This window comes from Mytilus trossulus, chromosome 4 (genome assembly GCF_036588685.1).
Source record: "Mytilus trossulus isolate FHL-02 chromosome 4, PNRI_Mtr1.1.1.hap1, whole genome shotgun sequence".
NCBI lineage: Eukaryota > Metazoa > Mollusca > Bivalvia > Mytilida > Mytilidae > Mytilus > Mytilus trossulus.
The window spans coordinates 43,270,435-43,373,003 of record NC_086376.1 but is presented as its reverse complement, the minus strand read 5'-3'; the positions used below and the strand labels follow the sequence as shown (position 1 = coordinate 43,373,003).

Here is a 102,569-nt window from a genome sequence, read left to right as displayed (position 1 = left end):
GGTTTAGTGACTAGTGGAAATAAAATTAAGTTTTTAGTAGTCAAAAAAATAATCTCTCTTTTATTATTTATCAACATAAAATCAAAGCAGTAAGGCAGGCGATAATTTTTAGCGTGTGCACTATTGTTTGTGATTTTCATTAGCAAAAAGTATAGCAAACATACTGAAATCCGAGGCAAATTAAAAAAAGTGACCCAAATGAAACGGTACCAATCAACGGAACAAGTGAACGTAACTGGGATATTCGTACTTCGTACATGCATTTTAACTATGTGGAGACTATGTGGAACGCATCTATCCCATTGAACTAGAGATATAGAATACTATATATACAGTTAAGTCGGCTTCATATCTTGACTTACATCTAGAAATTGACAATGAGGGTCGGATGAAAACAAAACTTACGACCAAAGAGATGATTTCAGCTTTCCAATTGTGAACTTTCCATTTCTAAGTAGCAACATTCCAGCAGCACCGGCATACGGGGTATATATCTCCCAATTGATACGATATTCCTGTGCTTGCATTTCCTATCATCATCCTTGATAGAGGGTTGCTGCTCACAAGGAAGCTATTAAACCAAGAGTTCCAAATGGTGAAGTTGAAATCATTCCGTCGTAAATTTTACGGACGCCATCACGAGTTGATTGACCGTTATGGAATAACCGTTTCACAAAGGATATCGGATATGTTCCTTAGTACGTCGTAACTACAATCCCCTTCCCTTTCATGAATGTGACTTACCGAATTAGACTATTTACCGGATTTGTTATCACATAAGCAACACGACGGGTGCCACATGTGGAGCAGGCTCTGCTTACCCTTCCGAAGCACCTGAGTCTAGTTTTTGGTGGGGTTCGTGTTGTTTAGTTTTTAGTTTTCTATGTTGTGTCATGTGTACTATTGTTTGTCTGTTTCATTTGTATCCATGGCGTTATCAGTTTGTTTTAGATTTATGAGTTTGACTGTCCCTTTGGTATCTTTCGTCCATCTTTTAAGCACACATTTGTTGGTATAATCTGGTTTTTGTAGAGCCTGCGACTTGTGTCGCAAAAATACGCTACATAGGGTTAGTGATGAGGTGGCTGCGTCGGAGTTAACAAACTTCTTAAAACGTTAATATTTCAGAAGATAGAAGAACTAGGTCCTTCATACTTTGTTTATAGATGCCTCATTTCTGTCTATCACATGTCCGTTGTCCTGACCTCATTTACATGGTGCAGTGACTACTTGAAAAAAAGTTTAGATAGATAGTATTCTTAATTCTCTCTTATTATGAGTAAAAGGATAACTATATTTGGTATGTGAGTTCCTGGCAAGGTCTGTGTCAGTTTTCACTAGGCCTCGACCTCATTTCATGAACCAGTTAACAAGGTTAATTTTCCATATCTCATATAAACAATATGATTGTCTACTACTTTTGGTGTATGGAATGATTATGTAAGATGAAGATGTCAAACTGGCAGGTGTAGCCAACCTTGACATCGTTTGCATTGTTTAGTGGTTAAACTTTAAAAATAGTGTTTGGGCTGTTTTCTAATACTGCATGCAATAGGTCAACTATATTCGGTGTATGAAAATATTTTACGATGTACATGTCAGGCTCACAATTTTTATTACACATTGACCTAATTTTACGTTCATTGCTCGATGTTAAGTTTTTGTGTTTTGATCTATTTTTCTTACACTCTGAGCAACATGACAACTATATTTGGTGTACATTGTATGGAATGATTGTAAGGTGTCCGTTTGTCAGTCTTTCAGCTGTCATCTTACCTTGACCTCATTTTCATGGTGCATTGACCAGTGGTTAGTTTTTCTGGCTAAGTGTGTTTCTTAGATACTATATTTAATAGGTCAACTTTATTCAATGTATATAAAAGAAGAAGTCGTTTGATTGCCAATTGCAATGAGACAACTCTCCACAGGAGACAAAATGACACAGAAAGTTTACAACTCTAGGTCAGCGTACGCCTTTAAAAACGAGGAAAGTCCATGTCGTATAGTCATAGGCCCCGAAATGACAATTGTAAAACGATTCAAACGGGAAAACTAACGGCCTAATATATGTCCAAAATAATATTCTAAAGGCACTGGCTACGGTTTCATAGAAATGTAACAATATAATAAAAGTATTATTATCACAGTGTTACATTGGAGACTAATTGCTGGAATGCAAGGCTGGGCAAGGAACCGATTAAATACGAATGTAACAATAATTATTCAGTCTACGGTTACATTACATTATTGTTACATTACATTATTGTTACATAAACATTTTATATTCACTTAAATGTCCGCTGGGACTAGTAATATGTATTCAAATAAAATTTGAAAACTTATTCTTACTTGTAATACATTTTTGTATTACAGTTTCTACAAAATCCAATATGTTGTTTTTGGGAGCATGTTTCATTCTGACGAATCTTGGTGAAACCAAGCAGCCATCACAAACGTGTGATGCAGCAATATGCACGTCTAAATTTCACTTTGCACATTGAATTCCATTCTGTACTATACTTTTTAGGGGTTAAAGAAACTTTAAATGTCTGTCATGCTTAAGCTGAATGTGACATTTTTTTACTCTTGAGATCAATTTTTGTTTGTTTGAAGCAAATGTGAGGTTGTAAAAAGATTTCTTTACCGTACATTAGTGATTTAATGTTCACCTCCGATTTCTGTATCCAACTTAGCATAGCTGAAAAACCCAATAAAACATAAAAATACAAATCAATTGTGAAGGCATTTGATGTAACATTTGCCGACATGTTGTAACTGGTGGAATCGGGGTTTTCCTCCAGATATTTTTTGATAGTTATTTCATTCTAATTGGCGAAAAAAATTAAGCAACACAACTTTAAAGGGTCCAAGTTGAATTAATCTGGCGTACATTGAAGTGCATTACATAACAATAACGCAATGTAACCGTAGACTCAATTATTACTGTTACATTCGTAATTAATCGGATCCTTACCAAACTCTGTATTCCGGCAATTAGTCTCAAATGTAACAATGATATTTTTTATCATTGTTACATTTCCATGTAACCGTAGACAGTGCCTCAACGAAAATCAAATATGTAAAACAGCAACAAACGACAACCACTGAATTACATGCTTCTGACTTGGCACAGGCATGTGGCGGACACTTAATCATCTCCTGTTTCGTTATATGAAAAAAAACCGATGTATATGTCTTTCTAGAAGGATTCATCCGACCTTGACCTAGTTTTCACAGTCAAATGATCAATGGTTACGTTGGTTTCTTCAGTCGATACTTTATGTGCAATAGGTCAACTATATTCAAATATAGAAAAGAAGATGTCACGGGTAAGATTACCAATGATACAAATCTCCACAAGAGACCAAATGACACAGAAAATAACTCCAGGTCACTTTACGGCCTTCAATAATCAACGAGTAAATCCCATATTGCTATAAAAAGCCCCGAAATGACAAATGTAAAACAGTTCAAACGAGAAAACTAATGTCCTAACTTATGAACAAACAAATAATGAAAAACAAATACGTAACACATCAACTTATGAAAACAACTGAATTACCTCCCAAAATAATCCAAAAGATTATAAAAATAAGCGAGGGTGACAAATGCGACTTAGCATGTTACATATTGGACATAGAGGCATGGTGATTAATTCATCGTGAAAAATGAGAAGCGGCACACAAAATGGCGTCTTTTCATTTAATAGCACTAGAATCATATACTCATGGTTTCACTGTTAAAATAATTATAGACTCCGTGTCCTACTTTTTGTCTGCATGGAGGTCTTTCATTTCTATATTACTTAATTATTTAGACCATTTTTCTTTATTCTTTGTAAATTTTACCTGTTATCCTTTATATTTGAGCACCCCATTAATCTCTATTCTTTATCTGTCTAATTAATTTTCTCTATTCTATTATATATAATTTGTCCTTTATTCTGCATATCTGCCCTTTATTCCTTGTTAATCCCATCCACACCCTAATATATAAAGAAAAGAGAAACATGAGTGAAATTTATAAGGAATAATTATATATAAAAATTAAAGAATACAGAATTTATGGACCCCATCCTGACCCCCACACCAGAGAGACGAACAACAGTATTTAAGTAATGCTTGCAATAAAATCATATAAACAACCCTTACTCTTTATATATATTATATAGTGCGTCTTGTAATTGTATATAGTCCTATTTAGATACATGACCTGGACTTAGTTTATCATGTAAATATAATTTTAGACAGCAATCAAACGACTCAATCATAAAGGGTAATTATAACCTATAAAGAGAATTTTATGAGTTTTGCTCATTGTCGAAGGTCCATTAAACAAATTCCGGTGTTCGGACTGGACTATCGAATCATTTATAAGTAATGGTGCAAAGGGATCAAATAAATTTATTAAGAGATTGAAAAAAATAATACTTTGAACACAAACATATGCATATAGAGAGATTACAGTTTTTGCGAGTTCTTACTAAATCAAATCACATATTTTCATAATTGGATTCAACGCATGTTTCCAGAGGTTATATGCTTGTGTCGAAAAAAGGGCGGAATATATACTATATATACAGTCAATAAAAATTGATAAGTCGAAGAGAAACTGACAAAACCATGGGAAATTACCCCGGCGTATAGGCAGACAATATTATTCAACACACTGCATAGGAATCCAAAGACTATGTAACATGAACCCAACTAGAAACCGAAGTCATTGCAGATGATACAGAATTGTGAACACATGCCTCTCCACATGGCTGATTATAATGTAAATTGGACAAATTCAATTGCAAATATCCTTTAAAATCTTTATCAATTTCGTTCATTGCAACAATCGTAAATTTTAAATATTTTTTTTTGTAGTCGACTTGCTGAATATCATGATTTCTAACCGGATTTTTGTGACAAAAATGTCGGTTATTGATTTGAGGATGCTCGGCGGGCGGGCGGTCGGTAGGTCGGTCGGGCGGGCGGCAATCAAATGTTGTCCGTGCATTAACTCACGAACCGTTCAACCAAAGCTTTTAAAATTTTAATATGTTGGGACTGACAACTAAATGAAGGTCAAGTTCAATAATGGCGATTTTGACTTTTACCGTTTCGGAGTTATGGTTCTTGAAAATTTGAAAAATGGCATTTCCAGTCGTGTCCGTGCATTTACGCATGAACTGTTCTACCAAAGCTTCCCAAATTTTAATATGTTGTTACTGGTGACAAAATGGAGGTCAAGTTCAATAATGACGATTTTGACTTTTACCGTTCAGGAGTTATGGTTCTTGAAAGATTGAAAAATGGTGCTTCCAGTCGTGTCCGTGCATTTTCTCATGAACCATTCAACCAAATCTTTTCAAATTCTAATATGTTGTTACTGATGACAAAATAGAGGTCAAGTTCAATAATGATGATTTTGACTTTTACTGTTCAGTAGTTATGGTTCTTGAAAGATCGTAAAATGGCATTTCCAGTCGTGTCCATGCGTTTACGCATGAACTGTTATACCAAGGCTTCCCAAATTTTAATATGTTGTTACTGATGACAAAATGGAGGTCAAATTCAATAATGGTGATTTTGACTTTTACCGTTCAGGAGTTATGGTTCTTGAATGATTGTAAAATGTTGTTTCCATTCACGTTGTTGCATTTACTCATGAACCATTCAATCTAAGCTTTTCAAATTTTAATATGTTGATACTGATGACAATATAGAGGTCAAATTTGATATTGACGATTTTCCCTTTCACCAATCATCCGTAATGGTTCTTGTGATATTGCCAGGACACAAATAAATGCTAATAAATCCGGTTTGCTGTCGTTGTGACAGCCTCTTGTTAAAAATTGTCCGGTGAACGGTCTTAATTCCGGAAGCGCTTGAAACAAGTAATTATAGTAATGATTGTTATTCTGCAAATTATCTAAGAAATACAACATAATTTTATCTATAAAAAGTTACATCAAACATATGTGCTCTATATACGTAGACGGGGCACTGACTCAGTATCACCGCGTCGTTTGTAGTACATAAGACGTAGAATCATGTATCTATTATTCAGTAACGATCCTTTTTTTTACAAAAAAAACTTTAAAAGTAAATGTTTGTTCAGGTATTTTGTAAAAGCACTGAAACGTTCAAAATAAAAAAGAATCTGTCATACATAAAATATGTCATTGGGCGTCACCTATTGTACTTTTTAATCTGATTATTTTGGGAGGGGGTAATTAGCTGATACGTATTTAATGCCATATCGAATATGAGAGCGAATTTCTGAATTTTGGAGCTATGCTTTCATTTTGTCATATTTTCTTTCTTTTAGGAACGCATTTGGTTTCCTATTTAATAGGGACTTGTGTGCTTTGAAAATGGACATCTATCCATAGTAACAATTACTGTTGGTAAAAACAAGCTTCCATCAGTTTACTTCTCTAGTTATACTCTTTCATATGGAAATATTATTTTAAAGAGTACGCAATAGTACGGAAGCCGATAAGGGCCATTCAAAAAAAATATTTTATGTCGTATTTTCGACATCACATGTCGTTATAACGACATAGCTTTGTCGTAATTTCGACATATCATGTCGTAATAACGACATTACTATGTCGTTTTAACGACATAGCGTTGTCGTTACAACGACATCGCTATATATAAAAGAATATGTATTATGATTGGCAAAAAAGTAAATGACACAAAAATTAACAACTATAGGTCATCATGATGCCCCCAATAATTAGAAAAGCCCCCGCATTGTCAGCTATAAAAGAGGGAGGAAAGATACCAGAGGGAGAGTCCCCGTAATGCTGTGTGGCAGACAGTGTTATAATTATTTGATTATTAGCTCCCTTGGTAAAACTCCAAATTTCATATTTAATGTATTTTATTGTTAAATGATTTACATGAAGCTTAATAAGTATATATTTGTTAATTGCATAGCTTTTGCTATTTGAATTCATTGGTTCAATATTTATATTTATATTTTAAAGTTTGATATTTTCATCGTCGCAAAATCTTTGGGTACTTTCTTTGGATACCTTCAGTGAGAAGCATATATATTTTATAGATCCCTAAATTGGTTGCGAAGAAGATTTACTGCAAGACAAGAAAGATATATATGATAATACAGATAAAATAAAATGATAGATATGTATGTGTTTGTAATTAAAACGTTGCCTTGTGATACTTTTGTGTAATATGTAATATATCTGTTGTATATATATGATGAAGAATTGAATAAAGATAAAAAAAATAATGATCGATACAAACATTGACAAGTTGTCGAAATTGCCTCATGTGAGTTCAAATATTGCTGATTCAATAAAATCTTCTCTACACAGTCATTTTGTCCAAGTTGATATTTCATTTTTCAAAGCAAATAACGCGTATTTTTTTTATAATTGATCAAAACATAAGTTTGATACACGAGGAGTAAAAAATGCCAAGTTATCAACTACATATTTGGGTCTTAAAGGAATAAAATGCTTCTATACATTACTAAACGGTAGCCAATTTGTCCAAACATCTAAAAACGTCTAAGATCCTAAAGACGCTAATTTCCGACGTTACATGTGCTTAAGTTTCAATTAAATGTTCATGATAATTAAAACAACTCGTTTATGAAATTTGGAAAAGAGGTTGATGATTGCTGACGGAAAAAAGCGCATGTTGCTATAGACTCCGCCCGAGAACATAGGTTCGACACAGGTTAAATTTTGCATTTTTTATTAATCGAAAAACTATAAAGCTTTTAACGAGTTATTTAAGAAAATTTGAAATTGGGAAAAAATCCCATTACATGAACTTCGTCCAACTTTTGCAAAGACAAATTTGAGACACCAAGACAGTCCTCTAAATGTAAAAAGCGAAAGGAAATTTATGTTACGGAAGTTCTCCGAAATAGATCATTTAAATTCGTCACTTCAGTAAGGTGCAATCACCAGTATTAAAAGACTTAATACCATTTAACGGAATGTTTTACTTCGCGATTTGTCCTGCTATTCATGGTATAACTGTCGTGATGAAAGCAATTCCTGTACTAGCGCAAGCCGGAACTTTTCGTCCGAATATAAACTTGTGCATGAAATGGAGGTAATTGAAAGGCAAATCCCCAAAAGCGACGAAACCCGTTTCATCGAATTAATAAAAACACAGGATTATATTTGCCGTTTTCGCGGACGATCCAGGAGTTGATTACTATATTTTAAAATGTATATATCTGAAGTCAAAATGACTTACTTGGGAAATAATTCTCAAGCTAAGGTTCAAGTAATTGAAGGGGTGTATTTCGACAACATATGTGCCAGGGAAATACAATTCTATTCAAATTTAACCAAGGGTAAAAATGTTCGATTTATTTGCAGTGTCAGATATATTTGTATTATGGTTGAATTAAGATATAGAAAATTTACAATGACAGATGATATCACACTGGATGCTATGCACCTTGAAAGTTAAACATCCTATGATAAAAAAAAGATGGAAAACCGTCACTGATACATGTACTTCCGTCCCATCTTTTCTTCCTGCATTAATTGCGACAGTACTGCATTTTTAGTTAAAAAAAAAACTTAAAGCGTAAACATTATCAAATCGATTTCCACAACTAGAGGTAATTTTTGATAAAATGACATCACAAAACGAACAGAACCAGAATTAACCAACAATGTAAAACCCTCTTCGACACCGCATTTTAAGTGTAACGTGTTGTAGGAACATGGTGCCCAACATTTGAAAGTAAATTAGAGCAATCAATACTTCAATTTACCCTAATTACAAAAAAAACATGTAATTTGCGCTTATTAAAAAGGAGATGGACTGCTTATCTTGCATTAGAGGTTATCTATAACCTTGTGGTTAACTATAATCTTGCCTGGCTGTATAGCCCTTTATTTCAATTCATGTTTGAAATTTTACGGGAATCTATAACATATATAAGTTTCTCACTGAAGGTATCCAGAGAGGGTCATCAAAAATTTTGCGACGATGCAAATATCAAACTTTACAATATAAATAAAAATCTTTAACCAATGAATTAAAATAGCAAAAGCTTTGTAATTAACAAATATAACAAAATGTTAATTTCTGTGTCATTTAGTCTCTTGTCAATCAGAATACTTATTCTTTTATATATAGCGATGTCGTTATTACGACATAATATGTCGAAATTACGACATAGCTATGTCGTTTAACGACATGTTATGTCGAAATTACGACATAGCGATGTCGTTAAAACGACATTTGATGTCGAAATTACGACATAGCGATGTCGTAATAACGACATGATATGTCGAAATTACGACATGCTATGTCGTAATTACGACATAAAATATTTTTTTTGAATGGCCCGTATCGGCTTCCGTATTATGACGTATAATTGTTAATTACTTTGTCATTTAGTCTCTTGCCAATCATAATACATATTCTTTTAAATATAGCGATGTCGTTATAACGACATAGCTATGTCGTTAAAACGACATAAACGACATAGTGATGTCGTTATTACGACATGATATGTCGAAATTACGACATAGCGATGTCGTTATAACGACATGTTATGTCGAAATTACGACATAGCGATGTCGTAATAACGACATGTTATGTCGAAATTACGACATGATATGTCGTAATAACGACATAAAATATTTTTTTTGAATGGCCCTTATCGGCTTCCGTACAATAGAGATCAAAAAGAGTAGAGAAAAAAACAACATGTATTTCACATTTGTTAAAAATACAGTGTAGATTTGTCATTTTTAGATTCATTGTTGAATGTAATACATCTTTATGATAAATGATGGAACCACGTATGTAATTAGCAAGATAGAACTTCAGTGTATAACTAATTAATTATGTCACCAAAATAGTGCATAATTTAGAAAGTCTTGTCAAAATTAGGTAAAATAAAGGGTTGACAAGTGAATGAAATCATTGAAGTTAACCATAAAAAAGTCCTAACTTTACGTTATAATAAAAAGAAAGAGAAAATACACAATTATAGTAGAGAGAAGTTGACCTGTGTATTAACACAAAAAATCTAAGTGTCCATTCGGAAATGAAAACCTTTTGGAGCCTTTCTCATTATATGTAATTAGCATTTGTTTTGTCTCTCTGGCATTTCCACTTGTACTAGGGCCTCCTGTGAAATTGCCGTCAAGATGGTAGTTCCGAGCTAGCCCTTTTCGGGGCTAAGAAAGCTCCGGAATCCTTGACGATCTGATGGTTTGAGCCACCTGATTAGAACGTGGATTAGATATTGAGAAATTGTTACAGCTGTAACTAGTAAAGGCAAGTACACTTCATATATGCATAATTATGCGTTTTCATAACGCTCCTTCATAGTAGATTAGCACCGACTATTCATTTTTTTGGAGGGCATGCACTTTTTCCTTCTGGTTCCTAATTTGTTCAAATTAATCCTTTTTTATGTTATTTTATAACATATACTTATTAGGAAAACAATTTGTTTCTAAACTCAGTTTAAAATTAATTTTCCCCTTTATTTGGAATTAAACCTTTTTTCACCTTCTGGAAAAAATATAATGTTGCAAAAGTTTAACAATCAAATGATTTATTAAGATACTATGACCATTCACAAAAGATGAATGCTTTGTGGTTGGGAGCAAGTATACAATGGGTTAAGAATTATTCCAATATTTTACAAGTTTCGAAATTATTCTATAAGCTTCAATTTTTAAGTTTGTTCTTAACTACAGATCTTAATAAGAAAAGAAGAAACCATATAATTCTAAACATCACCGACTATATCTTAATTTGAGCCACCAAAGGAAGCTTTGTATAAGGTAATTCCGTATGTCTGTTCGGTCGCCTCTTGGAATTTGTCGTATCGCAAATCACCTTACAAAATGAGGAATATTACATAAAATTACCCATACAGCTAGGAACAAATGACTATGGTCACAGTTTTCATTATATAGAATGATCGTACCTTTGACTTATTCACAAATGAATTTAATCTAAAATGATAAACTTCCGGCAGAAAAACTACAGTTAAAACTCAACCTAAGGAGGGAGTCTTTATATAGATATAGGAAGATGCGGTACAAGTCACAATTTATAAAAGTAAACCATTATAGTTCAAGGTACGGTCTTCAACACGGAGCCTTGGCTCACACTGGAACAGCAAGCTAAAAAGGGACCCAAACAGTACTAGTGTAAAATCATTCAAACAGGAAAACCAACGTTCGAATCTATTATATAAAAAACGAGAAATGAAAAACATTGTCTATTTGGAATGAATATATACTTATATAAATATAGTAACGAATAATCTCGAGGTACTGTTAATTCGTTAAAAGATCAATTGAAAAAGTTCTTTGGGGGTCCGTCTATATATATAGGTAAATTGTTGCAAGCGTGAAACAAATGTCCTATTCAGCTCATCATATTTACCTTTGACAGTCTAAATATTTCATCTCTCATCCCGATAAACATACCCATTTTGCAGATTTCTGAAAGGATATTTTGTTAATTTGTGATGCACTAAAAACGCATGAAATATTTGCCACTGCGTGTTTAGCAAATAACTGAATCACAATTACTCTTTATACCTATTGGGCTGTCAAATGCTTGAAACACTTTGACAAAAGTGTTATTCACTTTTCTTCTGTCTAATTTAACGATTATATTTTGATCGAATCTAATCTTATTTATCGATCTTACATATTGTTTTCCATTGTATATTACAAAGGGTATGGTATAATTCTGTATTGTTTAAAACAAAAACTAATTATGAAACATAAAAAGGAAACCCATATTTAAATTTGTGGGAAAATATCTCCTACGACAAAACAAAATATAACACTATTTGTTATTGTTAATTAATGTCTAAAATTTTGAATAAGTACAAAAATATGAAAGTGACAATTAACTGTAAAGTGTCATACTAACCACGAATTGGTGTTTTATAATCATTTTTTTTCTTTGAATATGTTGATTATTTACATAAACGTGGTCATGTCTAATTTGTATCCAGTTTGAAATACATAATATGCTATAATAATCTACGAATTAATCCACATTGCTTTGTCACATCGACCTTCAGAGTTGTATGTTTCATTTGTTCTTAAAGGTTTTACACCGTTACTCAACTTTTGGTTCGTTTCTCAAAAGAGTAATTGATATTGCATCGAATTTACAAGAATACACATACTACCAACTATGGTATGAACTTTCAAATCGTCAAATGTGATGATAAATTAAATATGATATCTCCTGCAAAAATCTCAATATCAATTCCCAAAACGTATGATACATATTTGATTTCTGTATGGGATAACACGTGTTAATGTGCGCTCGGCAGAAAACAACATTATATTGGAACCAAGAAGTTTTGGGAAATTACAATCAAAAGCGCGTGAGTAAATTATTCACAAAAGTCAATTGTGCTTAAAGTAGAAAAACCTAAATTTTAGTACAATCATGTTTCTTCAATTTATCTGTAGGTAACAGGAGTTTTTTGTTTTTATTTCTGACTCGCATTTCGTCTACAAAAGACACATACGTGTCGCTCGAATCAAAAAAGTAAAAAAGATTAAAGAAATTCAGCAGCTGAAGAGTATTGAGGACACAAAATTCTGGAAGTCTATTTTTGGTAAAATCCAGCTAAGGTTATATACACATGTACAAAAGAACAACGTCTATGAAGATTTGGTACCTGTAGTAAAGTGTAAAGGGTTTTAAAAGTAATCAAACACTGTGGATTCATTAATTTTCGTTGGATACCAATTTTCGTAGATTTCGTGGTTACATGTGAACCACGAAATTAAATGTTCCACGAATGACAAATTTGCTATAGGCTTGTATGTAGACTGCATAAAAACCACGAAATTAAATAACCACGAACATGCAAGTTTTTCCTAATCCACGAAAATTGGTACCCACGAAAATAAATGAATCCACAGCATACTAAATTGTATTCTAATGAGATGTTACATAAAGCTTCACTTTCATAATGTATACGCCCTTCATTTAAGGGTTTTAAGAAATAGTTTAGGACAATTAAAAATTAAACTAATATAAACAGGGCAGTCCACTTTTCATTTGGTTTCTTCTTACGTTTTCTTTCTTTTAAAATAAAAAAAATACATTACTTTAACGCAAACCGCAAAGAGGACCACAAAATTACCTGTGACGAAAATAGCAATTTTTATATTACTGTTCGCTCAAAATAGATGTAAAACATGTGTAACCACGCCACATTCTTTATGTGCATGTCCCAAGTCAGGATCATGTAGTTCAGTGGTTGTCGTTGGTTCATTTCCGTCATATTTGTTTTGTCATAGGTAAAGCCGTTAGTTTTCTCGTTTTATTTCTTTTTCACATGTTTCATGCCGGAACCTTAAATATCCGACAATACAGTTTGATTCTTTTCTCATTGTTGAAGGCACTATGATTATTAAATCCACTTCATTTGAACTCTCGTGGAAAGTTGTCTCATGAGCAATAATACAAAATATGTTTATTATTATATACCTTGGAGAGAAAGTTCTATAATTAAAGGCAAAGTAAAAAGTGTTATTCGATTTATGTTTATATGCTGTTTCATACAATGGCTGGCTGGTAGCAGGAAAAAATGGAATAATTTTAAAACAATCATACAGATAACCTGACAGAGTTTTAACAATGTTGTTCAAAGATCGGTATGAACCATCACCATATTACACGTCTCATACCCGATCCCATTTTAATGTGGGTTTGAATCATGATCAAACACATTCTGCCAAAAAGTTGCGTCAGCAACAAGTACATCTCGTGTTCTGTTTAACAGTATTTTTGTTTGTTGACAAAATAGTGTTGTTGTCAAGGTATTTCAAAGAAGAGCCCAGTCTAAGTGTAGGTATTTTTATATATATTATGATCTTATATTGTAATACTAAAGAACATATTTTTTTCATGAAATTAAAGTTATTACCAACAACGGAAAATATTGATTTTTTTTGTAATTTGTAAAAGCAACCACTCCAAAAGTATTCACTAACAAGCTAGAAAGGAGACAGAGGAAGCAATGTCTATCCACAAGTAGAATAACAGACAAAAGCCATGGCCAAAAATAACCCGAATCGATGAAATATACAAAAGTAAACAAAACACTACCAAGAACCTAAATATTTCAAGCAACACGAACCTCGCAACATTACAGTGTGTGAAATCCGATATGTTTCGTAATGGTAGACAGTTCCCTGCTTAACCAGTTTTACCTTGTTGCATGCAGAGTTCGATAATATTAAGTTGCATTCATTGATGGTTTCTCCCGGTCAGATGTCATAACGTTATCGAACCTGAACTTCACGAGCTGTCTAAAACATCTTATTTTTGTCACATGCAATATCATCTCTCCTTCTTACTTTTACACTAAGCATTGTGTCAATTAGGACAGAATCACAAGACAGGCACGCATACTAGTATTTTCAATCATAGACTAATCATTATGCAAATTCTCTTGTCTTTTTCTATGTTGGCCATGGAAAGATTTTTTTTAATATTTTCTGTAGACCAATCAATTTTTAAAAGTATTTAAGTATGCTCTAAAACATGTTCTGTTTTTGGCGTTAAAACTTGTGCAGGTACTCGAGTATTATCTAAAGAAAATAACTCGATAATCATTATATTATTGCAGTGCGCGCGCAATTAATACCTTTTTTATTAAGTATTATTATATATCAGTGTAAAGAGGTCATTACCAATGCTAATTAAATTCAAAGTATATGAATAAAAAAGATACAACAAAGACATATAAAGGTTAATAAATTGTCTTCAACAAGGCACAGGTGTCAAAACACTATGTAAAGCTCTATAAGACCACTAGGAAAATAAAGCTGAAACTAAGTTTAATTAGTACTGTTATATCGAAAATCTCCCATCAACATCCATTCTAAAAATGACAAATTCAAGTTAGAAATGTGTTGCAATATATCATAAAAATTGTCATTTTCATCTGCATAAGGAACATTTAACATCATTTATGCTTATGATTACATGTTTACAAATAAATAATTGCACGTTAGATTTATTCGTAACTTGTCTAGACTCTAGACGATTAATTAAGAGTCCGAAATATAGCATTTATATTATCCTGGTGATTTCCGTAATTTTACAGTTTTAGCTGACTTATTGTTTTGTATGTTTGTTTGTTTGTGTGAATTCCTTTACGTTATACAGTTACATCTCTTTAAAGTTTGGTTCCTGCCTCTGTAAATGTTAAAAGTTGATTTTCACAAAAAAAAATGTAAACTCGTCGACATACTAAAATTGTTGTGCAATACCAAATTTTAATATTTACCTTTTTTGGTTTTATTGATTTCTCCCTCCTCCATTGCAATTAGAGGGAGGGGGGCCGGAAGGAAATTTATAAATAGTTTATTCGAAAGGTCATCACATAGAGAATATATTAACTATGATATTTCAGGTATTCGAGGTGTTTCGTCAATAGAGGTAAATGACAAATTTCGTTATGCGTACATACTAGCTAACAACGCTACCCTGATCTAAACCCTTTTTTTACGATTGTTTTTTTTTGGGCATGTCATGCTTTGCAAAATATTTAAAGAGTCATTATAACAACTCTTGTAAGTCTCGGTGTCATCATAAAAGGCTTATTTGTTTTAAGTAGTTAAATCTCGGTCGACACTTTCAGGCAGAACGTCCTTTTCGATTTATTATTTTCTTGTCCTTAATTAGCACGAAAGGCTTATCACTGGAAGTAACATCAAACAGCAGAATCACCTGCGCCTCCAGATAATCATGATAAACTTGAAATGTAATTCCGGTTCCATAATATCTGTTATAAAATGTTCCTATCTAAGCCATATCAACCACCATGACACAGTTATTTTAGAATAGGAAATAAACACAGGTACACGCCTTGTGTAGTGTTGTCATTGTATACGTCCTAAAGCTATCGACCTATCATTAGAGGTGTGATGTCAACAATTGAATACATATTTACATTATTATCTATTATTTACATCTACAATTATACGTGAAAATATAAGTTGTTACGTCAATTTCTTACTGATAGCCACAAAAATGTCTTTTTGTTGAAAATTTATGATTTCAGTATTCTATTTTTATCGTTATTCTGACAGTCGATTGGGTAATAAAATTCACGACAATAAATGTTTAATTTACCTAAATATCGAGAAGGAACATTTTGGGCAAAACAGATGAATGTTTATATTTTCATATTCTAAGCCGTTAAAAGAGCGGAAGAAACAAAATACTAGTTCCATATCAGGTACATGTGTTGTAGTTTTCTATTAGAGAGGATTATTTTTTTTTATTATCAGGGTAATATTTTCCTTTAATTCTATTTCCGATAAAAAAAAAATGTGTTTTCTTAAAAAAATTCCAACACTATTGCACCACGTTAATGAACTCGATCTCATAATTGCGGAAATTAAAATCTTTGAAGTGGTAGACACGACATTCCACTGAAGAATCGGTAAAGACTCGTAGTAGAGTCGGTATAGACTTAAAGTAGAATCGGTATAGACTTAAAGTAGTATCGGTATAGACTCAAAGTAACTGTAAAAGTATCAAAACAAACAGCCAATAACACCTCTACAAAGACACCGAAGCTATAACAGTACTAACATAGATTTAATGTCTTATGTATTGTTTTACGAATTCGTCAAATGGGAATCATATGTCACTCATTGTCATGAAATGATGTCACGTGATCATCAATTAATACAGAACATTGGTGTTTTCATTGGGACAGAATTGGTAGAGGAAACGAAAAGAGTGATTTAGATAATTATTTCAAATATTTAAAACTGAATTAAACAATTGGAAACAAAAACAAATATATAATGTTACGTGCTTGGATTTAACAAAAGACTTTTCCCCTGTAAGTACCTTGTTTGTTTTATTGTGTAATACAGATATTTCGAACCATACATTTGGCAACATTGAAAGTGCGTCTCTGAAAACCAGCATTTTTCTAATTTTAAATATTGATTTCACATCTTTTTTTAATAATATGCAAATATGGGGATTAATTATCATTTTTTATTATTTTTTAAACCGACTTGGTTTTGTAAGCTTTTTTGTGTGCAGGTATACGGTAAAAAGTGTTAAGGGGGGGGGGGGGGTCTTCATTATTCTGATTTCAAAGGCTTGAATATCTCGTCTTATCTTCAAAAGGGCAATTTGTAAAAAACGAAATACAAAAAAGAAAGAATGCGTATGTTAACAAAAATTAACACACACAAGGCTTCATTTTGATAAGTTATTACGCATTAAATATGCAATATCCGCCAGCTATGCATAACTGATAATAATTATCTCTTAAATAACTCAAAAGATTTCAAAATTATGATTTATTGATAATTGTATGAAAAAAGCAAATTACTTAACAATTTCTGTGTCTTAAATTTCGTCTAGCATATATATAAGGCTTTAATAACACCAAATAAAAATGATAATTCTCTTCTGAAATGAATTATTGTGTATCTACAAAAGAGGGGGAAAAGAAACACTTAACCCTTTGTTCTTTGTCCTTTAAGATCTTATTAACATTTCTCTTTTTTATTAAGTTTAGACGAAGTTTGTTTACTGTACCTTTAGAGACAGGCTAATATGCTTGTGTACGATATTTTATTATGGTTCTTGACGAACGAAAGCATTTAGATACTTTCCGATTCCGTCTATATTTTTCCTGTGCAACAGAATGTTAAGTAAATGCAAATATTAATATTCTACGAAAAAACATTTAAATATGAAAGAACAAAATCTGCAAAGAAATTGTTAGATTGTACACATTGGCGATCGTGTAACTGAATATTTCGTTGTTAATTTTACATTGCATGAAGGAATAATACTAAATTAATTCTATTGAGAAATATCTTGTCTTGTTGACGAATTTCAAATACTCAAAATATCTCAACACTATTACTTTTGTATATTTTAGAATGAACTTATATTTTGTTAGCATAGTCAATTTTGGTAGCATAATTTATATTTTGAAAAAAAATTAATTTGGTCAAAATTGCTGATTTATTAATCAGTATGAATAGGGCAATTTATGACCAATTTGATCTAAAAAAAAAAAAAAAAAAAGAATAACTTAATGCTGTAAAAAAATCTGTTTAACATCTTTAATTTTTTTTGGAAGTACAAAATTTTGACTTCAAATTTGCAATGCGACAATGCTTTACTTTTTAAGTTAATAACTACTAGGATAACTTTTAAACATGCTAATACCTTGACATCATTTGTTTGTATTTAAAGAAAGGTTATTATATGTAGAAATCAACCGTCCCACTACCACCGTATTAAATGAAGCCTTACACATATATCACCGAATGTGACTCATTTATATCCAGAGTGCCTAAGATCTGGATATTTTTTGCTACATGACCTTAAATGCTTGCTGTTCGGTGTGAGCCAAGGCTCCGCGTTAAAGGCGTACCTTGACTTATAATGGTTTAATTTTATCAATTGTTACTTGGATGGAAAATTGTGTCATTGGCACTCATACCACATCTTCCTATATATATTAAGTTGTTCACGTACAAACCCATCTGGTGGATAGATGTGTGACAGTAAATGGCTAATCACAGATCACACCACATCTTGAAGTGAAATGAATTAATAATACCACATATCCTGATTTATATATTATCCTCTCTTGAAATTGCCTGTCTTAATCGTAGAACATTGCAGCTCTCATCATGATTTCGAGTATTTGTCCATTGGTTGTATTTGAATATACTCAACCATGTTACATTGTAAATGAGTATGTAGAAAGTAATGTTAACGATGAGTTGGAGGCGAAGCATTCCTTTTTAACATATGTAGACAATCGATTTCGATAATAAAATAGATTTCTTTTCTATTTTTTCTCAACAAGACTGACCCAATGTAAGATATAATGACTATATTACAGGACAACATGACAGATACCAGTACTAACATCGTTCTAAATTTTTCTACTGATCGTAGTTATTTTAAGGCTTTTGTATTAAAAGTTTTTTTTTAAATATTTGCACGCTTTCTATAATAGCTATATTATTTGTTGATTGTGAAATACTTAGTTGCATACAATTCATACATATTGCTGCATTGAAGACCTATTGGCGAACTTCTGCTGTTATCTGTTCTGTGGTCGGGTTGTTGTTTATTTTTGACACATTCCCCATCTCCATTCTCAATTTTATATCAGGACACATTTACAATAAATTAGATAAGTGAAAAAGGTGTCGATTAGGACGAAACGTGTACAATTTTAACTGTCACTTGAATTATACGCTATGTTAGACAGTCACAGAAATGTGTATCCTGCAACTCCAAGAGTGTTTGCAAGACCGGTTGAACTCCCTGACCCTTCCTACATCGGATTTAACATCTAAAACCTAATAGAATATTAATTGCAGATATATACACCCTATAAAAACTGGACCTCTCAACATGGACTTAACTGCTTTGCGCGAGAGAAGTCCCGTTGGTCCATATTTCTTAACCCCATTCACCCCTTATGATTTATCTTTGTATTTAGTTTTCTTAAGATTTCATGTTGTTTTTCGTTAATTTTTGTTTTACATAATTTCAAGCTAATACAATGTATGACCCTGCCATCCAAAATTAATTATATATCGTCTTTTATTCACTTGCATTAGTTAGTGGCCATCCTGTGTGTAGCTGCATTGTGTGTGCATATGGTTTCATGCTTGTGATTTTCTTTATTACAATGGTCTAATCAGAAAAAAGAGCATATTAATGTGTGGTGTAAAACTTGTTGAACCAAGCCACATTGCGTGCATGAAAAACTGGTTTATCCAAGCCACATTGTGTTTCTATACAAATTCAGCCACAAATGACAACTATCGAACGTCAGATTCCTGACTTAGGACAGATGCAAACAATTGAAGCGGGTTTAAACGTTTTATTGATACCAAACCTTCACCCGTATCTGAAACAAAAGTGTGACATTACAACATAGAAGGACACACTATAAAATATCAAATGAAATTGGGAAGTTTCAGGAATTTGTTTTTAGTCTTAACACTATTCATTTGTATTTCAGGAAAGTTGTTTAGAATAGAATTGGAGTAGACGAAATGAAAACAGAAGATTTAAGTGAATTAGAAATTCTTGATGAAACTTCCATTGTCCAAACTTTAAGATGCAGGTTCAACAAAGACATATTTTATGTGAGTAAATATTAAGAACTGCATGTCGTTCTTGACCTTATTTCTAAACTGTTTCTGAATGAAAAGGTTGACATTTTCAAACCCAAAAATTTCAAAGCGTTTTAGAAAAGCAAATGAAGGTAGTTGCTGATATTGAAAAAAAACTATGAAACGTCTACATTCCAAACAGTCAGACAACTTTTCGTCTAATTTTTAACAAAAGTGTATCTTATACCATTGTACACTCAGCACAAATCAATCAATCACTCAATCTTATTCATGCCTTCAATTGTTTTTAGGTGGTCTGTGTATTTTGCAAATGTGTAGAATTTAACTTTAAAACGTGAAAAAACATGTCTAAATACTTAATAACCCTGAGTTTTACAAGCTAGATTTACATCTAAGGTGTATTAAAATTTGTTCACTGTTGTTTTTTCAGACATACATAGGAGAAATATTGGTAGCCATCAATCCATGTAAACCACTACATCTATTCGACGAAAAGGTATTTATCTTTGTTGATATTTTTTCACATTGAACCCACAAATGGATGAATATTTGTTGAAAAAAATATTAAATATTGATTGACATTAATTATTATAGATACTATGAATCTCTATTTCATTCCAATGTTTATTGTATATTGTAGACACTTGTTAGCTAACCTAAAATAAATAAAATTAGATAGTATTATAGGAAGAATACATGCATTAAATTCAAGTAATACCAGAAGCATGGTTTTTCACATGTGAATACGTCTATAATATATCTTTTTTGTTTAATTAGAACAATTTAATCAGACACATTTTCTTTATGTTATTCAGTTGCTAACGATGAAATATCTCCTTGTGGTGCTTTTCAAGTTTTGTTTAATTAGAAAGCAAGATTGCAACAAAAAAATATATGAAAGAATTTTTTAAACGAAATACTATTTTAATACGGTTTCTTATGTTTTTACATGATAATGATACCTTTGCATGTCTAATTTAAGTTAAATTTATTTCTCAGAATCATCATGATTACAAAAACCTCACCGTTCGTTCCCAAAGACCACCACATTTATTCTGGGTGGCCGACCAAGCTTTCCGGGCAATGCAAGACACCAAACGGAACCAATGTATACTGGTTAGTGGAGAGTCCGGGTCCGGCAAAACAGAAAGTACCAAGTACATGATACAACATCTGATGAAACTCAGCCCAAGTGATGACGAGTCTCTACTTGATAAGATTGTCCAGGTACTGTATAGGAATATAGCATTCTTTGTATAAAGAAATAGTCAGAATTTAGTGTACATTATTTCTTTGTATGACATCTGTTTCCGAATAAGGGAAAATTCATTGTGATTGATTTAGTAATTGTTAAATTGATTGGTTTTGGGAGCAGACATTAAGCATTTTTGTTTCGGCAATATGTCTTTCCATCAATTGATCTTGTATTTGTTCACCTAACGATCATAACGACTCATCAAACAGTTATTGGAGGGGATCTTTCCAGAGAACAAACATGAAACTCTCCAAACTAGGGGCATCTTAGTTAAAAATGAAGTGAATCATTCATTTTAAAGTATATTGACTAGGACCTATTACATAACAATTGTGAAGTATCTTATTTCGAAAGAAACTTTAATATTTAAAACACAAGTAAATCTGTTCTTTTAGATTTTAAGTACCAAAAGTGATTTCTTTTGTTATAGAATTTTAGCATTCTGCAATGTCAATAAAGGCTTTATATCGTTCATGCAATAATGAATACATTTTACATTTTTGTTGCAAAATATGACAACATAAGTAGTTACAAATTCTATACCTGCCATAATATTAATGCATATTTTGTGATAATAAGTACATGATTTTGTCAAACAATAATTTGTCCTTGTGTCACTTAATTTCTAGAAAGATAATAATAATTAAGTCATTTCCTTTCCCTTTACTACCACTGACCTATTAACATTCATCGATTGATGTTCAATATGATTATTGCATCGGCGAACAAATGATATATGATTGAAGTAATGATGGCTTTTTCATGTTTATGCATGGGACTAATGATATAGTTAAGAGATAGTTCACCTTTTTTACAGGTGAAGTGACAATTGTCATACTTGCACAATGATAAATGTACAGTTTTGCCAGGGGAAATCCCTAATATGAATAAATAGTTGTACCTTTCCTTCTAAAAGAAAGAAAGGTTTTAACCTTTTATAATGAAAAAGTGACCAAGACTTTGATTTAAAACTGTTAATGAGTTGAATGAAATGAAATGGGAGGCATGTACGGATTTTGAAATATTAAAATAGGGGAATATTCATAGGATTTTGCCAAAATACGGAAAATAATCTAATTCTCGTCAAATTCAACGAGATTTTAAAACAAAATACCTCTGAAACTGGGTTCTACTGTGTGAAAGACACGTAAATGAGGTAGCAATACCACACTTACATCAAAGTAAAGATAGTAGGAAGTTAACAGAATGCACATAATCTCTTACAAGCCCCTCTACCATACGATGATATTGTCACAATTTTTTTGTGATATTTTCCAATATCTGCGTCAATTTTTGGTAAACAGACGTCAGCCAATTAGCTGTCGTCATTCACGTTCTATCTGTAATCTTATTACTTATTTTCACACAAACAATAGACTTGTTCATGATTTCACAATACTGTGGTTTCTAACAAATACAGTCACTACACGATTTGTGGGGTAAATGTACTTATTTCAAAATTATGACATGTTATGTGACTGTCGTTGAGACAATTACCCAACAAAAGTAAAAGGATAAGGATGTTAATAATTTTTTATCTTATAACACAATTCCTTTCATCACCCACCTAAAAGCCAACAAACCCAGATATGCCATGATATGTCTTTTATTCAAGATATTGTATATACTAAGTTGTTTTCCCTGATACTCAATTAGAAACACAACGTATAAAAATGTATGTTGTATTGTGAAATAACTAATAATATGACTGAAATAACAACTGTATATTTCATATTACCCTTGAATGAAACATTTGTCAATCCATTTCAAAAGAACTACACAAGATTCAAATTAACAGTGTTATTTCAACATAATTTATAAAATTTCCTCGTTGTTAAATGTTGAAATTAGTTTAAAAACTACAATTCCAACCCCTAAGAAGCAAGGGTTTTTCTATTTTAGTTTACTCCTTTTGGTCATTTACATGCACCTCGTCATAAATGCAAGTAAAAAAACATGATTTAGGGGTTTGGTCCTTCCCGGTGAAACTTAATTTCAAAAAGTGCTAGAGATGAACCCATCAAACAAACAAACAAACAAACAAAAAAGTACTATTTTCTTTTACTTGTTGGACCGACTGGTCTTAATTGGCCAACCACTATAGCACTATCTTGAAAACACTGATGTTGTGAACTCGGGCCCAGAACGTGACAGTACCTTCTACGTTAAATTGTAATTTCAATTAACTAGTATGGTCAGTTTTTCTGCGAAAGGTTGGTTCTCTCCGGACACTCCAAATTCCGCTATCATTGAAAACTGCCTGACAAGAAATTGCTAGTATTGCTGAAAGTAGTGTTAAAACACAAAAAAAAACCAACAAATTGTTTAACATAGATCTACACCAATAAATAATGACCCCCACGAATAAATAGAAGTGCAGGAAATGGCGTCAAACACTAAAAATCAATAAATCATTTTACTTGTTTTATATTTTGACAGATTAATCCACTGCTAGAAGCATTTGGTAATGCATCTACTGTTATGAACAAAAATTCAAGTCGTTTTGGTAAATTCATTGAACTGCAGTATGCCGAAGATGGATCGTTGTTGGGAGGTAATGAATGGCGATAACAAAAAGTCTATTATCTTTTTATTCTTATGTAAATTTCTTTATAAAAAACCACGATCTCGTTAATTTTTTTCCTCTTTTAATTGTTATGTATTTCTTAAATAACCATAGGGTTAAATGTATCAACGTGTTTCAATGCATCATCATCATATAAACCTTCATCATGTAAAAAAATGAAAAGTGCTTTCCAAATAATTTGAAAACAAAATGTTCAGAATATCACGAAAAGACACTGTATCGATGCAAAAATTGTAGCAAATAACGTTCTTATTTCTTCGTATTTTACAAGATAAAATTTCACAAACATCGATACATCATTATTACTATTTACCACAAGAAAATGTGTATTTAATTTTGTGGTTATTATTTCAAATAACTCTGACATAATATTGATCTGTCAATAATTTTTTGTATTATACAACATAAATATGAATTTTCAATAAATTTCTACAACAGCTAAAATTGATGATTACATTTTGGAGAAATCAAGAGTTGTCCATCGGAGTCCTGGCGAGAAAAATTTTCATGTCTTCTATGCATTATTTGCTGGGATGTCAAGAGACAGATTACTCTATTACTTTTTGGAAGATCCTGATTGCCATAGGTATCTACACATTAGTAAAGATAAACGGAATGCCCCAGGCATTTGTCTCAGAATTCCCCCTCTATACCTTAGTGTTAAATTAAGGTATATTAGGGGGATCTGAGACATGTGCTGAATGCCTATATTATTCCTCTGTACCATTGACAAAATATACACAATTGCATGTCCAGTGTAATTGCTCGTTAAACGTTAGTTATGCTGTTGTGTATCATGACTAAGTAAACATGTAACAAAAATATTAGAACATAATATATTTATGTGCGATATACAATAAATGTCACAGTAGAGGTATAAAAATATCATTTTATTGTCAACTGTATATATGTTTCGCTCTCTTTCCAAATACTTATTCAAATACTATCACATCGGTGCTAAAAACCGATATACTGACCGTTTGATATGATTTTATCATTTTAAAAATAAAGTGTCATGAATTCATGATAAATGTAATTTTAGATTTAAGACAGTACGCTCTTTTCTATAAGAAAACGTATGAATCATCTATCTGTTGTTATAAATAAAGTAACGGTGACACCTTTGAAACACGAGAATTTTTATACATACATGTAGAACATTTGTCCAGCATTTATTTTTTTGTTTTTTTTGTTTCTCTTCATCAACCACAATATCACTCCTGAAGAGAAGGTGTACTGGTTTGTCTCTTTCCGCACGTCAAGTGTACAAAAATAAAAACTATATGCTGAGGAAATATAAACCTGTTGTTAAGAAAATTATTTGTCTTTAAATATGATATGACGTATTTGCGTACAGTGTGTGTTTATGGAGAAACATTCTTCCAAATATATATAATACTAAAATCACAATTTTCCCAATTCATAGGATCATGAGGGACGATGACCAAAGTAGTAGTGTGTTCAAAGACAACGAAGAATACGAATACTACCATCAAATGTTTACAAATCTGACCAAAATTATGGCAGAAATAGGATTTTCTGAAGAGGTAATATAATGGTTTAAACATCTAATAAATATAACATTGTTAATGCATTGCACACTTTAACTTATTCAGTAGCTTTAACCTTAAATATAAGGCAATACAATTTACACACAAGTTGATGAAATGCAAGACATTTCGGAATGTAGAAATTTATCCCAATGTCGTAGTTATATTTGCCTTCAGATGTAAAAAGACTTAATACGGGACAAGTATAGATGATACTACGGTGAAATGTAGACGTGCCGTCGAGTATGGACAGACAATTCTATATTCATTAGAGAACATAATGAAAAGACGTGCAATAGTCCACAACTCATTGAACAATCTACAGCTGAACAGCACGGATTGAAAACCTTATGAGTACACAATTTTTGTGTTTTCTTTTGGCAGCTTTTATTGGTTAAATCAAATACTGATAAATCACGAAAGAAGATTTATAGACTTAAATTCTTGAATCAAGATATGAATATGATAGTTGTTATCCATTCGTTTGATGTGTTTGAGCTTTTAATTTTGCCATTTATTTAGGAACTCGCCGTTTTGAATTTCCCCGGAGTTCAGTATTTTTGTGGTTTTACTTTTTGTATGACCTCATGAAGAACATGTACGGTAGAAACTATGCTACTGTTAATTTTGCTTTAATTTTTCAGCACATCTCAGTAATATTTCTAGTTCTAGCAGCAGTGTTACATCTAGCCAACATTCAGTTCGTAACATGCGAGGAAACAGATGGAGTCACCGTGGCAGACGAGTATCCCCTACATGCTGTTGCTAAGTTACTTGGAATAGAAGATGAGGTTGAACTAACTGAAGCACTAATTTCCAACGTCAACTACATAAAGGGTGAGTAAACATGTATTTTCAAATCTACCACGAAGAATATGCTGGCTTAACTGTACTCATAGGGTGAAGTTTTTTTTTCCAAATGTCTTCAAGACAACATCGAACGTTGCACAGACACAATTAGTATGTTTAAAATATATGATGCGTTATTTTTTTTTTTCTATTTATAAAGGAGAGAGAATTCAGTCATGGAAAAACTTCAGAGATGCAAACAACAGCAGAGATGCTTTAGCCAAGGACCTTTACTCCAGACTCTTTGGGTGGATTGTTGGACAGATCAACAGAAAAATATGGACAGCGAAGAAACGTCAATCAAAGTAAGTATTCAATTTCAATTTTTGAAATATTCGTAAATTTTTTACTTTTAACTAGTACTTAAATTTCTAATTTGTCTTATTAAAGTTCTTTAAAAATGAATATATGCCATATATGTCTTTTGTAAAACAAATCCCATACTCATTTCAGCATGGTCAGAGGACCATCAATAAGCCTGCTTGACCTGTCTGGATTTGAGAATTTTACAAACAACAGCTTCGACCAATTTTTCATCAATGCTTCCAATGAAAGGTTACAGCAATATTTTATGGAATATATCTTTCCCAGAGAACAAAGAGAATACGATATAGAAGGAATAGAATGGAGAAACATAATGTACCACTCTAATGATGACGTTCTAGATCTTCTGTTTAAGGTAATAGAGAACGACATGAAAAGAATACAAAAGATTTAAACATCCTTTACTCTTCCTGAGCACCTCCGATCAATCCCAAGTCTTGATACGTTTCAGTTTGTAAGCCGGATTTGTTTTTCACTATCGATGTATGAATTTTTAACAGCAGTATACTACTGTTGCCTTTATTGATGGTTTTCCTTTTGCTAAGCCTTTGGATTTCTGTGTTGTTTTGTGTACTGTTGTTTGTCTGCCTGCCTTTTTAGCAATGGCTTTGTCAATTTATTTTCGACTTGTAAGTTTGAATGCTCCTTTGCTATCATTCGCCTCGCTTATACTATTTATGGTAATGTATTAGACCTCTCTTTTTGATAGTTAGAGAGGACGAAGTAAAAGGAAAAGAATCGAGAAACATTTTGTACCATTAATCATTTATTCTTTTGTCGTTTCCTTGCAGTGTGAGGTAAAATCCATTGAAATAGGTTGAAGGATATCAGCAAGATATTCACACTATTTAGTATATTAAAAGTAATCCCAGTTCATCATACAACGCATTTGTTACTTCATGTGCCAATTTGTCTTCTCATATTTCTGGGATTTTAAGTAACACACATCGTTCATGTTTAAGAATTTTGTTATGATTTTGTTTTTTTTTATTGATTTTTTATAAGATGATGGATTCCTCAGTTTTGCTTTTAAACTTGACGCTGATAAATTTCAAAATTTTAAACGGAATGAATTTATTATGTAAACAATGTTATCCATATAGAACTGATTACTTGCAAGAATTTTATGATACAACACTCACTATAAATGATGAATCGGCAAAATGTTAGAGTCGTTTTCTACTTTTATTTTCGATGCTTATCAATAAGATATGTAGATTTCTAGGAGTATGTATTTTTTATCTTATATATTAGCAGCATAACATTGGCGTGAGAATGATGTATATTTCATTTTTGATATGCGTTTTTGTAATGCATAAGTTATGCTGATTACTTATATATCATAAATTCAAAAAACTTCCATCAAATAAGTCAAAGTTTTTGCAAATGAAAACTAACAATATATCTCTTGAAATGGTACGAAGACTGAAAGTGTCATTGAAAAATGAGGTTGATTTTAAACATACGTCATAATCATATAATTATATTTTAAACATTTGTGTTTGAAAAAGTCAATATTTTCTCAAATTATGTTTTTTATCTGCTTACCCTTTTGGAACATAAAAACATACCTGCACGTCCATGGCATCTGATATCACTATCTTCTTTTCAATAATTTTCATCGTTTTGTATTAGATGATTAGTTGGTGTTTATAATCGTTATATAGCATTAATCTTTGGTGCTTCATAATTCCACATTTTCTGAACCAACAAATAGAAATTTTTAACGATCTTGACTGGCCATACAGTCCTTGCACAGTCAGAGAATTTCTGACCCCACATCAACTGCTCATTTTTATAGATCGTTGTGTTTTTCGTCTTGATGTTTCATGCACAATTGTCTATAGATATATTGTAGGTCTGACCATATACTTATTTTTTCGTTTTAAATGCCAAGCTGTTAAATATCAGACAAGGAGCATTGAATTCGCAAATTGAAATAAAAGTTCGGTTATCAATACATCCGGAGTATTTGAAAGAAATACAAATGAACAAATTCACTTAGCAACTTGACATAGTATTTTCGTTTTTTTTAAATTTTTTATAAAAGATGTAAATCAATATAACGCTGCTATAGTAAACAATTGCCTTTCTATAAAACAAGGTGTAATCAACCATTTAGAAAGTCTGTACTCAGTCAGGAATATGATAGTTATTGTCCATTCGTTTGATGTGTTAGAGCTTTCGATTTTGCCATTTACTTATAGGACTTTTTTCAATAAGAATTTGTTTTGGAGCTGTTTTTTTGTTATTTTTCTTTCAGCTAGTGGGTATGGGAGTATACGTAAATTTTCTACTGTATTCTTAGTAACTGAATCGATCTAATGATATATAACCAAATATGCTATTTTTCCTTAGAAACCGGATGGAATCTTATCATTAATGGACGAGGAGTCTCATTTTCCACAATCCAGTGACAAAAGTTTTGTACAGAAGCTGAACAAATATTGTAGTGAAAGTGATCGATATATTCAATCCTTAAGAAATAAGACCTGCTTTGAAATTCAACATTATGCTGAACAGGTATATACAATATTTTAGAGGATATTTAAGAAGAAAACGGCAAACTCAATGCTGTAAATAAAAAGGAAATTGATTGAACTGATCATTGTAAAATTTAACTATGAAATAATGTCATATTTTGATGCCGATAATAGAACTGGTTTGTAATTGTATGAAGGTCTAAGCAAAAACTTCTGATATGGTTGGGAGACTGAAATAACCTGATACGTCAATAGTACAAGACTCGTCTATATACAAGAATATGAAAAGTAAGATCATTATTCTCTCGACAAATAGGCATTACAAGCTTAGAGTCGGGAATATTTTTTCGGTTTCACTTATTTAGGCCTTTGATAGTTTTTGATTTTCTGTCACCACTACATTTGTAATTGGAACTTAAATATCAAACTGCGCAAATGATGCAACAAATCATTTCGGTAACTCTTAGTTGTGTGTTATGGACTAGATCATTACTATTATTATTTGTTTTCTTGTTAAATAGGTCGTATACAACGCAGATGGTTTCCTGGAAAGAAACAGGGACAATTTAAGTTCTGACCTGGTTGGTTGTATGCTAAACAGTAACAATGAATTCATCAAGGACTTGTTCACTGCATCGATGTCACCAACTGGGACTATTTCAGAGTGAGTATATATTGTGAAGTTTTGTCATATAATTTCTTAATCAAATAAATTTCAACAATTGACAGGTACCCTTCAAATGTACTAGGATATATGCATATATCAACAACAAAAAATAAAGAAATAAGGCTAATACTCCTAACAGGGAAAACATCTTTAATATAAAACGTTTTTTATATAGACTAGACCGTTTGGGTTTTCCGTTCTCCGCCTCTTTCTCCCTAACAGACCGGAATATATGTACATGTATTAGACCGTTGGTTTTCCCGTTTGAATGGTTTTACACTAGTAATTTTGAGTCCCTTTATAGCTTGTTATTCGGTGTAAGCAAAGGCTCCGTGTTGAAAGCCGTACATTGACATATACTGGTTTACTTTTATAAATTGTTTTTTGGATGGAGATTTGTCTCATTGTCACACACACCACATATTCCTATATCTATCTGAAGGTTGATAATAGAAGTCTTTATCATTTACCTTTACAATTAGTAAAAAAAAACATTTTTCAATAAAATTCACTCACATGATTTCTGTATAAAAAAACTAAGGTAAATTCACTTGTTTCAGAAAGACAATAAATAGCTTATGATAAATATTACCAACAGATTTTGGAATTTGGTCAAAGATTTCCTAATACATTTTCGAGACCAATACAGTTTTTGACTATCTTCATGCGTTTATACTTAGGTGATTTGTTTCGAAATAAGCCATTATTTTGTAAGAACCTTAAAATTTACCTTTTTAACGGTTATACTATAAATTTATGTAAATATTGAAAGACTTCTTGAAAATTGCTCTGGTTTGAAATTAGATTTAGGAAATTGGCCCGGATTTTCAATGTTTTAATGACCCCTCCCCTCATCCGAATAACTGTATCTGGCAACGAATAGACCATCACATTTGAACATTCTATGGATGTTTAATTGTATGATGTATAAAATGTAAAAAGTAACTTACAAAAATACCGAACGTCGGGGAAAATGCAGAACGGAAAGTCCCTAATCAAAGGCAAAATAAAAAGCCCAAAAACATCAATCGAATGGAAAATAAATTTAATATTCTTGACTTGGTACAGGCATTTTTTGAGGTAGCAAATGATGGATCAAATCTGGTTTTAAAGCTAGCTTAACCCCTCACTTGTAACTTGTTTCGTTATTTCAGCATTGCTTTTATCTATCTCTAAATCTTGTGAATCTCAACTTTTCGTTTTTACTCAGAGATATAAATCTGCAATGTTTTTATTATTATAAGCCACAAAATATTCAAAAAACCTTATATTTTGATTTTTTATGTTCAGTATCAAACACTGCAAAATGCCAAAACTTAATACTTTATTATAAAAAGGTCTTGTTTTCATTTAACCTTTTTGGCAAATATCATGAATATGTTTTTTTCTTACAAATTATTCCTATGACCTTGGCTTTGTCTATTTTTATAAAGCTTCTAATTTCTTAAATATATATAAATACAGGTGTATGAAGGCTGGGAATGACAATTAATACATAACAAACAAGACCTGTATATTTTAATTATCTTGTTTTTAGTCATGCCCTGATTAATTGAATTAACAAACAATTTTTACCTGAAGTTAATTGTAAATGTAATTACTCATTGATTTACTTGTATTTTTGTCGTAAACAGATTTTATTATATAAAAAAAATCAATTTAAAATCAATAAACTCCCTTTTATTTAATTAAAAGACCAACCCTAAAACATGACATATCATCACCTTCTATATATGAATTATGACGAGTGTCTCCTAATTTGTTTTAATTAAAGTCAGCAAATGTTGCTAGGTCGTCTTATGAATTTTAATGATCCTAAAACAGTTAAGGTTGTCACGACACTTTTTAGGATAATACTTAATGTCATAACGGTCAGGAAATTATCACGTGATATACTTTGTCTAAGTTATTTCATGGTAATAGCAAAATTACTTCCCCTTATTATTTGGCAGATATTCAAACATTCAATTAATATTAACACGAATAATCTTGAAAAACTGGAGTCGTTAATGAAATGATTGACGTAACACGGAAGTTGAATCACAAGGTCAACTATTTAAAATCAGCCATATTGATTCCTAGAGCCAGTCTTTATACGCCTTTTTGTTTAAAAATATACTCATAAATAACACTAAATGTCTGACTGTCATTTTAGAATTTTGAATCTTTTTATAAGATTAAACATTCAAAGTCTGCCTCCGAATTTGATTTCTATTCATATTCATATACGAATTGTAATATGTATCAACTACCAGCAAGATTGCCACAACTTTTTGGTGAGGGCTTTTTATGAAAAATTGACATATAAATGCGACATGACCGGAACGAATTGTTTAACCGTGAAATGATAGTAGTACTTTTGTAATAATCAAACTAATTACCCCTGTACTTTTTTGCATGTACCACTTGAATGAATAATGATGACCTTTCTTATATGAATAAAACATTTTACAAAGTGATAGCAAATACCAGAAAAACTAGTTGTGCTTAATGAAAAGTCAATTAGAATTTTGGAACTTACTCTTTTGTAATCAAACGTATAAAAATTTGGAGGTCATGTTGAGTGTGAAATCTGAGAAAGTAACGATATTACCGCCAACAATAATAAATAAAAAAAAATACTCACCAATGATGACAGGGCTTTAATTGGGTACTACGCAAGACGCACCTTTTGAATTCCAAAGATTCATTAGTGCTACTATAGCAAACAAAAGTTAAAAAGCAAAAAACGTACGTATTTGAAGAGCATTGAGGACACAAATTCCCCATCGGTTTTATATGTTCTTTATTTATTTAACATGGCAAGCAGTAAATTATTCACAATAAAAAATATCTGTGATTTGCAATGTACTAATGTTTTTTCCAACTTAATGATTGACCTTTACTTTCGTTAAAAAGAATGATCAGTACGACACTGTTATATATTCTACTTTCTTTCATTGCAGCTTTGCTAGCAAATGTTCATCACGTCCACGACTACCCAGTATTTGGCCATCAGCAATAGATCCAGATAAACTCAGGGAGAGCTTATCTCGACAAGCATCTTTACGCATCAAGAGGAGGTTTGTTAAATAAAAATAAAGTTTAGTATTTCCTTAATAAAAAAAATATAACTGTAACTGAAGAGGTTTTAATAACCCTATACTAGTATTTGAACTAAGTTTGAAAAAAATCGTTATAATCTAGTGAATCAATTAATACATAGAAACTTTCATTACTATTTAATGTTAAGGAAATTTAATTTAACTTTCTTTCTTTAAAGTCATAAACCAACAATTGAATAGTAATCTTTTTTTTTCATTTTAGAAGTATTTCCTGCGACAGCATTGCTAGCACTATCAATGGTAGATCATCACCAACTGTTACAAATCACTTCAAGGTACAGTCCGAACAAATTTTGAATGGTCAATTTGCCATGAGTAATTTTATTTTTTGAATCAACGCTTTATGATTATATTGTGCATTAACATTAAGTTACTTTTGTTAGCTAATGTAAGCCATATTTAATCAGCAATAACGTAGTTGTTCTTGCCATAGATGCACATCAAGTTATATGAAGAATAGAATAATGATAAGAAAATGTTTCATAATTTTATTGTTATTGCACGTGTAGTAAGGACATGTGTCAAAACGTTAATGTTACATAAATTTAAACATAGTATGCTTTGGAATAATTGTGGTTAATAAACTTTTACAAGTCTTACAGACTTAAACAAGATTAATTCTTTTTTTCTAGAGGTCACTGTCTGATTTGATGACAAAACTGACGCAGTCCCAACCACTGTTTGTTAGGTATGATTTAATTGATATAACCATCGTGTAATTTGTTTGAATATTAATATATTGGTCTGTTTCATGTAAGAAATTATTGTTCTTAAAACAGTTATATATTATTTGTCTTTAAAATTCATCCCTTAATATTCATAACTTGTGGGAGTGCTGCTCACCAACACGAACCCAAATGAAACTGTACTTATGAAACTACTTAAATGTCACTATTCAAAAATGGAATTGATATATGAATCAGTTAAGAACAGAAGAAAGTTCAAACAAGCAGGTACAGAACTAGTGTTCAATAACAAAGAAAATGATGTGACTTTATTCATCAAACTAATAATAATTACTTTTACAACAATAATAACCATGATAATGGTGGTGGTGTAAAGATTTGTATTTTCATTTGTGAGATTTAAACCTCGACAAACTACTGTTGCCTATATTATATGTGTTATTTTGACTATAAGTTATCCAACGTAAAACACTAGTAGATTAAAAAGTACTATGTGAAGACAATGTTTATTTGTAATTTGAACTTTGAGATGATCTGTACATTGATAAAGTTTTAGCTATAATATATCCAAAGGATTACTAGTCTTTCAATTGTCTTACTTGGTTTACTTGGTGTATTGGATTTGCTTTTGAATAAAACGATATTTATGTATTGATCCACCAACAATAGCTTGGTGTCTTCATTAAATACGCAGTTCTACATAGTCACAAGTTCTATATAAAGGTGTGGAAGAAAAGTGAACACAGTCTATCAAATGTTTGCCATCATCTTACTTGTGTCTGTTTCTACCATTTCAGATGCATTAAGCCAAACAAAACTATAGCAGCTGATAAATTTGAGACTGAACTGGTACGGAGACAGATGCTATGCAACGGATTAATGGAAATAGCAGAACTTAGGCGATATGGTTATCCAGTGAGAGTAAAGTTTGAAGACTTTGCTGCAAGGTACATATTTTGTTTTATAAAAAATTTTTAGTTTTCCTTTGTGTTAGTGATACGATATCGTGTAAACAAGTTTTATTGTTTATAAATTCAATACTCATAATAATATAACACACTATTAATCGAAATTTGTTGTTTTTGGGGTTTCTTTTAACTGTTCTTAGGACTTTAAAACTTCTTAATTGTATATTTTGAAATCGGTATTGTACATAAATTGCATATTTCCTTCATTTATTGTTTTATGCTTAGGTTTGCCATGTTGTGTGATTCATCAGATGAAATGTACGGAGATTTTGGAAGGTGTGTGGATATTCTTAAGGCAGCACACATTGAAGGAGCACAATTCGGTAAATCAAAGGTATTTATCCATATTTCTATTTCCGGGAACATTTTGTAAGGTATATAATTGTGATAACGAAGAATAAAATTGCCGAGATCGAAACCATATTGATAACAGTAACCGCAAAAATGAACATTTAAACCATTCTCAAAGTGATTTTTTTCAAATGACAAAATAGAAATTGAAAAATGTTTTGAACAGAGTAAGTTAGTTTCATATTTATAATGACAATTGTATTACACAAGTTTTTTATTCTCCTTTTTGTTTTTTAGATCTTTATGAAAAGCTGGGAGAAAGATCTTCTTGAAGATACTCTTAGACAAAAGGTATGTAAAACTAAGTATTTTTTTCTACTTTTTTTTCATCACGGTTGATTGTTTATGCTTACATATACATAAGTGTAGCAGTGTCAATTAAAATCCGAAATATCAAACCTAAATACATGGGTAACAATTACGTTATTCCTTTGATAAACAAAAATCGAATTCATAAAGAACACAAAACAATAATTATTGTGTCATTAAAGACATCAAACCTAGTTTTGTCTTGACCACGCCAGTATGTATTGACATTATAATTGGTGTTCAGTGACACGGTACGAACAAGCTTTTTTGTATACAAACATTTACATAACAAGAAATTATTGTTATCATGAATCACACAGTTTGATATTTTTGCATATATCAATAAATTAAAAATAAATACAACTCTTTCAGATTGCAGAACAAGAGCAGAAGAGAAAAGACGAAATAGCAAAACAAGAAGAACAAAAGAGAATGGAAGCACTCAGAAGACAATCTTTAGAGTCTATTATTTCTGCAAAGACAACTGATAGCGTCTTTTTTGTCGATACCAGTACTCCAAGCAAACCATTATTAGAACAAATCACCAATGAGTTTACTACTCCAGAGAAGACATTTGAACCAGTTTATACACAAAACAGGGGTGATTTTGGAAGTGTTGCTGACACAATTGATGTCAATGATAGTGTCAGTGTTCAGAAAGGGAAACTGCGGAAATCAGCAGACAGCAAGAGCACATCAACATCTACATCAACATCTATTGATGTAGGAGAAGATTTCGATATGTGGTATGTAACAAGAGCTCATTAAGCAGAACATTACATTGTTACGCTCAGTTGTAACTCTTGAATGCTTCTTTATGGAGATTTTGATATGGTATAAAACATATAACCAATAGATATAGGAAGATGTGGTGTGAGTGCCAATGAGAAAACTGTATTTGAATTTTGAATAGAGAACAGATTTTTTTTTTTTTTATTTTTCATTATACGACTTAGTATTAAACAAAACGGAATGAAACACACCCTGAATTTTATCAATTACTTTTTTTTTTTATTCAAAACAAATGTCCTAATATTCACTGATGATTTTTTTTTATTTCAGGCGACCATATGATATATTCCAAGTTTCGGAGAGAGAGTTTGAGGACAACGACTATGTGTTTAAAGAAATCATGAAGGGAATTCGAGTATTTCTGTACTTGTTTTTCATTGTAATGATTCTGGGGTGCACTGTAGCCAGTAAGATGTCCTTACTTCTGATAACATCTGGAATATCTCAGGTAAAAAGTGTTGCAATTTACTAACGAAGACATCAATACCACGAACAGTAATAGCACGAGCATAAGGGTTCAAATGTCTAGTCTGAGGTATACGAATGATTATATCCATTTTCATTTTACTACATTGTTCTTTGTTAACCTTATTTTTTCTAATTTTTAAAACAGTCTATATTTCTTTAAAAAAATCATTGACTTAAAATGTAAGAATTAAAATGCCATTTGTAATGTCTGTAAATAATAGAAATATTTTGCAGAAAGATGAAAATGCTAGAGGAGAGAACATAGTGCTGTTGGTGATATGTTTATGTGCACCAATTGGTTGGAACTGGCTCAATTCATTCATGAAAATACTGTTTGGTGGTAAAACTTGGCCCTCTATGAAGACATTTTTTGTTGTAAGTACTCGTATAAAGTATACATTTAATTTCATAATTTGTTAATGTCTACATAGATCTTAAAATTTTACAATTACAATGAAAGCTCGTTTTATTATCGTAACATGAGACTGTTTTCCTAATTTTTGTCGGAATCTGGCATATTTTTAATTCAACGACTTGTTTGTACATTTTGTACATTGTAAATATTAAATTATAATTATGATTTATTTCTTTTAGCTGCTGTTATTTGAAGGACTACAAACATTTGGAATGTGTCTGTTGTTGTTCAGAGTATTACCATCGACTGATTTCTTTAGAGGATTAGTGATTACATTTGCAGTGTGTCAAATTCCTAGTTTGCTAAAAGTAATAGTTCACCAGAGGCGCCCGAATTTAAGCATTAGTGAAATCGTTGCTGTTGTGATGAACATTGGAGCATTTTTAGTACAAGTGTCTGCGATTCCCTTTTTCACCATTGGAGAATTTCTTCGTGAAGGAAATCACACTCTTTTGACAGGATATAATGCAACTCATTTTAGCAACACATATGTGATTTGTGAAGGAGGTGGCGAATGGGAACTGCCAGTATCACTTGTATTGATATCTATTGGTTGGTGGGAGAATTATGTGTCTGGCGAATGGACAGTTTTTGGAAAGATAACGATACCATTCAAGCAATGGCGATCTATTTTGCAGGACGTACGTGAAACATCCTATGTTCTTGTTGGTCCATTAAAAATTGGATTATGCATATTTCTCTCGCGATTTTTAACCAACGATAGTGTGTTGGTTCTACCAGCAACAGGGGATTTCAATGCAACGACAAGCGATTTTTCGTCGAAAGCAGAAGAAGTAGGTGTGTCTTATAGCTTAATGTTCATTCAGCTTGGATCTGGAATAATTTGCACATATCTAGCTGGCCTAGCTTGTAAATTACACATGCAGAAAGCAGCATTTGCATTGCCATTGACACTTGCACCACCTCTCACCTTAGTTGTAGTCTTTCTGCAATGTTCATACCAATTTTTGCCAGCCCATTGGCATATTGGAGGATGGTTTTGTCCAAAACTGGATTTATATTCCCTGCTGATACCATTGATTTGTGCAGTGCTTTTGTGGTTATCCTATTCAATTACCGTATCCCATATCTGGTTCCCACAATGTGAAAGAATGGCAAAAATTGAAAAGTAAGTTCATGAATATATATTTAGTGGCTTTATCAATACAATAAAACGCTTTCAAAAATAGTTAAGACCTGGATTGCTTCGAACATCATATGCTGTTAATCTTCATGAATATTCAAACGGCAATCAGTCAACATCTTCTTTTTATATGATAATATCAAAGTCAAAACAAAATGTCGTGAACTCGTTTTAAAATTTCATATTTTAACAAATAGGCAACCAACAAATGATAAAAAAAAATGTAATTTTTTTAATTCTATATCTAGTCTTTTGAAATTATAAAATTCAAGTCATTGTGAGAGGGGCCTAAAGTGTACCATATTGTACATTGTCCTTTATACTTCGAATGGCATCTTTCTACCATAATGTATGCCTATAGAAAATGTTATTTAATAACGTCTCTCTTTTAAGTTTAGTCCAGTGCGAAAATGTTTGGATAAAATAAACATGTAATTTGATTTTGATACCTATTCGTTTGCACTGTTTTGATGAGAGAGAATATTAATTAGAAGATGTGATATGAGTTTGAATGATCTTTTTTTTATATATAGTGCAATCGTGATTCCTTTATTCGAAAGCCTCCTTCAAAAGTGAAAATGCTACTAAAGTTTAAGTACTTTGTGAGCGGTCTTTTCATATGCTAAAATAAACTATTGATGAAGAATATGGTCACATAAAAGTTAGCAGTACTCTTTTAAAGATGTCGTTAGTTCAATTGAAGAAATCAAGTGTCATTCATTTATTCTGCTAATGTATTATTCCGTTACATTGGGCGTTCAGTAATCAGCAATCATTCAAATAAATAAGACAGTAATTCACGTTACTTGGAACAAAAATCTGATATTTTTCTGTATAGTTCACTGGTTACAGTCTTAATTGGTATAGTATCTCATGCTAGTTTTTTTATTTTTGTCTTCTTATAAAACAGAATTTGGTAGAATTGTTTATGCTTCTGGTATGCGTTTTTTTTTGGCATTAAGTAATGATAAATTTAAGATGACCAGTGAACGTGTTTTGTATTCGTCCGTTATTTCTTATTCAATAAATGTTTTTAGTTGAACTCACAATTTTTTTCTCACATTTTTTTCAATGTTAATTAAAGGAAAACAAGTTTTAACAATTTGTAGGGTATGTTGTAGTGACATTGCTTAACTGTAGATTTATGGAAAATTGATGATTATCATTACAACATTAATACTGCTCATATAAACCCCAATGTAGACTATAGGTAACACGACACACAAGTAATAAATTATTCTCGATTATGTTGTTCATGAACATTTCTGCTGTATTTGTCAGAATGAGAAAGATTTAAAAGTCTCTACTTTAAAAAAAAGAAACAAAAATAAGTACTGCTAGTACAATTACAAATCACAAAGACATTGCATCCCCCAATCACATAAGTTATTACCGTTTGAAAAAACAAACTTCCTTTTCATTTGGGCTACAATATAAAATTCCATCTAAAAATGGAGAGGAGTTATGTAAAACATATGAAATATCACCTTAAAGATTAATTTGATTCATTCTATCTACATGCTAATAATTTGCATTGAAAATATCTAATTTTTCATCAACAGACTGTTTATAACACCCCACTTTGAGACCATTTTCCCGGATTTTACACTTACCATGAAAAGAAGACGAAACGACAAAGAAATAAAGATAACAGGATTTGATACATTCCGTTATGTTGGTGACGATACTTATTGTGAAGAAATATACTCAGTAAACAATAGAATACCGTTTGTGTATGTATGTGCTACAATGTGGCACGAAACACGACAAGAAATGACCCAACTGCTCAAATCTCTATTTCGGTAAGTTGTATTGCAGTTATGAATAAAATAAATTTCAGAAAAGGTTCCGTATGACAAACAAATATTTCTGGTACTTCAGAACGGTGATGTATATAATTTGGGAAAAGCTATCAATATATTTCTTTTATATGTATTTTCATGTTGCGGATGGATAAGGATAAATTGTTCTGACGGGAATGCAACAATTGAAATATTAGTGAATTATTGATTACCAAACGGTACTTACGGAAGCTGAATACTAAAATTTATGATAAAAGGGATGATTTTTCATTTCCTATCGTTAATTATCCGTTTTTAGATGGTGACGTTCCCTTGTCACCATCTTACGGTGTTTATATATCTCAACTTGTACGATTCGCTCGTGTATGTAACAATGTTTTAGATTTTAACGAGAGAAATTTATGTATTACTGAAAAATTATTACACCAGGGTTTTCGATATCACAAACTAGTCAAAACATTTACTAAATTTTATCATCGGTATAAAGACATCATTCGTAAATATAGCTCAACATGCAGACTTTTTATACGTTCAGGTATTTCACATCCAATTTTTTATGGAAATATTCTTTATAAAGCACAAAGGTGTCAGTATTCACCTCATAAACTTACAAAACCTTTGAATAGACTTATTAAGAAGGGATATAATTACGATACTGTTGTCAAGTCATTAAAGATTGCATATTTTGGCGTTAATATTGAGTCACTGATAAGGTCTTTGCGTCGGAACTAAACACATTTATTCTAAAAACAGTTGTTGGCATGACACGGGTTATGTTCTTCTCATATATGTTATGATGGTATGATACTAAACCCCTTACGGGAAGGATTGTGCCTGATGTTCATATGATGAAATCATAATCTTTCAGTCAGTTTAATTGAAGTCTGGAGCTGGCATGTCAGTTAACTGCTAGTAGTCTGTTGTTATTTATGTATTATTGTCATTTTGTTTATTTTCTTTGGTTACATCTTCTGACATCAGACTCGGACTTTTCTTGAACTGAATTTTAATGTGCGTATTGTTATGCTTTTACTTTTCTACACTGGTTAGAGGTATAGGGGGAGGGTTGAGATCTCACAAACATGTTTAACCCCGCCGCTTTTTTGCGCCTGTCCCAAGTCAGGAGCCTCTGGCCTTTGTTAGTCTTGTATTATTTAAATTTTAGTTTCTTGTGTACAATTTGGAAATTAGTATGGCTTTCTTTATCACTGAACTAGTATATATTTGTTTAGGGGCCAGCTGAAGGACGCCTCCGGGTGCGGGAATTTCTCGCTACATTGAAGACCTGTTGGTGACCTTCTGCTGTTGTGTTTTTTTATTTTGGTCGGGTTGTTGTCTCTTTGACACATTCCCCATTTCCATTCTCAATTTTACTTACATAAGGTTCAACTTCACATTCGTACATGTTTTAACACTGATTTTTGTGTATTCTAAATCGGATGCAACCTTAGTTCATATATATATTAACATATATTAAATGCAATAAGAAGATATAAATCAAGAAAAACAGAATTCAAAGTGACAAATAAACTCATCATAGATACCAGTCATCTCACTGAAGTTTATTCCGCATTTGTTCTGTTCATGTTGTGTAAATTATTAAACTTTCCTATTTTAAGCTTTTGTATTTTTAAAGATGGTTTCTACTGCACAATCTCTTTTTGGGCACATACATTAAGCTATGTTTATTTCCCATTTATAGGCATTACGTTTTCTGGTCTTTGCGTCCGTTCGTCCGTCTGTTTGTTCGTCCGTCCGTTCGTCCCGCTTCAGGTTAAAGTTTTTGGTCGAGGTAGGTTGTTTTTTTAAGTTGAATTCAAATCAAATTGAAACTTAGTAAACATGTTCTCTTTGTTTTGATCTTTCTAATTGTTATGTCAAACTAGAGATTTTTTCCCATTTTCACTGAACATAGAAAATGATTGTGCGGATGGGGCATCCTTGTACTTGGGACACATTCTTGGTTTTTTTTTAATTTCTTTTATCGTTAGCAATATTTGAATTAATTTTTATCTTTTCAGACTTGACTATGTCCACTGTGCAAGCAAACTAGCCCAAGATAAATTCAGAATCAAAGATCCAGATTTCTTTGACCTTGAAAGTAAGAACTGGTATAAGTAGTATTTGTTGTGAAATATAATGGTCAACTACAATGAAACACATTTATTAAGCTCATCTCGGTTGATGTTTTATGTTTGTAAAATATTATCTTATGAACAGGACGAAATTCATTTCTCGCAAGAATTTACTACATTGTACATCGTTCTTTCGTCATTTTATATTTGTAAAGTAACATTGAATCGAACATGACAAATGATAATTGAGTTTTTACAAAATGATCACCTTACTTGGAATACATAGATTGACAAAAAAAGATTTCTTTTTTTTTAGTGCACATTATTTTTGACGATGCCTTTGAATTGGACGAGTCGGTGGATAAATATGTTCCAAATGGCTTTGTTAGATTACTATATGACTGTATGGAAGACGCAGCAAGGTAGGCAGATTAAGTAAACAGTCAAGATAACAGCAGAGTTCGAATGGAGTTAAACTATTTGATACTTTAAAACGCACATAACAGGTTGCTTCAAAAGTGATTGGGCCGCACAAATGAACAAAACAAGTTCCATAAAAATGCCTATTGTTCTTCTAAAAATGAAAAGCACTTACAGAGAAATTAATGTGGCTTAAATGTTATAATTTAAAACAAGAAATAAAGTATGAATACTTTAAAACATAGAACGGCATTTCAATTTTAAACACTCCCACATTTTTATTCTTTTATTATTTTTATTTAAATTTTATAAGTATGTAATATATATTAAACGAATTCAATTTAATGTTATTGATTTAAATTTGATTTGTGGTATTGCCATTGGACAATTAATGATGAACTTTGTCGTTTAACAACCATGTAGTTGACAGGTTTGACAAAAGGGTGTATTTTAAAACAGTTTTTTTTTTCTCGCTTTATTCCGGAAAACGCCCTGTATAACGCCTGTGACAGTCATAATAACTCACTTCTGCAAGTTTAAAGTACGAGATACATTTACTGGACATGATTTATGGTAGTGACTTAAACTGCATACTGATAAGGCGGTAGAAATATGTGGATCGAATTAAACAAGGGAGCTTAAAATTCTAAAAATACAAACTCACATTTAATTATGATAAATTGGCTTTGCATTGGGTTCACTGCAAACATGTAAATACACGAGGACACGTCTTTTTTTACTTATTTGACTGCATCAGTTGATGATAGCGTTTTTGTTTTAAGTTTAATATCTGTACATTCTCTTAAAAAAGATAAACTTTTTTGTTTTTAAAATATTTTTTACTGTTATTTATTGCATGTTACAAAAATGCATGGTAAAAAGAAGCATAGAATTAAACACCATGTATATATGTGCATGTAAATGGACAGCTGATGACATGACATTAATAAACTGTTAATACATATAACAGCTTGCAGTAAAGTTGTCACATAATTATTACATTACATATGTCAATTAAAGGGATAATAAATAACAATTAGAAATGGAGAAGAAATATGCATTCATTGTCTCTATTTAATGCAAATTATTATTTTGAGGCGAGGAAACTTTATTTTTTTCAAGTGAATGAATATAATAACAAATTTGGTATTGTGGATGAATTTTACATCAAACAAGAAGTAAAAATGCATAATATCGAACAACAAGGAAATTTAAAACGAAAAATCCTTCCTCAAATGGCAAAATAGAAAGCTGAAACATATCAAACGCATGGCTTAAGGTGTTGTACATGCCTTTCCTTATTTAAAAGATAGTGTATTAGTTTTTTTGTTGTTGTTGGCTTAAATGAATTTAAGATACTTTTATCAAGTAAGATATAAACTAAATACAATTACAGAATTAACAAACCAGTTTGAGAAGACAAATTAAGATAATTCTACATAGATATTACTGCCGACATAATCAAACTTTTAAAAGGTGAATCCATGTAAAATTTGTAAATTTTTAAAAAGAACAAACAAAAAATTTACTTATATCCGGTTCATTATAAATCCAATTAATGACCAGAGTAAATTATTTTCTATTAACTATTAGGATAAATAGATTACTAAGAATAAATAACACAATCTAATCAATTGAAAAACACTTTCGTTTTTGATAAATTTTCAATATGTTTATGTGGTAATTACGTTGTCAACTTGATTATAACATATCAATTCACCAATTGTTTTATTAATTCTAACGCCCTATGAGTTAATGAGTGTCTTGTTAGTCAAAACAAAATTTTCATTGTAATCACACCTTTCACTAACATAAGCCACCAATACATCTTTAATACGAGATCCATAACATTATTCAAAATCATACTGCGTTCTGTGAACTAATAATATATAGTAATAAACAATGATTTACAATTTGATGAATCTTGAATAAGTGCAAAATTATGAGGTATATATGAAAAATGCGATATTGCCAATTAGACAAATATCCACCAGAAGTGAAATGAGGTGAATGGTAACAATGAGAGGCAACTGCGTTGCCTTAAATGAGAAAATTCATTCGTATAGTCGACTATATCAAAAAAAGTTTCGACATGTTAAAATATGAAAAATGTTTGTCAATTAGATAATAATTTGGTCTATTCCGAGCGCAGTATGATTAAGATAGTTGCCATGACACCCTGTAAAGGTTTCTTGCTCTTTTTCTTATCTTTAACATTGCATATTATCTTTTTTTTGTAGATCTGTTGTAAAAGGTCCTGTCATCTTATCCTCCCCTGAAAAAGTTCCTACACCATATGGTGGCAAGCTTATATGGACCATGCCTGGACATACAAAATTACATGTTCATATGAAAGACAAAAATAAGATGAGACATCGAAAGAGATGGTCACAGGTATTGAATACAATTTAAATAAACACTTCGAATTTTTGGCGTAAGATGTTTTACTACAAACAGGAAAAGTGATTGTTACTAATGAAGAGTTAAAAACATACACACATCAAATTTATGTCATATCTACTTCTTAAATAAATAGAAATCTTATACTAAAAATTAGTAATATTCAGTAAAAAAGCAAGGACTTAAAGTCTGCCATTTGGTCTATAGGACAAAAAATAAAGTACTGATGAATGAGGCATCCTCATAGATCCATAGAAATAGAAGACATAAGGAGATTTGATCTCAGACTTTAAAAATGTTATTCCTTCTCAAACATTTCGACTTTTAAAGGTATTTTAATGCCCAAAGCCTTCAAAACCACAGGACCGTCAATATTATTTTGATGACAAAGAACAGACATGTACTACTTTGACAACCAGTAGAAAAAATCAACTCATTTGATAGGTTGCAAAGCTCTGATTCTTTTCACGGATTTGGCTATACTTTTTGGACCTTTTGGATTATAGCTCTTCATCTTTTATATAAGCTTTGGATTTCAAATATTTTGGCCACGAGCATCACTGAAGAGACATGAATTGTCGAAATGCGCATCTGGTGCAAGAAAATTGGTACCGTTAATCTAATTAATATAATGTGGCAGACAAAAGTGGGCTGTTACAAAAGATGCAAAATTGTGAAAAAATCATCACTGATTGCATATTACTTTTTATTCAGTATAAATTTAAAAAAAAAAGAATTGAAGTATAAGACAATGCAATAGTACAACCCAAATATACAATAATTCTAGAAATATTTTCTAAAGATTCAACAACAGACAAATGTTTATTCCATGCGTCAATCTTTAAATGGTAGAGACAATACTGTCGTTGTCATTATTGGAATTATCTTTATAATTTAATTGATTAATTAATGTATTTATTTTTGTACTTAATAAGGTGATGTACATGTACTACTTACTTGGTTACAAGATGTTTGGTGCATACGAAGCAGACAAATTCATGATGGAAGAAATGGATAAGGAAAACCCAATGTCAAAGAATATTAGACAGAGAAAGAAGAATAAAGGAAAGAAGAAAGAAAAATCTAGACCCTTAAAATCACTGTTTTCTCGTATGAATGCGGAACAATATGATCAGGTAAATAGCATAGTACAGAACGTATAAAATCTCATAAACAATTTGAAAATAATTCTGAATTGAAAACAAATCATTTGCAATTATTGACAAATAAAATCGAAAAGATCCAGAATGTATTGGTCTATGTCTAGAATGGTTAATTCACATTATACTAGTACATTGTGTGACTCTGATGGATATTAACAGCCATTAGTTTGTTGATCTTACATATGAAAATTCGAGGACGATATATTCCTTTCAGTAACGCTCCGCCAAAGCTACACGAAGTAAGCAATGATAGAACTTTGAAAACGTGTTGTGTTTCCAAACCAAAGCAGTTACAGTGAATTTCTATTTTTTTTTCTTCAGGCTGAAAACACTTTCCTTTTGACACTTGATGGAGATGTTGATTTTAAACCGGATGCTGTTAAACTGTTGATAGACAGGATGAAGAAAAACAGAAAAGTTGGAGCTGTTTGTGGTAGAATTCATCCCATCGGATCAGGTATGAACAAAACCAAGTCAAGAAAAAGCAACATGTGTTTTCCTGTTTTTTTAAACTATAAAGGCCAATTCATTTATTTTGAATTCTAGATGACAATTTATAAACATACTTTGTGTGTGCTTCTTTGTGAACTTTTTTCAATCTAAGATACGCATAGCAATTGGAGGGTTTGTCCAATTCATTTAAAGTTTAATGCTAAACGGTTATAGATATCCAAAATAAATGTGTTTTTCTGCCGTCTAGGTCCGATGGTGTGGTACCAGGAGTTTGAGTATGCAGTTGGCCATTGGCTTCAGAAAGCTGCAGAACATGTCTTTGGTTGTGTGCTTTGTTGTCCTGGATGCTTCAGTTTATTCAGAGGATCTGCAATAATGGATGACAACGTGTTGAAAATGTATACCACACCACCAACGGAAGCCAGGCATTACATCCAGTTTGAACAAGGTATGTCATAAAGAAACAAAATCCATCTAAAAACGATGTTTCATACTAGTACATCTTTTAGATGTAAAATGATGGGATCTATGTAAATTCGTCGTTTTATATAGATATATCTAAAAATTTGAAATGAAATTGAACAACGACAGGGAGGCCTAGCAATATATTTAAAAGCAAGTAAAATTGATTGGTTTTATCTTGTCGGATAATTTTTATTAGTCATCAAACCCTGGGTAACCGGAAAGATGACTCGGCAGGAAAGCAGGCATTTCTTGTCAATTAAAATAGGAATCGAGTGTGTTCGAGCTTACAACCTCAATGTTGACGGGCGAGTGGTCACACTAGAAGCACTGCTTAGAACACGCGGCCACCAATGCTCTTCATCAAATACATATAAGATGAAAAAAATATATATATACAATATTATACTCCAATGTAGGAATTAATGTCCAGTATTATGTCAAATAAAATTCATAATTTATTTTTAATTTTAGTTTTAAATTAAAATCGATCTAAGTGAATACTATCTGTGCCTTTTTGTCGTATGATGTATTTTTAATCTTAAGCCTTGATTTTTTTAGGGGAGGACAGATGGCTATGTACACTTATGCTTCAACAAGGACACCGAATTGATTACTGTGCTGGTTCTGACGCTCTTACATTTGCTCCGGAAACATTCAACGAGTTCTTTAACCAAAGACGTCGATGGTCTCCTTCAACCTTGGCCAACATGATGGATTTGTTAGCTTCATGGCGTGATACTGTTCGAATCAACGATAACATCAGTCGACCTTATATGCTTTATCAATTTGTTCTAATGGCGTCTACTATCATAGCGCCATCTACCGTTATTTTGATGATAACAGGGTCATATCATTCTGTGTTTAAGTTGAGCATATTTGAGTCATATCTACTATCTTTATTGCCGGTTGTTATATATCTAGCAATTTGTCTGACAATGAAAAGTGACATTCAGATATTGGCAGCAGCAGTCATTACAGCTCTGTATGCAGTTATCATGATGATAGCGACAGTTGGAACAGTCATAAGTATTGTTACGGAAAATTTCGGAAGCCCAAATGTAGTCTTCTTAACTGGTCTAACAGCAATATTTTTGATAGCGGGAATTCTTCATCCTCAGGAGTTCTTCTGTCTTGTATATGGCGCTTTATATTTTATGGTCGTACCGTCGACGTTTATTCTCTTGACTATTTTCTACCTTTGTAACCTCAATAACGTTTCATGGGGAACAAGAGAAACACCAAAGAAACTTACAAAAGAAGAAGAAGAAGAGCAAGAACGTGTAAATGAGGATAAAAAGAAAAAGAAAGAGAGTAAAAGCTTTCTTAATCGCCTTGGAATCACTAATTTAATCAGTGATGTAAGGGATCTTATAAAGAATTTCATAGGGTCAAGAGCCACTACAGAAAAGGTTTCCGCTTCATGTCAGACTGATGAAAACAATTGTCTGGCAAGAACTGTTTCAAGAAATAGTCGCAATTCTGTCCAATCAAAGGATACATCAATGAATATGAATGTCGAAGATGTTGTTCCTCCTGGATGGGAACCAGATCCAGATAACCCATACTGGTTACAAATGGATCGTTTGGGCAATGGTACCGTCAAGCATCTTTCAAGGAACGAAACTGATTTTTGGAAATTCATGATTAGAAAATATTTACATCCCATCAATGAAGATAAGCAACACAAGGAAAAGATAAAACAAGATCTAATTACACTAAAAAATAATGTAGTTTTTATCTACTGTATGATAAACTTCCTATGGACAGTCATCACACTACAGTTACAATCTATGGAGGATGAGCTTAAGAATTTTTATATCATAGAAAAGTACGAACCGTTATCTTTGATATTTCTTTCGATATTTGCCATTGCTATTACTTTGCAATTCTTCAGTATGTTTATGCACCGATGGGGAACATTCTTACATTTGATGTCAAGCACAAGAATCGATTGGTTAAAGACAGTCCAAACAGAAGAGGACTTTGTTCGATTTGTAGTCAACGAAGCTCAGCGATTACAAAGAATGGAACCAGCTCCGGATTATGATGACCTACCACCTGACTATGACGACGATGACACTACAACAACCACATATAATATGCCTGATGAACCGTATGACGAACTGCCATCCTTACCTCCAACACCGGACGGAACAATAAAATCGGAACCAAAAAACAGAAAAAGACATAGTGGTCCTAGCGACCCAAATATTCCTTTACTCCAGCAAATATTTGAAGATCGACTTGAAAATATTCATAGAAAATGGAAGCAAGGTACATTGGCCTTCCGAAATAGTGACAAAAGACGTTTTAATAGATTTGACGATAACCGATTTTCACAAAAAGATGATATTATGCGTGAGAAAATGTTTAAAAGAAGTTTTAAAAAGAATAGCACAGAGGAAAACATGCATACTGCTATTAAAATAGATACCATTTAACATTGAACTGACAAGTAGAGTTGGAATACAAACAATCAATGTTAAAAAGATCAAATAAAAAATTAGTTTTGGAATATACCAGTGTTTAGATTTTTGCAAAAGAAAGAGACATAGCAAATGATGGTATTTTCGTATTTAAAATTTGGAAATGTGGATTTTCCAGAATCGTATCACATCAGATTGCAAACTGTTGTAGGTGAATGATGATTCTAAAGACAGTGTTCGTGTTTGTTTTATGTTCTTCGTTGGTCACATTTGAGTGTTCAATTGTATGTAGATGTGCAACTATTTCTCATACAAGATATAAGATGTTCAATAACACTGAATACGTAGCATTTTATCATAATGATAACACTGTACTGACATTATATGACATTATTTTCGCTTTTAAATTAGGACAAATTCAGAAATAGATTATGTATTAGGAAATGCTTTTTAAATCAACTATTTTTAAAAACAAAGGTACTGCTTATCAAATAAATGCTTAGTTTGTATAAATAATTGAAGTTGGGAATATGCAGATTTTAAAAAGAAACGTTTACAAATCACAACATATTACAAGGATTACATTCTAGTATACAACGTGTAAAACTATATATAATATGAAATACATGATACAAAAAATAGGGCGTAGTAACATGTAGTTGCACTAGTCATATTGTTATTTTACAACAAAATGCTATTTTGAATGCACCGATATTGCCTCCGCTGTGTAACCAGTAACAGAAAAGAACTTGTCTCTGTCTTTTGTGTACTGTTTTATAAAGCTTTTGGATGCGGGTTGATTTGTGTAATTTTAATGATAACATTATCACCATGTAAAAGCAATCACACTTTTAATAGATCAGAACCAAAATGTAAACCATATGTCTCAATAAAATATGTTATAAATGTTTATATGAATAAAATGTAAATAAATATGATTACCCAAGTGATGCAAATTATTCATGTAACCGTATCTATCATACATTTCTTTATACACACTACGTATTGTTGTGTCTAAATCTAGGGATCGAATATCTAGAACTAAGTTAATCCCTTTCAGGAATGTGACCTACCGAATTAGACTAGTTACCGGATTTGTTATTACATAAGCAACACGACGGGTGCCACATGTGGATCTGCTTACCCTCCCGGAGCACCTTAGACCACCCCTTAGGGCCTAGTTTTTGGTGGGGTTCGTGTTGATTATTCGTTAGTTTTCTATGTTGTGTCATTTGTACTAGTGTTTGTCTGTTTGTCTTTTTCATTTTTAGCCATGGTGTTGTCAGTTTGTTTTAGATTTATGAGTTTGACTGTCCCTTTGGTATCTTTCGCCCCTCTTTTAAATGCTTGTTTGGGTTTAGTTTTGCTGATGTAAAACAAATGCAAGCAAAGAATCCGTGTCTATTCGGATTTAGGATGTATACATATCTAACTCTTAGTATCAAAATATTTAAATTGTATCGTTTACAAACAGTATCATAGAATTTATATAATTATATAAAAATCAGATGGTATGCATGCCAATGAGACAACTTTCTATCAAAAAAGGACGAAAGATACGAAATGGAAGTCAATGTGCAAATAAGAAGTGGAGGTGAGTAATTTTAGACAACAGTACTGCATTCTACAATGAAAACATCCCATACCGTCAGCTATGAACAGCTCCAAAATGAATAATATGAATCAATGTCATTTCAAAAACTAATGGCCTATTTCATTGCAAAACAATTTATGAAAAAACAAATTTGGTAGACACGAAACAATGACAACCACTGAACTGGATGCACATAAAGCATGTGGCGTGGTTAAACATATTATATATGTGAGTGCTCAACCTTTCCCTTAACCTGGGAGTGTGGTGTTACAGCACAACAAAAAAACAAAGTTTAAAAATCAGTTGAAAATGACTAAATTCATCATATCGAAACACAGCATAAAAAAATAACACAGGGCGGACGTGGCAGGGTATTTATACACCACTAAAAACAAAAACAAAACAAAACAAAAACACACAGTACAGATATGAAAGTACTCACAGTTAATGACAGCTTACATTATTGAGAGTAAAATCCATCTGTAAAGCTCTTATACCCAGGGTCTTAGAAATAAACTCATCATAAATACCAGGACTAAATTTAGTATATACGCCAGACGCGCGTTTCGTCTACAAAAGACTCATCAGTGACGCTCTAATCCAAAAAAAAAAGTTAAAAAGGCCAAATAAGCCACTAATGTATATATTAAAACATTGGAAAGTAAGATGACAAAACATGGTAGTAATACAGGTATAAAATCTAAATAAATTCTATTTTATATATGTTGGCCTTATAAGCTAAAGACAGCTATCTATTCATTGATTCTTAGTGGTGATGCTGAATTAAGTCGAGTCTTTCAAACGTTTTAAAGACACCAACACGAGTTGGTTGGCAGTTTTCAGATGTTTCACAGTTGACGACACGAATGTTCCAAATTGACTAGTAGACTAGTTATCACGATTCCGTCCTCTTTCAAATGAATTTGACCTACCGAATTAACCGTAATGGCAAGATTTGTCCTTACATAAGGAAAACAACAAGTATCAAGTGTGAAGCAAGATTTTTGCGGGGTTCGTGTTGCTCAGTCTTTAGTTTTCTGTGTTGTGTTTTGTGTATTATTGTATGTTATTTAGCCGTTTTTCGTTTTTTGTCAAGGCGTTAGCATTTTGTTTCCAAATATTTGGAAATTCAAAGCCTGATATAAAAACACGTTAAAGATCTAATCACCCAAAATGTAAACTGATGCCTCAGAACTAGGCATTTGTGGTTTGAGTGAGATACTTTTTAAAGGATTTCGAACATTTTACAACTTTAATTTACAGTAAATTTAAACAATTAGTTAACATGCCAAGCAGTGTCTCAGTATACGAGATTTGTGGGTAGGTTATAGTATCGGGAACAATCAGTCAATCAGCAGAGGCATCTATCCAGTTATTACCCAAAACACCAAATATAGTAAACCTACTGCATATATAGTATAAGAAAACAAACTCAAACTCAAAATCTTAACTTTAATCACTGAACTATAAAAATAAGGCCCAAGCAAGGGGCGTAGCTAGGTATTCAGTCAACTGAAGGCACCAATCGGCAGAGGGTATTGGGACCGCTTAAGGCCCCCATCAGGCTCAGGGCAGAGCACTGGTAGGGAGTTCAGGGGGCGAAGCTCCCCGACGGAAAACTGTTTTCCGCGTTTTTAGCTGCAAAATTTTATGTACAAAAATATTAAATTTACTGGTTATTTAATCATGATAATTATAATATACATGATGAAAAGTTCGAAGAATTATGAATTATGTACCATAAAATCTGACAGGTGAAAAATTTTGGATAACGCAGTGCAATTCGTAATATAAAAAAAAAAACAATATACATTGCCCAGCGTAGATCAGCGTATCTCTTAAATTAAGCAGTACACCCTGTTTGATATTATCATATCTATCCATAGCCACACAAACACATACAGACATAGTCGATGCCTAACAAATTGCAAGAAATTCGTATTACTGAAAAATATATACCTGCTTAGGAATTTTGAATAATTGTGGCCATTACACGCAGATTTGAGAGTACTCAAAATTACTGGAAGCTAGTTGATTGGTTTGGTTTTTTTTACATCTAGTATCAACTTACAATATGTATGCAAGTTCAAGACCGTTGAATTTTTTTGGACAATAAATTAAATACAACTTGGAGCTAGGTCCTGTAATAGTCACGGTGTCGTCCAGGACGAAGCCAGGTCTGGAAATTTAAAAATACCATGCGTTGGAAAATGAGGGATTATTTGATAGGAGCAGAAATTTTGCCTTTCAGTAGACAAACTACGAACTCCTCAAAGAGTTGCATTTTCTCTTCAACTAGGCATCATATTAAATGTCCCCATTCTGACCAGACGTAACTGCGTATTTATACATCCTGCACAGCCAAACAGACGACCAACATCGGCAAGTCGGTCGAAGACAAAGTGGAAAGCTAGTTGAAAACTAACAACAACTAATCAAACTAGATGCTCCGCAAGGCGCAGCTTTATACGACCGCAGAGGTTGAAACCTGAACGGTTGGGGCAAGTATGGACTCAACATTCAAGCTGGATTCAGCTCTAAATTTGGATTGTGATTAAATAGTTGACACAGCATAGGTTTCTGACACAGAATGTATGTGGTCTAATGAACTTAAAAAAAATGTTTTGCCTTTGAGCAATTCCCTATGCTGTTGAATATTAATCCTCTCAAAAAAATGTTTGAAGAAATTTTCTTTTTATTTATAAAATCTGAAATGAGAAAAATTCACCCCCCCTCCCCCCCCAATTTTTTTCACATCCCCCTTTCCCTTATTCCAAAACTGATCTCAATTCAAATTTCTAATGGAGTTTGCAACAATAACTGCTCATTTAAATACATCATAAATAAAATATTAAAATGTAAAAAAAAAATGCTTGTTATCACTGAATAGCTGCGGAACCGTAGCTCATAGGTCCTTATGTTATTTTTTTACTATTTGCGGATCTATGGTCCGCAAATAGTCAAAAAATAACATACGGGCCTATGAGCTACGGTTCCGCAGCTAATCACTGAATGAACAAGATTGTTTTAATTTATCAGTTGGCAATAAAAGTGAAAATACATTGTTTATTCAACTACTATTCTGGAAAAAGAAAGATAACTACAATTGAAAATTTCTTGCTATTGCACAATATTGTGCAATTAGATATTTCTTGCTATTGTGCAATACTGTGCAATTGAAAATACTTGCTATTGCACAATACTGTACAATTGAACAATACTGTGCAACTGAAAATTTCTTGCTATTGCACAATACTGTACAATTGAAGATTTCTTGCTATTGCTGAATACTGTGCAATTGTAAATTTCTTGCTATTGCACAAATTGCCTGTGTAATTAATTAAATTAGAATATGTATTGAACTTTCATATGTCTTCTCGACTAAATGTCTTTCACGATCCGTTACCAGAACTTTCACGATCGTCGCTCAATACTTGACCGCCGTTATATATTCTTTAAATTCACGCTCATTTCTCTCGATAAACCGAATGACACCCGTGGAAAAGCGCTTCGATCATAACTTTTAACGTTGTTTTCATTTTTATCGGTTATATGACGATCATAATTATATTGCCTTGTATCAATGATTTTAGTTAAATATTTTTCGTTAATTACCCTCATACATTAGTAATTCGGTTTTCAAATAAATGGCAAATGACTGATGATCCTTGTAAAACATCATTCTTTGGACTGATAAATTTGAATAAAAAATGTATGAATGGACCTTGAAAGTGAGTATAATTTATATTGCTGGTTTCTCAGAGACGAAAATTGTCATATTGTTTTTAGATACACAAGCTACGACCTATCTTTAATAATTAATTTGATAACATGCAGGTTAAAATATGCTATCAAGCTAGTATGCACTGTATTGCATTGCAACAAACTGACACATGACGTTAAATCACAAACAATGATTTTAAACGTCACAGTTACGACTTGGAAACCTCAGTTCGAAACCCGCTTAAAACAAAACCAAAAGGAAAAATGGGAGCATCATTTGCTAAACTTAATTGTTGTAAAGGAATACGGAACAACAAAATAGGTGTTGTTTCTAGTTCTCTAGAGATAACCAACAACAATGAAACGCGACCATCAGCAGAAATATTGCAGGAGTTACAGAGTGTTGGGATAATCTCAGAAAGATCCGGGGGTATGAGATTTGTTGTTGAGACATTAACAGAAAGTGAGATGACAAAGCCCAGGAGACTTCCGTCTATCTCTATTTCCAATGAATCATCAAGAGGAAGACTAACTGATAAATCCAGGGCTAGTACGTCAAAAGGTATATATTCAGATTAAAAAAAGTTAAAATTTGGAAAGGCAAGATCATTGCAAGTTAGTGAAGTTGGGAAAAAACTGGAAGTTGAATTTGGGATATACAGTTCATACCACCATCTGGTGTATTATCGAACTGATGCATGTATACTGATTAAGAAATATAGTTTGTAGATTAAAATACAAAATCTTCTGTATTTTCTATGTTTAAATGTATCTGATTTATTATTCAGGGCTTTAAGAGGGGGGGGGGGGGGGGGGGGACAAGGAATATATAATTTTTGAACTTATGAAAATTTTGAACGTCAACATTTTGTTTTCTCTTTTAGATATATATGATAATGAAGATAAGGAGCTTATGGTCGAGATTCGACGAATGGATGTCTTGGCTGATAAAGGTAATTCTAAAAGATTCGCATAATCAAATTTACTGTACATCTTAATAAAGTGACTTGAATGAAAGATTGATACCATGTTTATAAACGTATTTATATTACTTTGTTTTCTTGCGGCGGAGTTATGGAAGCCAAACATATTCAAAATCAGATCGGATTATGTCATAAATGTATTTCCCCGGTTATTCTATAAAAAAATCAGGAACATAATAAATATATGCATAAGCAATATAAGGAAGTTAAATATGTATTCTTCTTTTGTCGTATTTAGGAAAGATGGCAAAAGCATCGGAAAGAAGAAGGCAGGAAGCAAAAGCAAGAAGAGACAAGCGTCTAAAAGAAAAAATTAGAAAAACGGAACAAAAATTAAGGAGAGGAAATAGAGCAGAGGGAGGTCACCAAGGAGCTCAGACTAAAAGAGAAAAGAGAAAAAGACCTGCCAGGGAACCAAGATCAATCCAACCTGCCGGCTTACCAGATGTATCCGTATAAATGTTTTTAATGTGGAAACTTATTTATGAATATTGTATTTATTTTATTTCGACAAATAAACTTTATATTTTTTCTTGCATACTTTAACATTTTTTTTTTATTTTTTGAAATGGTTTCTGTATGTAATCAATGATGGTTTGTGTCAACATGTGTGTAGCGATGTTTAGTTGTCGGTGTTTATATCCTTATAGCCCCAATATTAAAAGCAATCCTTTTTCAGATGTAAAAAAGAAGATGAGGTATGATTGCCAATGAGACAACTATCCACAAAGGACCAACATGACACAGACATTAACAACTATAGATCACCGTACGAACAATGAGAAAAGCACTGATTACATTAAAATTGTTTTTGAGCACTGCCAATGGGCACACCTTCCTTTATCTACTAAAAAAATCGTCCAGATCGCAACAAATTAACATAGCCACGATAGTCAGGATACATACCAAAAAATGTATATTCTTTATGAGGACAAACGAAGTGAACAAACAAAAAAAATACATGTCATCAGGTTTTATTTTGAAGCATGTGAGAGGTCGTAAGAGAGACTATATTTATAACTAAACACTACCGTACTTTATGGTTACTTGCCATTTGGTCGCATAGTCACTAAGAACACCCAACTTAACATGTTTTAATAACATTGAGCCTTCTTGGTAATGAATATTTGCTCTTCAGTCGTATAGCATTGTTATCGTCTGTAATGGTTCATAATCTTTTCTCGTTTGAACTGCACTAAAGTTGTCATTTCGGGGTCTTTCAAGTTATGACTGACTATGTGATATGGGCTTTGTTCATTGTTGAAGGCCGTACGGTGACCTATGGATGTTAATTTCTGTGTCATTTGGTTTCTTATAGAGAGTTGTCTCATTCGGCAAGCATTCCACATCTTCTTTTGCATACTTGGATCACAAATAATCACTCACAGTACCTAATATCACACGATATAATACAATACAATGCAAATATGTTTATGATAGTGACATTGTGTATAACAAATTATGTACAATATTGAAATATTTCAATTTAATTACACCAGGCCCAAATGAACCTACAAGTCACTTCAAATAGAAACTATAGTATTGATTCAGATAGAAACAACAAATCATGCGCGTAGCAGAGGCGGATTAAGGGGGGAGGCCAGGCGGCCCGCCCCCCCCCCCTTTTTGGGTAAAAAATTTGGTTGCTTATATAGGGAATCATTGAAGCGTGAGTGACTGGAGCGGCCCCCCTCTTAGGTCAGTCAGTGGGCCCCCACTTATGAAAATTCCTGGATCCGCCACTGCGTAGCTACGTTTACGTCAAAACGCCCGGGCGTACACTTGAATTTGGCAAAAAAATATATTTTCATCTGAATTAAATTAAAAGAATTAAACAACAGTACATCAACCTTCTTAAAATAATATAATTTTGAATCCTGATTTGGACCAACTTGAAAACTGGGTCTATAATCAAAACTCTAAGTACATGTTTAGATTCAGCATATCAAAGAAGCCCAAGAATTCAATTTTTGCTAAAATCAAACTAAGTTTAATTTTGGATCCTTTGGACCTTAATGTAGACCAATTTGAAAACGGGACCAAAAAATTAAGCATCTACATACAGTTAGATTTGGTATATCAAAAAACCCAATTATTTAATTTTAAATAATTTGATGAAATCAAACAAAGTTTAGTTTTGGACCCTTTGGGCCCCTAATTCCCAAACTGTTGGGACCAAAACTACCAAAATCAATCTCAACCTTCCTTTTATGGTCATAAACCTTGTGTTTGAATTTCATAGATTTCTCTTTACTTTAACTAAAGTTATAGTGCAAAAAACAAAAAAAATGCTTATTTGGGCCCTTTTTTGGCCATAATTCCTAAACTGTTGGGATCATAACTCCGAAAATAAATTGCAACCTTCCTTTTGTGTTCGTGAACCTTGTGTTTAAATTTCATTGATTTCTATTCACTTATACTAAAGTTATTGTGCAAAGAATAATGCTTTTTTGGCCCCTCATTCCTAAACAGTCAGAACCAAAACTCCCAAACTCAATCCCAACCTGCCTTCTGTGGTCATAAACCCTGTGTCAAAATTTCATAGATTTCTATTTACTTAAACTAAAGTTATAGTGCGAACACCAAGAAAATGCTTATTTGGGCCCTTTTTGGCCCCTCATTCCTAAACAGTCAGAACCAAAACTCCCAAACTCAATCCCAACCTTCCTTTTATGGTCATAAACCTTGTGTTTAAATTTCATAAATTTCTATTTACTTAAACTAAAGTTATAGTGCGAAAACCAAATGTATTCGACTATAACGCCAAAGTGACACCAATATACCACCAAAAATTAAAATTTTTGCGGTCATATAAAACTCATGTGTCTAAGTTGAGGTTCATTCAAGTTTTTGTTGATAGAAGTGAAATGATCTGAACCAAAGTTTTAGTTTATAGTTTCTATATAAGGTAAAATAGTAAAAACATTCAATTCTATCCAATATTCCATTCACTAGTGACGAGAGACTAGTGTACACATGACATTCGATAATTAAAGAGTGTTGACAACTTCACCTGCTTTCATCTACAGATAACGTTGTTTATTATTTTTTTAATTAAACAAAATATTTGTGAAAAAAATTATGTGTAGGCACGTGCCTAAAGTGGCTTACGGCAGCTACTCACCTGAAAGTCAGATGACACCTGCCATTAGGACATGAACACCTTACCACCTTTCCATACACCAAATAATAGTAGACCTAATGCATACAGTATGAGAAATTCAGACCAAAACACAAGAACTTAACTATAACCACTGAACCATGAAATTGAGGTCAAGGTCAGATGACACCCGCCAGTTGGAAATGTACACCTTACAATCATTCCATACATCAAATATAGTAGACCTGTGTCTTATAGTATCTGAGATATGGACTTAATCCCGAAAATTTAACCTTTGTTCACTGAGCAATAAAATGAGGTTAAGGTTATGTGAAAACTGTATGTAAGGATCTTGCAAGGTAGGCACATACCAAATATAGTATCCTATTACTCATAAAAAGAGAGAAATTAACATTACAAAAAATCTTAACTTTTTTTCAAGTAGTCACTGAACCACGAAAATGAGGTCAAGGACAATAGTCTTGTGACAGACAGAAAATTCATAACATAATGCTTCTATTTACAAAGTATGAAGCATACAGGTCTTCCAACTTCTAAAATATAAAGCTTTTAAGAAGTAAGCTAAGCCGCCAATGTAGCCACCGCAGGATCACTATCCCTATGTCAAGCTTTCTGCAACAAAAGTGGCAGGCTCGCAAAAAAACTACATGTGTTTTTAATTGAATTTAATTCTTCAAAATAGATACTCCACATTGGTATTAGTCACATGGCAAACTGGTTTTAATGTCATCAAAGATACAAAATATTATAAATAAACAATATGTAACAAGTAAGTTGTTCCACAATTAACAAAATTATTTTTTTGTAAATGCACTATCATTTTCTTTTCACAAAAAGCATTTCATAAGGTAACATTTTTTAACAAAAATGCTGGTTGTACTGTAGATATCATTTTACTATTAATACATAAGTTCTTAAAATAAGATTATTAAGTGGGACATGGTTAATAAATCTTTTCCTTTTTATCCACATGTTCTTAGTCTAATTTTACAAATTAATTCATTCAAAAATATATATATAGAGGGAATTAAATAATGAACCAATGTTATTTATCACAGTCTAATTAAAGAAGACATGTGCAGAACAGGTGAAGCTCAAAAACACATATTTTACATGTACATGTAATAATGCATAATAAATTCAAATCTGTCCAGGAAATATGTATGAATTGTCTTGAAAATATTCTGATTTTATCAGAGCTTTTTCAAGTTTTATGAACTATTATTAATTATAGTAATCTTGTATTCTTTTTATTTGATTTGAATTAACTATAAATCACATAAAGACATACATTGGAAGAACTAATTGAAAGAGTCTGTAGCATTGGATACCATGTACAATTAAAGCCAACAATAACAAATATAAAGATGAATATGAATCTAAATAGCAGCAAATATATCATTTTTCACCTTAAGGTGGTACCTAACACCTTAACTTAAATTAATTTGGCTCGTTTAATTTTCTTAAAATTTTGACAAAGTATTTACTTTGACCCTTTGACAAAAATTTAAAAATTTCAAAAAATTTGAACCAACTGTTTAATCAGAAAAATTACACTGGTTATATAGCAGGTTGACAAACACTTATTTTGATCAGTGAGAAGCTTAATATTCCCTTGAGAACACAACATCATCAAAACGTTTTGTTGATTTTACAGAGTTATCTCCCTGTAGTGTTAGGTACCACCTTTAATTTCAATTTCTCAAAATCTTATAATAGAGCTTTCTTTTGTTCATAAGAAGAATGTTGTCAATTACACAAAAGCCCCAGCTCAAGCATTTCGAATTTAAGCCTTGCAATTTTCCAAATTATTTAGTGACCTTCCTCTTTTACAATAACAGACTCCATTACTATTATTCAAACTCCTCCGTCTGCATGTTGTGGCTATTAGCATTGTTTAAGAGTTTCATAAAATTTACATGCAGCAAACTTAAGTTTTAAAAAACATGAAACGAAAAGATTCACAACTGTCAAGGGGCATAACTCTTTGAACAGTAAATGCATCGCTGCCCAAATTAGAACTCTGTCTGTGATTTTTGATTTTAACATTGTGTTTCAGTTTCCTTTTTGCATGAGGCAAGTTATGAAGGGCATTGTAGACTCAGTGACTCACAGTCCAAATTCGAACACAGACTGTGAGTCATGATAAATTATACATCATTCATTAGGCCACACCAATTTGATTCCTTGTTCGACGGACCCGCCCGCACCTATTTTTTCCAAAACAGATTTTTTTTATTTTTATTATATTCCCGCTTCCCGCATCCGGAAATGAAATCATGTCCATTTCCCGCACCGTTTTTTTGTAAATATTATATAAAGATCTCAACATTTGTTTTTTTAAATCACAGTCTAGCCTTTATATAACGATTTTAAACGTACCAGCACCCCACAACACTGTAAATATCTGCGAGAATATTTGTTTCAGCATGATATTCCAAGCTCCGATATAAATAGAAATACCAGTACAGAACAAAACGTTGGTTTCTTTCCCCTAACTTAATATATTCCCTATAAAAAAAAAATGTTCGTTGGTTATGTTGTTAAAATAAAGTACTAAGAACTTCCGAAGGATTTGCCTTGACAACTGCAATTATAATGTATGGTGACGGTCATACCCGCTGCGGGTTTGTGCACCTGTCCTGGTTGATTCAGAGACCTGTCGATCAGCAGTTATCGTTTGTTGATGTGGTTCATTGGTATTTTCCCGTTTGAAAATATAATTTAGATCGTTGGTTTTCCTGTTCGAATTGTGTACAATACTAAGGTGTGGTCCCTTATAGCTTGCTGGTTAGTCTTGATCAAAGCACTGTGTAAAAGGCCGGACTTTGACCTATGTTTGTTATTATCAGGTTGGGACCAACCCTCCCTCAGACAAGGGCCTTGAAGGGGTCATTTTACCATGTTTACTGTTCAGTCTGTTGTAGAAAAGAAAATAGAAATACTAAGGATTTGTACAGTGCTACTATACAAAACATTTGGCAACTTGGAATTTTTTACTCAAAAAGAGGAGAAATACATTATATTTTAAACAACTTTTCTAAAAGAGGGATGGGTTCACTTATTTTGAATAATATTAAACTGTTAAAGTAAATGTGTTAACATGGTTAAAGTCCAGGAATATTACAAATTCTTGGACATGTTTTGACCATTTTATACCAAATATTATAGATCTTTGGGAAAATATAAGCCCTTTTGTACTTAAAGTGTTTTTACAAAAAAAAATATAATATAACTTTAATATTTTGACCCCTCATAAATGGGATATTCATAACATTAAGGGGTTGTTCTGAACCTGATTATGACTTGGATGGAGAATTGTCTCATTGTCAGTCACACATACATAGACCAGATTTAATTATTCAATTATTTCTTGTTGAGCCGGGAAAAAATACTTCATAAATTTAAGAAATGTCAAGGTACAAGTGATAAATCAAGTTTTAATATGGTCAAAACCTACTTTTTTAGGTTTACAAAAAAAAATTATAATCGCTCGCCTTTACTTTTTAAGCTTCGCCTCAAAAATTTGCAAATTAATTATTTTTTTATTAAAATTTTCAAATCGCTCGCTCGCCCCAATTTTTGGAGTCCAAAAATCCGTAGAACAAGAAATTAAATTGGTGTGGCCTTACTTAATCAGGAAAAAAAGATGGAGATATTAAAATAAATCACAATTTTGAAGCGTATACAATTTACCAATTGTAATGTTTTTCTTATTACATTCATGACATTTGTAAAATTTTACAATAAGAATAAATGTAGGATTACAATTAATGACCCTGATAACATCTTAAAAATGCAATTGGTATTTCATTATGCAGCATCAAAGCAGTTTTCATTAACAAAATTTACAGTAGATGAATGGTATTTTTGATTTTCATGTGATCACAACAGCATATATATTTGATTGCATAATTACTAGGAACCTTCAAAAACCCAGATATATTTTATAAATAAATCTACACTTGCCAACTTTTTATTCTGATTGGTTGATTCAGCTTTTATTGCAATTTACACAAATTCAAAACAGAAGTCATTAATCAAATGGCAAAATCAAAAGCTGCAAACACATCAAATGAAAGGATAACAACTGTCATATTCCTGACTTGGTACAGAATTCTGGTTTTTAAGCTTGCTAAACCTCTACGGTACTTTTATGGCCCTTGGAATACATTTTTTTTAACTTATAACTCTTAATTCAAAAGGTGATCGCTTTGATTTAATTTGCTTTAGATTTTGAACAAAACAACAAATGTAAACAATTTGTACTTTTCTGAAATGACAACTCCTCAATTAACATCCTGTTTAGAATTTATGTGACAATTAATGGTTTGTTTACTCAAATGTAGCAGTCACAAAACTTTTAATTTCAAAATTCATTTTACCTTTTGTTTTAATTTTTACTTTTGAATCAATTATTTTCAAATGTGCAGATATGAAACCAAAATAAAGGATTATGAATTAGCAGTAAAATAATAATTATTGCCAGGTATCAATCAAGTTTTGATTCATGTATTAAATTGCATCTTTTTCCTGTTTTATTCAGTGATTCTCTTACACCTGTCTCACAACTTGATTGGTTAGCATTAACTTTTGCAATTCTTTAACTTGGTAGAAAACAAAGGTTTTATTGATTTAATGGTTCACCTAGCTAACAAGCATGTATGTTTTATTTTAAAATTCTTTGTACATACATTTTTGTAATTACATTTTCTGTAATATTTTTATAAAATAGTAATAAAAAAATATCATTTAATAATATTTGAAAGAGTAAGCTATTTTTACTTATATCCTAATATAAGATATTCTTCAGTTACATAATCAGATAGCTATTGTATAATTTACAAATAATTTAAATTATCTTTTAAGTACACCATTTGCAAATACATTTGACAAAATAACAGATCTAGTAGATATAAGTCAAGCTGCCACAGAACAATTCTATAACAAAAAATATCAAATTTCTCTATTCACATATAAAATAACTTATGTCTCAGATTGTTGATCTTTGAACCTAATCTCCCTGTCAATTTCTTTAATTCTGTGATCTATAAAGTCTCTTGTAGCAGGAGGGAAATCTATGTGATTACCCATTAAACAATCAAACGTAAACCAAACATCTGATGGGCCAGCAAAGGTTTTGTTATTGGTATTTAGTTTCAGGAGGTTTTCCACGCGTATACTTGATTCTCCACTGAGAAATTTAGAGTAGTTTGTTCCTTTTTGCTTCAGCTGGTTGATGAACTCATTGTTTAGCTTTTCTATGTTGCCTGCATTCTGTCTGGCTTCCTGTTATATATGAAAGGACAAAGAATTGTTTTGAAATGCTTTATAAATACATGAATAAACAAGCATGTTATTCATTTATTCAGTGGTTTTAGTTTGTTGCTGTGTAACATCATTTATAAAAATTAAGCCGTAATTTTTCTCGTTTGACATGTTTGAATTGCTTTACATTTGTCTTTTTGGAACCTTTAATTGCTGACTATGTAGTTTGGACTTTGCTCATTATTGAAGGCCATACAGTTACCTACAGTTTTTAATTAACAGCTGGTTGTTAATTTTTGTTTCATTTGCAATTGGTCTCATTTGGATGGTTGTCTCAAAGGCAATCATACCACATCTTCTTTTTTGTAAGTGCATGTTCAGTCAATCTTTCAGTGACATTTCTGACACATTTTACATACATGTATCCTGGATAGTTTAAGAAAGTTATCAAAATTTTAAAAACTTTAACCACCATGATCATGATGATCATGAAATGTTAACTTGCAGTAAACATTGTAAAATACAGATATTAAAACAGGAATTATTTTTTACAAAATTTACTTCTGGATAACATTTTCTGATCATAAACAAGCTTTTGTCCAAGTTTGGCATGTTTGGTAGAAATCCAGGGTAGTTTAAGAAAGTTATTTAAATTTCAAAAACTTTAACATACAGAGAATATTTGTGGACACAGCTGACGGGATGTAGGATATGTCTTGCTTTTTCAACAAAAGTTGAAGGCTCAACAAAAAAATGTTTTGATTATAACTGATAACAGTACCTTTATTGCAAGACAAAATTCCTTCAGCATCTTTGAAGCATTACCCCAATAATCTTGACAATAATGCACCCGTTTTAATATAAGACTTTTGGTTTTCACACAGACAGCCAGAAAGTCACACCAAGGTAATTTCGAGACACCCATCTGACCTTGTATTTGAGCCATATAATGTCTAGGTATGCCATGTGGAGCATTTTGTCCATACAATGAGAAGACAGGTGCTTTAAATTCACATAGACCGACTGGTTTCCTTGTATTATCTAAAACAACAGCATCAGGAGATACTCCAACTAAACCTTCTAAGTAGTCTCCCTTTGCTGGTATCCAAAATCCAGTTTCTCTTGTCTGGTTTCCTGTTAAAATCTGGTACATTTCACTAATGACAACTTCCATGTTGATACCATGCTGAGCTGAACTAGATGTCTCTTCTTCCTCTTCTTCTGTGAGGTAATAAACAAGAAAATCATATGGTTTACCTCGACCTACACCCAAAGCTTCGCCAAAGTTTGATGCAGTCAGCTGGACAGATTTTCTCAACTCAAACCATTCTGATGACCTCTGTTGTACATGAATTTCCATTATAGAAGTTTCATGTAAATATGTATGCTCATATTAGTTTCATTCAATGTGTTTGTCTAAGAGGTATATATACATATATATACATGTATATATATATGGCATGGCAAACTGAAAAGAAAAAGAAAAACAATAGTATTAAATGCATGTACATCATGTACAAAATGTACATGTATGTTAGAAATATATATTCTGCAAATATTGCACTGATATTTAATAGATGTAGATAAAGGAGAAGGTTCATCTATGACAAGACCACTATTTTTGTATTATCCATCAACCAAAAAACATTTTTAGATGTTTATTATGAAATTAGTTTGTGAACATCAGCATAAAAACTTTTTAATTTGTCTTACATTTTGGCCTTAAACATGTTAAATATTGTGTTCAGGTTTCTAATTTCTCACATTCATCATGATGTGTTCATATGGCATTTAGAGTAAAGCAGCAAAAAAATTGATAAAAATAGCTTTGATTTGACCTCTTCATTGATATTTTGGCTTCAAAATGTATTTACAGAGACTTTGAAGTGTATAAAATATCTATTATAGTAAAGCAGTTACTTATACATATTTTGACTAAATATTGACAATTTTTGGACAATAATGTAATTTTTTTTACTGTTTTATGACGTCACAGTGTCTGACATGTCTGACCTGAATGTAGCTGAATTTTGAAAACATGTTAAACATGTTGAAAGTTCTATGCAATATGTAAACATATAGCTGTTTTGGTGCTTATATGACTTTCTTTTTGTAATCTTCTGCAAGGCCTAAATTATCATGCTGATATTCAACCAAACTTTTAAAAACATATCCTTGACTTGCATCCAAGTTATATCAACTTATCCATGTTATCCTTGAATTTCATCCAAGTCATATCAACTTATCCCTGTTATTCTTGAATTTCATTCAAGTTATATCAACTTATCCATGTTATCCTTGAATTTCATCCAAGTTATATCAACTTATCCATGTTATCCTTGAATTTCATCCAACTTTTATCATGTTTATAAAAGAGGGGTCGAAATAAAAAAAACTGAAGAAATCAAGAAATTACATGAATTACCAGTATTAAATTGAAAAAAATATTATTGTTTTTAGTCTGTCGTCAGAAGAAGAATCATGTAGGTGATCAGCGCAAAACATAAACAAGCTTAAGGGTACCCTAATTAACTTTTTGTGTTTTAAAAAAGAATATTTCTAAAATATATAGAGTATACATGTAGCATACAATGTATCAAATATTAAATTATTGATAAAACTGCAAATTTCTGACAGTATCTTCTATACACCTTATCGCTATTCCCGCTTGACCCGAGAATCGGTTCCGCTTGAACTATTGGCGTCATACAACAATCACTTTTCCATTGTGGCGTCAGATATTTTGAATCATGACGTCAAAATTTTACGGGACCCTGTGTGATGTCCAGTAATGGCGGACAAATAGCGATAAGGTGTATTTTAACCAGTAACTACAGTGTGCCCTCAATCCTCATTGAGATAGACTTTCAAGATGTCATAATTATTTGGACTATCATGTCATTTTCTATAATAAGAAAATGCTACATGTATAGTACTCTTTGTAAACACGGTCTTGTCCTGAAAATGCATGAAGTACTTGCAACTGGACATTTAATATTGTATCAACACATTATGTATCAATCAAATATGCCCATTTGGCATTTTTCAGTTTGGTGAAAGAACATGAATAAAGGCAATGAAAGGGGGAAAATAAGATTTCAGAAGAAAATTTAAAAAAAAAACAACATGTACACACATTGCATATTCAGGTAAGTGTCTTGCTCACTCACTCACAGTCTGATACCTGTGTGTTCGATTTTTGAGCAGCCTCATCAGCAAGCATATTATTTAAAAACAAAAATTTCACAACTCCTGCCAAAAACTTGGATACCACAAGTTGTATCCTTTCAACTGTTAGCCAATTTTTAAACCCATTCAAATCTGCCAGAAAATAAATCAAAGGCCTGTGAACGTGTATGATAACATGAATAATGTATAATTATAATAGTTACTTTAAAGTCAACATAAAAATAATTAACACTAACTAATCTGTGATGTCAAAACTTTTTTCTTCTTTCGAAAGGAGGAAATAAAGAACTAAATCTGGTTTCCGGTCTGAGAATGCATTTTTATACCTTCTGTTTTACTGCAAGTACCAGATTGTAAAAGGTGTGAAGCATGGAACAGGACGATTTTGAGGAGGGTGAAATTCTGGATTCTGATGGAGACGACCAAAAAAATAAGGTTGCAATATGTACACATTAAATCGTTTCAAATGATACACACAAAAAATATTAAGTTTAGCTTGCTCGTAGACAAAAGAAACGATGATAATACGTTGTTAATTTGGCTTTCGTCGTTTAGACGTTTCGGTCTCGCAACCAGTTCGGTCACATGTCGTTTCGGCCACATAACCAGTTTTGTCACAGTCGATATACTCACAGTTTTACGTATTTTATTAACACACCATCCACACACATATAAACATATATATAGGCAATAAATAATGTAAGAAGTTTGTTTTGAAAAGGAATATTGCTCAACAAAAAGTCATTTTTAATAAAACTTATAAAAGAGTGCATCTGATCAGCCCATGATACACCTTATCACAATTCCTAGCGGACTAGAGAATCTGTCCGGCTTGAACTATTGACGTCATACAACAACATGAACAATGAAGATATTTTGTATTTAAACATGTTATATAATGTCAAAATTTTACGGGAATTATGCCATGTATGTGATGATCAGTAATGACAGGCAGACAAATAGCAAAAAGGTGTATTTAGACCAAGGACGTATATATTACAGTCAAATCCGGTAATTCTCTGTCAGGTAACTCCATAGGCTACTTCCCTTCCTTGTACGTCCCTATTGAAAAAAAATTGTCTGCAATTTTATTTTAATTTTGAAAACTAGTGAACATGGTGAAGTATTTGGGCAGATTTACTGGACTGCTTTGTACCGTAAGATGTTGGTGATAAGTCCTCGTTAAGACTTTAAACAAATTTTCATTTGACTTTCAGGCCACACTTTAAAATATTTTGGTTTGCCCAAACCCTACCCAAAGGTTGAGACAATGGGTAGGTAGGTAGGCATTTTCTTTTTTTTTCTTCAAAAAAAGAAATTGAAGTATCAGATGTTAGTAAGCCTTCATGCCTATTTGATTAAAAAAAAACTTCTTCAAATCAGGACAATAAAAGAATTTGAGTTGGCAGCTTTTTTCTGGGTAGGTAGTGTTTGGGCAAACAAACCTATTTTTTATTTTGGCCTCAATGGTGTTTAATTAACAATGATTAATGTAATTTTTCATGACTGAAAATAGAAAATGAGATTAACATTATTAACAATCAAACAATCAAACATTTGTGGATGAAAGAGATTCCAGGTGTTTTTCAAATGGGTCCCTAGAACATCAAATTTTTATCCTAATCTAGCTGCGGAACCATAGCTCTTAGGTCCTTATGTTATTTTTTGACTATTTGCGGACTGCATATAGTCAAAAAATAACATAAGGACCTAAGAGCTTCGGTTCTGCAGCTAATCCTAATCATGCTAATTGGGATTTTTTTCATGCCTTAAATTTAACCTTGTCTAAGACAAAATAACAATATTTTCCTGTTAAAATGGAAAATGTATATTAGTTAAGTTTCACCAGTACCATGAGTACACTGATGTAAGTTGTGAAATTTAAAGTAATTCTTGATGGGCTATTGATTATGATGTACATGTATGTGATTTATCATTTTCCATGCATTCCTTTCATTTCTTTGATTTTCATTTCAATTTGCAGGACAATGAAGAAAGTAAGAAATCATCATCTGAAGAAGAGGCTAGTGACAAGGAACCTGAGCCAGATCTTCTAGATACATATACTGTTATAACACGCCCATCTGATTCTGGAAATAACACGAATAATGCATATCGTCAGAGAAGTACATTGATGAGTAATAGTGACCATGACGATGACTCCTCTGCTTCAAGTGACGAAGACACTGATTTGTGGAAATTGAAAAAGTCAAAATATTTTTCTAATAAGACGGACAATAAAGATGTTCAATTGTCAAGTGTTATAAAGTCACCAATAAGGGCATCTACAAATGGTGTTTCTCAAAATGGAGCAGTATCAGGAAGAAATATAAACTTTAATTCAGGGGAAAAGCGCAAACAGTCGAATAATGTTTGGGGCTCAGTTCTGACTGAACAAACTTTAACACAAACCATGGGGTCAATAGGTGTGGAGAGGAAAGATCATGTTCTAAACAGTTATAGAAATGTTGAAGCATATGATTATTTACAAGCCCATGATGATGATAGACCTTTTGATGAAGAAACGAGTAAGAAACCAGACAGTGTGGACCCATATCAAAAAGTAATTGACTCTGACAATGAAGAAGATAGTAATAAAAGTGGATATAAACGTCGTAAAAAGCAGCATAACAAACACCATGATAACCATAGTAATAAAAGACAGAAACGTTACCGTACTTGTAATCCAAGCGACAGTGATGAAATTGTAGTTCAAACAATTGTTGAAAATTTGCACGAAGGAAAACCTCATCTCGTAGGTATGAAAGATTTTACTTATGACCACCTAGATGTATGTCTATCCAATAAATAAATAATTGTATCATCTGGGATGTGTATCAATATAAAATATAATGTACAAATGTATATGAGGGGATTTATTATTCATAGAATAATCACAGTTATACATGTATGCTACATGTACATGATTCCGAGTTGATAGTAAATCAACATGATCAGGTTGCAACTGGTAAACTAAGAACCTTAAAGTAAATTAGCCGTCCAAATTTTAAATGAACAATCACAGAAATAAAAAAAAAATGTTGATTTTACATTCATGACATTCTGGATTTGTAACAAATTTGAAGAACAAGTACAGATAGCTTAGTTGAGTATTTTTATGATGCATTGGTCAAGTAATTTAACATTAGCATGCTAATAATTTTAATCAAAACTTGTTCCTATGTATGACTTTAACTTGGTTTGTGTAAGTTAAGATATGAATAGACACAGAATTGTTTTTGCAAAATTAGTAAGTTATAATAGTACATGATGTACATGATGTTTTATGAATGAGTCAAAAACAATTCAATATAAAAATGAACATGTGGTATGATTGCCAATGAGACAACTCTCCACAAGAGACCAAACAACACTGAAATTAACAACTATAGGTCACCAGTCTCACCATACTACATGTACATGTACTATAATACTTATATATATATATTTTTTTAAATGATTCAAGAAATAGTTTTTCATTTCAGAGCGTATCCTAGGTGTGATTGGAAAAGAGAAGGCAATAGAGTTGATGTATGCTACAGAAGACATAGAAGAAGAAGGTGGTATGAAAACTTTTGTAAGTTAAAACAATTTAAACTCCAAATGTTTGTTATTTCCTCATAAATACTGTTCATAGCCATTTACATGTTTTACACAGCATGGTCACCATGAATGTTTTATTCAAGGTATTACAATGTATTATCTTGTGTGATAAAAATCAACATTTTTTCCTGCTGCATTGAAAATGTTTGGGTCTACATACTAAAAAAATGTTTGTGTTCAAGACAATTTATAAATGTAATTACATTTCTCAAAAAGGACATGTAACTGTTCTTACATGCAGGGAAAGACACATAGATCATGTAGATCCAAAGTAAATCCGTTTGGAAAAAGTTAAATCACAAAAATAAAGAAATCTGATCATGAGGAAATTCAAAACAGAAGGTCCATGCTTATCAAATGACAAATCATAACCTCATCAAACACATCAAATGAATGAAAAACAACTTATATTCCTGACTTGGTACAGGCATTTTCCTCCAGTTCTTATGTAGAATAGTAGATTCTAATATGACATGCTTCTTTCGCTTTGTAAATAAACCCATGCTCTAAATCCAATATAGTGTGTTTGCACATGCGTATATTGACTACTGCAAAATAATGAATTCGATCAAATTAACATCCATTCAATATATTTCATTATTAAACTTAAAATACTTCCAAACTATTAAATGATGCACATTTTGTTACTTATTCATTTATTATGACTGTAATGTGTTGCAATTGGAAATTGACATATCTGACCAAAATACGACAACCATCATGCTGGCTGTTAAAAACTCCTCCCTCTGAAAAATCACATTGCAAGTCCTTTGCTTGTTTACAAACAAAAAAAAGGAGGTTCATGGAAGAGCCTACACAAACGTTCTACACTTATACATATTGGACATAAAAATAACCTTAATTGTCCAAACCAGAATCGAATTAATTGATGCAAGACATACTTTATTGTAGTTTTCACAAGGGTAGGCAATATATTTGTGTTATCTTAGCCCTCACTATCGCTCGGAAAAAAATAAATCACGAATATAATGCCTAACCATGTTAAAACTACAATAAAGTATAGCTTGCATCAATTATTTCTTAATTAAACTGAAGTGAGCCAAAAACCTTTTTTTTTTTTTATAACAAACTGAAACATTGAACAATGTTGAAAGGTAATATAATTTTAATAACTTAACACGGTTTTAACAAATGATTTTTCTAAATGAATGAAAATCTGCATCCACACAAATAGTTTAAATTTTATATAAACTTATTTTGTTATTTTAAAACAAATTGTAGGATGGGAAGAGAAGACGAACTCCAGGTGGTGTTTATATACAGCTAATTAAACAAGATAAAAACGTTTCCAAAGATATGGTGGATGAAATATTTGCCGAAGAACAAAAGAAATATCAAAAGGAATTGAAAATAGAATCAAAGAAAAGGTTTGCAATTTTATGGTTGTTCTGTTAGTGAACACTTATTTTGAAAGTTCATTAGGCAGTAATAAAATTGAAATTGTAACAATGATTTAGAGGAGTTGTTGGGTGAAACTTGATTGCTGATTTTCCTTTTGATTAGTAAAAGAAATAAAAATTGTAACTATTGTTCATCGTTCTGTTCCAGAAAATGAATGTAGGGGCAAAGGGAGGCACTTTTTTTTTTATCTTACTCCATAATGCATAGAATTGTTTATGATTATTTCCTATAAGCAAAAGATGTGCCTCTCATTTTATGAAATGACAAATGACACATTTAATGTTATTATCAACCATGTCTCACTCTGTAACAAGGGGGACAAATTATTTGTTCAAGAGTTATGTCCCTTAGAAATGAAAAATTAGAATTGCATGATAAGTGCTATCATGTGTAGAATTCTGGACAGATATTTATGAAATTTACGTCAAAGATTTATATCAGCAATATCTGGGACATGTTTGAAAATCAGTGCCTATTATCTATTTGTTTTGGAAATATTAATTACATGCTTATAAAGAAAAAGTTTTTGTATTTGATAAAATGGTCTTTCGAAAAATCTCATTGTAATTTTATTTGCTGTAACTCGTTTAAGGCCTTTTTCTGTAACGAAAAAGGAAAGTATGCTAGATACACTTACTGGAAATGTGAGGATATGATTGAAGCTTTAAACTTTCTGCTTGATAACATTTATGTACGTTTCGGCGATAAAGTGGACGTCAGGTAGTAGGTATTCCTATGGGCACCAACTGTGCCCCTTTAATAGCAGATTTATTTCTATATTGCTATGAATCTCAGTTTATGACCAAACTCAGTAAAGACCCATCATTGTTACATTTGGTTGATACATTCAAAAATACCTACCGTTATCTGGATGATATTTTTTCGTTGAATAATCCAGAGTTCTCTAAATATACTTCAGAAATTTACCCAAACGAACTTACTTTAACTAAATCTAACATAAACAGCAGCAGTTGTCCTTTTCTAGATTTAGACATTTCAATTTCAAACGGGAAACTTCACACTAAAATTTACGACAAAAGAGACGATTTTTCATTTCCTATTGTTAATTTTCCTTTTTTAGACGGCGATGTGCCTTTGACTCCATCATACGGTGTTTATATATCGCAACTCGTTCGGTTTGCCCGTGTGTGTTCTGATGTCATAGATTTTAACGAACGTAATCAATGCATCACTGGTAAATTGTTGTGTCAGGGATTTCGATACCATAAATTACTTAAAACTTTTACTAAATTCTTTCATAGATACAAAGATTTGATTAGTAAATTTGGCTATACCTGTAGAAAGCTTATTAAAAATGGTATTTCTCATCCTAAATTTTATGGTAATATTGTACTTAAAGCGAGGAAATCACTATGTGATCCTTGTAAACTCATCGAACCTTTGAACAAACTTATAAGTAAGGGTTATCGTACCAATATTGTAATTAGATCTCTGAATATAGTTCACATTGGCACTAATATTGATTTTGTCATTAGCAAATTAAAACATAACTAAATTTCATTATCTTTTGAGGCGAGATGTATAGGGGACACAGCCACGTTAACTTTTATTTCTATAGAAGTCGCTCTTCACTATACTACTACCTGTCGATACATTTATTTTTGGCATTGCACAAGTCATGTCTTCTTTGACTATTAATGACGTTAAAATACTAAATCCCTGTGATGTGTTTTAGTCGATTTTAGTCTCTGATGCATGATTTTTTACTATTAATTGGTTTTGGCTTTTAACTAGCTGTCAGTAACTGCGAGTACTCTCAAATCGTATTTTCTTGTTAATTCGACCTGTTGATACTGTTTATAATGCTTTTTTGTCATTTTTTATTTATATGGATCTTGGCTGTATACCAGCTTTGATTATTTGTAATATCTTCAATTTTTCACTTATTCTTACAACATTTGTATAAACTTCAAGATTATAAAAAAACGGTTTTTTTTCTAAAGTGAACATTGATTGGTTAAATATTTCTCAGTGTGTTTGAATTTATTTGATAGCCTTTTGGTCATGACTGTTTGTCTCTAATATTTAATTAACTGTGCATTTGTATTCAGATATCGCAGATCAAATTTATTCGTTCTTTGTGTAATCATACGTTTTTTGATTGCGTTAAGTCTGCTAATTGATATTTTATCGTATGTTTTTATATGTTGTGATGTTATGCTATTGTTTCAGAAAAAGGGAGAAGGTTTGGGCCCATTAAAACGTTTAATCCCGCTGCAAATGTTTGCACCTGTCCTAAGTCAGGAATCTGATGTACAGTAGTTGTCGTTTGTTTATGTAATATATACGTGTTTCTCGTTTCTCGTTTTGTTTATATAGATTAGACCGTTGGTTTTCCCGTTTGAATGGTTTTACACTAGTAATTTTGGGGCCCTTTATAGCTTGTTGTTCGGTGTGAGCCAAGGCTCCGTGTTGAAGGCCGTACTTTAACCTATAATGGTTTAATTTTTAAATTGTTATTTGGATGGAGAGTTGTCTCATTGGCACTCACACCACATCTTCCTATATCTATTTGTAAGCTCTCTCAAGCCTTCATTTCTTTAAAGATTTTTATAAAAAAAATTAAAACGTTAAAAATATTAAAATATTTAAAAGTAATTCACTTTCACAGATAAATTATATGCAACAAGGGGATATTTAATTTGGAGCTCTGTTCTTTCCCTTTGCAATATGAAAACAGCTGCCAGGAAAAATGAGAATCTGTACATACTTTTTCCTCGTATTTCCTAAAGGTTATTGACAAGTTTTTTGGGCATTCTGTTTAATTGACAATATCTGTGACAGAAGATGTTAAATCATGTTGTTTAAGAATTAGACAGCATGTGGGATAATATACAGATGATATGGATAAAAATTCCATTATCCAATAGAAACTCTTGAGATTTTGAATACTGTAGATTCAGAAATTATTGCGATGCTTTTATTATGACAAAAAATGAATGAATGAATGAACTCTATTCTCACAAAACTACATGTCATAGTTACAGAGAAAATATATATTTACAATTACATATATGTATATATAAGCATGCACATGTGTGAATAAATAACGTAACTTAACTTGGAGGACTGACAGGGTCATAAACGCAATAATTTAAACCTGCATTTTTCAATTTTATATTTTTTAAACTAAACAAGACTTTTTTCAATGTCGCAAAAATTAACATCGCATTTAAGTCAAAAATGGCAAAATGAGGGCAAATATTTCTGAGTTTACAGTACTGAAGAGCTTGAAATTTATTAAAAGAAGTTAAACATGTTATATGTTATTTGTATTTTTTGTAGACAAAGGGAAAAAAGAAGAATGATGAAAATGCTTCCCCAGAATCGTCTTCTGCAAAGTGGTAATAAAGGAAGAAAAGAGAAAAAAGGGGAAGAAAAGAAGGATATTGATGAAGGAGAAATGGAGACAGGAGATGTAGAAAAGAAATTGAATACAAGTAATGATGAGGACTTCTTGAACCAAGAGGAAGAACAATTAGATGTTATTCTTGGAGATGAAATGTCATGAAGAAAAAGAAGTGTTCATTTTTGTTTTATACCTTGCTAGCTCAGCCCAAATCCAAGATACAGAAAATGTGAAAAATTGTCTTTAATTTTAGCTTGTTATCCATTTTCTGTGTAATTCCAAGAAATCTTCCATTAAAACTTTTTTTTTTTCAAAAATTACTTTTGAACTATTTTTACAGTATTTTATTGGAGGACTCCTTCAACCAACTCACATTGGAGAAAGTTGTGATGAATTGAACATAGAGGATAAAACACAACTTTTGATCATAATTTCTCAGCAAAGTTTGCAATTTGCAAAGACATAATTTTGGGATATAACTCACTTATTCACTTAATAGAAATTTGTAATGACTTATAATTATGAACACAATTGTTGGTGAAACATAGTAGATCTATTCATAATGAAAGCTTTGTTGCATAATACGAATAATTATATATTCAGTGTTCTTATACTTTCCCTTGTAAAAGAATTATCCCCAAAAAGGTGGGTGTCTTTCACTACAAAGCATGCTGAATATATATCATGTAGAGGTGCCAGGTGTCAAAATTACATGTCCCATAAAACCTCTAGTTATATTATATGATGATTTTGTATTGTTTATTTGTCTGTTGTATTAAGTATTTTTCTTTTATATTATATATATTAGAGAGCACATTTCTATATGTTGTTATTGTTGTATGTATTTGTACATTACATTATATTTACTGGATTACAGAGTTCTTAATAGAGCTTTTTTTAATAAAGGGTAGAAAATGGCATGGTCTACTTTTTTTACTTCAAAGAAATATCCAGTCTTTCTATGCCTGTCCCAATTCAGGAGCCTGTAGTTCAGTGACTGTTGTAAGTTCATGTTTGTCTTCTTTTTTTTTTTGTAAATTGTTTTGTTACCAATTAGGCTGTTAGTTTCAATTTACCCCGGTAATTGTTTTATAGTTTTCATGTGGTGGCCTTTTAAAGCCAAATATACAGAATGATTTTCCTCATTGTTAAAGGCAGTACAGTTGCAAATAATGACTAACATTCACTGTGTTTGAACATTGGCGAATTGATGTCTCAATTTAATGTAAAAGACAAAATGTGATAATGTTTTAAATCACTCTAGAAGGGCAGTTTTCAAAATGAATGCTTTTGATTTTGAATAATCAGTCTGAAATAATCTCTCATTTTCGTAACTGATTTTTGCTGTCATCATATTATTATATGTAATAATTCCTGTTTTAAACACTGAATTATGTTCAAATTAAATTTTTCTCATATGCAATTTCAACCATTTCTTGTAGAGATGCCATGTTATCCGTGTCTTTCTCTGAATTATTACTTTAGATTTTGATATGAATTCAAATTCTTTTTGTACTCAGTCTGTAATGAATATTGTAATTAAAGATAAAAGTATAGATCTTTTTAGAATTTACACATGTTTTGTAATAAAATTTGCATTGCAATTTGATCATAATTTTTAGGATGTCTGTCTAAAAAGAATATTGAACAACAGCTCTGAGAAAGTGCTTTAATTTTTGGAGGCCAATTTTCCAATTTCTACAATGTTTTTTTGAAAGTAATTGACCCAAAGGTTTTTCTTTTTCATGCATGTATTCATGCTTTTAGCCTGTGCATATGATTAATCAGGGGTAACTGGTATTTTCATAGGTATTGTATTACTTTGTCTATTTGTCTTGGAAATTTTAGGAATTTTTGTTTGTTTGATATCTATATTTACTGTTCAATAGAATATGTCTGTGAGACTTAGTATTCTGTTTTCTGCTATTGGTTAGGTTGTTGTCTCTGTGACACATTCCCCATTTCCATTCTCAATTTTCTTTGTTGACACTGAAAGCTTTTTAGCTAGAATGAAAAACAGAAGCTAGACTGCACCAAGATACATGTCTACATAGTACATATATTTATCACAAAATAAAATAAAAAAACTACTGTTTAAAATTCTTAAGAATGTTATTTTTATTGGCATATATATTTAGTGATCAATTACTTTGTTAGAGCTACTTTTATAAGCATAAAAGCCAGGCTTTCAAGGTATGTATCTGGCTTATAAACAAACGGTTATATTTTGGAAATTATTTTTTTTTGCACCTTCTTATTTTTATTTGGATTGCAGATTAAACAAAATATTTTTACTTGTACTTCACTTATATAGATTTGGAAACCTAGGCTAGATAAGTTCTTAAAACAATCATGACAATCACCAATATATATACCTGCTCATTATTGAGCTACTTGAGGAAGAATATGTTTGTACATATTGAGTATATATACTCTTGAAATAAAGATAATAATTATCATTATTGTAGTATATATTAATGATTGTAATATAATAATGCAAGAGAATTTTCTAATTTGCAGGCTGTGAATTTAATATAGCTGAAATTATTTGTATATTAGATTCCAAATCTTTATATAAGCATTCCTTCTCAATGTGAATGACTTAGAAATCTAGAAAAAAATATTTACTTTGTTTGAAATTTGTAAGATGTAGATTTATTTGTATGATTTTCATTTATTGAATAAAAATCTAAAAATTGTATGATTCTATGCAGATTACTGGTATTGATAATGATTTCAAATCATACTCTATGACATCCAAATGTTGAAAAGAAACAAAGATCAGATATGGTAGACATGTTATTCTATTTTTAAACTAGTCAATTTTGAAGTGTTTTGAATTCTTTGTTTTATAAGTAACATATTTGAAATGGTTCCAGAAGAAAAATCTGACAATCAAGTCAACAGATTGAAATCGTGCAAAAATTATTTGACAAAATTGACACCTTCAACTTTATAGCCAAATGGGCCAGAACAAGAATAAGAATTTAATCATAGAAAAATTATTCAGATGAAAAACAATGTCAACCAAACCAAAATACAAAATAGGCTGTTTTAAATGGTCGATAGGAGTGTTTTAATGATTTAACTGAATTGCTAGGATCTCAACAATTGACAGTTCTTGAGTGATACCAAAGACAAAACAAATGAAATTCCACAATCAAATACAAACGTAAAAAAGCAGCTATAATTGAACAGGACAGAAACTGGACACATACATGTAGCTAGATTTACTAGTTTATGAAAAGAAAAATTGGGGTATGATTGCCAATGAGACAAAGAGAAATAATAAAAATTAATTTTACATGTATAAAAATTATACCTGTTTAAAAACAATGTCAATCAAACCAATAGAACTAAATAGGCTGTATGTTAGGGGTGGTTTAATGATTTAACTTGAGTTGATATGACCTGAACAATTGATACATTTCTTCAGTGATAGCCAAAACAAACATTTGAAAACCCACAATCTAACACAAATGTTGAAAAGCATCTACAGAATAGAAACTGGACATGTGCCTGTAGTTATAGCTACTTGTATATAAAATGAGAAATTGTGGTGTGATTGCCAGTGAGACAACTCTTCACGAGATGACATAAATGACAACAGGTTACAACAAGAGCTTCTTTGTCTAGTTATTTCAAAATCCAATCCATCTTTTTACCAGACACCAATTTCTTCAATTTAAAAAAGTGAATTCGTCACGACAGTTTAGTAGCTCAGATTTTTTGTGAACTATTTTACAAATGAATGAACAATATTTTCATGCTTGAAGCAGGGATGTCCCCTTTAATTGATAAAAGCAAGTGTTTTCTCTCTCATCGATGTAGTTGAAGAACCAAGACTTGTGTGAGCTGTTTTTGGGGGCCAATGATGGCAACAATGTGATACTAGTAGTTTATGATGAGGTCAATTTCATTTCTGGGGAATCACTAGTGATAGGTCAATGATATTTTGTATGCATTGTATAAGCTTTGACACATCTGATTTCAATAGAGATTGCATAATCCCACCCTTACAGTCAATGGCCTATTGACAAAAACCCTAACATAGTTTACATGAAATAATGTGATAAGGACAGTTTAAGGGGAATCACTGGTCATTAATATTTGGAAAATTGTACCAGAATTGGCAAAGCTGATTTCCTTGGAGATTAATTGTCCCCTTTCCTTTGTCATGTGGTATTGAAAAAACTGAGGTATGGGCTTTACACATTGTTAGAGGCCGTACGGTGACCTTTAGTTGTTAATTTCTGTGCCATTTGGTCTCTTGTGGAGAGTTTTTCTCATTGGCAATCATACCACATCTTTTTTGACGTTAAGCACGATATTGCGTCTCAAACGGATAAGTTTTGTATTTCTCTTGCAATTTTTGTTTTGCACATCAATATGGATACTTCTTATATTGTTTTGTTGTACTGAATATGCATTGAATATTTCCCAATGAAGGTAACGTAAGCAACAAACAACAGAATATATACGGTATGAGGAGTGCCAATGAGACAACTCTCTACCAGAGATGAATTGACATAAAGCGTATCAAAGTGCAATGTTTTCCCATTTAGATCCGAAAAGGAGGAGGATATATATTTTGCTTTAATATAAAATGTTTGTCGAGAATAACAAGTTAAACGGGTCTTGCTTGTAAAATTCACTATACTTTCTTTAAAAGCGGTACAATTAGATTATGAAATTAAACGATTGTCAGAAAAAACAGGTTAATTATAATTCATCTTATATGTTTACAAGCTTTGTATGATGTGGAGAGGTAAATAGCCACGCTTAAGGCCCAATTTTATTTTCACTTTCAATTCGAATTCTATACACATGCAATCTAATTAAAATATTGATCTCTGATTACGTTATACTGCATATGAGTATAACGTAATCAGAGATCAATATTTTAATTAGATTGATACACATGAATCTTATTGCAGAGAAATAAAAAAAATCGCAGTCAGTTTACGCTTCCCAAATTTGAAAATTTGATAAAGATGATTTATCCTCTTGTGATACAAAACTTTTTCACAACTTAAGAACCTCATGTAAACGAGCAAACCCAGTCATCGGTTTTTTTTTATGATGCTTTGTGGTCTTCTTCTTCTTCCAGGTAAGGAACCGGATTCATTGCTGAATGTTAATGGTTCCGCGCGAAAACTTTACGCAGTGTCGGGCAACACAGAAAGATTTCTCTTGGCTATTTACAAATTACATTTAAAACGTTCGCAAAAAAAATATACAATTAAAATTATTTACAACTGGTTTTCCTACTTCCTTTCAGAGCATGCCTTCAGGGCAGCTCTGAATCCCTCAACGGTGTTGGTCGCTGTAACTGTTGTTGGTAGGTTGTTCCAGTCCCTGATTGTCCTCGGGAAGAAAGATTGGCCGTAGGTGTCTGTACTTGTTCTTTCTTGGAAGAAGCGGTTTTTACCTCTGGTCCGGTTATCATTCGGGGTCAAATATTGGTGACGGTCTATATCTATAAGTTCATGCTGGATCTTGAATAGCATGCACAATCTATTTGTTTTTCTCCGTTCTTCGAGGCTTTCCCACTTTAGATTTTTAACCATATTTGTGACACAGCCAGGTGTTCGGTCTGTGTAGTTGTTATTCACAAATCGTGCTGCTCTTTTCTGCACCTGTTCAATTGCCTTGATTTTATTTTGGGCGGTTGGGTCCCATACTGTGCTTGCATATTCCACTGCAGGTCTTACCATGGACACATATGCAGCTGCTTTTACAGGTTTTGTACAGCCTTTGAGGTTTCTACGTATAAACCCCAACGTTCTGTTTCCTTTGCCTACTGTATTGTCTATGTGTTTATCCCATGTTAGGTTGTTGCTGATGGTTACTCCAAGATATTTACTTGCTTCCTCTGTGTCTAGAGTATGACCGTGAAGATGGTACGATGTTTGTATCACTGGTCTATTTTTGGGGGATATTCTAATGACAAGGCATTTTTTGGCATTAAAACTCATCTGCCATTTGTTTTCCCAGTCTTCCAATGCTGTTAAGTCCTTTTGTAGAAGTTCACTGTCAGCTTGGTTGGTGATGGTACGAAAGAGAAGGCTGTCATCCGCGAACAATTTGGTCTCTGATGTAGATGCTGTTTCTGGCATGTCATTAATGTAGGCCAGGAACAGTAATGAACCAAGGACTGTGCCTTGGGGTACACCAGAGAGTACTGGTACTTGTGAAGAGACGGCACCCTCTAATATCACGCTCTGCTTTCTGTTATGTAGGAAGGAGCGAATCCATTTATTGGTTTTGGGGTTGACGCCGTAGTATTCCAACTTTTGTAGGAGGCGGTGATGTGGTACCTTGTCAAATGCTTTTGCAAAGTCAAGCAGGATGATGTCTACTTGGCCGCTACTTTTTAATTTCGATGCAATGTCGTTGATGGTTACGATTAGGTGGGATTCGCATGATCGTCTTTTGCGGAATCCGTGTTGTGCATCAGTTAGTATTTTATTTTTGTCAAAGTGGTCCATGATGTTGCTATGTACAATATGTTCTAAGACCTTACATGTGATGGAAGTTAGAGATACTGGTCTGTAGTTAGATGCTAGGTGCCTTTCGTCTTTTTTTAAAAAGTGGAACTACATTGGCATCTCTCCAATCTTGCGGGACTTCACCAGTGTTCAATGATGTTTGATATAGGTCTGTGAGTATAGGAGCAAGTTGTTCTGCTGCTGCTTTCAGTATAAAGGCTGGTATTGAATCGGGACCAGTAGCTTTATGCGGTTTCAAGTTTTTTAATAATTTGTGGACTCCGTTGGTACTAATTTTTATGTCCTTCATGGTGGAGTATGGACTTTTACCTTTATCTGGAAAGTTATTTAGGTTTTCTTTGGTAAATACTGACTGGAATTGGTCGTTTAAAATGTCAGCTTTACTCTTGTTATCACTTTGCAGAAATCCCATTTTGTTTTTTAGCGGTGCCACTCCTGTCCATTCCTGACCTTTGCTCTTGATATAAGACCAGAATTTCTTTGCATTATCTCTATAGTCTGAACTGACCTCTTCCATATACTTCTTGTTGGCTTGACGGACCTCCAACTGCAATTCTTGTTGTAGTCTTTTATACCAATCCTTGTCTCTTTCCTTTTTAGTTTTTCTCGCCTTCTTGTGTGCTTTCTGCTTTTGGTTTATTTTGCGTCTAATGGTTGTATTGATCCATGGATGAGTGTTTCTTCCAAGGGTCATTTTCGTTGGTACTCTTTTCTCTATGGTGGTTTGTACAGCTGTTTTAAATGCCTGCCATAAAGACTCAACGCTTCTATCTTTGATGTTTTTGAAGGTAGTTATAAAGTTTTGTAGATCTTCCTTTATTTTATGTATTTCCGCTTTTTTCCATAGAAATATTTTTCTTCTGACTGGTTTAGGTTTAAGTGGTTTACAAGCCATATCTAGGAGGACGATGTCATGGTCGCTGTTTCCTATTGATGGTAATGGTTTGCATCTTAATTTAAATGAAGGATGAGATGTAAGCAATAAATCTAGGGTATTCTCTTTTCGTGTTGAAAAGTCCACAATTTGGTCTTGTTGATAGTATCTGACTATCAAGAAAGTTCTATCTGAGGAAGTATTATAGATGATCCACCATAAATAGCATACCCCGAATCGACAACGTTGAAAACGTACGAAAATCGTCCAGTGGACAAACTTGCAAGACATTTCATTTCTTTGAAAACGAAGTCGTTTTGACTACGCAAGTTACCAAAAAGTATGTAGATGTATTGTTAAGTTAAAGCACAATTGCGGAAAAGGACTATTTAGCATGCAACTAATCTATTTTTGTAATAAAGAACGTCGCAAATGACAATGTATTTGTAAAATACGAAATCCGACATTGGACATCTTGCAAGACATTTGCCAGAAGCCGAACGTTGCATTTTTATATGTAGTGTGCGTGCTCCAAAAAATCGATTTTGATATGGTCTATGTATGCACATATGTGAGACGAATTAACACAAACGAAATATCATATAATCTTATATTTTAAAACCTTTAAATTTTAATAACTTATCATCTTCCAAAATCTGACCAATATGAACACTATTTGTTTTTGTCAAAAAATAGCGTTTGCCGTATCAGAAACACAATCATATCCCGTAATATTGTTTACTTTATATATGATGCATATCATTCATTCGAATTTTCGTGGATGTAACACTATTTTGAAGAACTACACCACCGCTGCTAAAGTGATTATGCGTATAGTCTGTTACGTCTGACACGCATTTTTTTGACGTTTTGTCAATATGTTGTCCTTACTTTAGACTAAAGTAATATATGATAAAACAAGTTTTACTTTTTTTTGGAATAGTATTTACCTGTCTAGTCTATGGATATAAGTTTTTTATAACTTAACTGTTATGATTTTATGGAAAACCTGTTTATAAGTGTGGACTGGTTGATTGCACGGTATTGACGCAATAACGTGCGTAACGTCTTAATGTATTTCGCATTAATTACATGCTAAGGTTTTTGATTGAATCACTACTAATATAAGGTTTATTAAATAGTGACCCAGTTGTATCAAAATTGGAACGTCCAGTTTCCATGGAGTATTTGTTGGCACTGACACTCACTCCTGTTCTTTCGACTGAAACTTTTGCATAGTTTACATGTGACAATTGGTCATAATTTCAGTGAAAGACAAAATACCGATGGTGAATCAATGCTTTTTGATATATGGAGTTGAAGGCCGTACGGTGACCCATAGTTGTTAATGTCTGTGTCATTTTGGTCTCTTGTGGACAGTTATCTCATTGGCAATCATACCACATCTTCTTTTTTTTTTTTATATTGTATAAACATTATCGCATCTCGTTTCCATTGTAATTGTGTGATCCCGATCCTATATCATGATTAACTGACGTCAAACTTTTTAAGACAGGACTTATTATGGTTCATACCGTTGTCTGTACGTCCGTCCGTCGTCCACACTTCGGACAATTACTAAAAAAATGCTTCCAACAACTTTTATGAAACTTTCTTGAATGGTTTATGTCTATTGATGTAAGCTCCCTTTCAATTTTAAAAAAAATCAGAATTTTCGTTTCCACGTTATGAAGAATTATCGTTCAAAAGGGGAGATTTTCCAGTTTTCAGACAAGAACTCAAACATGCTTACATCAACTTTAATGAAACTTTGGTGAATGTGTATATTAATTGACTCATGCTACCTTTCAAAAATTAAAAGAAAATTAACAACTATCAGTAGGACAACCGGATGTGCCTTTTCGGCCAAAATGTGATTCGGCGGCGCTTAGTAGCCCTACGCCGAAAATTGGACTATTTTGCGTCGTCCGACGTCAACTGAAAAATGGCGCGCTTTTGTAATTTATTTTCTATCAAGTACTGCGAAATACTGACGGAAAAAAATGTTGATTTTAAGCACTTTTGTGTTAGAAAAATAAAAAAAAATACATATCATTTTTGTTCTCATACATTAAAATAATAGGAAACATATATTTTTTTTGTCTAAGGATAGAATTTCGGATTTTGATTGTCTGCACTGTGGAATTAAATAGTGATATTCAAAATGGGTACAAAAAAAAGCATATCCTCCGATCGTATAAATTTTTTTACAGCTTATTCTCGTAAGTATTTGGAATCGAATTCGATAAGAATAGGAGGGTCCAAGCCAGGGCAGAAATGTGTACCACTTTTGAAGTAGGGGTCCTATTTTTTCAATGTTTTTCATTGCAAGTGCAGAAGGTGGTGGAATTATTAGCGTATTGGTGTTTATATGAAGTATTCACTGCTCTGAAAAAGGTTATTCCCTGGTATATACATTCCTGAAATAAAACCGTATTTATAGATTTATTGATTTTTACAAAAAAAAAATAATATGGCAAAAAATTGTGTGTTTTTTTTTACCTTTTCTCGCTAACGTTACGGCTCGGCTTGAATTATAAGAAAATTTAAAAAATTGGTCGCCTCAATTTTTTTCATACATTCCTGCAATAATCGTTGGTATGTATTGTATGCTGTATAAAAAAATTAAACGGTTCTATCGATTAGATATTGAGAAAAACAATATTTATTTTGAGGGTCCCCATCACGGAGGGGTGACTTGGTTTTTTCACCATGTATTGTTATTCATGTTTTGGAATTAATTTTTTCGCCTCAATTTTTTCCCAAATTTCAATTTTATGATTCTGAATACATGTAGCATGTCTGTTTTAAAATTTGAAAAATTCTATCGGGCAGAAAAAATGAATTGACAACATGCATTTTATGTTTTGACCCGTCACAATACATTGGCAGCGGGCGGACACCATACACCTGTACACTCAAGTATATATTTCAGCTGTTACTACTTGTTTATTTTTCAAAGATGTTCATCATATTATTTTTTTCACTTTTTAATTCAAATCAAACCACAATAATTCGGCAATCTTTAAGCAAACCGGAATTATTTGGTATTCGCACCGCAAGAGAACTGCATTATACATTTCCCTGGCAAAACAATAATATTGGTCAGGTTGTCAGAAAGAAAATGCCAATCGGTTGCACTATCCTGAACCTCATCAATAAAAGAACGCGTCACATCATTTGTCATCAGCTTTCATGGTATTATATTTATCTCCTGGTTGTACAAAAGACTTGTAATAAGCTCTCCGGCATTTTTCTATACCTGTCTGGTTCTCGACTGTTACAACACGTTAACATATTAAAATCAGGCTACGACTTATTGAAAATCTGATTGTATATTGAAGATACCTTTAGAATTAATATTTTGAACAGATTAATTTGAAATTCACATATATTTAAAATGAGCTTTCAGTTAAATGTGGAAGATTTTCCACCCCTCATTGACCCAGTTGACAAAATGGGCATCAACAATTTTCTGAATAATTTTAAATTCTCCTATAAGTTAGCAAACACAAATGCTGGTATTAAACCTGTTACAGTCAATACTAATAATGTTGAAATAGAAACTATCAGACAGTCTAAACAGAGTTTGAGACAAAAGCCACAGGCTAAAAATAAACGTCCTGTTTCTAATATTGGTACATGTGGTAGCAGCTCAAAATATGTTTCTAAAAACAACTTGAATTGTTGTCTTGTCCCTGACTCGTTCACACTGTCTTTACAAAATTCCTTTGATGTATTATCTATTTCTGACAAGAAATAAAACTGTCATAGTGTTAAAATATCTGATTCAGGAGAAATTCCTCATGCATTGAAAAATAGATATAATTCAAGTAGATTACAATAACAGACTCTGTAATACATCTGATAAAAGAACAAGTCTTCATATCCAAGCCTTTGGTAAATCTCTGACATACAATACTTTTCATAAAACTGTAGCAAAAGCAAGCCTTAAACTAGAATTGCCATTGCAAGCAATAGCGGATGTCACCCTTCCCCTATTGCCACTAAGCAGCAGCCATTTGAAAACAATTTAACAATGAATGCAGATCAACACATTGCGATATATCTTTCTGTAAACTTTCAGTACATTTCTTCTGTTTCCATGGCAACAGCAGCCATTTTGAAAATTCCCAAGTCAAGAGTCTGATCTTTACATGCCAGTTAACAATAATATTAAGTTTCATTAAGTTTGGAGCATTTTGAAAATATTTGACATTTCTGCAGTTTCCATGGCAACATTGGCCATTTTGGAAATTCCAACTTCAAAAGTCTCATGCAGACTTGATAGTGAACAAGTATATCAAATTTCATCAATTTTGGAGCATTTTGAAATTTTTGAAATTTTTGACATTTTGGTTGGTTTCTATGGTAACAGATACCATTCCAAATTTCTAATGGCAGATACCACATTGGTACATGGGAGGGAACATACCATCAAAGTTTCAATGGATTTGACCTACCATTTTAAGAAAGTAAATGCCACTTTAAGGTTTTTGAAGCATTTTGACCATTTTTGACTTGTTTCCATGGTAACGGCTGACATTTTTGAAATTCCAACGCCAAATTTTACATCTACCAATGTTGCTCATCGTTACTGTGGAGTTTTATTAAATTTGGAGCATTTTTATATTTTGGAAATTTTTGGTGTAGTTTCCATGGCAACATGATAGTTCCAATGATTGCCAAAATCATCCAAAATCAGTATATGCCCGGCACCTACATCAAAATATAATGCTTCTAAGTTAAAGGAACTCCAAATAATTCATTAAAACCAAAAACTGGAATAAAGGTTCAAATTATCACCCTGAAAAAGAATGTGGTCCATGCAGTATATGCAAAAAACACAGTAATTATTCATATCGCCACTTGTCTAAAAATGATAAACATTCTGACATTGTTTTAAATTATATTCAAGAAAAATATGGTCTCATAGATAATGACTGCATTTGCAAGACTTGTTTTCTAAAAATCAGATAGAGCAGTCAGTAGCAAGAGAAATGAGGAAGATGTACCGATTATTAAAAAGAAAAAGGTTCAATGTACATTACATTCTCTTGATATGTGCTCCCCAGATATATCTATTTTACGCCCATCACCCATTTCTCTGGATAAAATAAATTCTGTTTTTGGTACAAATATTACTGATAATGAAGAGATTTTCTTTGTGATTCACATTTTATAAAGGCAACATTTTGTTTTGAATCCACACATGACAAATGCAAAATCTGCTGCTCTAGTTTAAAGAGAAAATATAAATTGAGGGTTGACAAGATGGACAAATTGTGTTATTACTTTCAAAACAAAAATTTGACTCCTGTTGATTTATCTAAAAATTCAGATATATGCAAAAAATGTTTTTTCTCCATTTCAAACTTTTTTGATAGTGATGCTTTTGTTGAGATATTAAGTCGTGAAAAGATTAGAGAAATTTTGACAAAAGCCACTAAGAGCTCCTTTCCCATTTATTTTGATAAAAGTAATACTAAATCTTTTGAAATCCTTGTTATTAAAATTTGCAACGATCTTCTGCAGAGAAAGGCACTTCTTATTTCACAAATTGTGCAGTTTTATAAAGATTTTGTGGGGAATTTTATCTCGGATCAGTTGAGAAATCAAAACCGTATATTATGTAATAAATTAAACTTATTATTTGGTGATTCCATTGACTGTAAATACGACCCTCATGGTACTATAATACTAATGAATGAACTGAATATTGTTTCATGTCTTATTGACTCATTAGCTGAATTGAAGAAATTCAATACATGTACTTCACATGATGAAAATAAACTTGAAGAGAATGTACAACTTAATGATGGAAATGTTTTGAAAAAAGCTGCAGAAATTATAAAATTAAAAATACAATCATCTTGTAAAAACATTAAAAATAATTCAAATAGAAGCTTGTCAAATTTTAAATTTCACAACTTCATAGAGAATACTATTGACCCAGCATTGTGGAATTTCTTGTGTTCCTTAATTGGACAGGAAACACAATTTTGGGGAGAATTCATTAAGTGAGGATTCTGTTCAGTTTTCTCAAATTTTTAATATTTGTTGTTGTTTAATTTTCAACAGAGATTCTAAATGTAATAAATTTCAAATGTTAATAGCTGACATCATTGACATGTTTACCAATTCCTCTACTGATTGCTTTAACCTTTTAAATAAATTTGGTATATGTGTTTCTAAGCAGACTTATGAGAGATATCAAACGCAAATTGTTGAAGAAAGGAAATCAAATTCAATAAATTCCGCAAAATGTCAATTTCAAATAGCATCTGTAGATGATATTAATGTTACGAATTTGCATGTTTAAGAAGGTTATAATGATTCTACAGTTATATGTTTATCGATATCTCTATTAGTTTCCTATATCATCCGTTTATCGTTGAAAACTGTATCTAAAATCATCCCTTTATCCTTGGTTGCTATCAGACGCTTTACCTGTACAGTTGTTACTAGGGTGCTCTCTTCGAGGTCCGCGTTAGAAGTATAAATAGTGGTAGCTATCCAGTGTAAATTGTCCCGACCGTGCAAGGGCTGTATAGCCAGTCAAGGTCGTTAAAAACTTCCATTTGTTGTTGTAAATTGTCATTCTTATCAGAGACGTCGTAAGAAGAAGATTAAAAAGGTTGGACCGTTAATATTTAAAGACGAGTAGCAGGAGTATTCAAACAAAGTGGAGTGTTAGAAACCTATTGAAAAGATATAAATAGTTTCGGTTACGTAGAAGTTGTATAAACAGGGTTAGTGCTAAGGTTTTGCGTTCCACATCTCTCACTATTGCAGTGAGTGTTTGCTGTTAAACCATACCTTAGTGCTGCCCTGTTCCAACAGTTTTATAAATATATTTTGATAAAGTTTCATACGTCGAAAGTTAACAACAGTTGAAATAGTTTCCAAACATTCGTTTTATTAAGGTTTCAGCCCGTTTGATACATTTCGGTTCAGCCCGTTTTATACATTCAGGTTTAGTCCCGTTTTAAACATTTCGGTTTCAGACAATAGTTCCAAACCGTCTGATCCGTTTCAAACATTTAGGTTCCAGACAGGTTCCAAACATTTAGGTTCCAGACAGGTTCCAAACATTTAGGTTTCAGACAGGTTCCAAACATTAAGGCTTCAGACAATAGTTCCAAACCGTCTGACCAGTTTCATACATTTAAGGCGAATTTGTTACAGAAAAACTGGTTTTAGTTTTAGGTTTTGGTTTGAAACTGGTTTTGATTGGTTTTGGTTTAGGTTTCAAAACTGGTTTTGGTTGAGATAGTTTTCAACAAATGTAAAGTTTATCTAAAAAAACATGATGCCAAAACTATTTGGGCATCACGGATGGTCTCTTCTGTACATCTCCAGAATATCTTTTGGTGAAGAATCCAAAAAAAAATTGAATTTGGACCTCTTCTGAAGATATTCTATAGAAGATCAATAAAATTTTGTTATGTTCGATGACATGAAACTGAGACAAGTGCCTGTAAAAATGACTTGTTTATCCATTTTTTTCAAGTTACCGAAATGATTTTTTTGTATAAAGCAAAGATATCAGAAAGTTCTCAAAATCATTTTTCTCTGATGGTCCTAGACGAAAATCATAGTCCTAACTTTTATTTCTTATGCAAAAATTCGATGGTCAAAACCTTTGCACTACGACTTTTCAAAGTCCTTTATTGTATATGAATGTATATGTAAGGATACAACGTACAGCAGGAACAATATCTATTTCAGTACCATTTGCAGCTAGCTTTGAACAAACTTCTAATACTTGCAAATACTTTTAGTTTTTTACTTTGAGTCTATTGTCAGTTGGCCGGTTTCTTTTCTTTTTGTACTGCCACACTACTGTTTCAGCTTTAGGGAGGATTGAGTGCTTTGTACATGTTTAAACCCGCCACATTCTGTATGTATGTGCCTGTCCCAAGTCAGGAGCATGTAAGTCAGTGGTTGTCGTTTGTTACTGTGTTCGTTCACTTTATTTTTTACATTTATTAGGCTTTTAGTTTTCTCCTTTAAATGGTTTTACATTTGTGATTTCTGATTCTTTTATAGCCGACTATGTGGTATGAGCTTTGCTTATTGTTTAGGGCTGTATGGTGACCTATACTGTGTCATTTGGTCTCTTTAAAGACTTGTCTCATTGGCAATCATACCACATCTTCGTTATAATATCAACCTCTGCCATATTCTTTATGAACTTGTTTAGTGGTTGTCGTTGGTTCATGTCTCAACTCATATTTGATATTTTGTAAATTGTTCTGTTTTGTATAGTGAGGCCGTTAGTTTTTTCATTTGAATGTTTCCTTTTCATGACCTTTTATAGACGACTTTACAGTATCTGGTTTTCGTCATTGTTGAAGGCCTTAAGGTTGCCTATAATTGCTTACATCAACTTCATATTTGGTTAGTTGCCTCATTAGCAATAATATCACATCTCTTAATTCTTACATTATACTAGAACACACCCGTGGTATCGCGGGTCCGTTACTGAATTAAAGTATATAACTATGCGCAAGCCTTATTTTAGTATTAGTATTTTTATCTGATAAAGTTATGCCGATTAAACTATACACAGTTTTCTCTGCTTTCAAATCTTTCTGTTTGAACCCGTCGAACTGGAACGTAATAATTATTGGTAATATTAATTATTTGAAAAACAAAAGGTCCTGGAATGGAGTATTTTTTAATCAACCGCATTGTCTAAATAAAGTTGAATTCTTTGATTAAAATTGAGAATGGAAATGGGGAATGTGTCAAAGAGACAACAACCCGACCAAATAAAAAAAACCCAGCAGATTCGCTGTTTTACGTCATGCCGGCTAACAAATTGAAAACTGTACCTATACGCCATATTTTAGTATTCGTATTGTTATCTTATAAAGTCTAAACTGATTAAAATTTGACAATTTAGTAGTTTCAACCCTGTGGATACGACCCTTGTATATAGCATATTAATCCTGAATACACCGTTTGGTGGTGCGCCTGTCAGATGCGGAACGTACAAATAAGGTAATCGGTAACAGGTGAATATACTATTGGTATCGGTATCGGACTCGATCCGGAACTTCTTAATTATTGGCAATATTAATTATGTGGAAAACAAAAGGGCCTGGAGTGGTGTAATTTTTAATCTACACCTTTGTACTATATTAGTTATATATAAAGTCGAATTCTTTGATTCGTCGTTTTTACGTGATGACGGCTGACAAATTGGACCTCGTAATTTTAGTATTATAGATACCTGACTTTTAATCTCGTGTTTTCCTGAACATGCATGAAATATTTGTCACTGGGCGTTAAAAATTAGCATCAATTTAAACTTGTTGAATAATCCTTGACAATGCAGAGGGAAAGGTGTATTTTTGCTTAGAATTTAGACATAAACATAAAAAATCTCTTCATAATTATTGGTAAGATACTGACAGACACACCCAGTCAAATTATAGATATCTCTGCTAAAAAGAGATGTGCACACTGTATACCAATATCAATGAATTATCAATGGTGGTTCACCATACCTAATCACAATTAACTTCAACATGGTACCTGTCAAATGTTTCAGTGTCCATATTTTGATATGAGCGTCACTGATGAGTCTTATGTAGACGAAACGCGTGTCTGGCGTACTAAATTATAAATCTGGTACTTTTGATCATACCAATTCGAGAATGGAGCCAATTTTTTTTAATTTCACAATGAGTTGTGCTTATCTTAATGCAACAACATATATACCAAAATTCACAGACTTAGAAATGACGACTTAATCACAAATTTTAACAGTTCTAACAATTTCATAAGCTTTTGTTCTCATAGGCTATTTCAGTTATGAATTCTAGTAATGCATACACTTTTTTTTTATCTGATTGATATCTAAGAAACATTTATCGTCTTCTCAGTATTTTCCAATTTACAACAACAAAAAAATTACAATTTAAAACTTTTTTTTAATTGCCAATTTTTACAAGAAGGTAACTGCCAGACTGAGAAAAATAGCAATAACAGAAACAAGTAAATGGCCAAACAAATGCATGTATAGTGTTGAGAATTAATATTGATTATCTATATAAAACTATGTGAAGTTAAAAAACACCAAACACAAAAAGATGATACTAGTACATTAGTATTGAAAATCCACTAAAAAGATCAATTTGACCATAGAATCTGCAAAAAAAATTTCGCGACCACTATACACTGCATCAACATTGTCGCCATTGTAAACCCTAAACCGAAACCACAAACCACCCTTGGACATGGTTTGAATAGTTTATGGAACCAGTTTGGGTTTGAGAATAACAAACGGCAAACCAGTTTTGGTTCGAAACTAGTTTCAAACTGGTTCTCATTAACAAATTGAAAGTTTAACAAACTAAAACTGGGTTTGCACTAACAAATACGCCTTTAGGTTTCAGACCAGTTTTATACATTTAGGTTTAAAACCAGTTCTATACATTTAGGTTCCAGACTATAGTTTCAAACAGTTGGTTTTAAACAGTATCGGACAGAAAGGGGTTTTAAACAGTTTTAATTAAACAAGTTCGGGTTAGGTTGATAGGTGTTGAAATTCGTTTTTATGTAGTATAGTATTTGTTACATATTTGATAGTGATAGTGTACACTTTTTATTGACTTTTGAACTTTTGAGTTGCTTTTCAAATCCCAGGAAACTGGTACGAACCCGAGGATAAAAACATATAAACGTCCCCGCCCGGTTACACGTTACATTAACAAAAGACCATCTTGTGCTGCTTTTAAGTCTACAGATGCCCATCGTGGTTTTGATTGAAGCTAAATTCAATTGGTTATACCTAAGCCACCAATAGAGTTATTGCCCGAGGAAAAGCAACAATATTAAAATGGCATATATATTTATATGGTAAAGATGAGTATCGTTCCATCAATTTATTTCCAGATAATGATTTAAAAGTTATTTCCCTTTACAAGTCAAATGCCATTTTAATGAATTATGGTTTACTTACATCTGAAAGAGATAATGATGGTATTTGCAATTCTGATATTGAAAAGTTATGGAAAATTGCCTAACAAATACTGTTATGGATCAATCTCTGAGAGAAATATTGTCAGATCCTTATTATTTAAGTGATGAAAACTTTTGTAAAGTTTCAAAATTTTCTCCAGATGAGGACATTAACCATGAATTATATCTTTTTAATACTAGGAGAGAGTCAGATTTAGTAGATTTAGCTGCTGTATCTTTTGCTACAGGATGCTGTATTTATATATATGACATAAACGCAAAAAATCCCTTGAACCCAAATCACTTACTCCTTAAAAAGAAAATAAATCCCATGTTTTTAACTAACCATTCCTTCCACATTATGGAGGTTGATAGAAAATACTGTCCTTTAATAAATCATAGTTAAACTTTGATAGTGGTATGTTTCTCATGTCAAAAAATATTACTGATGTTTCAGATTTAAGGAAGTATAATGGTTTTCATAAAAAATTGTCAAGCATTGCAGCCATTTGCACAGAAGTAATGAAAGAATCAGAAATTCAGCAATTTGCTCGAAACAGAAAAAGAAAACCAGAAGATCTTCATTTCTGTAATCAGCCTAATGTATACTTAATTTAGATAGTTTTGTTAATAAAGTTACTATAGAACCTTCTAATAGTAACAAACAAAAATCTAATTAAAAAACAAAAATCATTGTAAATGATTTTGAAAAATCAGATTCTGAAATTGCAGTGGCCCAAAGCTGTGCTTCTACTTTACTTGAATATTGTTTTTGTAAATTGCCCTGTCCAAATAGCCATTCCCAATCCCCTGGTATTCAAGATTTTATAAGTAAACACAGTAATATTACTGTAATTGAAAAATCTGAGGTGAAATATCTGTCTTTGTTGGACGAACAATGTGACAATAAAGATACTGTCAAACATTCTTTAGAGATATTGCATCAAAATTTAAATGTTGGTCAGTATATCAACCATTTAGTTGTTGTTGGTGATGGAAAGACATATAACCTGTTAGTTAAGCTAAAAGGGGGATATGGATCAGAACTTGATTGGGTCCTCCCTTTTCCAGGTGACTGGCACATACTAAAAAATTATCAAAGGATGATTATGAAGTTTTATCTTGATGCTGGTCTCAAAGATTTTATTGAAATTTTCCATCAAGGTGCAACTGCAAATTCAGTTATACAGGCTTTGAACTTTGATATAACACATAATTTCTTGATGCAATTCTGGGAATCACTTTTTCGTTTTCAAATAGAAACTGTTATTAAATATTTTCTTTTTGACCATGACCAAAATGACCATCTTATTCATTTTAAAAGAGTATCTGACATTTTATCAGATGATACACTTTCCCCTTTAGAAATAATACAAAAACAAATGAAATTTTTCCAAATTTTTTCATCTGAATATGAAGAATTATTAGATCAGCTTTGTGTAGAAAATGAAAACTGGAGATTTTGGAATACTTTCTTAAGTAAGCACTGCTTCACTTATATTTCATATTTCCTTGCTATACGTTCTGGTAACTGGGAACTTCGTAATTTTTGTATAAAAGAAGTGACCAAAATCACCCAAATCACTGAAAGCAAATATTATGCTCGACTTTTACCATATCATATAGCGGACTTGAAAATTTTTCCAGCTGGCATTATTAAAAAGTTTGAAGAGGGTGCTTTTGTAGTTAACATATCTGGGAGAAACATGTATAGGTCACTGTATGGCCTTCAACAATGAGCAAAGCCCATATCGCACAGTGAGCTACAAAAGACCCTGAAATGACAAATGTAAAACAATTCAAATGAGAAAACATATGTAGCGTAATTAATGCATTTAAAGCATAAAGACACACTTAAAGGACAACAGGCGTATCATGCGCTTATAGCGCAGCTCTTTTTTGAATTAGAACAGTTCAAAGGGAACAACTTATGTATTGTCGAAATGCGCATCTGGTGCAAGAAAATTGGTACCCGTTAATTTTATTTATCTATTGAGTTTAGCACACCTAGTATCCAGATCCGTGGAGGAATCCAAATCCCGAGGAGCAATTACAAGATTCGATTCCCACCTAGCATAATCCTATTGAGGAAAGTTAAAATCGTTTGTGCCTTTTTATGTCCAAAACTACAGTAATTGATGACAATCTATTTTAAAAGAGATCGGAAAGTCTAAATCGACTGATATGCCAATATGGTTTAAATCGTCTGCGGATTTCTTAAATTACTATTCAAATTTTTGGTAAAACCATAAGAGATGAAGACAAATTGTCACTTGCAAAAGTTATCAAGATCTGCGAATAAGCAATATTTCAATAATTTGATTTTCAGTCGCTTTTTTGGAGTCGTAGCCCAAAATGTCGATATTAACCAAAATAAAATGTTATAACAAACCTTAATATGTATCAGAAACTGGCAAAACCAAACGATTGATTACATCAACATACAGAACGACTGGAAAACAAACAACGTTGTGTGTTTGCTTATAAAAATGAAAAATATAATGAATGCACAGAAATTTTTAAAAAGCAGACATGATCGTCATGACAACTGAGATGTACAAATTTGTAAACATGTGTTAATCATCGCCGACAACTTCTGATGGGAGTAATTACCATTTTTGTGGCATTTTCCCTTAACTTTAGGAGAAAAGACTTAACTAAAGAAACTTGTCAACATGGTTGAAATCGTCCATCAACTACTTAAAAGAGTTTTGTCGGGAGGGTCTTTTTATATTTTTGTGAATTTTAATTAAAAGTTGAAAATTTCGCTTCAATATTTGTGTACAAGGGGGCCTTCCGGTCAACTTTTTGCCCTTTTATAGAAATATATTTATTGTTTTCTTTATATCATATTATTTGTCAATTAAATGTCTTGAAGCATCAATTGACAGACTTTGACCGGGCTTTTTATATTTTTGTGAATTTTAATTAAAAGATGAAAAGTTCGCTTCAATATTTGTGTACAAGGGGGCCTTCCGGTCAACTTTTTGCCCTTTTATAGTAATATATTTATTTTGTTCTTTATATCATATTATTTGTCAATTAAATATCTTTAAGAGTCAATTTACAGACTTTGACCGGGTTATATGCTTTTTTGTGAATTTAAGTTTTAATGTTCAAAAATGTGTTGCCAGAGTCACACTAAGAAAGTCTTCCGGTCAACTTTTCAATAAACAAACATATTCAAATATATATCTTTTTTATCTTATCTTATAGACTATTATATAAGCTTTCAGAATCAGTTTTATTTATTAATTTAGCTTTAGTGGTTCCAAAGATATTAGTTATAATACACTCAGTTTTCTCTTCCGCGTTTTCCATTTCCGCGTTTTAGACCTTCCCAGTTTTGTCCTTTATGATGAGTTATACTTAGTTTTCGCAAAACAAGTTACTGTGTTAGTTTAAGAGCAATTATAGAATATAACAAGAACTATCTTTAAAAAAGATATCCGACGTATTTAAATTTGAGTATATGTTTAAAACTATCATTTCGATAACCTTCAGAAGCACAATGACTTAATGTTGCAGGATCTCTTTAATAAAATCTCCATCTGAATGTAACTACAAGAAATTCTTTACTAAGTCTGGTTATATTAAGTCAATGATATATATATAATATTGTGATGACACCTAAAAAAATTATTTGTCAAAAAATCCAGTGCAAATAACAAGAAACAAATAAACATTTACTACTGTTTACATTAAAATTAATTCATGGTTAACAAAGCTAGAAACTATTGGTAGTATAAGTAGTATCTTTCTGTCAAGTTACATTCACCAAAAAAAACGCGGAAATCTCACATGCGAAGGTAGGTTCTAAAAGTCATGTACGTTCTACAACAAAGTTTACATTACAAATTATATAATTATCCCGAATAAACAGCTGTCATGGAGGCAATGAGCTATTGGAAAAACATTTATTTAAAAATATATAAATCTTTGTAACCTCGAGTTTAAATATTTATAGTTTTTCACTTGCTTTCCATCACGATATAATTTTTGAGACGTTTTTTCAAACACAACCAAATCACCCACCATGACAGCATTTTGTCCAATCACAGAAAGGATTTTCGAGCATGTGTATTCTGTTGCCATAGTTAAGCGTCCTTAAGTTCAAAGGCCACAAACCGAAACTATACCGACTACGTCGGAAAAAAATATCAGCAAAAGAAGATCTGCAAACCAATCAACAGTTTAACTTAGAAGAATAGTCGTCTTCTGTGTTGTGACAATTCTGACTTATTAAGTAAACGTTTTTTTGTATATATCGTTTGCTTGATGCAATGCTGTACATTCGTGTCTACACTCACAATTCAATCCATTAGGCGTTTAACTGTTTAACGCACGCCTTCTTAAATGAAAATTTCCGGCTTATCATATACACATACTGTTTATAAGTCAATAGTGCCCTCTTTGTCGTATTTTGGCACACAATTATTCGACAGTATTGGTTTATATTGCTCTTCAACATCTTATTCAATTTTTTGCTTTCCATCTGTAATGATTATCGCGAGACAAGAAACTTATGTTGACAAAACGCTCATCTAACATCAAAATTATAAGCCTGGAATCTGAAAAGTTTTTACACAAGTTTAGAAAGATTCGTTAGTTTGAAAACGTCGGCATTTTCTCTGTAGTCCGTTTGTCCTTCTGCCGTTTTTTTTTTTAAATTTTTAACCTTCATCACCAAAGTCAAAAGCAAGTTTAATAAGCGCTAGACTCCATTCAGCCTAGTGGACCTAATGTATAGATAGTGTGGTTCAAAATTTTATGGTTTCTGTGTAAAAAGGAAATATTTAATATTGATCATCTCGACTCAATTCGTCAGCCTGGAGGACCTCATGTAGATACTGTGGTCCGAATTTTTCTTGCTTTCCCTTTTTGTTTTAGGATCAATACTTTTGAATTGGTAGGAGCCCCTTTTGATCCTAGATTGGACCCCCTCCCTTTGAATATAATTCGCTGATGTATTGATCCAGGAAATGAATTACTATTATGCTCATCGTTGTATTGTGGTTTATTAAATGTAATTGGCATGCCTTTGTCCCTGTGCCAAAATAAACTATTATTATGATGTGAACATCAGACTCAAAAATGGTTGTTCGAAAAATGCATGAAATATTTGCCACTGGACATTAAGAAACCAACAACCAATCAATGAACTAATGGACTGAAGCTTATACAGAAGAATATAAATATGTATCAGTTAAATCTTGATGGAAATGACAGAACTTGGCTTCTGCACCGAACACAATTCTAAACGGCATAAACATAGCCGATGGTAACGTTATCGTCGACATTTCACCGATACAGCAAAGCCGGTAAATTTTAGCGCAATTTAATCATCGTTTTATTTTGTGCTCATCGGTAAATCGAAGTAAAAGAAAGAAAGTGTGGTGAGTATATATGAATTTTGTACCTTTTTCTCTCGTACTCGGGTTTTCGGTCCTTTCTTTGAATAGCAGCCGGATATTTTTGATATTGGGTCAATTTGATTTTCATGTGGGTGGCGACACTATGCGTTTGCGATCAAAATGTAATTATTTACCATTTATCTGATGATTAACCTGATTGTAATTTTACAAGTTACTGCATCCTTTACAGCATCATAATATTTGCAGAACGTATATCCGCCTTATGTATGTGTAAGATACATGATTCGTTTAAATTTTACTACAATTAAAAATTTGATTATTGCATAACGATAATAACACCATACATGATAGAATGCAAAGTTATACACTTATAATTTATATGGTGTTATTAACGGTTTCATACATTTTAAGTACTCTTATATGAAAGAGCAAGACAGTTTAAGTATTAATGCTAAGCTATTGTGTTAAAAACCCATTTGACTTACTTGTTTGGGTAAGGTTGGAGTTATTTCAATTGGTGCAGTGAGCTTGACTGCTTTTACTTATGAACTCTGTGTACTATGTGCTTTTTCATTACGTTTTATGCAGAGTTCATTGTTTTATGCTATGTCACGAAACTCATGCTACTTTCGTAAATCTCGTCACGGCAGTTTGGTTTGAGCTTATCATAATTTTGCAAGTTAGCCTAATTGCTATAATTGTTAGTATTTTAATTTATGCAAGTGTACCTTGTTTGCTTCATGTGATCGGTATAAAAAGGATATGTCTCTTACCTATATGTTTATCGCAACCCAATGCTTATTTATTACGAACCAATTTACCTGTCTTTGCCTGTTTTGGATAATGTGGACGATATTTAAATTTTCGCAGAGGGCGTGGTTGCTTGTACATATGTCCTCTGTGTATTATTTTTCTCAGAGGTTGTGGTAGCTTGGTCTATGACCTCTGTGTATTTTCTTTTGCAAATATTGTAGTATGTAGTGGGTATTGTTTTATGCTTCGTCATGAAACTCATGCTGCTTCGGTTTTACAGAGGTCGTAGTAGCTTGGTCTATGATCTCTGTATTGTTTTATGCTTCTTCATGAAACTCATGCTACTTTTTCAGAGGTCGTAGTAGCTTGGTCTATGACCTCTGTGTATTTGCTTTTGTAAAATTAATTTGTAGTGGGTTTTGTTTTATGCTTCGTCATGAAACGCATGTTATATTTTTGCAGAGGTCGTAGTAGCTTGGTCTATGATCTCTGTATTGTTTTATGCTTCGCCATGAAACTCATGCTAAACTACATTTAATTATTTTTTCGTCATGGTGATTGGTTTGGAATAAATTAATTTTGTAATCAATTCTTTAACTTCATACAAAATTGCCAGTATTTTGATACATGTAGTCAGATTTACATGTTTTTCAGTTTGTAATACATGTTTTTATTGTATTATTTTATTTATCTTTACTAGTATAATTCATGTAAATGATATAGTTTGGGTTGCGATGAACGTAATTGATAATTTTTATGCCGATACTTATGCACTGTAAGGTCGTTTGCTTTTTTCTTTATACTAGATTTGTTAATAATAATAAAAAAAAAAACATTGGACAAGACATATATAGATATAAACTGATGATATTTTAAAGTTCATACTCTTCATTTAATACATGATAAAAACATCTTTTCTGTTTAATGGTTGATTATTAAAGAAGAGAAACTTTGATAATTTAATTATCGCATATTATTCCTTAACATACGTTATGTTTGTGGTCCTTGAGTAAGACCAAGTTTGTTTTTAATGAGAATTTAATTTTTATCCATTATTTTATATTCTTTTTTTGTTTGTTTATTTCATGCCTTGACTATGGACGAAGAGCGCTAAGAATGGCATTCATCTACGAAAGAGCTTTCTCCATTTAAGGATGTGTGCAATAAAGCGTGATATCAACAACTTCCATATACTTTCTTTTGCAAGCGGTATGCCATAAGTCCGATAATACGAACATACGAATATTGATGGGTTGCTGTTTCACTGACATTAAGGACACATACCTTATTTCGTGATTAGAATTTTGATCCAGAAGTGCGAGTCGTATCAACATTGACTAACCAAAGCCTAATTGACTGTTTTATAAATACAAATTTACAAAATACGACTTCAATCAGCATTTTGATACACAACTGGACCCTAGTTACGATGAAAGCTCAAAGCACCTAATGTTATTCCATCATCTCTTTAAAGTTGACTATGTCGTTAATTGTCCAGGACTCTCGTTACTTAAATACAGCACTTAGTTTTGGAGGAAGGAAAATAAAACAAACAAAGACTTATGCCGCAGTTCATGGATGAAATGGTCCTAGTAGTGTCCGTGATTCAAGGATTGAAGTCAAATGCGTTTATAGAATTTAACAGCTAAAAAGAATAAATTTAGTATCAGAACTTAATACTTCAGCTGTTGAGGGTCAGTATTACCTGACAAAACATTATGATCTTTATTTCAAACCATCACAACTGTCTTGTTTTGGGTCAGCATTGCCTGCTAAAACGTTTATTATCTTTATTTCATATAATTACAACTGTCTTGTTTTGGGTCAGCACTGCTTGCCAAAACATTTTATGGTTTTTATTTCTTATAATTACAACTGTCTTGTTTTGGGCCAGCATTGCCTGCCAAAACGTTTTATGATCTTTATTTCTTATAATTACATTTGCCTTGTTTTGGGCCAACATTGCCTGCCAAAACGTTTATTATTTTTATTTCATATAATTACAACAGTCTTGATTTGAGTCAGCATTGCTTGCCAAAACATTTTATGATTTATTAAATTCTTATAATTACAACTGTCTTGTTTTGGGCCAGCATTGCCTGCCAAAACGTTTTATGATCTTTATTTCTTATAATTACATATGTCTTGTTTTGGGCCAGAATTGCCTGCCAAAATGTTTTATGATTTTTATTTCATATAATTACAACTGTGTTGTTTTGGGTCAGCATTGCCTGCCAAAACGGTTTTTATCTTTATTTCAGATAATTTCAATGTATCTTGTTTTGGGTCAGTATAGCCTGCTAAAACGTTTGTGATCTTTATTTCATACAATATATGTCTTTATTGCCGCCCTCCTCATGCTTTCTTTACACCTTGTTCGAATGTCAATGGGATCATTCGGTAGGCTCGGTTTAACTTCCTGTATGTATACAGGAATAATTCGTAATTCATGTAAATGTTGCCGTGCTTATTCATACTAATTATTCAAATTATA

At 32.1% G+C, this 102,569-nt stretch overlaps 4 protein-coding genes across 4 annotated transcripts; 3 read left to right on the top strand and 1 right to left on the bottom strand.

Moving 5' to 3' along the window:
* Positions 1-16,726: 16,726 nt before the first annotated feature.
* LOC134715334 (uncharacterized) lies at positions 16,727-50,260 on the top strand. The gene is made up of 30 exons (XM_063577443.1): positions 16,727-16,866; positions 20,044-20,170; positions 20,589-20,654; positions 21,158-21,385; positions 23,853-23,967; positions 24,439-24,586; positions 25,427-25,547; positions 26,195-26,387; positions 26,560-26,704; positions 26,853-27,078; positions 29,082-29,246; positions 29,728-29,870; positions 32,819-32,935; positions 33,180-33,252; positions 33,610-33,665; positions 34,461-34,610; positions 34,857-34,965; positions 35,220-35,273; positions 35,664-36,037; positions 36,354-36,531; positions 36,786-36,926; positions 37,146-38,095; positions 39,673-39,912; positions 41,934-42,013; positions 42,304-42,409; positions 44,648-44,801; positions 45,743-45,943; positions 46,292-46,427; positions 46,671-46,871; positions 47,447-50,260. Exons 2-30 carry the CDS (start codon positions 20,078-20,080, stop codon positions 49,327-49,329), a joined length of 6,846 nt encoding a protein of 2,281 aa, XP_063433513.1. The 5' UTR covers positions 16,727-16,866; positions 20,044-20,077; the 3' UTR covers positions 49,330-50,260.
* A 4,495-nt stretch (positions 50,261-54,755) lies between these two features.
* On the top strand, positions 54,756-56,073 carry LOC134716629 (uncharacterized). Its single transcript, XM_063579639.1, has 3 exons — positions 54,756-55,193; positions 55,516-55,584; positions 55,853-56,073. The coding sequence occupies exons 1-3, from the start codon at positions 54,896-54,898 to the stop codon at positions 56,071-56,073; spliced, it is 588 nt and encodes a 195-aa protein (XP_063435709.1). The 5' UTR covers positions 54,756-54,895.
* A 6,296-nt stretch (positions 56,074-62,369) lies between these two features.
* On the bottom strand, positions 62,370-65,443 carry LOC134715333 (uncharacterized). Its single transcript, XM_063577442.1, has 2 exons — positions 64,785-65,443; positions 62,370-64,024 (listed from the first exon to the last, which is right to left on the bottom strand). Exons 1-2 carry the CDS (start codon positions 65,361-65,363, stop codon positions 63,722-63,724), a joined length of 882 nt encoding a protein of 293 aa, XP_063433512.1. The 5' UTR covers positions 65,364-65,443; the 3' UTR covers positions 62,370-63,721.
* A 2,046-nt stretch (positions 65,444-67,489) lies between these two features.
* Positions 67,490-78,286, top strand: LOC134715332 (phosphorylated adapter RNA export protein-like). The gene is made up of 5 exons (XM_063577441.1): positions 67,490-67,627; positions 69,177-69,951; positions 70,678-70,769; positions 72,038-72,183; positions 75,524-78,286. Exons 1-5 carry the CDS (start codon positions 67,562-67,564, stop codon positions 75,747-75,749), a joined length of 1,305 nt encoding a protein of 434 aa, XP_063433511.1. The 5' UTR covers positions 67,490-67,561; the 3' UTR covers positions 75,750-78,286.
* The last annotated feature ends 24,283 nt before the right edge of the window (positions 78,287-102,569 follow it).

What these genes read in the sequence shown, in the direction of transcription:
- LOC134715334 (XM_063577443.1), top strand. Translation starts at nt 20,078, where the DNA reads ATGAAAACAGAAGATTTAAGTGAATTAGAAATTCTTGATGAAACTTCC. An exon ending in AAGATACTCTTAGACAAAAG is followed by an intron (nt 35,274 to 35,663) that starts GTATGTAAAACT and finishes CAACTCTTTCAG; the next exon opens with ATTGCAGAACAAGAGCAGAA. An exon ending in CTGCTCAAATCTCTATTTCG is followed by an intron (nt 39,913 to 41,933) that starts GTAAGTTGTATT and finishes TTATCTTTTCAG; the next exon opens with ACTTGACTATGTCCACTGTG.
- LOC134716629 (XM_063579639.1), top strand. Translation starts at nt 54,896, where the DNA reads ATGGGAGCATCATTTGCTAAACTTAATTGTTGTAAAGGAATACGGAAC. An exon ending in CAGGGCTAGTACGTCAAAAG is followed by an intron (nt 55,194 to 55,515) that starts GTATATATTCAG and finishes TTTCTCTTTTAG; the next exon opens with ATATATATGATAATGAAGAT. An exon ending in GGATGTCTTGGCTGATAAAG is followed by an intron (nt 55,585 to 55,852) that starts GTAATTCTAAAA and finishes TGTCGTATTTAG; the next exon opens with GAAAGATGGCAAAAGCATCG.
- LOC134715333 (XM_063577442.1), bottom strand. Translation starts at nt 65,363, where the DNA reads ATGGAAATTCATGTACAACAGAGGTCATCAGAATGGTTTGAGTTGAGA. An exon ending in AATTTTGTCTTGCAATAAAG is followed by an intron (nt 64,025 to 64,784) that starts GTACTGTTATCA and finishes CATATATAACAG; the next exon opens with GAAGCCAGACAGAATGCAGG.
- LOC134715332 (XM_063577441.1), top strand. Translation starts at nt 67,562, where the DNA reads ATGGAACAGGACGATTTTGAGGAGGGTGAAATTCTGGATTCTGATGGA. An exon ending in AGGAAAACCTCATCTCGTAG is followed by an intron (nt 69,952 to 70,677) that starts GTATGAAAGATT and finishes TTTTCATTTCAG; the next exon opens with AGCGTATCCTAGGTGTGATT. An exon ending in AAGGTGGTATGAAAACTTTT is followed by an intron (nt 70,770 to 72,037) that starts GTAAGTTAAAAC and finishes AACAAATTGTAG; the next exon opens with GATGGGAAGAGAAGACGAAC.